This window comes from Cololabis saira, chromosome 15 (assembly GCF_033807715.1).
Source record: "Cololabis saira isolate AMF1-May2022 chromosome 15, fColSai1.1, whole genome shotgun sequence".
Classification (NCBI taxonomy): Eukaryota; Metazoa; Chordata; class Actinopteri; order Beloniformes; family Belonidae; genus Cololabis; species Cololabis saira.
The window spans coordinates 22,696,801-22,840,979 of NC_084601.1; positions in this window are offsets into that span (position 1 = coordinate 22,696,801).

A 144,179-nucleotide genomic window follows, 5' to 3' on the forward strand; every position below is an offset into this window, starting at 1 on the left:
TGACAAGAACGCAACGAGCGACTGGAGCGTTAGATTAAATGCCGTCCTGTATTTAACAGCCACAACTGCACGCTCCAGTGCTCACTGAGGGAGGGAAGGGTGGCGGCACATACACACACACCCTCACTTTCCATGGCTGCCGTGGTGCCACATCACTGCCAGCTCTTGACAACAGTCTAATTGGTAATTACACACACACACACCCCTCATGGGAACCAGCAACTCTGATGAAAATGGCTCAGTGGCTGTACAGGAGACTGCCCTTTAACACGCACACAAACAGCAGGGTTGGTAGGAGCTGAGGTGTGAGAGGGAAGTCAAAGGTAAGGGGTGAAAATTAGCTCATAGCTGCTGAATAATTCACTCAGATCACAAAAATAAAATAAAATGTAAAACATTCATGTTTACTTACCGGTACTTTTATGACATTCCAAAAAAGTTGGGTTAGTAAATATCTCATCACTTTGTAACCTTTCTATTACTTTTTACAACACGTAATAGTCATTCTGGCTCTGAGGATACCATAAGTGAAGAGTTTCAGGAGAAAATGTTTTTCAGTCTTCCTGCAAACTCCTCTCTGTTGCATCTTCAGTTTTAAAATTCTTAACCATTCTGTATAGTGGACAGAGGGACTGCAGTCAAATCACATCAGTGTCATATCCTCTTTCTTTTTCAACCATGTCTTTGTAATTTGTACAGAATGTGGTTTTACATAGTTTTGTTGAACATGTCATGGTTGTTCATGGTTGAACAGATGTGGTCTTGAAGGATGCAGATGAATTTCTGAAACCTCAAAAGTGGAAATGAGCTTTTCCAAGGACATTGATACAACCCCAGACCGCCACAGTGTCTGAAATCTATGCTGATAATAGTCTGGATGATCATTTTCCTCTTTGGTCTTGGGTACATGGTGCCAATTTCTTCAGAGAAAAATACTGGAATACTGATATGGAACACAAATTAGTGTCATCTGCATATAGTATGAATGAGGAATGAATGTAAAATGGAACCATTGCGAGTGCTTTGAGTTTCCACAAAAGCGTGATATAAATGTAATCCATTATATAGACTGACATTTAAAGTGATTTAGACCAGATGGCACTGAGCACCAGCATGCAACATTAAAGGAGCTGTATGTAAGAGCAATAATAAAACGAATCATAAAATGACCCCGATATGTCAACAGATATTTAAAAATCATGTTCATTTCAAATACTTATGTCACTGACAACAGCACTCAAGCCAGGATATTCCAGTTTAAAAAGAGGAGTTGCAGCCCTCAACTGATGTTTATGTTGTCATTTTTTGTTTTGGCCTGAAGCTCCACCCTCCACCTATCTCCCAATCACCAAGTCAGTATTGTTTTTGAAGCTCCACCCTCCACCTATCTCCCAATCACCAAGTCAGTATTGTTTCTGAAGCTCCACCCTCCACCTATCTCCCAATCACCAAGTCAGTATTGTTTCGGCATCCGGGTTGCCAGCTCGGCTCTAATTATCGCAGCCATGGCAGCCTACGTTCCTGCTGCATTCTGCAGCCTACCTGGCAACCTCTGGTCGGGGGAGGAGGGGGAGGGTACACGCCGCTCAACAATATTTTGAAAGTGACTGCAGTACCAGTTTTGGCCATTTCTTACGGACGGCTCCTTTAAAGTAACAGAGGTCCTTGTATAGAACCATTTTCTTGACTGGAATTCTTAAAACTAGCCAAATAGGCTAAAATACTCTAATAACAATTTATTTTCTAACTTGGCCGAAAAGAGATAAACATTTAATAAATATCTTGCTGGTGGCCTGTAAAAAGAGTATTACCAGGAAATGGTTATCACAGGACAGCCCAACTTTAAAATATATGGATGGACGTTACAATGGACATTTATAAAATGGAGAAGGTAACAGCATTTGTTTTTCACAAAATTGAAAATTTTGCTTCAAACTGGGAAAACTGGGTCAAGTATGTCACGCCCCATAGACGTGATTTTATCTTCACAGACTAGTGAATGTAGTATTGTATGGAAAGGGTCACTTCCTACCTGTAATCTTTTTTTGTTTGTTTGTTTGTTTTTCCTTTTTCTCTTTTGTTGTTTTTTTTTTCACTTTTCAGATACAAAATAAAAAAAGCTATTTTGGCATTTGGGGCAGACAACAGATGTAAAATATAAGCACGACAGGTACTGTAATGGATATGAACGTCTCATTCTGAATGTCAATTTAAAAAAATTCTAAAAAAAAGATACAAATAAATGCATTTTTGCAGTGTCAGCCACAACCTTCAACTCTTAATGGAAAGCTGACAGTGAAGCAGCGGGGATGAGAATCAACAGCTCCAAGTCTAATACCATGGTTCTCAGTCATAAAAAGGTGGAATGTCCTCTCCAGGTCAGGAGTGAGGTGCTTCCTCAAGTGGAAGAGATTAAGTATCTCGGTCCATGAGTGATGGAAGAATGGAGCAGGAGCTTCATGGATCTGTGCAGGATCTGCAGTAACGTGCTGGTCTCTTGTGGTGAAGACAGAGCTGAGACCTTGGAACAAGACGGAGGAGATAAGCAGCTGAAATGAAATTACTCTGTAGGGTGGCTGAACTATCCTTTAGAGATACAGTAGGACGGGCAGTTCAGTCGTCCAGGAGAGACTTGGAGTAGAGTCCTGCTCCTCCACAACAAGAGGAACCAGTTGAGGGGGTTTAATCTAGTTCCTGGATGCCTTCCTTGGTGGACCCAGTACCCAGTAGAGAGATTCAATATCCTGACTGGCCAGGGAATCCCTCAGTGTCCCGCTAGAGGAGCCAGAAGAGATAGGAGTGGAGAGGTCGGTCTGGAGCTCTTCTTAGACTGGCACCCTGCGATTCCAATCCAGATAGGCAAAGGTTAATGGATTGATTGAAGGATTTCCAAATTGTTCCACTTTTTCTCTTTTCCTTTTGGCTGCTTAAACTGTTCATTTAACTGACATGACCAGTACAAACCATAGATTAACGAAGCATTGACGTCTTGTGTGAAGTTACAAGCTGTTGGTGAAACAAAATGTTTCATTTCCATCTGACATTTCTTTTAAAAGGTAAAAGATTCTCAGCATCAGTGGTGTTCACTGCTTCATGATCAGCACGAGAATGAGAAGACTTCTTCACATCTATCTTGTCTGAGTTGTGTCAATATCACACTTCAGACACGGCGAGTCACGCTGTCTTACTGACGCCTGCCGTCAGTGTGATTACTGCAGCATCACAGAGAGCGGCAGCCTCTTTCAGATCAGATATGACAGCTAAAAATGGCCCGCTGATTGCTGTTGTGTTAGAATCAGCCCATTTTCATGTCAGCATCTCTGATGTGGTATATTAGTTAGCGCATATTTCTGGTAGAGAGCTGCTGGGGACCAAAGTCGACTCGTAAAGACCAAGGACCAAAGTCTGGTTCTCTGGGTTAAACTCAACAAAGTCATGCCAACTTGATTTATATAGTGCGATTAAAACCAAAGTGCTTCACAAAACAAAAAAAAGCACAATAAATTATTCTTAATAAAATAACATTAAATGGGGACTACATTTATTGTAACAGCATTCTTCAACTTTAAAATTACGAAACCAATGAAAATGAAAATGATAAAGAAGTAGGATAAATTGCAGTTCCGGGCAGGATCTGCAGGTCTGGATCCAGACCATAGTGGTCAGTAAAGGAACTGTAATTTTCCTTACAAAACCAGATGTTGCTCATTGGTCTGTACAATAAATATTTTCATCTGCCAGGGAAGTTGCTGCGTCATTACAACTTCATGTTTTACTATATAAAGATTGATGTTTTTACCAAAGCAGGTGTTCCAGCTCTGAAATCTGTGAGCGAATGATGAGCTTCACATAGAGGAGTCAAATGGTAGAACTGAAATGAGGGGATCATGAGGATCGAAGGATCCACTGTGGTTTACAGCACTTTTCTGACACAAGTACGGATCAAACACCTGACCGGCTCAAACCGGGATGCCAGTAAATGATTGATGCAGCCCTGCTAAACTGTAGAGGAGGTCAGGATAGGAGGTTCTCTGCTGCAGGTACAGAAACATATTCTGCATCAGCCAAAAACAATATGAGCTTCATGAATAATATAGGAGCCTATAGGCAGACTGCAAATATGAGCCAGTGCACTGCAGGAGGGGGGAGGCTGCACACCGACAGGCAAACGTAGAAACAACACAAAGGAGAAGGAAAGTTCCCATGTCCTCTCTGGTTTTAACGCCATTTGCCTCACAATGTTGGATATTAATTAACAACAAGCTTTGGAAGCTGAACATAAAAGCAGAAGAGTGAGGAGTCAGGCACAAAACAGTCTCCGGTGACCCAATAGAACTTAAAAACAGCTTGCCGATGTCGGCAGGAGTGGTTCTGAATGCACACAGCAGCAGAGGAAACAGAGTGTGCGCCGTCAGCCCTAGGGCGGCATCATCACTGCCGTGGCAATGTGGCCGTGTCCCTCGTTAATAAACGGCAGTTTTCACCCATTCATATTCTTATCTGCTTTCGAGCCTTTTTGGAAGTACATCCAGGGAGATTTCAAGCTATATGAGCTTATGTCTTATCTTCCAAAACAACATCCCTGTGTTTGTTCCTTCTCTCCTCAGCGCAGAAATGGGATTTCAGCATTGGGGGTTCACATGGCGGCCAATGAGTCTCCAAGACAAAAAGTTTCAGCCGTCTCATTTGGAAACTTTGAGTGAATCCGTTCGCAGCCTGGAGACGCTCGATACGTTGAGAAGGCTGCATTGAATCTGATAAGCACCGAGGGGGAGAGGACAGCCCACGCTGGCTGATGCAACACAACTAATGCCAGCTTATTTTGTAGATTCATATAGAAATCCACTTCATTTCCCTGCACTCAACATCCCCACTCCTCCTCTGCAGCGTTCCTGTTTCTCTGCAACATGAAAAGTTTCACAAGTATCAAACAGTCATAATGCACTTCCTGAGTTTTAACAGGTCAAGTGGCCAGAAGGAGAAGAGATCAGAAAGGTTGGAGAGCTTTCCAGGTCAAAGAAATATACAAGTCAGCCTCATGGCAAAACAAGAAACACATTCAGATCAGTATCCAAAGCTCTCTGAAGATCACACCAGCATTTCAGTCACGTTGACCAGGTTATTCCCAAAATTCTTTCTTTATTTTTCATCCATTCTGATGTAGATTTGCTGCTGTGTTTGGGATCATTATCTGTCACATGATCCACTTTCAACCCCAGTTCAACAACCTTCCAAACCACTTTTCCAACATCATGGTTACATCCTATCAGTGCTCCTACATTGTTCCACTATTCAAACAATGTTCCTTGTGATGGAAAATTTAGCCTTGGCCACTTGATTAAACCAAAACTGGTGAGAGCAGCAACATATAACCTTGCCCAGACTTGGTGTACAGACTGGTAATCTGCCCCAAAAAGATTAACATTGACCTTGAAGATGATTTTGTCTACAAGAATCGTAAGAATGAATCATCCTTTATGCCTTAAAATTATTATGCTTCCTTTGTTTCATTGTCATTCTGCATCGAGACGCCTGATGTATGTTCTGACCCTTTTGCATCTAACTGTTTAATTAAATCTACTGAAATCTGGATCATGTTTCAAGTATTATTCTACATTCCTGAACCATTGCTGCCATATTCCTGTCACATTCCACTGTGGTACAGTCTGAGGGGTAAATCCACAAAGAACCGATTGCGCCCGCAAATAGCGCTGTGAATTGCGCTGCATTTGCGCCCGCAATTTGCCCCGCTTTAAGGTCCTATTCACAAAAGATTTTGCTCTAATGATATACCGGAGCAAACACGCCCATAAAGTTTTGCGGCTGAGTGCAATTTGCACTTGTCTGAGTAAGTGAGCGGAGCTGTTTCCAGTGTTCTCCATATTTCAGCACACGGATTGGTCCATAATGAAAACTGCAGAAATAAAAAATAAAGCGAGTGAAAATAAAACGCAGTGAGGCGCAAGGGCGCAATTTCCACTGGGAACAGGGGGGGACATGCCCCCCCCCACTTTTCAAACTCATGCCTTTGTGGCATTTGTCGGGCCGGGTTTGCGCTGCGCAAACCCGGCCCGAATTGAACATTGTTTAATTTCAAACAATGTTTAATTTGTGCCGTGCTAGGAAGTGGGAAGACATCTCAGCACGTCCAATAGGAGAGGAGTTGGTGGAAGCTGGACCGACTCCTCTCCTTGCTGTGTGGATCATGTTCTCACTCCAAATAAAAAAAATGAACCGTTTCAGCTCTCGATTGGAATCGTTCCGAGACCACCTCTCCTAGGCGATCTCGGAACGCTTGTTTTGTACCGTTTCAGAGCGCGATTGCTGTGTTCACATGTACCAAAACGTTCCGATCTTGAGGGGGAAGCGTTCCCTGTACCGGAACAACTGCTTGAAACGGTACAGGTGTGAAAGCACCCTTATATGAATTCTAATTCCCAATTACGTAACAATTCCATATTTCAAGGGACGGGTGGCAGCCCACCCGTCCAGCTGCTGCATCTCCAGCAGCAGCTGAGAGTCCTGACTGATGCTGAGCTTCGGACACGATCAGCGCTATTTTATTATAAGTCTGATATATGTTGTGATATGTGATGACATTATTAAGCTGTTAAACACACACATTCTAGATTTATATGTTTATATGGTGGAATTGTTTGTAATAAAGCAGCCCCTTTACTGTATGGATGAATCCTGAGCTCCGTCCTGTTATTTTTATTTTTAAATCCGAGATAAGTCCACAACCCCACTTGATCTGATTGTCTACAGTCATGTCTGACTATAGATTTCACCCTTAATATCATTCAGTATCACACAGGCTTGAATCATATTGAAGAGAGAGAAAAAGAGCTGCAGGGGGAGTGAGGAGTGAGTTTGCGCGCAGTTAATACATGGTTCTGAAAGACGGTATTTGCTCCACTATTTTTGCGCGTGGCAAATAGCGCTGGCCTTTGTGAATTAGGCGCTTTTTGCAATGAGGCTTATTTGCATAGAAAGGGGGCAATTCTGCGCCGAATGTATGAATATTACCTAATTTGCATGCATGCAAATGGCACCGGCGCAGACTGCCACTATTTGCTTGGCAGCGCAGTTTGTGGAGCAATTCGCCCTTTGCGGGTGCTTTGTGAAGTAGACGCTCTCTTTTTGTGTCATTTGCACCGGTTTAGCGGCCGCAAAAGCCGCGCAATCCTTTTGTGGATTTGGCCCTGAGTTGTTTCTGCTGAAATGCTGTGTTCGGTTTGCTCCAAACATGGTTCTGGACATTTAGACCAAACTGCTCCACAACATTCTTCCGGGTCGATAAATGCTGATGTCTTTCCCTCTTTGCTCTGCATTAATGCACACCTGAAAGCTCCAGACCTTCATCACTGATGACGATCAACAGCACCTGGCTGAAACTTCCTTCTTAAATCCTGTGTAAGCAGCGAGGGAATACCTAGTATTTCCCACATTTTTTTTTCCTTTACAGCCTAATTTTTGTTAAATAAACAATGGCAAGGCAAACACTATATGTTCTTGTCCGACTGAGGATGTATTTGTCTAAGACCCAGAACAATCAGATGCCTGCAATGCCCTGTGATGGACTAGTGACCTGTCAAGGGTGTATCCCCGCCCCCAACTTTCACAAAGATCAGCAGACCCCCCTTACCCTGAATGGGAATGAGCAGGTATAGATGATGGATGGTTGGATGTGTTTACACACCAAAAGCTTTAAAAGAGAGGTACAGACGTTTGTATGTGAACGTATGTGAGGTGCAGGAAGCTCTGGAGCCAGACTGTGACTTAGCTCAGTAGCGGAACATATCAGAGCTGGGCCGGGGGGCGGGGCCTATGACCGGGCCCTTTGCAGCCTTGTTCTAACTGTAGCCTACCTGTAAACCTGCTCCCTGACCATGATGCAGCTTTTGGCGGCCCGGGCCCGGGGATGAATCGCTGCTAACAACATCAGGTTAATCTCCCACAGCAGGAGAATTAGGGCGAACAAAATATGCGTCTAGCTTGGGCAATTTGGCTTTTTCTTGCTCCCTTTTTTCTTTTTCTTTGCATTTTATCACTCCACTTTTGTGTTTATAACTCCCGCTCATGTTTAGGCTGTAGGATTACTGTGCTCTGTTGCCAAGTGATCGATGATGACGTATGACGTTGATGTTGATGCTGTTGATGACGAACGATTTTACCCAAAATACATTTGAAGATTCACTTGTTTTTCCATCTAAGATATTGTTCTCAGAAACGCAACGTCTTCTGTCCAGTCAAGAGTCGATTATGTGAAAACTCTCTCCTTCATATTTGACATAATCTTGCTTACACCTGAGATGTTGGGACTTATTGTTTGTCACTGATGCAGGACATATCCTTGGTGCGACTCCAACAACATTTGTTCAACCCATGTGGTTTAAAGCTTCCTGAACACATTTACCAAAACCATCTTACGGATCTTTTCTTTGGCGACCAGCAGTGACTAAGCAGCGCCTCCTTTACTCTGCCTGCTTCCACCACATGGATTATCACCCAGGATTTTCTGGGACCGTCTGTAAGACTCTCCTGTGATGGGGTTTTCATGATGGTGGAAACAGAGGGGATGCTGACGTGGCCTGACTTTGTGAGCCGGGGGTGAAGTTTACTCAACGCACTCCTTTGAGACAGGCAAACGGTGGCATCACCACAGCTTCCTGCTTCCCCGCGAAGGGAATTGTTCCAGCTGTGGTTTGTTAGGATCAAAGGATGGAAGAGCAGACGACTCTGGTGCTGGAGGCGAACACGAGGAAGCCCAGAAATAAAGGCTGGGAGATACAGAGGGAATATAGGACTCAACCGTCAAAGAATTAGAGCACAGTCACGCTACAGGAAGCAGATACACACTGGAAGGCCTTTAACTGATACGTTGTATCTAATGTGAGCTACCAACACTGGACTGTAGCTCAGCAGTTATTCCAAACACAGACATTAAGAGGAACTTTGAAGTTCTTTCTTTTTCATTTCATGCTATTATAACACTTCCAAGTTACTGTTTCAGAGGTCAATGCAGGTTACTGCACTTTTGACTGTATTCCTTTTTCTTCAGCTGCTGATACTGTATGAAGAAAAACAATATGTGTACAATGAGAAGGATCCTCTCACAGGTGGCAGATGTTTAGGCAGTTTGCTGCTGCTGTGATCCGGAACATTCAAGTGCGTGTTAACACAATGCAAATAGGGAAAAACTTCAGCAATGCCTTAGAGAATATATTTGAAGAAAATGATAAAACCATTTCCCAATAGTTTATTGTTCAAAATTCTACAGTGAGAAATAATGTTTACCAGTGGAAAAACTTCAGGTCTTCCCAGATGTGGATTTTCCAGAAGATTTCACCTAAGATAATAGAAAAAAAAAAAGTAAGAAAGAAAAACAGACCTCCATCTTAGAGCCAAAAGGCCTCACTGAGGATTTTAGATTTTGTATGATATGGGTCACATGACAGGAAATTCTTCTTCTTTATTCTTTATTCTTTATTCGGATCCCCATTAGCTTCCGCTGTAGCGGTTGCTAATCTTCCTGGGGTCCACATAAAATCATACAGCACTAAGACAGGGGGAAGGTGGCTCAGTTGGTAGAGCGTTCGCCCATGAACCTGAAGGTCAGTGGTTCGAACCCTAGTTCCGCCTGTGTCCACCAAAGTGTCCTTGGGCAAGACACTGAATCCCCCAGTTGCTCCCGGTTGTCAGGCCAGCGCTGTGTATGGCAGCTCCGCCGACAACTGGTGTGTGAATGTGTGAGTGTGTGGGTGAATGTTTGCAGTGTAAAGCACTTTACATACACAATACATACAAACATCAACTGACACCTTGTCAGCCAAGCAAATTTACATAAAAAAATGTGATCATTGTTTCACATAGCTTAAACGATGCATGTACAGAGGCTCAGACAGAGTAATGATTTTAGTCCTAAATAAACACGCAAGTGGTTTTAGTCCTGTCATGTGGTCTCTCTCTTTAGTTTCTGTTTGAGTGTTTTTTTAATTGGAGCTTAACTTGGTTTTTCCATCTACAACTGCATTTCGGATAAACATGAGAAGACTAGATGTTATTTTAGCTTGACAGTCAGCCATGCCAGACTGCAGTGCATCTTGGTGACATTCGTTTTAAAAGAGCAGTTAAGAGCTAATCTTGCGTCTCTATTTTGTGCGAGCTGGAGTTTTTTAATGTCTTTATTTGCTGCAGAGGACCACACAACCATACAGTACCCCAATTTTGAGAGTTGTCATCAACCCTGTAGAAAACAAATGGACCAAAATTCCTCCACAACCATGTAAGAGTGTGATAAAGTCATACTGCTTCAAGTTACTGCTCTGGAAGGGGGATCTACGAACTGTTGAATCATGGAGATTCTCAGGCTTGCCCGCAAGGTTCTTTTTTCAATTTTGACTTCATTTTAAAAAAAACATTGTGGCCTGGTGAAACAAAAGCTCTATGAGAAACCACAATGATATTATTAAAATAGCTGAGCTATGGCGTGAGCATTACTGTAACCTTTTTAATTGTGTTAAAGGTAACGTAGTTAGTATCAATCATGAACATACTGGTCTCTTTGCAGATGTGATAGTTAGGGCAGCAGATGTCTATGATGCCACTAACATGTTGGATAACAACAAAGCTTGTGGCATGGACTGCATTACTGCAGAACATTTAAAAAATGCCAGCTTTAAGCTCTTTCCTTTGCTTTCCATGTGCTTTACTGCTTGTCTGGTTCATGGGGTCCTGCCCAATTCTATCATGTCTGTAGAGTTAGTGCCTGTGCTTAAAGACAAGGGCCGGGTTTCCCAGATCCAACCTCTCTTAAGGATTTAAGAGAGGTTCAAAGAAGGTTTGAACTAAGAGAGAATCCTAAGATACGGGTGTTTCCCAGATGACTTCTTAACACCGTTCTTTAGTTTCGCTCTTTCAGACGCTCTTTGGAGCAGCTGTACGGTTCTGAAACCAAATGAATCGATGCCAGGCAAATCGATCACCGATCACTATCAGCGCATTTTCACACGCAGCACTGCTGCCTAACGCACTAATTCACTGCTGCCTGTGCGTTATAATAAAAAATTAAGATGATAAATATAATTCAATGACCCTTTTTCATCCAAACGGTGTGTTACTCCGTTATTTCTGGCTACAGTGAGGCTTTTTTTCCCCACACACGGAGACCGGGAGTAAACGGGGTGGGCGTGTGTGTGCGTTCAAAAACATGAGCCAAGAGAAGGCGAGTTTCGCAAATCGCAACGTGGAATTACAGCAAACCCTGGTTTTTCGCAGGGGTTATGTTCCAAAAAGAACCCGTGATAAGTGAAATTCTTTTTACAATTATAGAGGGCTTCAGATTGCAGAGATCATCCCCGCCTCGCACGTATTCCTCCTCTTCTGAATGATGCTGCATCCCGCAGGTGGGTTTTTTCAAGAGAAGAAAATAGTTATGGGTCGTTGTCTTCGCTCTTTTTTCTTCTGGGCAAAAAGATTCTTTAATATAAACCGACACCATTGATTATATTTGAGACTGTATGAACGATTCATCAAAGGATCTCGTTCTTCAGCTGCTGCTTCCCTGTCATCACATAGGTGCGCTCAGGCTCGGGCACGGCGCAGGTGTCCCGGTCTGACAGCGCGGTCCGACACACGTCCAGGGGACTGAAGTGCTGACGCACCAATGCGTTCATATAAACAGTTCTGCTTCGCGCACGGTGACGCGGTTGATTTGCAGCGAGAACATGCTGTATAGCAGCCAAATTATCAAATAAATGATATTCATGATGATCGTTTTATTTGTGCGCATAAAGCATATACAGGAACACACTTGTTATTCCTTATTTTTCTTTTTTTCCCCCTTTGCTGTCACCAATAAATGCTAAACAATATAAATCTAAAGTATAAAATAAATCAAAATCTGTGCGGGGTGCATTGTTTTAATATCTCATTGCTTGGTGTGATATTGATTTGCCTGACGCGGCTGGATCTGTGAGTCTTTGTTCACTAAGATGGTTGGAAAGACTGGGTCAGCAGCATCTTTCATTTCCTTCTTAATGAAAGAGATACTTAAGCTAAGAGCAACTCTGGGAAACGCGATTTTCTTTCACAGGCTCCTTAAGAAGGTTTGAAAGAAGTCTTTCGCTGTTAAGAACTACTTAACTGATCTGGGAAACCCGGCCAAGGCTGGTAAGCTCAGTAGTATTGATAATTATCGTCCTATTGCATTGGCCAGCATCTTGTCTAAAGTACTGGAGAGAATACTTTTAACAAAGTTAGAAATGTATGTTCTTACTTCTGACAACCAGTTTGGGTTTAAAAGAAAACATGGAACTGACCTCTGTATATATGCTCTTAAAGAGATTGTATTTAAGTATACAAGCCTGAACACATCTGTATTTTTATGTTTTATTGATGCGTCAAAGGCATTTGATCGTATTAATCATGAAAAATTATTTGTTAAATTGCTAGACAGAGGTGTTCCTAAATTCTTGGTGAGAATTTTAGTGTTTTGGTATGCCCATCAAAGGTTTCAAGTAAAATGGGCCAATGTGGTATCTGCTCCATTTTGTGTTAGTAACGGAGTGCGTCAAGGAGGAATTTTGTCTCCTTTTTTATTTAATGTTTATATGGATGAATTAACAAATCAATTGGACAGGTTAAAAACTGGTTGTCTTGTGGGTAACACTATTGTTAATCATCTTATGTATGCAGACGACTTGGTACTGCTTTGTCCATATAGTGCTGGACTGCAGCAGATGTTGAAGGTGTGCTCTCAGTATGGCCTTGATCATGATGTAAAGTATAACGCTAAGAAAAGCCACATAATGATAGTTAGAAGTGCTGGGGACAGGAAATCCACTTTTCCCACTTTTTATTTGGCAGACAGCCCCCTTGATGTATGTGAGGAAATTAAATATCTAGGTCATGTCATTTCTGATGACTGGACGGATGACAAAGACCTGTATCGACAGCGCTGTAAAATTTATTCTCAAGCTAACATGCTTATCAGGAAGTTTTATATGTGTTCTGACTCTGTGAAGTGTTCCCTGTTTCGAACCTACATCACACCGTTATATACTGCTCACTTGTGGTCTAACTTTAAGAAAAAGAGCATGCAGAGGCTCAAGGTAGCATACAATGATGCACTTAGGTTGCTGCTGCGTGTTCCTAGGTGGCATAGTGCCAGTCAATTGTTTGTGTCCAACAGAGTGCCAACTTGTGAGGCTCTCTTAAGGCAGTTGATGTTTGGTTTTATGTGTCGATTGGACAAATCAGAGAACCACATAATTGAAGCTTTAGTCAGCCCATTGAAAAGCTGTTATAGATTCACCTCTAGGCTAAGGTGGCATTGGTGCAATAGCTTGTATGTTTTATAAATTGAATATTTTACAAGCAATAGCTTGTATGTATTATAGATGTATATTTAATATTTTTGTATTTCTTTTTTTTTATACGTTTTATATTGTATTATGTTTTATATGGACCTGTGTCTGCAATAAAGTTGATATATTATTGATACAAATGATAAAACTTGCTGGAGACCGACAAAGCATCGGTCCGACTGAGCGCTGAGGCCCAGAACCCGCCGAGGAACCAGGCGATCGATATTCAGAACAAATCCTTGCTTTCACTTCCTGCTGGCGCTGTCAGGTGGAAGCGTTGGAGGGCAGACACACACACCTCACACTCTATCACACACAATCACACCAGAGGGCAACACAGCCAACATGTCGACATGCCGCCGGCAGGCCACGGAGAGCAGAGCCCCTGTGGTGAGACCTTAAAGTGTCATTACACTCCCGTGTAGCAGACACCACCTGCCTGGCTGCCTGAAGTGTCTTACATGCAGACAGCACGAGCTGAAATATAAAACTCAAATGTCTGAATTTCTGCAGAAAATGCACAGATGTCTGAGAAGTCGAAGGCTGTAACTGCTCCCAAACTGGCTGCTACAAGAAGGTGAAAACTACCTTTGAGGCTGCTTAGTTAAAGGAAAAGTCGTGGTGACAGCGGTCTGACGTCTATTAGTAGATGTTAAGGAGTATAAACTTTCCTTTGGGAGAAAAACGATGTGAACTGAAGTCATTTTGAGAGACGATGGCTTATGTGTTGGCAGCAAAATGATCATTAAAGACAGCACAGCGGACAATCAGCTGAATGCCATGGAAACTAGAAAAAAAGGAGTGGATGGCGTCACCTTCCACAGAGCTGGATCAGGTCTGGTATATGTGACCACAGAGGCAGGATTTGACATGGAATAAAGAACAGGAGCTCCTTCCAAACCCTCATCTCAGTTTATGCTAAACCTGTTCAACTGTGACCAGTTTAGCTGAGGTTTAAGAGTTAAGCCTGTGTTAAACTCCATGTAAGACAGTCATGAGACATCTTAAACTCTGCTGCGCTGTTGTTTGTTTCTGTGATTTAACCTGCAGCAAGAGGTTTCATTTGAACTCAAAATGTGGTTGATCTGTCCTTTCATAACTATGGGTTGAAATAAATAAAGATGTTTAGAACTATCAGTCAAAAATGTGATAATAATAATGTTTAAAGTTTCATACGGTTTAATTCTGAGACTGACCAAGACCTTCATCTGCAGCAGTTTCACAGACGTGCCCAGCAGTCGGTTACAGAACAAGAAAATATTTTCAAATAATTATAAAAAAAAAAAAAAAAAGAAAAAAAATGAAACCAACTGGTTCCAGACCTGAATTTGACACTTCTCAAGGTCACAGAGCAATTACAAGAAGGAGGAAAAACTAGCAGAAGCAACACTCCAGAGCCAAGTGAGATGGAAAGAAGATGAAGTAAACACTGAAGTAAACAGCGAATAAGTTAAAAACTTTCAACATGCTGTCTAGGAAAAGGATCCTCACAGTGGAAGAGGGCAAGAGGATGAGTCTATTGAGTTCATAGCGGCGGAGATTGCTGATGTTAAACAGCAGCAAAAGACAATTTTGGATCTAGTGCTGGAGGTTAAAAAGCTAAAACAGCAGAACAAAGAGAAAGAAAAGCGTATGGACTACCTGGGGTCCGTTTCACAAAGCAGGTTCAACAAACTCTGAGTCTAATCCTGAACTCTTAGTTGATCTACTCTGAGATCGGAAACTCTGAGTTTTCGGTTCCAGAACAGCGGATTTGAGTTAATTTACTCAACTCTAAGTAGTTTCACCTGAAGTTAAGCACGTGCGCCACAACTATAAAAAGCCAGCATTAATTGAGCCCCGATTCGACGATTCCCCATGGCAATCGGCGGCGACAACAAAAGATCCACCTACTTTTTCTTTTTTTTTTTTAAACTTTATTTAACATTTCAATTTACAAAATCCCTTTGAGGAAACATTACCGGTAGTTTGCATCTGAAGATCCACATACTTCACGCCGTGTCCTTTTTCACCCGAATGGAATTAGATATTTTAATGCGTGCATACGGCAAATTTGAACATGTTCTTCGAAAAAAGAGTAACACCGCAAATTATAACAAATAAAGAATGAACATATATTGCTTTGCCTGTAATGAGATTATGTAATTTATTACGCGGTCCGATAACCATCTCCCGACGAATATTTAATTCTCTGCGCCTAATGCGTCTAATGCTCCACCTTCATCAATTGGGTCTTCATCAAAAGGACATGTCATGTTCGTGACAATGGACTTCTAATATATATACTGACTCTGTTTTTAATGACAGACGGCAGAACTTCGCCAAAACTCGTCTGCTGACTGAATGAATGAGGAAATCAAATGTGCGTGCGGCTCTGAAAGAGGCGGAGACGCAGAGAAACTCGAGGTTCATTGAGATAAACCTGGTCCCGACCAGGTTAGATTCAGAGCGTCTTTTACTACGGTAACTGACCGAGAGCTTAAGTTACCTCTCTTTGTGAAACAGGCTAGAGTTACCTCTCTTTCTCTGGTTTGAGTTACCTCCCTTTGTGAAACGGAAAACTCAGAGTTTCCCTCATTTCAGGGTTAACATACTCAGACTTTTCACTAAACCTGCTTTGTGAAACGGACCCCTGGAGAACAGAGTCTCGGACCTGGAGCAGTACACAAGAGTAAACGATGTCATCATCACTGGGCTGAACATCAAACCCAGGTCGTATGCAAGGGCTGCGGCACCGGCGGCCGTGAACGGGGAAGAGCTTGGCGAACAGGATGCTAACTCTGTGGAGCAACAGGTAGCAGCGTTTCTGCAGTAAAAGGGGATCGAACTGGACTGTAACGACGTTGAGGCCTGTCATACTCTGCCACAGAGGAACGACAAGGACAAGTCAACCTCTGTGATCATGAGGTTTGTGAACCGCAAACATAAAACCGCACTGATGAAGCAAGGGAGCAAGCTGAAGGGCTCGAACATCTACCTCAATGAGCACCTCACCAAACGGAATGCAGACATCGCCAGGAAAGCACGCTTCATGCGGAAAGAGAAGAAGATACAATCCACTTGGACCACCAACTGCAAAGTTTTCATCAAGCTGAACGGAGCACCAGAGGAGGCCAAAGTGTTGTACATACGGAGCATCGAGGAACTGGATAAATACCAGTAAGTTCATGGTTGGGAATCGGGACTGTAAAGGTAAACACAATGTGACTAAATCAATAATCCAACATGGCACACAACGTAATAACCCATTCACTGTTAACACAAAGGATTATGGAACATGGTGATGAAACTACACCATGTGAATATACTGATACAAGATATTGGACATAGAAAATGACATAGATCCGGACAATCATTTCTTTCACAATATCAATGACAATTGTTACTATTATGAAGATGAACAGTACAATCAATCAAATCAAGGCTGTTGGAAAATGATCTATAATACACTTCAATGTCAGAAGTATGTATGCTAACTTTGAGAACATCAAGGAATACTTAAACAGGTTTACACATCCATTCAACATTATTTCTATATCAGAGACTTGGCTCAATGACGTGAAGGGAGTGGATTTTGGGCTGTCTGGGTATGAATTTAATTATATAAATAGAAATGGTAAGGGTGGAGGAGGTGTAGCTATATATGTAGATAGCAAATTGAACTATAAGATAGTAGATGGCATGACAACTGTGATTGATAATTTAGTTGAATGTTTAACAGTGGTAATCTGCATGGAGAAAAGTAAAAACATATGAATTAGCTGTATATATAGAGATATATAGAGCACATCAAATAACCAAAAGGTACTTTTATTTGTGGGGATACCAATATTGATCTTCTAAAATCAAATAATCATAGAATGACAGAAGAATTTATCAATACCATGTATATCACCTGTCATGGTCCTACATGGAACCTACTTGAAGGCGGGACCATGTTGCTATTTCAGGCTGAGACCAACCCAGCCACAAGGTGCTCGCCTTCGAGCCCCAATCCCAGGCCTGGCTCAAGGGAGGGCCCCAGTGATGCCAATCCAGGCAACGTAACAGTCCTTGATTTTTTTATTTACCATGACTAGGTTGTAAACCGCTCTTAGTCTGGCCTGTCACTTAGGACCTGCTTCCCATGGGAGACCCTACCAGGGGTGTAATGCCCCCGACAACATAGCTCCTAGGATCATTTGGGCAACACAAACCCCTCCACCACAATTAGGTGGTGGTTCAAGGAGGGGTTTTGATATTAAGTTTTGTCCAAATCTATGGGTATATGCCTATAAATGAACCCACAATCTTTTAGACCAGCCCACAATGCTCCAGACCAACCAACAACCCTTCACCCCCCAACCCTGCAGACTAAACCACAACTTAGACCAACCCCCATCCCTCCAGACCAGAGGTGAGCAATCCAGGTCCTCCAGGGCCAGTGTCCCTGCAAGTTTTTGATGTTTCCCTGCTTCATTACACCATGATAAAAATGATTGTGTCATTAACAGACCTGGATGACAAGCTGATGACAACGATTAACTATAATCAGGTGTGTTAAAGCAGGGAAACATGCAGGACACCGGCCCTCAAGGAATGTCCAGCCCTGCTCCAGACCAACTCTTTCTTTTTTTTTCTTTTTTTTTTTTCACCAGACCAACTCTCAACCCTTCAGCCTTCCAAACAAGCCAGTTGTTATGGATGTGAAATTTAACTATGGAGGCTTTTGTTTTGTCTAGACTATTGTTTTGTACCAGAATGTAAATATGTTTATTCTTCTTTTTATCCATATAATTCCAGATGTATCATATTTGATACATTCATTTCTGAAACCTTTGTAGCAATCTCTTCAAATGTAGCAATTCTCAATCAAAAAGGGAAAAAAAGTGTCATACAAAGCAAAGAATCTGTAATTTTCTTGATATTTTCATAATAAGGGAAACATTTATTAAGAGATGGTTTCAATACAAAATGTAAAGTGTTTTTCATTCCAATATATATTCCAATATTCCAATATATAATTAACACTTCAAATAAAAATACATTTAGGATTTTTTTGTGTTATTTCATATGTTCAATGGAGTTCAATGGAGATTAATTTACTGCTTAATCTGGCCCCTAGTGGTCAATAGAGGAAGGTCAAATTTCTTACTACCAACCTAGAAATTGACATGTTGGCGCTGGTTGATTGCAGGCAGAAACAGAGAAGTGGGGAAATCGGCTAAACCCTAATCAGGTCTGGCAGCCGTGAGCAAAATAGCCAGAAACACATGAGGAGAAGACAAAACCTTCAGAATAATCTAAGAAGTGAACATAAAACTAACTAAAAGAGAGACTAGATAATTTCAGAATAAAACGTACAAGCACAACTGTATTGTTCTTGTCCTTTTGTTTGGCTGTCTGTGAATTGCCACTCTGTAACGGTTACGAAATTGGCCAACAGTTCCTTTCAGGATCCTTTTTGATTGAGATTTGTTGTCTTCATTGATCTTCAAAGATCCCCCCTCCTGCTTTGAGAACACAGTTGGAGCCTCCAGCACTTTCATATTTTATCAGACTTGCTCTCCAGACCTCGGCATGACTCTGTAGATTGTGTTTCATTGTCACTGAGGCTTAAAGGAACGATGTCATATCTAGTAAACCGAGCTGAGACCTCCATTAGCAGAAATTTTCAGATCAACCACAATAGAGACGTGAAGTTTTTCCTCCACTTTGCTGCTAAATGACAAATATTTTACACATCATCATTACCAGGAGAAATAGAGTAGATGATACAAGGAACAATCTCTAAATACCAACAAGCTCCAATCTCCTTTAAATCCCTTCTGGATTAAAGCCTGTGAGAGAGGGCTGCCTGCCAGATGTTGCCTCCACCAACATTACTGCCAGGAAAAATGTGTTGTGATAAAAAAAGGTGATCCATGAGAGGATTTGTGAACCCAACAGCCACTCCTCGGACACTGGCCGCATCTGCGCTACCATGCGAACATGGAGGTAAAAAACAGGCCGGCGACAAGTCGTGGCATGAGAAGACGCAGACACGTGCAGAACATTCACAGCTGTCCTGGTTGGGTGTCAGAGCCTTTTCATGAAACATGAAGGTCCCCCACAGCCATCTGCTCCACAGTCAACTTAATACTGAGCACACAACACTGTGAAATATTCATCTATATGCGTTATTCACGCTGCCACTTTGAATCATGGAAACTTAGGCTGGAATAACAAGATCTGAAAACTCATTTAATAGATAAAATAATATCAAAAGGAACAGAAGACAGTCTCAACTGGTTTATTTGTGCCATACTGTTCACACCTAGAGGCTTAGTATTGTTGCCTCACAGCATGAAGGTTCCTGGTTCGACTCCCGGGTACTTTCTCTGGGTACTCCAGCCTCCTCCCAAATGTCCAAAACCATGCATGTTAGGTTGATTGATTATTTTAAATTGCCAATATGTGTGAATGTGTGTGGTTGTTTGTCCCTGCGATTGACTGTCCAGGGCATGGCAAGTGTGTTTCACCTGTAATGGGCTGGGATAGACTCAAGGACATAACAATGCTCGATTCTAACCAACCCTAGGCTTGCCCAGCAGAGGAGGGTCCTTGAGGAGCTCGGGCCCCTGGGCAAAGGTAGTAAGCCAACCACCAGATAGCAGTCAACCTGGAAAAACCTGGATGGTAGCTTGGCTGGAGGTGACGGCTGCTCCCAGAGATAGAAACCAATGAGAGAGAGGTCCCAGCTAGCAGCCATCAGCCAAAGACATAGGCTTCTATTTTAAACTTCACCCCTGAACCATTCCAGACCAACCCAGAACTTTCCAAACCAACCAAGAAGCAGTCTCAGCAGTCTCCTAGTGCCCCCAGCTTTGAAACGTTGTCCAGTGTCTTTGCAGTTCTGGAGAGACTGAAGTGAACAGAATCAAAGTAGAACAGACCCTGTCTGCCCCCGAAGCTCCATAAACAGCATGAAATTCCTCTGTGACGGTGTTGGAAGCCCTGAGTCTTCCCCTTTAACTGCGGCAGAGCTGTCGGGGTGTTGGTGGGTTTATTTTGTTCTTCATCATCTTTCAGCTCTCACAGCCTTGAACAATAGGAGCCAATCAGGGAGGATTTTCCGTCAAGCTCAGTGGAGACTGACGTTCTGTGTGTGCGTGCGTGCGTGCGTGCGTGCGTGCGTGCGTGCGTGCGTGCGTGCGTGCGTGCGTGCGTGCGTGCGTGCGTGCGTAAGTGCGTGCGTAAGTGCGTGCGTGTTTGTGTTTGAATCATCAATTTGTGTGTAATTAAGTAAGGTTAGTCCAACAGATACTCTTAATCAGTGCTACTGCTCTGTTTTTTGTGTCCATGTGGGTGTTTTTATGAAGGCAGTTTTTGTTTTTATGTTTTAAATGTGGCTTTAATGATTATGGTTGGGATGAGGGATTCAAACTAGTTTTAATCAGTGAAGGTTACACATAAAGCTGTTCGGTCTCTCCCAGAAGACCAAAATATCATCACATTCCTCCCCCCAAAAATCCACTATTCATCACCTCTATAACCTTCTAGAGATGCACATCCCTGCAGATCTCTCCTGGACACCTTTCACCATGACAGAAAGCTCAGCAGCAGCTGCACCTCCTGCTCATCCTCAGTATGAAAAATCTGGACAAGGAGCTGCTGCTGACTTTCTTCCTCTCCTCTTTTAATGTACTGTATGGACTCATCAGATGCATACAGGAAGACAACCACCCAAATAAATCAGCGGCTTTCCGACCACTGTGGATGGTGTAATAACATCATGTTGCCACAGTCCCATCACTGGGATGGACCATGGTGAAGGTCCATCCCAGATGGTGTGATTTGCGAATGTAGCTCTGAACTGCAGCATTCACACAGGCTTCCACAGGAATTCTTATCCATATCGTTGTATCAGTTACAGAATGATGGTTTTTGATGCAGTGTCATCATAGTGTATCATAAAGACTGGACAAACCCTGCTGAGAGTCAGTTTGAAGTCTGGAATTCTCTTTTATGCACGTCACAATCTCGCTAAGGCAGACTCAGTCCAACCCCTTGTTAATTCAAAAAAAGGTCCAAATAGCCCCAATGAGGGGATCTGGAAGCCTTTTGGAACATGCCCACCTTAGCTCAGCCTCGTCCATGGACCCTTCAAGGCCGTTACTACAGTACATTCACCTGTTGACATCACATTTCCTTTCACTGCATCACTGATACAAATGCTAAATCTCCAAGTGTAAGACACAGCCATGCATAAACAGTGGAACCTCTGTTAAGCAGAGATCAAGATAAAACCCTGATCATTAGATGATAAAAGGATTTAACTTGTTTTTTTTTATGCCCATGGAAAGCTGACACAATAAATCACAAAGCAAAGATGAAAGATACCCTGAATACAACTGTAATCCAGTGAATCATCCTGCTCATGCATAGAGACAAGTCTTTATCACCAAGTCAGACAAACATATCTCTTATTTCACAGAACAGCCCTGTTTAAACATGGTGTGTCACAAGACACTAACGGGCATATACTCCACTTTTCCTGACTTTAAGAGTTTCAATATTATCCTAAACTGTTATATACCCAGTTTAGAGGCCATATGCTGTAGCTGTCATTTTAAGGGTTGCACAATTCATTAATGAGAAAAATAAAGTTTTAAAATAGCAGTGATACCAGTAGCACTACTTTTATCTGGACTTTGGTCCTCCAAACGCCAGTCACAGATCCACCCCGCCCATGCAGCTGCCACTACTTGGGGTCAGTCCCGCCAACTGAGACAAGATTCAGTTCAAAAACAAACATCCTCCAATTGTCTCACCATGTCACATGACCGACAGTAACACGTCTTATTGGTTTAAGAGAATAACCAATAACAGCAGAGGCAGGGAAGAATGTAAAAAAAAATTCAGAGGGTTTTTGAAGAGATTTGAAGCATGTACGAGGAGAGGTTAAGATTAGCAGTAGATACATTATTTTAGTTGACACTACTTGTCACGTGTGGGTTTTCTGTAGGGTTTTGAGTTTCATTGGTTGTGTTTTAATTGGTTCTTTAGTTTTGCTCTTGTGTTTGTGACCTGTTTCCTGTTTTATTTTGAAAGTCTGTGACTTTGTGTTTAGCTATTTAGTTTCATTTCCCTTGTTCCCATCTGTCCTGATTGTTTGCACCTGTGTCTCGCCCCAGAGCCTGCATGTCTTGTTTTGTCTTTCCCTTACTCCATGTTGGTCCATTTGTTTGCCTCTCTACTACCCAGTTGGTTTTGGAGTTTTCTTAATTTTTCTAGTCAACTCCTTTTTGCATTTTCTTTGTATTCCTGTAAGTGAGTAAGTTACTGTTTACTGAAGCGTACTCCTAAATTAAATACTTACCTGCTGTACTCTACTGCCCTTATTTTAAAAAACTTGTGCTTTTTATTATTTTACCTCTTTTCTTATCATTTTATTTCATTTATTTGTTATTTACTATCTAATTATGTCTTGCCGCTTTTAATGTTGAAGTAAAGCACTTTGAATTACCTTGTGTTGAATTATGCTATATAAATAAACTTGCCTTGCCTTGCCTAAGTTCTTGAGAGCAACACTTGGTTTCCTGGCAGTTGGGTCCTTCCAAAGGTCGTTTGCAGTCCAGTCAGGAATCAATTAGTATGCACGGAGCCGTGAAATGCCATCAATATGGGACGGGATCATCAGCATGTCTGTCAGGCACCTCAGGTTCCCATATGATGCTGCTAACCACGTAAACATCAAAACGCAATTTTCAGCGATTGCTGGTTTTCCTAATGTCATCAGTGTGATCGATTTTACACACATTGTAATAAAGGCACCAACTGTGCATGAATTTACATCCATAAAACTGATGAATGTGCAAAAATCACATGCTGCACCAATGCGCCTAACAAATTGGCCTGGATTGACCCATGACTCCTACATCCTACTACTACTACTGTCATTTAGCAGACGCTTTTATCCAAAGCGACTTACATCTGAGAGTAAATATGGGTTAAAATAGAGACTATAATGCCACTTTTACAGTTCATTAATGTGTCTACTCACAATAATCATTTCAGGTGACACTGGTTATCTGCTAATAAGGTGGCTGTTGACCCCACTCACCAATCCCCATACAACCACACTCATCCCAGAACTCATGCCGTTGTAGAGCAAGGGACTGGGCAGTTAAGACGTTGGTGGCGCTGTTCGACCTTAAAATGGAGGGAGGCTGCAGTACCACCCTGACAAGGTGTGCTCCCTGACATTGTGATGGCATGTGCCATCCTGCATAATCTGGCGCACCGGGATGGCATCACATTGGGTGACGTTGTGGAGCTGCTGGGCGATCCAAAGTCAGCACCACTCTATGTGCAACCCCATCAACTTACCATTCAGCCTCGACAACGTGTAAACAATATAGGGTTCTTCAGGAGGGAGGGATGAGAGCGTGACCCCGGTGGCTGCTGCTGTGGCAACATCTCAATTCAATAAAAATTAAAATGTAACAAAATGAGAATTCAGCCGCTCCAAGTGGGCATAAATAAGTTGCCGTATCTATGGGCTACGGTACACTTGAATTAGTTAATATTTTACCTTGTTCTGGATGCTAAAGGAATTCAGTCGTCCTCCCTGACAGGAACAGTATTATTCTGGTGAGGACCCACGATGGAGCAATATCGCTGCTTAAACGGTGTGAGGTCCTTCACAGCTGATCCATCACCTGTCCTGGCTCTCCGCTTTACCTCTACCTTAAATTTCTGACCACTTCTCTTTGAATTTATATACCGTGCGGTTTTCTGAGGCCACTGCATGTATGGCTTTGGCCATAAGCTCCACTCACTTTTCTTACTCTTACTGTTAACTCCAGAGGACAAGGAACCAAATAAGATGGCTTTCCTAGCCTCCACCTCTGACAGGAGCGTCTCCAGCTCTCAGTCGGTACAATTTCTTTTTTTCTTTAATGCTTGCTTTTGTCATTTCCAGCGTTTGGTTGAGTGGTTTGCCATGACTTTTTAAACTCATCATATTCAAATGACTCTACTTGAGGAAGGAGTGTTGTGCTCCTAGATGTGCATTTATTTCACGTTGATTGTTATGTTCAAAGAAAAGATGTGTGGATTCGGACGTAGGCACAATTTTGAACATTTGAATTTTTTTTTGCATTGGACACATTTCTACGTAGAGATTTACGCTGAAATCCACACACTTTTTGTACATGAGGCCTTTGGTCTATCAAAACAGACGTCGGAGCGGTTTCAAATTCAGCATTTTTGTTCTTTTGTAGAGTGGCTGCTGTATGAGCCATAAAATTAAGCCCACGCCCATCTATCCCTGGCTCGTCCTGTTGTGCTCCACCCTTGCCAAGCCCTTCCCTGACCTGCCCTGCTTCACCGCTGCTCCACCATGATTGGTTTGGTAGATTCTGTAATGGTGGAAATAACTGTGAATAGGAAGGTAGTTGACGTATTGACTGGAGATAGAATATTCAAGAAGTACATGGATATAGCTGGTCAGAATCATGAATGAATTCACCCACTCATATCCTCCTATTTCCTCTTACGCAGGTTTTGGTCGTGAAGGCAGCAATCTAAGCAGAGAGATGCAACCTTCTTTCTTCCCAGTCACCTCCTTTTTTTTGTGCATTTCTGAGGCAGACCCAGGACATACTGGAGAGATTATATCCCCTAAAATCCCAGACCAGACAATCTAGGGCCTAGATGGTCTGGGAATACCTCTGTATTCCCTCAGAGGACCTGAAGAGCTGGTCTGGACCTCCAACCTAGACCTCATGGATGGATGGATGGATGGGTGGATGGATGGATGGATGGATGGATGGATGGATGGATGGATGGATGGATGGATGGATGGATGGATGGATGGATGGATGGATGGATGGATGGATGGATGGATGGATGGATGGATGGATGGATGGATGGATGGATGGATGGATGATAAAGAACAATCGGGTCCATGGTAAATCTTGGAATATCGAGGCTGAGTAGAGACAGTGGGCGAGGATGAGGATGAGTGTCCAACACAAATCGGAACTCAGCTGTGTGATGACTGAAATAGTATCTAACTAACCTCTCCTCCAGGCTTTTTTTACACAGAACAATTCCTTCTTAGACACACTGCTTTGTTACGTAAATATACAAAATGCTTTGTGTGTCACCGTGGAGGAGTTTCACTTCCTGATGCTGCTGAGGCCAAACGAGTAGACAAATATGTGCTGGAGCTGCAGCAAACTCCAGGTTCAGCAGTAATTCTTCCAGCGAGAATCAATCACCCACTGATCGCCTTCTTCGGCAAAACATAATGAGCTTTTATTGATGAATATTTGTGAGTAATTAACGTTAGAAACAGCTGAAACTCAGAGAAAACTCTGTAATTACTCTGTATTGACTAAGAGAGTTGGAGCCATGCAGATTAATTTATCTTCACACGCAACAATGAGATGGGCAACACTTGATATGAACGAAAACAAAAGCAGACAGATGGGTTCAAATGTGATTCTAATCAGGCTTTCACAGAGGTTTCACAATCTGAAGAGTCTGATTTTTCTGAAATGTCAATCAGTCTGATTCAACAGCACACAAAGAAGTACCGGTACATCTACCAGAGTCACGGAGGTGACGGATGTGAAACGTGAAAACATCTCATTTCTTTTGTCTTTTTGTTTTTTTCTTTTGTATTTACATATGGAAATTATTTCAATATAAGGTGTGGCAGCCTGAAACCAGTGTATTGATTGGTTGGCTCAGAAAACTGGTCCTTATTCATCAAACACAGCACTAGTTTAGGAAACAGCATGACTTCTTTTTTCCCTGAACCATGTCACCTATGCTGCCACGGCAGTGCTCAACATGTCTCAGTGAGGAACCTGGTAATCCCTTCTAGACCTGCAGCAGTTCATCCCTCTCAGCAACTGCAGTTTTATAAACCACATTATTTGCACCAAAAAGTATAATGTAAGCATTATTATAGTATTTACAAAAAATAAACAAACCTACATTTAAGCAGATGTCTTGAGCTTCTGCAGCATCCTCTGAACCTCAGGGTCAGTCCTCTGACTCCTCCCTCTCCATCTCCCTGCTGTGATCCTACCTTCTGTCCTCAGACCCCCAATATACCAGTTATACTGTGCACGTATGAGATTAAACTTCATATTTTTCTTACTTTATCTGCATTGAACTCTACAGTGAACTGTCTGACGGTTCACATAAAAACAAACCCATAAATGGAGTTTACAATCCCGCTAATTTGATGTGTAAAACTGTAATATGTTGCTCGCTACGGAGTTGTTTAAAAGTCATTTTCAGACTACGTGTGAATATTTTTTTGTCATAAACTGGGCAATTTTTGATATCTCTGTTCAAATAAGAGTTGGAAGTTAGCAACTTTGAAACTGTTCAATAATCCACATTTAATACATTACAATAAAGTTTAGTTTAGTTGCTACAACGACAAGCAGAAACTATTAATACAATACAGAGTCCTAGCTCTGTTAATATATGTATTCCTTTATCTCTCAACAGTGATGACTTCATAAACCTTCTTCATCAGTAAAACCATTTATATTAGAGAGAAAAATGTGTTAAACTTTTCCAACTACTGGTGACAATCTATCAAGTTTAGCGGCCTCAGAAGTAGAACCTGATGTGTGCTTTGACTGTTTCTGTCAAGTTGAGCTCTCTGAGCTAATAAAAACTATAGCTTCGTCCAAATCATCAACTTGTATTTTGAACCCTATTCCGACAAGACAATGAGTTTTTTCCTGTAATTAACACCTCTGTATTGGATTTGATCAAACAGTCATTGTCTACTGACTATGTGGCAAAGAGTTTTAAGGTTGTTGTAATAAAATCTTTACTTTAGAGACCTTCTCTTAATCCAGAACTGTGAGCTGATTATAGACCCATATCTAATCTCCCTTTTATATCCAAAATTATTAAAAAAAAATGATATATTAAAAAAAAAGGTGCAGCCTATGCTATGCTGATGACAGCCAGCTATACCTGTCCATGAAGCCAGGTGTAAGTAACCAGTTTTTCAGACTATGAGCATGTTTGAAAAACATGAAGACCTGGGGCCTCATTTATAAAGCTTGTGTGCGCACAAAACAGAACTTGAAAGATGCGTAGTTTTCCTGGCCTCCACCTCATCCACAACATCTCGATCTCAGTCTCCGTGAAATTTATTGTCACGGTTGCCTGGCTCGACACGTCTCATTCATCCTGACGCACAGCAGAAACAGGCTGCAGGAAGCCGCTGCGCATGCTCAGCAGGCTCATTTATATGCAAACACAATCATCATGTAGTTTGTATTGCCCATTTATGGTAGAAAGTGGGCGTGTAGAGGGCGGGATATGAGGCTAATTCACGTGCGTAACCTTCCAGCTGGACTGTGATTTATAAAGCGAACATTGCGTGCAAGTGTGCGTGCACACAGTTTTATAAATACAGATTTTTTTGTGCGCACGCCATTTATGGCTTTTGGGCGCACGTTAACTTTTAGTATGGATCCTATGCACTCTTATACGAATGAGGCCCCTGGATGACTCAAAACGTCCTCCAGCTAAATTCAGATACAACTGAAGTTGTTGTATTCAGACTTGAGCACTTTAAGGACATACTGTCTAGTTATGTAGTTACTCTTAAAGGCATTACCTTGGCTTCAATTGCTACAGTCAGGAACCTGGAGTTGTTTCTGACCAGAGTGTGTCCTTTGATTAGCATATTAAACAGGTTTTTAGGACCTCCCTTTTTCACCTTTGTAATATTGCGACAATGCATGGATCAGAAAAACTGCAAACTAGCAGGGCAGATCATATTTCCCTAGTCTTAGCTTATTGGCTGCCTATAAAATCCAGTAAAGGATTTATAAACTCTTCTCCTCACATATAAAGCTCTTAATTACCAATCTCCATCACATCTTAAAGAGCTAATGGTTCCATATTTTCCAAGTAGAGCACTTTGCTCTCAGATTGCAGGTATACTTGTTGTCTCTAGAGTTTCTAAAAGTAGAATGGGAGTTTTGATGCCATCTGTTGGTTACCTCTGGTGCGAGTTGAACTATGTTTGCTGACAAGCCTTGAGATGACATTTGTCATGATTTGGCACTATATAAATGAAGCTGAATCGAGTTGAATTAAATAGAGGACACTTAAAAAACAGGTGAAAACATTTTTATTCAGACACTTTTAAGTGACTTTTTATGTTGTTTTATGCAGTTTTTTCCTTAGTTTTTTGTAGTTTTCATTTCTTTTTCACTGCTTTTTTAAAAATCTTATTTTTTTTATCGCAAAGGACTTTGTAACTGATCTCTTTTATATGTGCTCTATAAATTAATGTTACGTACTTACAGTGATGTCAGCCGTAGACTCCTGAAGAGTGTTCTGAAGAGTCTTGTTGCAAACAGGCAGAACGAGCAGGCGGGAAACTTAGTCTCTGAAAGTTAGCTATTTTACCTTAGCTGATGTAGCTTATGCTAACCTATGATGCTAACTAACACTGTCTTACATTCATTCTGATCAAATCTGTTCAAATCATTTATGACATGGGCACTGAAATATTTGAAACAAGTAGTGCCAGAGTTAAAACAAGGACAGGCAACGCCCAAGTGGGACCCTCAACAATCTGCCAGTAAGTGACAGCAGCCTTACAGTCCCTCAGGACTTTGTCCGACTGGCTACCAGCTCCTTCATCTCAGCCATGGCTGCAGAGCTGCAAGGCTCCTGCAAGGGTCCTGGCAGAGGGAAGATTTACTTAATCCAAAAAGAATATATATTATATATATATATATATATATATATATATATATATATATATATATATATATATATATATATATATACTAACCAGTTAAATTATTTTAACTGGTTTAATATCATTTTACCTGATGAGGTACAGTACATAAAAATTACCCATAAAGTTGTCATAGATACGGAATCTAACTGTGGAGACCAAAACTGTTGTTTTTTTTACCAGACTGTAAATGTGTTTATTTCTGTTGAACATTTTAATTGGAGATCAAAGTCATCAGTAAGGAACTGTAGGTCTGGATCCAGACCCGACAGATCAGTAAGGAACTGTAATTCTCCTTTCCTCTGTGTATTTAAATCCACTTAGAAAAGCAAATTATGTCTTTAGGACACTTCATCAAATTAAGAATAGAACAAAGTAGAGCCAGGACTGTTGAGCAGCTCCAGTCATATATCAGACTAGAATAGAATAAGACAACATTCCTTTCACAAAACTCGGTTGGGTGTGCTGGATTCTTCACCTGTTTGAGTGGGATCCATTATGGAGGCTGTTGTCCTTTGGCAGATGGTGCAGGTTCCAATCCCAGCCTTTGGCCTTTTGATGCATAGCTTTCTGTTTTCCTTAACATTTCTCACTGTTCCTGCTGTTTTGTGGCTGTATTAAAAGTAAATTTGCTGCATTCGGAGCACTGTGTGGCTCCCGTGCTGCCGACTCAGACTTAACAGTTTAGAGAGCAGTGAAGTGTAAATACCACAGGAAGCTGTTAGCTCCTGATGGCGCCAGTGGCACCCATAACTCTGCCGAGCATCCTGAACTGACATGGGCCGGTATCTTTGCTGACAACTGTCGTCTGTGCTTCAGCCTGCGGTTTAATGTCTGCATTAACGGCCCGCTGAATCTGTGCTAATGATGCTGCACAGTTATTACCCCAATGAGCTCTGCATGAAGGGAGCTTTATGTTTGGGAGGAAATGGATCGCACAAATCATTTTTACCGTCAGCTGCTGCGTTGAAGTGAGACATTTGTTAACTTGTGGAAATTATATTTAATGAATAGAGACAGTACAGTGAGGTACCCACAGACACATGAGCAGATATGAACCTTCAACCACACTTACAAAGAAGTTTCCAGAGAGCTAATCATCTAAACTCCTGCAGGAAGTAGAACTATTGCTTTTAAAGCTATCTTGTTGACGCGAACACATAAGAAAAAAAACATCTGATCCTAAAGGGTTTTATCACTTGACAAATACAATCTCAGATGTACAACAACATAGAGCTTTTTTTAGTGTGGCATTATTTATTTAATAAAAATGAAACAAATCATGTAGACAATCCTACTAATCACTTTACTGCTTCCATAAAATGTTTGAGTCGTATCAAATGATCATCCTTTGATAATCATGTAGATAATCCTAAACATTATCTCATTGCTTCATAGGATCTATGACTTGCGTTAGTTGCTGCTAATCATCATCATTAACGAACTGATCATCAGCATGATGGCCTCTAGAAAAGTAGAAGTTATGGAAGTTTCCTGGTTTACACACCTGGCTGCTCCACAATACCAACAGAAAAAGACATCAGAAACGGTCTGGAATTGTCTTGCAAAGGGTTAAAAAATAAACTTTCTACAGTGAGAACAATTATTTACAAGTGGAAAACATTCAAAACAATTGTCAATTTTAATCTCAGAGCCTTCAGGCCTCACAGAGCATGTTCAAGTTCATGACAGCAGGATCAGCAGAAGACTGAACCAGTACAGTTTGTTTAGAAGAGTTTCCAGGAGGAAACTTCTTCTGTCTTAAAAGAACATGAGGGTTCACAAAACTGCATCCGAAAAAACCTGCAGACTTCTGGATCAACATCCTCTGGACAAATGAGACCAAAGTGGAGATGTTGATCATAATGTCCAGAACCATGTTTAGAGAAAAAAAAAAGTAATAAAAACTAGTAGTCAGTAGAGCAACTGCAGATCTGGATGCTCAATGTCTCTTTCACTATTTGCTATTTTTATTGAACCACTTGCAGGAGCGATATGACAAATCCCAGAAATTCAAATAATTTGAAACACTAGGTCACAAGACAAAATAAGTCTTTATGCAGATGATGTACTATATAGAGGACCCACACACATCTATACAAAAGGTTTTTAATATCATCAATAACTTTTCTTAAATTTATAATTATACTATTAATTGTCCAAAATCAACTATATATAGAAAATGCAGGCTATTCTGCTACTCAACATAAGTCAGCACTGGTAATATTAAATATTCATGTGTTTATGTTTCCTTTAGGCCACTGGTCTTCAACCCTGGTCCTCAGCATGTTTTATGTTTCAGCTGATGATGAATATCAATTATAATCAGATGTGTTAATGTAAGGTAACATCTCCAACATGCAGGACAGGGGGTCCTGAGAATCAGGGTTGAAGACCCCTGATCTAGGCTGTCAGAACATTTAGTCTAAACTACCTCCTTGTGCTTAAAAATAAAATCAAACAAGATTTTAACAAATTGGGCAACCTCCCACTTCCACTTATGGGCCAGATTGCTACAGTTAAAATTAAGCACTTCCACAAATGAATTACTAATTCTCAGTGCTACCAGTTACTCCTACAGACAACCAGTTCAGCTCAGTCAACGTATTAGTTACACAGTTCTACTGGAAAAACAAGAAACACAGATTTACACTAGTTTATCAACACTGCAGAAGCAAAAACCATCAGGAGGCTTAGATGCTCCCAACTTTCTATGTTATTACCTATCAAATCAGCTGCAATATTTAGTCCAATTGACCAAAAAAGAAAACCTAGAATTAGTAGAATTAGAGAGAATTAGATAGAATTAGAGCAAAGCCAGAGAAAAAAATAATTTGTCACCAATTTGGTACGATCCTAATTGCCAGTTACGCAGGAACCCCATCTACTGTACTTCCCATCACTCATCTCCACCATGTTGTTATTAAAAGGAACCCTGGTTATTAAGACTTGTAGTCCCTAATTAGCCACAATTGTTCTCTTATACTAAAATATGTTGTTAGAAATACATAAAATAATCTAATTGCTTTAAAAATCTACAATGTTTATCACATATTTTGACCTGCGGGAGGCGCCGTGTTTTACCTGCGCAATGCATTCTGGGGGCGATGACGTAGAGCGGTGGCTCTGGGAAGATAAGCCACGTTAGTTTAACTGGGACAGGTATCTAAAACATAGATGAGCAGCACTCTCCCGGCCGTGGAGGCTGACGAGGGAGCCCATAAGACGTCTCGGTTCAGGCAAACTGGATCAAAGTTCTGTGATGCACGGGAGATCTGCAAAAATGATCAATGTCGTGCGCATCTTACCAGTGCATTAGGCTACGGCGTAGGCTACGGCGTAGGCTACGGCGTAGGCTACGGCGTAGGCTACGGCGTAGGCTACGGCGTAGCCGTGGCTCTACAGCCTGCAGCGCACCGCCATTCGCTCTCGCCGCCGCCGGGATGGAGACGCCGGTGGGCAGGATAGACGTTTGGGTGGGCATAGCCCACCCCTAAAACCGGCCTTGGGTGCTGGGTCCACCGTTTGATGACAGACCAGAGGCTGAGATCTGGCTGGGGTTTTTATTGTAGCATCGGTTATCTGCTAGTTGAAACGTGTGGTCGGTTAGTCTATCTGAGTTTTATGGTGTTTTTATAGTTCATGCTTTATGGTGCGGTACTTTTTTTTTTTTTTTACTTTTTTGTAGGTGCGCCGTCACCTTAATGTTTAGCTGTGTTTTGATCTGTGTTTCTGGTGCGCCGTCACCTGTTTAGCTGTGTTTTCATCTGTTTCTGGGTGTCAAAACAGTGGACGGGGGCTAGCAGGAGCCACCGTCTGACGTCACTACCCAGAATGTAAACAACAATGGCGACCTACTAGTTAAATTATATTTTCAAATTTTATAAAAACAAAGACATCAACAAGGTTTTTTATATCACATTGTTATAATTGATACCAACATTTATCTTTTAAGACCTACATGTCTTAATAGCCAGGGTTCCTTTTAACAACCACTTCATATCCTTTACAGTAATATGTTAGTCTAGAGGTTTGGTATTGGAGAACAGTTTCTACATTACCAACAATTTAAATCTGTAATTAAATCAAAGATAAACACATCTAATAATCTGGTGGAGCCCCCGAGATTCAATGAGGAAATCAAAAAACCTTCCTATAATCCACAAACATATATCCATAAAGGATACAGAATCAGCCCACAAATGGGAAAATTATTTAACAATCGCTCCCAAAATCAATTTCTGGACAAATATCTGTAATTATATCTTCTGTACAAAAAACACAAATTTACAACTTATAAAGTATAAAATCAGCAACAGGTCTCACATCACACAATGAAACAAATTTAAAATGATCCTAGTAGACACATCTGCTCACAATGCATCATGGGTAACACTGATGATTACTTTTACAACTCGTGGTCCACCTGTTTGTATCTTCTGGTCCACAGTAACATAGAATCTGAACTCTACATACAATATCCTCGTTAAATATAGAAATCCAGTCTTTATTTCTATAACTAGAAGAAATCAATTCATATTAATTTGAAATCCAAAACCTGTTTGTACATTAATCATTGGACAAACTTACTGATTGAATATAACACACACACACACACACACACACACACACACACACGCACACACACACACACGCACACACGCACACACGCACACACGCACACACGCACACACACACACACACACACACACACACACACACACACACACACACACACACTTTACTAGTAGGAATAAATGAGCTCTTTTCATCCGTATCTGGAATCCTTTTATCATCTACCTCAAAAAAATAGACTACTGAGTCTGAATGTGCACATTTCTGAAAGTATCCGATACAAGTGACAACACTATATAACCCTAATCTCTCAGGCTAACTGCATGTAACTGGACCTCTTTCTTATAAAATCATGGTGACCTTTCTTACCTGGTGGGACTTTATATGCTTGCCGGTCCTCTTGAGGGTGTGGCTCTTCCTGGGTGGTGGAATGACCTCCATATTACCAGAGTCGTGAATAAAGGGGGCCTAGAGCTTGTGGGGTGCAGGCTGGCCTTGGGGATTCAGTTGTGGGTTTGCGCCCCCATCATTTCCTTCCCTCTTTCTCCCCCTGCCCTGATCCAACACACCTGTACCAACTGGGATTCAGCCCGAGTTTTGGTTTCGATTACAAGTTGTTGCTGAGCTTATGTTGGAGGTCAATATCACTGCTTTATGTTGATCTGGCCGTTTCAACTCTTGCACAAATTGGGGTATATATACCCAATATAACCATAAAATGATCATACACCACCGCGTTATCCATAACACACACAACATCCATCACAATCGTCTGTCTTGGTCTGTCTTTTCTGTACTTTCTGTACTTTACTGTTTGTGATTTTAGTCCTCTTTGACAGAAGACTGTCATAGTAGACTGTCACCCACCATAAAAGAAGACAAACTGCAGGTCTGGATCCAGACCCTAGTGGTGGACAGAGGAACTGCAGGTCTGGATCCAGACCCTAGTGGTGGACAGAGGAACTGCAGGTCTGGATCCAGACCCTAGTGGTGGACAGAGGAACTGCAGGTCTGGATCAAGACCCTAGTGGTCAGTAGAGGAACTGTAACCAAACTCACTTCCAGTTTGCAGATTGCACTAGTTCTGACAGGGATATGTTTTTTCTACTCTCTTTTCTTCGATTATCACTTTTTCTTTCTTCAATAGTTAGGCCTTTCTGCAGCCTTTGTTGATGTTACATGACCAGAAAAGATTGCTTTTGTTCTGAGGTTTGTAAAAACATGAAAGGGAACTCATTAGTACAAATATCCAGGTTCCTCAAAGGCTGCACGGGGGCAGACAGAGAGCCAAGTGGTTGTTAAGGATGAATGGAATATCAGAGCAGAACAGAAACACAGCAGACAGTATTTGTCATTGCTGTAAGGGGGTTCATTCAAGAAAACACTGCTGCACTTGCAGCATCCACGTAAAGAAACCTGAAGGATAAAGAGAAAGAAGAGAAGGCATGAGAGGTTCAGGATTTCAGCAGGGTTCATCTCCATCCCTGCTGTCCGGCTGAGTTTCTGTGTTTTAAGGACATGTCCACCATGTTAACCTTTCCTTCCTCATCCACCTGCCTCCCCCAGCTCCTCCCTTCCCTTTGGATTTCTGTTATTGGGCAATAATAACCCTCCTGCCCTCTCCAGAGGCTCAGATCTCCCTGAGTTTGCCTCTGTTATTACATGGGAGGCGGCATGAGGGTGCTTTGCATGCCTGTAAGCGAAACTGGAGGACTAATTTCTGTGGGGAAGCAGAGGACACAGGTGCAGGGAGAATATTGGAAAAGGCTCTCATTGAGCTGCTTCAAATTAAACACAGTTTAGGAGACTGCATCCTGTCACGGCTGTTCCATCAGAACCACTTTCAGAGGGCTCGTTTCCCTCCGGATCTGAAATCACGCAGCTCCCTGAAAGGCCTCATTATTTTGTTGTTTGTAAAAATGGATTTAGATGAGAACTTCTTTGCAGAACTTCTTCAACCCAGACACTTTTGCCTGGTGTGAGCGGCTCTCTGGGGCTCAGTCCATAGCATCTCTATGGGGTTCAGGTCTGGACTGCAGTGGACCACTCCCAAGGGTGGAATTAGTTTTTCTGAAGACATTTTCTGCTGGATTTACTTCCATAATGGTATTACATCACACCTTCAGGTGCTTCCCAGAGTGATTTCTTAATGTGCAGTGATGAATTTGAAAAATGCGGTGCATGTCAGAGAGAATTTTGCTATTCGAGCAGGCATGCATTTCTTTTATTTTTTTTCACTGTGCATTTTTTCTTTTGGCTTTTTATTTTTGTTGCGGACCATCATTTCCCAAAAATCGATGTGTGGCAGGTTTTACACCAGATGCTCTTCCTGATACAAACATCTCCATCTATCCTGGAAAGAAGACTGGCTTGTTACCTGTTAGAGGCTGGATTTAACAAAATGAAGGGTTGGGTTCAATGTCCTGCTGAGGAGCACTGCCATAAGGTTGGGTGACAATTCTGCAACATTCTGGTTGGAAGATGACTGCAGCCCACTATAAACTTTGATACTTCTCAGCAGCAAGTCAGAGTTGGAGCTTCAAACTAAATGTTTAGAACTGTGTTCCTTCATGTGAAAACTAGGTGTTCAAATGAGGGGACTATTGTGTGGTTCAAATGGGGTTCAAGAGGGTGTATGGAAACAAGCCATCAGGATCATTCCTCTAAAAAACTTGGGAATTTATTTTCCCTTCCATGATGGAAAGCTGATCATGAGGCTCCCTCCACCATGCCTAACCATTGCCCCTTCTTGAATTGCCCTCTTATTGTGTTGGAGGGCTTTGCGTACCTGAATGATCCCAGGAGCTATGTCGTCAGAGATATTGACCCTGGTAGTGTGTGGTGATGGTCCAGACCAAGAGCAATTTACAAATTTCAAAAAACAACAAGCTTATCATCCCTAGGCTGTATGTATGTTTCCGGGGCCCCACTCTGGAGTCAGGCCTGGAGGAGAAACAAGAGCCTGGGGCCCAATTGGGTTTAGCCTGAACAGGAGTTGTGGGTTCCAATTCCATCAGCCAGATGTTGTAGTCTATGTGTTCACTTACTTCATCCTCCAACAGTGTTAATATGTAATGGATGTGTTAAAAAATTGTTCAACATTTAACACATTGTGTTTCTCCATTATTGGCTTAGATAAAAATCAGGTCACATTTTATGTCAAATTAATAGAGAAAACCAGTTCATTCCAAGGGTTAGGGTTAGCCGTAGGATTTCCTTGCCACTGTAGGTCTATTTTTTGCAAAACATAAGGAGATGTTTATCGTTTTGAAAAGAACTCTACAGGAAATGGAGAAAGTGAAAAAGAAATTGGGGCCCTAACATGGAGCTTTGAGGCATTCCACACCTACAAAACTAAAGGATTATGCTGGACTGCCTATTGTGACTTATATGAAGATAAGATCACATTTTATTGCAAATTACTGCAAACAAACAGCTAATTCCAAAGGGGTTCACACACTTTTCTTGCCAATGTAACATTCCCATTCAGCATTAAATAGGCAATGTAAGGAAGAGAGTAAATGCAACTGCATGAATGTAATGAAGCAACAATCTGGCAGTTAAATTCCTGTCAATGTGTTGGAAACTTGTGTTTCATTCTAGGAATTCTCTTGCAACCTATTTCCATGGAAATTAAGGCTTAATACACACAAATCTCCCCAGTTTAGACACACACGTGCACACAGTTGTGTTGGAAAGAAACGCTGGAGTGTGTGTGAGTTTACCGAGCAGAACGGGGGAAATAAAACCAGAGGGAGATGAGAGGATCAGAGTGGCTCACTCTCTGTGTCGTACAACTGCACAATGATGGACTAAAACACAGCAGGGGCGAGAAAGGCAAATGTGAATCTGATCAGGTATTATGGGGCTTTTCAGTATTCCCCAGGTGTACTGTGATCAGATGAAGCAGTGGAATGAATACATCAGAATAACATCCTTTCAAAATGCAGCAAAACAAACTTACTGTGGCCTGAAGGTTGCTTTTGGGGAGAAGAAGGCACACCGTCAAACAGAATTACAATTAGAGCATCAAAGTCTGCTTAAAAGGTTACAGTTTCATCACTGTATTCAACAGGTGGGCACACTCGTCCAGATCTGTGCCTATTTAGCAGGTTGCCTTCTTAACAGAAGAAGATGTACAGGATTCCTTTTATTATCATATTTTTTCTTTTTTTTTGGCTTCATTTTTGTTGTGAGTTTTGAGTGAAAAAGTGTCTGTATTTGTCTTATGCTAACACCCGATACAATCAGAGGATTTTATTATATTTTTCCATCAAACAGGATTAAAAGAGGATCTGGTAAGTTTTGGACACACCTGCAGGTGTAGAAGTGGAAGAAGACTTTTAACACAAACAGATTAGTATCCTCACATGTTTGTGAGGCTGCCGGCATGTGGGACTCAAATCGCCCTCCACACACACTCTCTGGATCCTCTCCCATTATTGGCTTTGGATGAGATCCTGATCGATTGATCGCTGAGCCTCAGCTGACTGTGTTTGTGTTTGAGTGCATTAAGGACTGATTCTTCCAGAGTGTTTCAGGTTTTCTATCCGTCTGCATGAGGTTGTACGTGTCTCATCATTCTCAGTTCCTGAAGGGAGCCCCGCCCACCACTGAGATCAATTTTTTGAGTAGAGACTTCCTCAGTGTCTAGAAGGAGGCATAAAAACACACAAACTGGCACACTTCGTCAGGGCTTGCAATGAGGAGAATTTTTAAACACTGAGCCGTTTAAAGGGCTGTCATCCATATTTCATCTCCCAGAAGTCATCCTGTTGTCATCAAGCAGATTAATTAGACTCTTACTCGGGGCATCAATCGATTCTGGGAACAGATCAGTGCTACATACTGTCCTCCTGCCCACTCTGGCTCAGCCCTCTGAGGCTGCCGCTGCACCTCCTGGGTGATCTCCAGGTGAGTCTGCTGACACACCAGCCGAGTGAATGGCTGTTTCGGCTCCCATCGACGTCGGCGTCCTGAGCAGGAGCAAGAATCAGCAGCAACAGTCGTAGCTGTGGGAGCGTTTATCTCCTGTGTCACCTCTCAGAGATGAGTGGGCGCTCCACGCTTGTTAACAACACTTTAACTGTGTCAGCCGCCTCAAACTGGGAGCCTCCGAGGATCCTGAAGAACTGCAGCCCCAGATGACTCCACTTTATTCACAACAGAACACAGAAACATGTCACTCGTTGAAAGTGAGACAGTTTACCATTTTATAAAATAACAGCCTCATTTCGAATTGAATGGCTGCAACACATTTCCAATAAGTTGAAACGTGGTCAACAAAAGGCTGTAAAAGCGGTACTAAAAGGAAACATAAAGCATTGGAGTTTTGGATCCATTCCCAGGATGCATCTGCGATACCTGAACCGTCTTCAAACCAGTTGTTGTTCTGCTCTGAGCACCAATCATCCAACTAACAGGGGCCTCGTTTATAAACATTGCCTACACTCACAACGGGGCCCAAAGGTGGCGTATGTCACTGTCTATGCAAAAGTTGTGGTTAATGAAAACAGGAAAATCTCCGTATCTGTGCATAAACTCGAACCTTGAGCTCTAATATATTGCAGACGGCGGAAACTGGCAGCACAGCTGGTGAGATGGTGAATCTAAGCTACATTCATCTCGTGCATTTAACCATTCATATCAAACATGTAGAAGACCCTCGTATTAATACACACTGAATACTGCAATATTAAAGACGTGTTTCTGGATTTAACCATACATTCCATAAGAGTTACGGCACAGTAGATTATATCTTCAAATTATAGAACAATGGCACTTATTGATATATTAATTGTGACATGGTGTGTAGCAATCAGCTTAATTACTGAGTAAACATAGAGATACTGCAGTGACACTCGTGCGTAATGCTCTACAATGGATGCTCTGGCACTGCTTGAAGATTATGCCGATGGCAGGAGCAGGATAGAGAGAGTTTTTAGAGACCACAAGGATTTCCTGGCCCTATCTCAGCCCCCTGAGCACAATATTCATAATTATTCTTCTCCTATTCTTCTTAAATTTCACTTTGGGGATCAATGAAGTATCTATCTATCTATCTATCTATCTATCTATCTATCTATCTAACTTGCAGGTGATAGTGGCTACCCCCTGAGGCGATGGCTCTACACTCCATTTGCAAACCCGCAGAGTGCGAAGGAGGTGCGCTCCAATCTTTGCATGCATCGGGGGGCAGACTGCTGTACCACCCCAAAAAGGTGTGCAGAGCAATCATGGCATGTTGTGTCCTGCACAGTGTCACACTGAGGAATGCCATTCCTCTTCCACCTGGCCTCCCTCCCTCTCACCATGAGGGCCGTGATGCACAGCCACCTCCCCGACGTGAAGAGTTTCAAGGGAGAGCAAGGCTACGTGAACGTGTCATGCAGCATTTGTAAGCAAGTTCTTTTTTTCTCTTTTTTTAAAGTTCTTTTAATGAGCAATACATTTCAGATAAAACACCTTTGCGTGTGGACGATTACATCCTGTCAGCACCTCGCCACCTCCAGGTGCGGCAGGCATGCGTGGCAGGCCATCCCTGCAGCTGCGTTTTCGGGACTCGCCAGGCCAGGAATCTCCTCTCAACCTAATTCTTCAAACTGTAGAGTAACTAGGGACACAATAGCTGTTTCACAAGTCTCTTGTTTAAACACAAAATGGATTTAATAAACATAATTTATACTCTATAGGTCTCCACTGGGGTCTGCGTCCCTCCTTCTCCACCACTAAGCCACACACACTTGCAGGCCTGAGTTTGGAGGCTATTCTTGACGCAAGAGCTGTGGGATTGGGTGTGCCTTGGCCCCCACCTGTGGCAGACGCACCTTGGCATTGGCATACCCTCTTCCTATTCACCTCCACCTCTTGATATACCCCTTCTTTTTTAATCTGGCTCAGACTTCTCTGTCACACTCACTCGACTTGAGTCTCCATGAAATTGGGTTGTCCTGTCTTCTCAGCTGCCATGATTAAGTTTAAAATGCCACCGATCAGTTGGCTCATTTATATGCAGAAATAATCAAAGTACTTTGCATTGACCATTTATGGTGAAATGTGGGTGTGTAGGGGGCAGGATATAAGCCAAATTCACCGGACAAACTTCCAGGTAGAGTGATTTCTGAAGGGGAAATTGCTTGCACCTGTGCACACAGTTTTATAAATCTGAATATTTTTTTGGTGCATGCAAAAAGTTTTAGGAATGAGGTAACCCTAACCCTAACCCCCCAGGTCTCTCGCTGAACTAAGATTCGTTGCAGAGACGAACAGATCAGGATGGCAAACAGATGAGTTGAAACAGTCGGAACAGCAGGAAGGAAGGGAAAGACAAGACAAGATAAACACTCACTGGGGCTGAATAGACACAGGTGCAAACAATCAGGATAGATGGTAACAAGGGAAGTACACCAGAAAACAACAAGAGAAAGACAGACCCTCAAAGCAAAACAGGAAGAGAAGTTACCGGAAACAAAAGAAGGCAGAGGCGAGAAAACAAGATCAGACTGAAGAACACCAACCCAACACCAAAACCAAAGAACTAAGCATAACACAGATATACAAACCCAAAACCCCACCACAATGACCCACCACCATAACAACCATTAGCAACATTAGCAGTGCTGGAAGATAAAGTCTGCCTCTCCTTTTAAACTGTTTGAAGCTCCTGAAGCAGCAGTAACTTCAACAAGATCTTCCAATATCTCTGGATCAGATTTGCTCAACGTTCAGCAGCATTAGATTAGACACATCTGTAGAATATCTGGTGTGAACGTCTCACTGGAGCTCTTTCTGCAGCTTCTCTGTGGGGGTCAGGTTTGGACTCTGGCTGGACCAGTTCAGAAGGGGTTCTTCTCTTGTTCTGACACCACTCTGTACTCTGTATTGTGGTCCATGAAGTAGTCCATTAGCTGATAATGATACTCCCTCCACCGTGCTTCACCACTATGATGATGTTTTGATGTTGATAAGCAATACAACTTTTGTTTCATCAGTCCATAAAAAACTTTCCCAGTAGTGTTGTGGATTACTAAGATGAATGTAGCAGCATCCTCTATCATGTTCTGCTATAAACATCTGGCATCTCTGAGAGGAATCCTGCTGATCCGATCAGTCACACAGGTGAGGATTAATGCTGTGAACATGAACCGTGATGGTAGAAGGAGGAGTTTGGAAAGCTCAGAGTAGGGAAACAGGTGCGGAAAGGGTTTATGAGAAAAGAAGATGGGAGCTTGTTTCCTGTTGTGTCATCCATCATCTTTTCTTTATCTTTTCTCTGCCTGTGTTCAGCTTTTGGTTTTCACACCGCTGATCTATACATTCATCATGAAACCACCTTTCAGTCATCATTTCCACCAGACATTGCTCGACACGCTGTGCTGCATAAATTATATAGACTGCTGCAACATTTGCCTTCAGAAAGGATTTCACTGGGCCTCGGCGAGCCTATTTAAAAATGGTCCCCCTGCAGAGATCATACAGTATCTGTGAGGGATTGTGTGAAGTTCTGCATTTATATTCCAAACGGAAAGATGATCGGCTGCAGCGAGTTGGTAGAAGACACTTTGTCTTGTTAAATGCACATGAAACGATAAGAACAAATTTACTTTGAATGTGGAGAGCTGGAGAGACACGATGAGGGAGCAAAAGAGGAGAAGGAGAGGCAGAATGAGGGAAGAGTGGCTGAAGGGTGTTTGGAGGGTAGAGGAGGGGGGGGAGGGGAGCTAAGTGTAGAATAAGATGTGATATTGTTAATGCTACAGTAAATTAATATTCGTGTGGGGTCATCCATCAGGGGGAGAGCAGGCGAGCCGTGAGGAACATGATAATGGAAACTGTCACCGGGAAAGAAGGGAGGGAGAGGAGGAGGGAGGAAATGAAGAAAAGCAGAGTCATGCAGAGAACCAGAGGGGAGGGTGGAGAAAGAAAAGAGATAAAGAAGAGGGAGATAGAGGAGGAATAGCCAGAAGAGGAAGAAGCTGATGTGAGGTAAGATACAGAGGAGAAGGTGAGGAGCAAAACGAGGGGTCTGAGAGGGAAGAAGAGAAGTAAAGGAATGAGGGTAATGAAAGAGTAGCCATGCAGAATTAATCCACACATTACAATGAATAATTAAGACCTGGGAGTCCCCCAGGAACGACAGGGAGAACCGAGGGAGGAGACGAGGAGGTAGGAGGTGATGGAGGGAGGAGGTGACAAAACGATGGGGGGAGGATGTGATGAGGTAGAAGTTGGTGGATGGAGGAGCTGATAGAGGGAGGAGGTGATGAAGTGATGGAGGGAGGAGGTGACTAGGAGGTGATGGGGTGAGGAGGTGATGAGGTAGGGGGTGAGGAAGGAAGAAGGTGGAGAGGTAAGAGGGGATAGAGGGAGGACGTGACAAGGTAGGAGGTGATGGAGGGAGGAGGTGAAAAGGTAAGAGGTGTGGAAGGAAGTAGGTGGCGAGGTAAGAGGGGATAGAGGAAGGAAGTGATTAACTGATGGAAGGAGGAGTGACAAGGGAGGAGGTTATAAGGGTGAACGTAATCAGGGAAAAGGTGATGGAGGTTGGAGGTGATGGGGGAGAAGGTTACCTGAGCCGGAACCCTCCAGGTGAACACAGAGTCAAAAAGGAGAAAAAGTGTTGCAGAAGGTGTTTGGTGATAGTGTGCAGGCCCAGAAAAGGAAGGCTAAGAGGAAACAGGAAAAGGCATGAGGTGGAGTTGGTGAAGGGCTCACCTCCAGCGATGATAGGAGGGAAAATGAGTCATGGGGAGAATGTGACAAAACAAGAGGCCATGGACTTGGTGGGGAGTTTTACTTCCTGCTCTGTTGTCGTGGGTGATGGCGAGGTTGTCAGAGAAGACATGCTGCTGGAAACAAATTCACTGTGACAGTTTCAGAAGGATGAGTTGATCTTCTCAGTGAGTGTTTACTCTTTTTGGTGCTCACTTCTTCTCAGCTGAAGCAAGTCTTGATAGTTCACAGCTTTTCGGGAAGGCTTCCAGTCGGATTTGTGTTCCTCATCACGGCCTCTCTTGATGAAAAATGACTTCCACTAAAACACAGGTAACAAAAACATTTCTGTTTACCTTGTGCTAGACCACAGTGCTAAATGTGATACAGATTATCAGATGAAGCTCCATGTAGCAAAAACTGCCTGAACCTCAAGCTACAGAGCTGAATCTGCAGGTAATCCCACATCTGAGTGAACAAAAATGACATAGGCCTCTTGATGTTGGATGCCTCTTTTTTTCATGTCTTAGCTGACTTCATCTCTGTCCTAAAACCGTTTTTTCCACATGATGCTGGTTAGACCGAACCCTTGGTTTGGGGTTGAAGGAGCCACCTCAGACGGTTGATGAAGGTCTGGTCCTATACATGATAACTTTTGTAAATCTCCAAGATTCTGCTCCAGACAACAATGGTGACCTCTCATTTGAGTTCAACAGGCGTATCTGCTGATTGTTGGACAAATGCTGCTCCAAACCTTGCTAATTCTGGTCATCACATGTGCATCTGGTCCACCTTGTTCGTCCACCACACCACTGAGATTTATGAAGGATTCCACGTGTTTCCTACAGTATGTTTGCCATCCATGATTCTGAAACCATGTGGGGCTCATGCCATTTAACCATTAACCACTCTGTACCTAAGTCCCCCCCCCCCTTTTTCTACTCTAGTATCCTTCGTTGAAAGAGGGAATCAAACTATATTGACGGGGCCAGGACTCGATCCCGGACCAGCTGCATGAAGACTGTAGTCTCCTGCCAAATTAGCTAGCCCAATTTTAACCCAGGCTTTTAACATGCTGTCTGGAGATATCGCGGATATATCTTAGTGAAACAGCCGCTCTTCATCTTTACAATGTGATTATTCTTATAATTTTGAAGATAAGTAAATAAAAGACCAAAAGAGTTTGTTTTTTTAAGGTTTTGTTTACATGGAAGCAGCAGTGTTTGTTTCCTCACTGGTTTCTGCAACTTCATGAAAGCAGCTGCAAACTGTCTCTCTCTGGATTCAGGGCTCCAAACATCCCTGTGATGAAAGCAGAGGAATCGTTTTTTTTTCTCATAAACGCAGTCTCTTTTGTTTGTTTTCAATTCATTTGATTTGAATATGCAGTGAAGAAGACTGAACATTTGTTTTGAAGATTATTTCCTTCTGAACATTTAGCTCATTCATCTCTTCCTCTGCTCAGCTGTTATTAACCTCCAAGTCACTGACTGATGTCTTAGAGACACTTTAATATAATAACTGCATATTTAAAGATTATTTCTGTTGAATAAAGTGTAAAAATGTCTGATGTGAATTTGTTACATCTGCTAAGGTTCATCTGCTGGGAGAGCAACTTTCATTTTTTTTGGCTGTTTACAACATTGCAGTTTTGTGAGTGTCGGCTCAAAGGTCAAACTTTTAGATTTAATGTGAAAATATTCAAATCCGCCCTGAAAGCAGTTCATGAATAACAGAACATTAACTGCTTTAGATCAGAGGTACATCTGGAAAAAAACATCTGAATCTGGGGCTCTCCTGGACAGAACCGTCATCATCTACTGAATCTTGATTTCTCCTCTTTTAGGAATCTACCTCAATTAAAGAAAACCCATACGTTGAACCACAAGCTGTGTCTCAACACTTTTCAGTCCATTTGTTTTTTTCACTGCAGTCTGAAGTACTGAGGTGCTGTGGAAGCAGGCTGTCATTTTCTTCTCAGTTTGGTTTGGGCAATTTCATTTATTTATTAACTTATTGTTATTTATATATTAACTTGTGTTTTTCCATGTTTTATGACTCAATTACATTGTTATGGTAAATTATCATCCAAATAAGACTAAACGCCTATGTTTAAACGCAAATGTCAGTTGTAACGTTTCTCTGTACATAAAAATTTTAATTAATTTTCAGGCCACTAAGAACATTTTGCTTCTGGAATGTTTTTCTTCTATTTCTTCTAAGATTTGATAATACTTCTCTAATTGGATTACTGGTAGCTATAAAACTACTGATTCTAATTGATGTTTAATTCAAGTAATTAGTCGTTGGTTTGACTTAATTTTTCCTCCTATTAATTCACGTATTTATTTATTTATTTATTTATTTATTCATCTATTTATTTAAAGGGTGTTCCAGGCATGTCCCTCTGGGAGGAGACCCCGGGGAAGACCCAGGACACGCTGGAGAGACTATTTCTCTAGACTATTTCTCTATTTCTCTATTTATTAACTTATTGTTATTTATATATTAACTTGTGTTTTTCCATGTTTTATGACTCAATTACATTGTTATGGTAAATTATCATCCAAATAAGACTAAACGCCTATGTTTAAACGCAAATGTCAGTTGTAACGTTTCTCTGTACATAAAAAATTTTAATTAATTTTCAGGCCACTAAGAACATTTTTCTTCTGGAATGTTTTTCTTCTATTTCTTCTAAGATTTCATAATACTTCTCTAATTGGATTACTTGTAGCTATAAAACTACTGATTCTAATTGATATTTAATTCAAGTAATTAGTCGTTGGTTTGACTTAATTTTTCCTCCTATTAATTTACGTATTTATTTATTTATTTATTTATTTATTTATTTATTCATCTATTTATTTAAAAGGTGTTCCAGGCATGTCCCTCTGGGAGGACACCCCGGGGAAGACCCAGGACACGCTGGAGAGACTATTTCTCTAGGCTGGCCTGGGAACGTATGGGACTCCCCTCGGAAGAGCTGGAAGAAGTGTCTAGGGTGAGGGAAGTCTGGGTATCTCTGCTAAGACTGCGGCCCCCGTGACCCGGTACCGGATAAGCGGTGGAAGATGAAGAGCCTTGAGGTACTCTATATTATGGTATAAGATGGAGTACATGACCGAGGTGGAAATTAACCAAATGTGATCTCTAATAACCTCTTATGACCTCTCAAGGAAAACCACACTCTTGACATTGGATACAAGCCTTTCTGAATAAGGCTATTCAAGGCTGATTTTGAAGATAGACTGATAGAACCTTAGATTCAGGAGGAACAATGTGGGAGGTGTAGATGTGGTCCCCTAGGCTCTTACTGGGAACATTTATTGTTGTTGACTGAGAAAGAAAGCCACCAGCATCAGCAAAGTCCCCACCCACCCAAGTTTTTTTTCCTGTTCGAGCAACTGCCATTGGGGAGCACTTCAGAGTGATCAGGTTCTGCACCTCCCAACTGAGGAACAGCTTTTTCCCCAGAGCTTTGCCCCCATCTTCCCCTCTCCCCCTAACACGTGCATAAAACTGTAACAAACATGTGCAATAGTGGGATTACCAGCACAAGACTTTCAAAAAAAATTGCACTACTGGGATCATTGCAATATCCACATGATCACCATTTGCACTTCATAACCTACCCATATTTTTTTTTTTTTTTTTTTTTTTTTTTTTTTTTGCACAGTGATAACACAATCATTTTTTATCATACAAGGACAAATAATTTGTGCAGGAGAGGAAAAGAAGCCCGAAGGGCTTACAAAAAATCCTCCCCTCAATACAAAATCACCAAAACAAATCAGTCAATAGCAAAAGAATAGAAAGGAAAAAAGAAAAAGTAAAAGAAACAAAGAAAAATACAATAAGTACACAAACAAAAATATCCATGAAATGGCAATTTCATTTCAGTAAGAATAGCCTAATTAATTTTGTCTAAATAAAAGATACCCCACCAAGCTGGTCCTAAACATTTTTAAGGATGACGCTAACTTAAGAGATCTATCTAAACAGTTCCAGAGTTGAATTTGGAATTTGATAAAGGATTGGTGACTGCAGGTACGACAAAGAGGTAAATGAAAGTTCTTCCCACCTCTAACTGAATAAGAATGAATATCTGATGATAACAGAAAAAAATTATGAAAAGTGCCTGGAATGTCTTGTTTGAAATGAATGAACTTAAACATAAACAGGCATGTTTGAAACTTGTTAATAGAAAAAATTGATAATAATTTAAATTTGCTGAATAAGGGTGCAGAAGGCACTTGATGAGTAGAATAAGAGATCATTCTCAAGAATCTTTTCTGAATTAAAAATAATTGTGTAAGGTACGAAGAATAAGAAGCGCCCCAAACAATGTTGCAATACGTCAAGTATGGATAAATTAGACTATAATATAATATCATGAGACATGACTGATTAACAAAGAAAGAAACTCTTCTAATAATACCATAGGATTTCATAATTTTTTTGCATACATACTCAATGTGAATGAATATGCATATTAATATTTAAACAAACAAACAAAAAAACACATTTGCATTAATATTGAAAATAACAAACTGGGGCCCTTTAAGTTGTTCAATGTTCAAGGTTCAATGTTCAGTTCAGTCAGTCAGTTCAGACTTAAGGATTTGGGATTGGGACTGGGGTTTGGACTGGGGCTTGGGCAGAGGTTGGGACTGGGGTTTGGACTGGGGGGTTCTCCCTATTGGGGAGAAGGCACAAGCCTACCACACATGATGGGGACTGTGGGAGGAGAGTCCAGGCTCGATCTCAGGTTCAGTTCCAGGACTGGGGAAAGCTCACCATCTAACACAAAAAACCTGGCCTGAAAGGCCAGGTGAAACGAACCAAAAATCAGTGTTTGTTGCAACAATTCAATCATTCATAAATCAAACAATTCTTCTTTTCAAATTCTTTTAGCATGCTTTTAGATCATTTTAAATGCTTTTAAATGCTTTTTAAATGCTTTTAAATCACAATATTTTTCCAAAATCAATTACTTCATGAGCTCAAATAATCATTTCAAAACAAACCAAAAGTTATAAATCAACTCAAAATAAATACAGCTCAAGCCATCAGATATAAGAGCTCAGTGTTCAGGCATTGTGGCCTGGTGAACATTCAACCATTAGCTTTCAAACATTAGCTTTCAAACATTAGCTTGTTTTTGTATCAACCTCAATGTTAACCGATCAACCAAACCAGTGACTATAGTTTGAGTAAACTCACCGCTGAGTAGGAATGAAATCTCTGGCACACAGCCGGGCAGCACACCTAACACTGCTAACACTGCTTGAGCACACCAAACATTTAGCTGGCAGGAAGTGGACTGAGGAGGAAGTGAAGGGGGATGTGACATCACTAAAAGCTTTGACTGTCAGGAACAGACAGGAGTGGTAACCATGGCTACCTGGGTTACACTTTCCCCCCCTTTTCTCAGGTACGTCCCTGTACATGTTAGTAGCTTAGTGTCAACTGGTTTTGGTCGATTGATCAGTACATTACATAGAACACTGTTCGCATTCAGGAACACCTGGGCCTGTCAAGGCATATGCTAATGCAGTAGTTAACCCATGAAATAATGATTTTGCTGCATCTGATTGCCCAGGTTTTGAATAATGTAATCGGTCTGGTGGTTTTGAGGCTCTAGATGAACGCCTGACCTCAACCACGGGGAGGTCGTCACTAGTGTCCGAGATTGAAGAATCCGAGGTAAGTGGTGCGTCCGGGGATTGGGTTATGTCTTCATGATCAGAGTCAGAACTTAGTTCTGGTGTTCCAGGTAAAGGTAAGTTTTCTTGGGTTTCAGGGTCGTCAGGTAAGTCTGAGGTTTCAGGTATGGGATCAGGTAAGTATGAGTTTTCAGGGTTGTCATTGCCATCAGGTGAGTTGGAATTAGGTAAGTTGGATAGGTTCAGAGGAGCATCCTCTGGTAATGCACCAGAGGATATGCTCTCCATGGGTGTTGGAACCATGAGAGATGGGTTTGGAACGTGAATTACTGTTGTGAATTTAGGAGGTTCAGAATTGTACCAGCGAGATGGGATGGTTTCCTCTTCATCTGATAGGTCTTCTGAGTTGGTATGATTATCTGGTTGCGGGAGTGGTTTTGGTCTGAGTGGCTGTTTCTTCGGTTGAGATATTACAGGTGCAGGTAAGTACCCACAAGGGAGTAGAAGATCCCTGTGTAATGTTCGAGAAGGCTTGTCCTTGTTCTCAGGTCTGACGGTGTAAACAGGAAGAGTACCAGCTCTTTTAACAACGATGTACACGTCAGATTCCCATTTGTCTGCTAGTTTGTGTTTGCCTCTCAAGCGTACATTTCTGACCAAAACACGATCTCCAACAGATAATTCGGAGGCAGTGACATGCTTGTCAAATCTGGCTTTGTTTCTTTGCATGACTTTCTCTGCATTTCCAGTCGCTATTTTATAGCTTTCCTCCAGGTGAGATTTGAGATCTTGAACATATTGAGAATGAGAAGAAGTTTGGTTGTCTGTAACAGGCAGTCCAAAAGCTAAATCAATGGGGAGTCTCGGTTGACGTCCGAACATAAGTTCGTAAGGCGTGAATCCGGTGACATCATTCCTGGTGCAGTTGTATGCATGCACTAGTGGTTTGACAAAATCCTTCCAGTTACTTTTGTCCTGTTCTGTTAGAGTTCCGAGCATGTTCAACAGTGTACGATTGAATCGTTCCACTGGGTTTCCTCTGGGGTGATATGGTGTTGTCCGGATTTTGTGTATTCCCGTTACTTTGCAAAGTTCCTTTATTGTTCGGGATTCAAAATCTGGTCCTTGATCACTGTGGAGTTTTTCAGGAATTCCGTAATGAATTAGAAAGTTATCCCATAGACATTTGGCAACAGTTTTGGCTTTTTGATTTGGTGTGGGTATTGCAACAGCATATTTCGTGAAATGGTCCGTCATTACAAGAATGTCTTTGATCCTTCCATCTGGTTCCAGTGATAAGAAATCCATGCATACGAGTTCCAGCGGTCTTGTTGTCTTTATGTTGACAAGAGGTGCAGCCTTCTCAGGTAAGGATTTCCTTTTCACACACCTTTCACAGGTTTTGATCTTTGTGATTACATCAGCAGACATCCTTGGCCAATAAAATCTGGTTCGGACCAGATCAAGTGTCCTGTCCATTCCCATATGGCCCATACGGTCATGCAGACCAATGAGAACTTGGTTTCGCAGTTCTTGTGGTAAGACCAGTTGGAAAGAACATTGAGAACCGATTTGCCTCTTTCTTACAAGAACGTTGTTCCGGAGCTCCAAACGATTCAGTTCTTTAAGAAGAAGTGGCAGGTCGGGAAGTTCATCCCTCAAGGTAGGAGCGGGTGTGATTCCACTTTCCAGTTGAGTTATCACATGCTGTATGACTGGGTCAGTTCTTTGTTTTGCAGCGATCTCAGTTTCTGTAAGTTGAGGAATGACTGAGGATCCGAACTGCTGGTCATGTGTAAAACTGTCTGGGAGGGCTGTAAGGGACATGGAAAGGGATTGGACAAGAGTCTGTGTTGGGGGATAGGAACTGTAGACAAGCTGTCTGTCACAAATGGCTTGAACAGTGGGTTGGTCAATGGGAATGAGTTCAGAATCAGGCAAATGATGTTCCCAGAACTTTAGTATTCGCTCCCTTTCCTTTTGAGATTTGAAATCGTCCAACAGATCACCATGTGGTCTGCGGGAAAGCCCATCTGCATCAGCAGCTTGCTTGCCTGCTCGATACAGGATCTTGAAGGAATAGGTGGAAAGTGAGGCAAGCCACCTGTAGCTGGCTGCATCCAGTTTAGCTGTTGTCAAGAGGTAAGTAAGAGGATTACTGTCCGTTACAACTGTGAAATCATTGCCATATAGATAGTCACTGAACTTTTCAGTTACTGCCCATTTGAGAGCTAGGAATTCCAGTTTATGTGCTGGATAACGGGATTCACTGCGAGAGAGTCCTCTGCTCGCATAAGCAATGACTCTGTTCTGTCCTTCCTGCTCCTGATATAGCACAGCTCCCAGACCAATGGAGCTGGCATCAGTATGCAGTAGGTATGGTTTTTGGGGGTCAGCAAAAGCTAGAACTGGAGCAGTAGTGAGTTTCTGAATTACAGTGTCATAAGCCTCCTGACAAGCAGGTGTCCAACGGTTTCCAAAGTGCTCTTTGGGATTCAAATATTGTTCTGGTTTAATTGTTGCTCTGAACTTTTTCTGGGATGGCGGGTAGCCAGATGTGAGATCATGGAGGGGTTTGACAATAGCAGAATAGCCTTTTATGTATCTTCTGTAGTACCCCGCAAATCCAAGATAGGATCTGAGTTCCTTCAAGGTTTTGGGTACTGGCCAGGTAGTGAGTGCTTTAATCTTGTCTGGATCAGTCTCAACGCCATTGCGTGAAACTACATGTCCCAAGTATTTCACAGATGTTTGAAAAAACTTGCATTTTTCAACCGAGAGTTTGAGACCAAACTCTTTCAGCCGGTTGAGCACTTTCATTAGCCTTGCTTCATGTTCTTCCAAGGTAGGTGCAAAGATGATTAAATCATCAATGAAGACAAGGACCTCCTTCAAGTTCATTTCTCCCATGCATTTCTCCATTAGCCTTTGAAAAGTGCTCGGTGCATTTGTTACTCCTTGGGGCATGCGATTCCATTCCCAAAATCCTAAGGGACATACAAAGGCAGTTTTTACTTTATCTGCTTCCTCCATTTCAATTTGGTAATAACCTGATTTTAGGTCGAGTACCGAGAACCATTCAGAGCCAGAGAGGGCTGTGAAGGCATCTTCAAGTTTTGGCAAGGCATAAGCATCCTTGATGGTCTGTAAGTTCAACTTCCTGTAATCAATGCAAAGTCGTACAGTGCCATTTTTCTTCCTTACCACCACGATGGGTGATGCAAAGGGTGATTCAGATTCACGGATCATTCCGCTTTCAAAGAGTTCCTGCAGATGTGTGCGAACAGCATCAACATCTTGAGGATGGATGGGTCTTGGCCTTTGCTTGAATGGAGTTTCATCTGAAAGTTTGATTCGGTGAGTAACTTTATCAGTTTTGCCAAAGTCAAGGTCATGTTTAGCAAAGACTTCTGGGATGCTGCTAAGCTTTGCTGTAATGCGCTCTCTCCATTCAGATGAGAGAGGTGAGTCACCGAAGTCGAAGTTCAGTGACTGAGATGAAGAATGCACTGAATCAGATGCAATTTGCTCTTTTGTAATGACTGTGTTGATTGCACTCATTTGTGCAATAAGAGATCTGGCAGGGATGATAACATCATGATCAGATTCATTGCTCACAATGACAGGCAACTGACAGGGTTGATGTTTAGAACAGTCAACCAAGCATGCTTGAACAATCAAGCTGCCAGGTAGAGAGAATGAGCATGGATGCTCAATAACAGCGTTTTGCAAAAAGCAATTGGCAGATGTTCCTTCCAGAACCACTGTTCCTCTTGGAGGAATGGTTTGGGGATTATTGCCGTGGAGTCTGATTACACCATGATTGGATTGGTTGTATCTCAGCTCAAGAATCTTCAGTACCGCTCTGTACCCATATGGGAGTGAATGATTCATTGGCAGATTGTCTTCCAGACTTCTCTCATAGAGAACATCAAGTGTGTTCGTGCCAATAAGAACCAAGGACTGCATTGATTGGACATCAGGTACCACCAAAGCAAGAGTGTGTATGTCTATGGACGTGCCAAGGAACTCAGCAGGAAAAGTAACATCAAGTTCGATGTAGCCCATGTAAGGCACACTCTGACCATTAGCCCCCTCAACTTCCAGTAATTCAACCAGTGGTTTGATTTCTTGGTCAGAAAGGAAACTGGAATAAAAGGAATGGGGGACCGTTGTCACCTGAGATCCTGTATCTAATAGACAGTTGAATTGTGTTCCTTTGATGAATACTTGTGCTGTGCTTTTGGTACCGATGAGTCCTTTTGGTAATTTGCAGATATGAGAAGTGGGTTGTGATTGTTTACAATTCACGGGACATTGTTTCACTGCAGCCTCTGGTTGTCCCTCCACAGAGACTGCTTTCAGTTTGATTTATTCGTTTTGTTCTTCATGTCCCATGTCTGTTGTTTCTGTTGTAGTTGCTTTTTCTTTTCCATCACCAAAGTGGGATTGGCTTCATTACTGCAGGATGTAATGATGTGACCGTCCTCACCACACTTGAAACAGTACCAAGGCCTTGGTCTGGTAGAGGACTGGGGCACAGCATAAGCAGATGGGTTAGCCTTTGATGAAGTGGCTTTTGTTTTCTTCTGCAAAAGCAGTGATGTCAATTGATTCTGCAGTTCATTCATTTGCTTCTGGAGATCTTTAATTGCATTGCCGTCATGTTCTGATGTTGCACCACAGGCACATGCACTGTGTGAGCTCAAGTGAACATGTTTCTTGGATGTACTTGCTTGTTTTTTCATGCGTGTTTCTTTTGCCAGCTGTCTGTCTTCCTCAGTGCGCAGCAAGACCAGTAGCTCTGAAAAGGAAGGATGGTGTTCCTTTTTCTGTTCAAGCAGATTTGTTATTACTGCATTTTCCAGGCATCCACGACTAAATTGTCGGATGAGATGTTTCTCTGCTTCAGCAGACTGAACTCCGCCTCTTTTCACTACAGTATTCAAGGTAAGTTGTAGACGCTGTAGATAGGCGGAGTATTTTTCATCTTGATTTTGATAAGTAGTCAAGAATTGAGCGAAAAGCTCGTCTCCATCCTGAACAGTAGCAAAGGCTGCGTCAAGAACCTGTAAATATGTAGCAGGTACTGCTTCAGGTCCAAGACCTTTAATTACCTCGGCTGCAGGAGACAGCAAGCTCGAGAAGATGCGCCTTGTGACATTCATGGCAGACATGCTAGGGTCTGCGAGCAATATATCGATTTGAGAACGCCAGGTCTCATAGTCTGTTTCGTTACTGGGTTTCTCTGGTTTCCCAGAGAAAGCCCGAAGTTTGAGTGGGGACATTGAATGAGAAGTGAAATCCTCTTTCCTCAAAATATGTTCCACCACAACTGTCTGTACTTCAGGGGGATTCAAATCATCAGCTGAGAGGGAAACTGTTCTGGTAACACGTCTTGTGTTTCCATTTCCTGTGTTTTCCTCCTTTTCAACTTTGAGAACAGCAGTCACTTCCTCCTCACTGGATTCTTTCAGTTCCTTGCTCATTTGAGTGAGCATGTCCTTCAACACGCTCTCAAAACTTTTGCCAGTAGACATGGCTACATCAGTAATTTGTTTGAGATATTTTTCAGTGTGTGTACCACCCACAATAGCTGTGTACTCATTTGCAAGAGATGTTATATTATAGACAACTCCTTCATCCTCCATTTCTTGCACCATTGGTAACAGTGACTCTGAAGTGATTAGGGCGGAGTCATCTATAAACTCAACGACCAGGTTTTTGTGTTCAGTATCCAGAGGGTCTTCAACCCTTTCAACTCTTTCAATAGGGCCAAAGGTTGTTGTTAAAATGTCAAGAAGTTTGCGATCTGTCTCTGATGTGTTTGTGTCACTTTTGACAAGCACTGAATTGGCTAAATTAACCCCAAGTTTAACAAACTCCATTTTGACATGAAAATATGCAAATGAACCAAAAAAATAAATCAAAGGTATTCACACTTATTGAGCTCCTGGCTAGCTCACCAAGCTGTAGCAAGCACAATGGATAACAACTTAATTGATAGGCTAATTGACCATTAATGAGAATTAGTGAAAAATGTTTAGAAAAACCAGGTTCGGCTGCTGAGCTCAATGTGTATAGTGTGAATGACCAACCAGAGGCAGAAACGTTTCAAGTTGAATATGCATATTAATATTTAAACAAACAAACAAAAAAACACATTTGCATTAATATTGAAAATAACAAACTGGGGCCCTTTAAGTTGTTCAATGTTCAAGGTTCAATGTTCAGTTCAGTCAGTCAGTTCAGACTTAAGGATTTGGGATTGGGACTGGGGTTTGGACTGGGGCTTGGGCAGAGGTTGGGACTGGGGTTTGGACTGGGGGGTTCTCCCTATTGGGGAGAAGGCACAAGCCTACCACACATGATGGGGACTGTGGGAGGAGAGTCCAGGCTCGATCTCAGGTTCAGTTCCAGGACTGGGGAAAGCTCACCATCTAACACAAAAAACCTGGCCTGAAAGGCCAGGTGAAACGAACCAAAAATCAGTGTTTGTTGCAACAATTCAATCATTCATAAATCAAACAATTCTTCTTTTCAAATTCTTTTAGCATGCTTTTAGATCATTTTAAATGCTTTTAAATGCTTTTTAAATGCTTTTAAATCACAATATTTTTCCAAAATCAATTACTTCATGAGCTCAAATAATCATTTCAAAACAAACCAAAAGTTATAAATCAACTCAAAATAAATACAGCTCAAGCCATCAGATATAAGAGCTCAGTGTTCAGGCATTGTGGCCTGGTGAACATTCAACCATTAGCTTTCAAACATTAGCTTTCAAACATTAGCTTGTTTTTGTATCAACCTCAATGTTAACCGATCAACCAAACCAGTGACTATAGTTTGAGTAAACTCACCGCTGAGTAGGAATGAAATCTCTGGCACACAGCCGGGCAGCACACCTAACACTGCTAACACTGCTTGAGCACACCAAACATTTAGCTGGCAGGAAGTGGACTGAGGAGGAAGTGAAGGGGGATGTGACATCACTAAAAGCTTTGACTGTCAGGAACAGACAGGAGTGGTAACCATGGCTACCTGGGTTACATTTGCATATATATTTGCATATATATATATATATATATATATATATATATATATATATATATATAAATGCAGCTAACAAACTCATTACTTGTGGTTTAATATCACACAGAGTCCTATTGTCTTAAATCACTATGTAAGGAAGATAATAGGTTATCTTCATTGAAACATTGATAAAAACAATTATTTAAGCTACAGTAAGTCACAAATTTTGATCAACTTGACAATGTAGTTCCTTTTTCATGGAAAAGTGTGTCTACGGAAAGGATGCAGTTAAAATTTATGACTGTCTTCCTAGGATTGCATGGAAAGGTTGACATTTTTTGTCTCCTCCTATATTATATATATATACATATATATGGGCTGTCAAATTATGAATTATTTAATCGCGATTAATCACATGTCCATACGTTAACTCGCGATTAATTGTATATTAATCGCACATTTATTCACACATTTTTTGCTGTTCTAAATTACCTTAAGGTATTTTTTTTTTTTAAGTTTTCAATACTTTTTAACTACTGTTAACAACATGAGAAAGGGCAAATATGCTGCTTTATGTCAATGTTTATTCAACTTTCCACAAAAAAAAGCTTTTGACCTGAATGTAACATTCCTTCATAAATACAAACACAATGTAGTCCCCAACTTTACACTTGTAAAGACTAACTTAAGATTCCTTGTTTTTTTTAAGCAGCTCAATGTAAAACAATGAACCATATGCATCACAAACATTGTACAAGAAGTGCAATGGTCAGTTACATTTTCCATGTAATTATGTCTAACCTCATATGGAGGAAAATAGAAGGCTCAAAAAATATCCCCTTCTCCTAAGTGGGATCAAAACAGGGTGATACAAAAAATAAATGACAAACAAATAAAGTGCACATGTAACAGCAGGGAGTGTAACTCAACCTATAAAGTGTAGACTTGTCCAGGCGCTTTTTTTGCAAGCTGCTATCCAGCGTTGTCTACTTTTGACGAGGGGGGGGGTTGCTATTACTGCATCGGTTGGAAGTGGAATTTGAGACTCGACATACTTCCATGGTAATTCATTTCAAATCAACAGTACATGCAAATAACTTTAGTCTTGTCCAGCAAACCATCTGGCATCTTTTTGAGAGTGAACTTGCCGTTCAAAAGTTTCTTTCCATTCTCCATCTTTCCTCGATTTTCAAAATTGTTCATGCAGTAGTCCACCATACTTTTCCTCTACGGGTGCTGTCTACCGCCAGAAATTATGTAATGCGCGTTTTTTTTTTTTTTTTTATCCTGCGCGTTAATCATGCTCTAAAAAAATTGTCGGCGTTAAGGACGTTAACTTTGACAGCCCTAGTAAAAACCTCTCTTTGTTATGTTTTTGATATGTGGAACAGATTTTTAACAGATTTTGAGGGTTTAAAATCCTGTAACTTTGGTAAAGGTTTCTCACTCTGGCCTTCAGGACCAATGACTAAGACCTCTGTTTTGCTCCCTCACTGAGTGCGCACACACATACATCCGCACAACTACACACTCATACAAGTTTACTAATACAAAGTTTACATGGCTTCATAAGAACAAAGACCGGCCTTGTCCTCTCCTCACAAAAGGAGATCTCAGTCTAGATTGTTCTCTCACGTGGCTCTTCAATGGTGGAACAAGTCACCTGTGGAGACCAGCGCAGAGTTGTACCTTTTTACTTTCAAGAAGGTGCATAAAACTGTCCTCTTTCAAGAATATGTTCCGTCGTGAACTGTGCTCCACTTTTAGGTTCCGGAACACTTGAATGTTGTTGCTGCACTAATTTTAAATACTGCTTTATCTATACCTACTTTGTGATCTAATACATCAGTTTGGCTTGATTGTATTCCTCTTTTGTAAGTCACTTTGGATAAAAGCGTTTGCTAAATGTAATGTAATGTAAAAATATGATGACAACACAAGGACAGGAAGCTCTGATGAGTCTCTATGTTCCAGTCTACCTCAGCGTTAGGCCTTGATCAGGTCTTCCTGGAGACTTGTAAAGATAACAACGGGCCAATTACCAGCTAATTAGTACAGATAACTGGTTCAATAAAATCCTCTGGTCCAATTTCACTTTAATTGTCCAAATTAGATCCAATTAGATCTTGCTGGTAGAAACAAGACTATTGAATGGAGGCTCGAGCTCCGCAGGGCTTACTATTGAGTCCCAACGCCCCACAGGTGGTTTCAAGGGGAAAGTACACTGAAGCTTCATTCATGAAAAGAAAACATCAGGTCTTCACCAGGACCGACCCCACAGAAGCTGCTTCCTTCATGAGCAGACCAAAAACATTTTTGAAAAATAAAAAGATATACATTATTTTAGTTTCTGATGAGCAGTTTCAAGATTACACTGATTTGAGGAACCCTGCAGTAGATCTACCAACTGCCTCTCCATCATTTCACTTTGTTCACTTTGTCTTCCGCACAGATGTTTTGGTTGACTCTTGCCAGTGCTGTCTGGCATATTTGCTGTGAGACCAACGTTATTATGTATGGCATCGACAACAGCAAACGGCTGTCCAGGTGTGTCACCCATCGTCTGATCGGAAGCAAGAAGGTCAGCTCCAGCAGCAACCTTCTCATTACTGCATACAAAAAAAACCAGAACAGTCACCTACCTCCTCATTACTTACTGTCTCCTCTTGTCTCCTTTGCCCTGAGAGAAACAGAATGGTAGTACAGCAGTGGTCTTCAGGAATGCTTCTTCCCTATTGGCACGGGCATGAATGCAAAACATTTCTCTAAAATCACAGTGTGTAAGTAAGGATTGTTGCTAGTACAACTGAATTTTGACTTTTTTTTTTTTACACTGAAGCTTCATTCATGAAAAGAAAACATCAGGTCTTCACCAGGACCGACCCCACAGAAGCTGCTTTCTTCATGAGCAGACCAAAAACATTTTTGAAAAATAAAAAGATATACATTATTTTAGTTTCTGATGACCAGTTTCAAGATTACACTGATTTGAGGAACCCTGCAGTAGATCTACCAACTGCCTCTCCATCATTATTAGGGCCCGAGCACTACAGTGTGAAAGCCCTCTATTGTATCTATAGGAAATGTTCTCGTTCTTCTTTTTCTTTTTCTTTTTTTTTTTTAGTTTCCGACAAAATGAGGGCCTTTTTGCCCCCCTAAACGTGCCCCTAAAGTCACCAAATTTTGCATGCAAGCCAGGCCTGGAGAAAAATGGGATATTTAATGGTTTGCATTAATGGGCGTGGCCTAATGGCTCAACAGCGCCCCCTAGAAAACTTCGTGCCTCAAGCCCCACAATACGGTTTGACTTACATGCACGAAAATCGGTACACACCTGTATCATGTTGCAACTTAAAGAAAAGTCTCTTGGCGCCATGGCCGAAACCGAACAGGAAGTCGGCCATTTTGAATTAATCGTGTAATTTTGGCGCAATTTATGCCATTTCTTCGGCCGTTTCTTCGCCCGAATCGCAACGTGCACCCAGGTGTGTTATACATCAAAATGTGCGTCTTGATCCTGCGACGATGGGCATTACTTTTCTCAGTCAAAAGCGTTACCGTGGCGACGGTAGACGCCAAAAAGCATGCCCCCCCTTCATCTGATTGGTCCATATTTGATAGTTCCTACTTTCTGCCATAACTTTTGAATGGTTTGACATTTAAAGAGTCATGGGTGGTGTCATCGGACTCGGTTTTGAGTCCTTGACCTTTATTGGTGAAAATTGCACGCGCAAGGGCACGTTCATCGCTGCTTGCAGCTTTAATTTTTGTTGTTGTTCCTAATTTTCTTTTCAGAACATTTTCTCCTTCCTCTCCTCTCTTCCTTTCTTCCCTCTTCATCCTTCTTTCCTTCCTTCCACTCCCTTTCCTTTTTGCTACCTTCTTTCCCTACTTTCTCTGGCACACCATCTGCTTAACTCAGCTCATCCCTTCTTCCCTCCTTCCATCATCTTTTTCCCAAGTCCTTCTCTCCTACCTCTTTCTTTCCCTCTTATTTTCTATCTTTCTCCCTTCTTTCTTCTCCTTTTTTTCTTCTTTCCTTTCTTCTCAGCTCTTCTTTCCATCATTAATGAACAGGTTTGTGTGATTAAATAGCCTGTGACCGATACCTCTGCTGTTTTAATTTCCCGTTTACCTCCCTCTCCCCAGCTTGCTCTTCAGTTCCCACTTATCTTCCTCCTCAGCCTTTCACATCGCTTGCATCTCCAGACACAAACACAGCTCTGTTTCCAGAGTTTGTGTCTAGATGCAGAAACATAAAAATGATTAAAACCACCGGTGGCAGATGCAGAGCTTTAGAAACGCCTCCTTTGATCGTGGGGTCTTTGTTTAGTCTGACTCATATTTTCTCTTCTGATGCTGCAGCGTGTTCAGGACACATTGGAATTGATTGATTTTATTTTATTTTTTCCTTCATAGCTGTTATATAAATACACTTTATTTTGTATGTGCTAAGAGGTGGTATTTTGTCTAAACCACAGTTATCAGATGTTTTTCTCAAAAAGTATGCGATAAGTTGTTTCTGGACGTGACTTAGCGGTTTTAGTGTTTCAGACAGACAAGGAGAGGATGGAAAACAAAAAGAGATGAAAGAAGGATGATGTGAAAGTGTGACAGAAGTGTGAAGCTGAGGGAAGCACTTGTGGAGGTGAGATGATGATTGTAATAAAAGCCTCCTTTTCCTTCCCGTGAACTTCGTTTCACCTTTTCTTCAGTGCCTCTTCTGTCAAATCCGCCCGATCCATCTCACCGTCTGCTTTCATCTCTCCACGTCAGATCTCCCTCTCAGTTTAACTTTCTTTGCCTCGTCTTTCTTCCTCGCAGACTGCCTCACACTTCCTCACCTCTTCTCTGGCCTCCTGCTTATTTATCCCCATGGCTCCTGCTTTTCTTCTCTTTCTTCCCTGAAAACCTGCCCCCCTCCCTATCACCTGCAGCTGAGAGACGAGATGCGGAACAGTCAAACTCCACTTCCACTTCTTGACATTTTGCTGATGGTGACACAAAACCAACAATATCATTTATCTGTTCATATTCATATATTCCTCCAGAAAGCACGGCTCTAAGACATCTGGGAGATAAAACTGTTCAGTATTATTAAATAGAAGGACAATCTGTAGACTTTTTCTTTTTTATGAAATTAGAAATCTTCCCCATTTATTTGCATTTTGTGTGTGATCAGTTAGTTCCTCTGGTTTTTCCATCTATTTCCATAACTTTGTAAAGGAAGGTGTTAATGTTTCTGCTTCTTCTTGTCTCAAACTCTGTTTTGATTGAGTTCATCCTCATCTGTCTTCTGAAACAAAAAAAAACAACTAACAAACACAAAAGCATCCATGTTGAAGGAAAACAGGAGCTATAAACTATGTTTGAAACATTTTCTGCTGCTGTCTCATCTTTATTTCTATTTACCAGGACAATTGGTATTTTGATCTACTGTCCCCAGTGGAAATTTTGCCTGTGATTCAAACCAATAAGATCAAGAGATACTGGAGAAATATTTGCGGCGCAGTAGCGAACCGTGATTCCTGGTTTCCCTGCTGTGACCACCGCCACAGTTTACAAAGCTACAAACTTACATTCCTGTCCTTTCGGGTGTTGTATATTCATGCTGTAAAAGTATTATCCCCTCTTTGATCCAGCTATTTATATGTAAAAATTTAAAAATTAATAAATAAATAAATAAAGGAATCTTAAAAGTAAATTCTTCAGTAAGAAACCAAATCCCTGGGCTGGAGCCATACCTGATCCTTCCTGTGCAGTCACGAACTTCAGCTTTTAAATTGATGGACGAGGATCTGGCTGCTCTCCTAGATAACACCTATAGGAAAACTGCCCTCTATGATGTCATAGAGAATTTGTGGGGTTTTTTTTTTATATTTTCATCTCCTGATTTTCTTTCCCATTTCTACACCCAGTGCTCCAACCTAAGTATCAGTCCCGGGAATTGCTCTCCCTCTGCCAACCCCAGGAGGGCCTTACATTGAACTCAAGCTCCTTCTTTTGCTTGAGGAGTAAGCAGGCCCTTCTTTTCACCCAACAGGGTGGGGCTTCCTTGGCCGGACGTAGTGCGTGGAAGGATTTTTCTAACATATACAGAGGTGTTTGGGGATTAGAAGTGCAATGTAGACACACAAAACAGTGACTTCTTATTTTGCACTCTTCGAAACAGGTCTCTGAGATTGCTTTCTAGACCATCCACTTTCTGATGGAAGGACAAGTTTCTTCTGAAGCCCAGTTATAGCACCTTTTAATGAAGAAACCCTTCTTTTAATTCTCCTTGCCTGCTGGGTTGTAAGCCTCAACCGTCTACATGTACTGTAATTTCTCCTCCAGTGAACAAGCTTTTCTTTTAAGCGTTCTTAGTGACTCAGAAATAGTGCAAAGGTGAGCACTCTCAGAGCTGCTGTGTTGAAATGTAAGAGTGGCGTGACGTAGGCTCAATTTGTCTTCCGCACAGATGTTTTGGTTGACCATTGCCAGTGCTGTCTGGCATATTTGCTGTGAGACCAACGTTATTATGTATGGCATCGACAACAGCAAACGGCTGTCCAGGTGTGTCACCCATCGTCTGATCGGAAGCAAGAAGGTCAGCTCCAGCAGCAACCTTCTCATTACTGCATACAAAAAAAACCAGAACAGTCACCTACCTCCTCATTACTTACTGTCTCCTCTTGTCTCCTTTGCCCTGAGAGAAACAGAATGGTAGTACAGCAGTGGTCTTCAGGAATGCTTCTTCCCTATTGGCACGGGCATGAATGCAAAACATTTCTTTAAAACCACAGTGTGTAAGTAAGGATTGTTGCTAGTACAACTGAATTTTGACTTTTTTTTTTTACCTGCACATCCCAATTTAGATGAAAAAGCCAATGTGTATTAAACACTGAACTGTGACTTAATGCAAGGACATATTAACATGCATCTGCTCTTAACTTAAAGCAAACAGATTGCTGTTTTTTGTGTGTGTAAAAAAAAAAAAAAGCATCTGTACCCTGAGGTGGTGACTCGACATGGATGCTGCACAAATAAAAACTCTTATTTGGAATTCTGTCTCCTGACGTTCAAACCTGTTGTCTCAGCCTCTCCAGATCACCTTGAAGAAACTGTTCAAAACAGATAAGGAATATTTACATGTTAACTTCAATATGACCTAAAATATTCTACATCAACATGACTAATCATGGGATGTAAAAAAGTGCTGTCAACAAAAATGATTTAGTATGTTCAAATTCTTAATCGCAATACATACTTATACACTTTAATGTTACCTAATCTAACAATCATTAACAGTGCAACCACAGGTGAAATGTTCAATATTACCAGCCGTCTGTTTCTAACGAGAGCTGGGTCACCGATCCATTGACTTTAGCCAACTATGTAATTAGCCATCTAGTTTTCATGAAAACTGGCTGTTGATGTCTATGCTGAAGCCAGAGCTGGAGGGAATAGAGCTACCAGATGTTTTTAATCTCCAGCATGGGCAGGGGTCATGGGTGGAGTGGTCAGGGTGGATGAAAACTTAAGTGGGTCAAGTGTTGTAGGGACCCTGGATGTCCTTAGGGAGCCTCTTAAAGCACTTTACCTGTGAGAGTGAGAGTTTAAAGTGATTGTTGGTGCTGCTGTCACTACTGAAACAGATGAAATGAGTTGTCCCCAAGCGCAAAGAAGGACAGCCTAAGCTCTTGATCGTTCACCCGCTAGGTTGATGCGGACCCTTTAGGACAAATTATGTCTGGATGTCGCCCTGGACACAAAATTGATGAATTCCCAGGGATCCCAGAGCTGCGTGAGTTAGCCGAGTGTCGGCTCGTCCAAGGTCTTACTGGTGCTCTTGTGTACTTTGTGTCAACAGGTAACTTTACCATCTGAGCAGACAAGAATCACATGTGGAGTTCCCCAAGGTTCCATCTACATGTTCTCACTGGCACAGATTATAAAGAACAATTAAAGCTGCAAGCAGCGATTGAACAGGCCCTCGCGCGTGCAATTTCCACCAATAAAGGTCGAGGTTTCAAATGAAGTCCGATGACACCACCCATGACTCTTCGCACTGTAAGTGCTCGGGCCCTAATAAAATAAACTGCCATAGCTATGCAGATGACACACAGATACATATTACATTGTCACCAGGAGACCTACATTTGGAAAAACACTAAATGCAATAACAATGTCAGCCTATCATCTTGAAAATATATCAAGGTTCAAAGATATGATGCCTCAGCAGGACCTGGAGAAACTAGTCCATGCATTCATCTTTAGTAGCTTGATTATTGTAAAAGCGTCTTCACAGTCCACCTTAAAAGTCAGTCAGACAACTGCAGCTCATTCAGAACTCTGCTGCTCCAGTCCTCACTAAGACCAAAAAAGTGGACCACATCAGTTCAGCTCTCAGGTTTTTACACTGGCTGTCTGTCCATCAGAGGACAGACTTTAAAGTTCTGATGCTGGTCTATAAAGATTTGAATGGTCCAGGACCAGAACACATCAGTGATCCCCTGACCCAGTATGAACCTTCTAGACCCCTCAGGTCATCTCTATGACCTGAGAGGCCATCCGTTTTTTTTTACCAAGAAACTGAGCTTGACTTCAGCTATGTTTCTACTGAATGCCTTGAGACTATAAACGTCCCCTGCATGTGTTTTTTCACTGATCTGCTGTCAGTTCTTCCAATGAAGAACCATGAACATGTGTGTTTTCTCATCAGAAGCCCTCTATGTTGCATTTGTCTGCTAATTAACAAGGGAAAGTGTGTGTGTGTGTGTGTGTGTGTGTGTGTGTGTGTGTGTGTGTGTGTGTGTGTGTGTGTGTGTGTGTGTGTGTGTGTGTGTGTGTGTGTGTGTGTGTGTGTGTGATGAAAGACAACAGTAGCCATACGACGCTCTGTGGAAAACTCCAGACTCATATGAACATCCTGCAGAGAGACAGACAGCAACAGAGACACACACACACACACACACACACACACACACACACACACACACACACACACACACACACACACACACACACACACACGCACACACACACGCACACACTTCATCCATCTGTCTAATATTAGACAACACACACAAGGGGGAGGAGGAGGTAAACTGTTGGATGTCTTGTATCCATCAGGAACTGTCAGCCTCGAGACTCTGGATAACTGCAAAGCAGAGCATGGAGTGGTGCAGGAAAATCTGCAGTGTTCCATATATAGTAGGAAGGTATGAAAAAGGTGAGGAGGAGGTGAAGATGAGGAAGATGATGATGCTGGACATCTTCTGGACAAAATGAACTGTCTGCAGGTGCTTAGATCTATGATGAAGAGAAGAGAGATTTCCACAGCTGAAATCATGAATAAAGCATGTTTGTCAACTTTTGAGCCTCAAAATCATCCTTTTTATTTATTGTTGGTCGAACAAAGCAGAAGGCATCATTTTTTTATAAGCAGCAAAGTAACAATATTCTTGATGTATTCCAATCTGGTTTTAAATCTCTGCACAGCACCGAGTCAGCCCTTTTAAGAGTTTTTAATGATATCTTTTTAGCCACAGATTCCGGTGACTGTGTTATTGATGACATTCACTCGGACTTTTTCAACTCAAAAATTGTCAATATCCACCAACAACTGACTCTTCCTGCACCAACGCAATCCACCTTCTCCCAGTGGAACACCCTGGACCCTCCACCCTCCAACACCCTGTCCACATTTCAACTCCCATCTGTTGAAAGTATCAATAGATTAATCAAAGTGTAACGGGTACCGTAGTAACGGCACCTTGGTTGACAGATACGTTCCTGAGAGACAGGAGAGAGATGAGGACACGGCTGTTCAGTTTCAGGCACTTGCAGTAATTTTATTAAAGTTTCACTTTTAAACACACTCTTGTATTAAGTTCTTTTTTTTTATGTTCAACATATTCAGTATTCAATGTCCTTTGAGCATTCTCAATGAATTTCAGTGTCCATGTCATCACAAAATCATAATATTCTTCAGTACAAAGTCCATAGCAAAATAACATCTCTTCTCCAAAGTACATGTTCACTTACTCTTCAGCATAGTGTTTTAACCTATTTATCAAAAATGAATTACATAGACAATGGTATATTCACCAGCTTAATGTTAAAGTTACTTTTAAACTTCTCATGAAAGTATTTTACTTCGTTTCACATCACAACAGTACTGCATTTTACCCTCATAAACCTTAAGGGCTTAATGTAAACAAAACTCGTTTTAAACAGTCACCTTTTTTCCTTCATGAACATTCATAGCAAAAACACAATGGTTGGGACCTTACAGGCGGCAAAATAAACGATACACATCGAGATTGTAAGTTTCTAAAACATTACTGAGGCGTACGTTCACGTGGGGAAGGCGCGTGCATTAAACTGAATTGGTTTCCACTACCATGCATGTCGTGCGTGATCACTGCACTGTCAAACGGCTAGACTTTGCCTTCGTTGCAAACTTACTTAAAACAAAATCACAAGAAGTCTCTTTCGAAAATTACTTCACAAAAACAGTTCACAACCATCCCAACTACATTTCAGCAGGGCTAATCCCAACTTTCAAAGCATATTTGCACATTTACGAACCTGAGAGACAGGAGAGAGATGAGGACACGGCTGTTCAGTTTCAGGCACTTGCAGTAATGAAGGGAAAACGCAACGCAAGTCACTAAAAACGAAAACCGCCCTCGCCCCCTGCTGGCTTGGAGCAACATTACAAGATACACATTTCAATATGGAAATAAACCACTGCATAAAGAAATGCAAACTCTTTGGGGTACCTTTTTTTAAATGAATTACAATAAATTTGTATTCAAAATAAAAGACAATTTCTCTTTTTCATAAACACAAAATGTGACACTTTTGTGGTCGTCACACACTCCCCGACAAAAAGAAATGGGTCCCACCATTTTCTACTCAACTTCTTAAATAAAATTCTCATTCTTTCCTAACAGGTGACAGGTAATGGTAAGATGTATGGGTGTGATGGGAAGGGGTAAGGCATGTATGTAAAGGGGGAATAAGGTGTGGAATAGGGGTTGAAGGGGTATGTTTGTGTTGTGTAGGGAATGAGTGGATGCATGGGTTGTATAGTGTGAGGTGTGGTGTAAGCAGGGGAGTGTAAGTCAGCGTTTGCCATGTTGACTCTAGCTTGTGTGGCCAGTGTGGGCTGACCAAGTCTCTCATATGTTAAGATCTGTCTCGGTTGTCTGTCCCTACTTGACCTTCTGACCTCTGTCGGTAGGTCTGGCATTGCATTGACCAGAGGCTGCTCTTCCTGGACGGGCTCTGGAGCCTCAGCATATCCATCTTGCTCCTCTGGTCTCGCATCATCAGACTGGACTTCATCCTGTTCAGGTTCCATGATCTCTGCTTCTCTTACAGGTACTGGTTCTGCTTCAGGTAAGCAATCAACGTCAACTCTCACCACTTCACGTACAGGTACTGGAATCGGGCGACTCACTGTGATGGCTGATCGTTGAGGTGGGGCTACGGTAGGTACCTCCTGTATCCTCTCCGCAGGGATCCTCAGCCAGTAACGGGGACCATCAGAGTCGGAGTTCGAGTCAGAGTCTGAATCTGCTTGCGGTGGGTCCACACGCTCTGGTGTCTTACGTCGGGTCGGTCGTTTCCTTTGCTGGGTTGTCTTCTCAGGAGCAGCCTGTCGTGGAGGCTCTTCGACTGGAAGGTCATTCACAAGTAAGAGCAAATTGCGATGGAGCGTTCTGGTCTTTTTCTGGTCCCCAGACTCGGGATACACTACGTACACTGGGTTATCAGCAAACTGTTCTTTCACAACGTAGATGGCCTTCTCCCAGTAGGATCGTAGCTTTCCTGGTCCACCTCGCTCACTGAGGTTCCGGACTAAGACTCGATCGCCAGGCTGTAGCACCACTCCTCTTGCCCTCTTGTCATAGAGCACTTTGCCTTTGGTGCTGGCCTGCTTGCTGTTCTCACTGGCAATTCGATAGGCTTCAGACATCTGCTTCGCCCACTTCTTTGCGTATCCTTTCGGCGAGTCAGGCTCTGTGTCTTCAAGCAATCCAAAGAGCAGGTCAATGGGAAGACGAGGATGACGCCCATAAAGGAGGAAGAAGGGCGAAAAGCCTGTCGACTCATGGCGAGTACAATTGTATGCATGCACAACTCTCGGGATCTGATCTTTCCAACGTTCTTTCTCTTTGTCAGTCAACGTTCTCAACATCTGCAGGATCGTCCGATTGAACCGCTCCGCCGGGTTTCCCTGGGGATGGTAGGGCGTTGTTCTGGAGTGACGGATGCCTGACAGCTGCTGGAGAGTACGGAACAGCTCGTTCTCAAATTCACGGCCTTGGTCGTGGTGCAACTTGGAGGGATATCCAAAGCGGGGGATGAAGTCATTAAAGATGCGCTCGGCCGCTGTCTTTCCACTCTTATTCTTCGTTGGGTAGGCCTGAGCGAACCTTGTAAAATGATCAACGACCACTAGGATATACTCGTAGCCACCACGGCTGGTCTCCAGATGCAAGTAGTCGATGCACACTAACTCTAGTGGTGAGCTTGATGTGATACTACCCATCGGGGCGCGAACGTGAGTAACTGGCTTCTTTGACTTTATGCATGGACATTTCTTAGTGATATGGTCTTCGATCTCTTTTGCCATGAATGGCCAATAGAATCTCTCCCTGGCCAGGTCCAGGACTTTTTCTGTGCCCACGTGAGCCATGTCATTGTGGAGTTTCTTCAACACAAGGTCTTTGTACTTGGCGGGGAGCACGAACTGCTTTCTGCCGTTGGCGCGCCTGTACAGGATACCATTTTCCAAAGCAAGCTTTCCCCATTCATGGAAGAGTCTTTTAGTAGCTCCACTCGCAGCTTTCCGTACGTCATCAGTTAAGGGTGTACCTGCCTCTTTCAACTTAATCATTTCACTGATGGCTTCGTCTGCACGTTGCGCTTCCGCAAGCTCATCATGACTGATAGTTTTCAAGTCATCAAAAGAAGGAGACGGGTCGGCTTGGGAGTTGATGTTCAGAGCTGCAACCCAGGCTACATCTTTCTGCTTGGCTAATTTACTCCCATCCCAGACAGCACGAACCACGTCTTCAGAACACTCTTTAGTGCAGGACTCACTGTACGCTTCGATGTCTAACGGGAGACGCGACAGCGTGTCAGCGTCTATGTTGGCCTTTCCAGGTCTGTACTTAATGTCGAATCTGAAATCTGAGAGCTCCCCAACCCACCGATGGCCTACAGCGTTCAGCTTTGCTGTGGTCATTACATAGGTAAGGGGATTGTTGTCTGTGTATATCGTGAAGTGAGGTGCATAGAACAGGTAATCTCTGAACTTTTCGCATACAGCCCACTTCAGGGCAAGGAACTCCAGTTTTCCACTGTGCAGATGGTAGTTTCGCTCAGCTGCAGTTAAGGTCCTAGAGCCGTACCCGATGACCCTCAACTTGCCATCCTGGTGCTGGTAAAGGATTGCGCCCAGTCCCTGGTCAGAAGCATCCGTGTGCAATACGAACGGTTCGTTGAAGTTGGGGTATGCCAACACAGGGGGGCTAACAAGGAGAGACACAAGTCGGTCAAGGGCTAGCTGGTGTTCGGCAGCCCACTCCACTGGTGTTCTGGACGGTAGTTGTGGACCTTTGCTTTTTCCACGCTCTACAGCTGCTTGTCCGGGCTTGACTTGTAGTAGCTCATAGATGGGTTTCGCTATCCTTGAAAAGTCCTGGATGTAGGAACGGTAATAGCCCAGGAAACCGGTGAGCTTTCTCACATCTCCAACTGTCTGTGGCGTCCTGCTGGCTAAAGATCGCACTGCATCCAAATCTTTGGGATCGATCCTCACTCCTTGAGCTGACACAAGGCGTCCCACGTATCTCACTTCTCGGCGAAACAGCTCACATTTTTCAGGTCTTAGCTTCACCCCGTGTGTCTGAAGTGCTCGGAGTACTTTGCGGACCCCCTCCACGTGCCCATCGAAGGTTTTCGCATAGCAGAGCACATCGTCAAGGTACGGGAGACAGCAGTCATCTCTCAAGGGACCAAGCATCTCTTCCATACTCCGCTGGAAGGCTGCGGGGGCGTTTGAGAGGCCAAATGGGATACGGACCCATTCGTACAGTCCCCAGGGAGTAATGAAGGCGGTGAGGTGTTGAGAGTCTTTGGCAACGAAACCTTGATGGTAGGCTTTTCCTTGGTCAAGGATGCTAAACCAGGAGTAGCCACCAAGGGTGTCAGTCAGATCTTGTATCCTAGGTAAAGGATGTCGATCAGGGATGGTTTTCTGATTCAAGAGACGATAATCTATGCAGAGGCGGAGCGTACCATCTTTTTTCCGGACGCAGACCACTGGCGCCGAATAAGAGGACTTTGACTTCACTATCCAGCCTTTCATCAACAAGTCTTGCACATACTCCTTCACCTCTTTAAACAGTGGCTTGGGGACAGAGGAGTACGCTCTCTGCACTGGAATGTCGTCCTTGAGGTTGATCGACATCTGCAAACTGGGAATACAGCCGATATCGTGACTGTCTCGAGCGAAAGCAGCTGATTCTTCCCACAGCATTTTCTTTACTTTGTCTTGTTCTTCTTCACCCAGGTGGCTGAGGTCCACCGGAGGCTGCCACAAGCCTAGAGCAGTCTGAGCAGCTGGTGTTGTTGCGGCATTGGCAGCTACTTTGGGCCTGGATAGTTCCTGTGGGTTGGTCTCAATCACCCTAGCAACAGCCTGGACACTTCCTAGAACAGTCTTTCTCGGTATGATCACAGAGTGCTTGGTGCAATTTCTTACTGGTATTGTTACATAAGGTCGCTTCGCTGACTGCATTTCGAGCAGGCCCTCCCCAATCTCAAGTTCTGTAAGCTGGGCGTTGTTTTCCTCAGGTTCAAACAAGAGAAGGGGGTCTGACTGATCGACAGCTGGCGGGACCTGACACTTAACCCAAGCAACTTGTCCAGCTGGAACTGCAGTATCGTAGTTGCCAGTTCTTAACAGTTTTGGACACGTGGCGGGTTTGCCTGTCTGGATGAAGTTCACCAACAGCCCCACCTGATCCACAGAGGCAGATATGGAGTCAGAGAGGAGTGTGGTGAGGGCTGGAAGGAGCTCTGCTGGTTTATCCTGGACGACTTCCTCGAGCACATTGAATCCAAGAATTGGCCGTTCAAGAATAATGCTACTGATGAGGAAAGGCACCATTATGGATTGGCTAAGAGCCCAATCTCCGGCAAAGCTGACTGCGATGAGGACCCAGCCATCAAAAGGAAGGACTCCTCCATTCACAGCTTGTATTTCCAGCTCTTCATCATCAAAGATCTCACTGAGGGGCCTCACCGGTGCATCCGGTATATACTTCTTCTTCCAAATTCGATCGATCATGCTCACTTGAGCTCCGGTGTCTAACAGTGCATCGACTGTCAGGCCATTCAGGTCACATCGTGCAAGGGCTTTGGCACCTATGAACTTGGCTAGGCGCCTGCTTGTTTGAGTGGGTAGGGAAAGGGGGGATTGGGTGTCATCATCATCGTGTACTTTAGGCCTTTTATTCAGCAGACTCTCTTTAGCATGACTCTCTGCGCTGAATACATTGCACTTCACACTGTGGGACTGAACATGAGACCCGGTCACTGATTGTCCCGTTGCAGCGACCGGTTCCAGTTTTCCTGACGCTTCGGCTTCAAGCAGCCTACTGCTCTGTGGCCGCCCTCACCACAGTTAAAACAGTGAGTGCAACCTGGGAGGCTCTTTGCGAGGCAATTAGCACAGCCATATGACTTGGGCTTCTTTTGTTCTACTTGAGCTTTGCAGTGGTGGCAGGGCTCTGAGCTGTGAGTCTGCTGTGGCCGTTGCAGTAGCTCAACCTTAGTCATTAACTCTGCTACTCTTTCAGTTAACTGTTGGACTGCATTAGCCTTTGGTTGTTTATCAGGAGCATCTTTCTTTGCACCACTGCCTTGTGCAGCTGCAACTTCGACCTCCACTAGCTCAGTGCTTTGCACGCTTACTTGTCTCTGTTTCACGTCTGGTCCCAGACGTCTCTGTCGCTCATTCTCCGTGCTTGTTATCTTCATCATTTGTTTCAGAATTGTCTCATCAGACACACTGCTGTCAGAAAGCAATGTTTTAAGTTCTCTGCGTATGTCATTATGTTTGTGGCTGAGGCCTTGATATATGGTGTGTAAGAATATGTCTTGAACTGTGATCGTATTGTACTTCACTTCTGTGTCAGCATGTTTTGAAGCAAAGAGGATCTTTTGTTTCAGGCCAATGACACGATACAGGAACTGTTGGGGGGTTTCACTATCATTTTGTTTCGTGCACATCAACTCTTGGAAGAGCTCGGTGTTGCTTCGCCCACCTAAGTGGGACTGCAGGAAGCCCTTCAGCTCATCTATGGTCAAATCATCTTTGTGCATTAGCATGTCTTTGAAATGCCCTGGCGTGATCACTCTGAGAACTCCCCTCAGTATTTCAGTCTCACTGAACCGGTCTTTTACTCCATCATCAATTTGTCTGCATATGTTATTGTAGCTTAGGTCTGATTTCTGATCCCCGATCTGCCCACCTTGAACCTTGAACTCACGTCGCAGCATTGAGAGCTCTCGAAGGGGCACGACTCGGTCATGTTTGTCATGTGTGTTTCGTTCAGGGGTATGTTGTTCAGGTGTGTGTTTGAGGTCAGGTGGTAGTGTAGAGAGTAATGGTGTAGGGTGTGGTGTAGGTGTGTGAGTGGGTGGTGATGTGGGGTTGTTAATGTATTGTAGGAAACTAGCAAACATTTTCTGTAACTCGACTGTGTCTGTGTTTTGTGTGGTTGGGAGAGGGTGTGTGAGTGGTGGAATGGTAGTTGGTGAGAGGACAGCCGAGCTGACCTCAGCTGTGTGGGTTATATTAGTGTTAGGGACACTGGGCACCATCTCATCAGTAACTGTATTCTCACTTAACTCTGGGGTTGACGTTACACTATTCACATCATCTGCAGTTGTCTTAGACTCAACATTACGTACCTGAATTACATTATTCACAGTATCATTCAACTCCAACAACACAGCCATACCTGAATCCTCAGATTGAATGAGAGTGTCACTGTTCATGAAAGCGAGAACGTACTCAAAGCAGCTTTCTTCTCCGCCAACCTGAAGCGTAGATGCATCGTGCCCCGTCACAGGACCAACACTCTGAGCCAGTTGGAAAAGTTCATCGGCCGTCAGAGTGAGCAGACTCTTCTTGATGTCCCACACCAAGCCTTTTCTCACACCGTCCGACATGACTGCTTTTCCGTCTTCCTCACTGTTGGTTGCTCCTCCAGGCAGCTCTTTCACCCGTGGCTCCAGGTCTGGTTACAGCTGCGTTGTACCGCCACTGCTTCACAGGCACTCGTTGTGGTGGATGCACAGCCTGTGCATCTGGGATGATGGATTGTTGAGGTAGGTTGTGTCGTCACACGCTGAAGGGTAGATGAGGCGCTGACATCTCAGGTGTAGGGCCCAATCTTCCTCCAGGTGCATGGGCTGAAGCGTCATCAGCTGCCGAAACGCTTCACACGGCTGGTTCTGGTTGTACTTGTCGCCTGCGCATCTGACGCCGATCCCCGTACGGGCCACCAAAAATCTGTAACGGGTACCGTAGTAACGGCACCTTAGTTGACAGATACGTTCCTGAGAGACAGGAGAGAGATGAGGACACGGCTGTTCAGTTTCAGGCACTTGCAGTAATTTTATTAAAGTTTCACTTTTAAACACACTCTTGTATTAAGTTCTTTTTTTTTATGTTCAACATATTCAGTATTCAATGTCCTTTGAGCATTCTCAATGAATTTCAGTGTCCATGTCATCACAAAATCATAATATTCTTCAGTACAAAGTCCATAGCAAAATAACATCTCTTCTCCAAAGTACATGTTCACTTACTCTTCAGCATAGTGTTTTAACCTATTTATCAAAAATGAATTACATAGACAATGGTATATTCACCAGCTTAATGTTAAAGTTACTTTTAAACTTCTCATGAAAGTATTTTACTTCGTTTCACATCACAACAGTACTGCATTTTACCCTCATAAACCTTAAGGGCTTAATGTAAACAAAACTCGTTTTAAACAGTCAATTTTTTTCCTTCATGAACATTCATAGCAAAAACACAATGGTTGGGACCTTACAGGCGGCAAAATAAACGATACACATCGAGATTGTAAGTTTCTAAAACATTACTGAGGCGTACGTTCACGTGGGGAAGGCGCGTGCATTAAACTGAATTGGTTTCCACTACCATGCATGTCGTGCGTGATCACTGCACTGTCAAACGGCTAGACTTTGCCTTCGTTGCAAACTTACTTAAAACAAAATCACAAGAAGTCTCTTTCGAAAATTACTTCACAAAAACAGTTCACAACCATCCCAACTACATTTCAGCAGGGCTAATCCCAACTTTCAAAGCATATTTGCACATTTACGAACCTGAGAGACAGGAGAGAGATGAGGACACGGCTGTTCAGTTTCAGGCACTTGCAGTAATGAAGGGAAAACGCAACGCAAGTCACTAAAAACGAAAACCGCCCTCGCCCCCTGCTGGCTTGGAGCAACATTACAAGATACACATTTCAATATGGAAATAAACCACTGCATAAAGAAATGCAAACTCTTTGGGGTACCTTTTTTTAAAATGAATTACAATAAATTTGTATTCAAAATAAAAGACAATTTCTCTTTTTCATAAACACAAAATGTGACACTTTTGTGGTCGTCACAAAAGCATCCAAGAACTCTACCTGCCCTCTTGATCCTCTCCCCACTGCCTTAATTAAAGCCTGTCTGCCAACAGTCTCACCCATAATAACTGCCATAGTTCACTCCTCTCTTTCCACTGCCACTGTTCCACCATCATTAAAGACTGCTTCCATCACTCCCATTCTCAAAAAACCTGGTTTAGATCCAATGGACCACAATAATTATCGCCCCATTTCCAACCTCCCATTCATCTCTAAGATTCTGGAAAAGACAGTAGCAACCCACCTCCAGAACCACCTGCACAACAATAGCCTCTTTGAACCATTTCAGTCTGGTTTCCGCCCAAAACACAGAACAGAAACTGCATTAATCAAGATCACCAACGACCTCCTCCTGGCAGCAGATTCTGGCCTTCTCACCATCCTCATCCTCCTCAACCTCAGTGCCGCCTTTGACACCATCTCCCACTCCATACTTCTGGAACGCCTGGCTGGCACTGGGGTCTCTGGTACTGCAATAAAATGGTTCACCTCATATCTCTCTGACAGGAAACAGTTCGTTCAAGGTAAAAATGTACACTCACAACCATCACTCATCACACATGGCGTTCCACAGGGATCAGTACTTGGACCGCTTCTCTTCATTGTATACATCCTCCCCCTTGGTAACATCCTCCGCCACTTTGGAATCCAGTTTCACTGTTATGCCGATGACACACAACTCTACATCTGCACTAAACCAAGCACCCCCCCCCCTGTTCAGACTTGCATATCCAGTCTAAATTTTTTGTATTCTATTTTATTTCTTGTTGTATTTTATTCGTATTTTCTATGTTTTTTGTAAGGTGTCCTTGGGTGCTCAGAAAGGCGCCAGCAAATAAAATCTATTATTATTATTATTATTATTCTTGTGCTTTTAGATTTAACTGCTGCTTTCGACACAGTGGACCATAAAGTTTTAATTTCTCGCCTGGAGCAGTGGGTGGGCATCAGGGGCATAGCACTGGAATGGTTCAGGTCGTACTTGGAAGACCGAACTTTCTGTGTCAGCCTTGGCGACTCTGTCTCCTCCCCCGCTCCTCTCTCATGTGGGGTTCCGCAGGGCTCGGTCCTCGGCCCTCTCTTGTTCTCCCTGTATTTGCTCCCGCTTGGCTCCATACTTAGGAAGCATGGGATTTCTTATAATTTTTATGCAGATGACAGTCAAATTTATGTCCCTCTTAAAAATAAAGACAATTACTCAATTACTGCCCTAGTTAAGTGTCCTGATGACATAAAGGTCTGGATGTCTCTGAACTTTTTAAACTTTAACGAAAAGAAGACTGAAGTGATGATTTTTGGTGGCGCCGCTGGAACACCCCTTCCAGATCTGGGCTCCTTGGTCCAGCATGTAAAACCTACCATCACAAATCTACGGGTAAAAGTGGATGCAGCTCTCAAGCTTGACAGCCAGATCAGGGCGGTTGTCAAATCTAGTTTTTTATCATTTGTGGCAGCTGGCTAAAATAAAGCCAATTCTTTCAAGACAGCAGCTTGAGATAGTAATCCATGCCTTTGTCACCACTAGGCTGGACTACTGCAACGCCCTTTATGTGGGGGTTAGTGCTTCTTCCATCTCCCGTCTCCAGATGGTCCAAAATGCTGCAGCAGGCCTTTGGCACACGCAAATATGAGCGCATTTCCCCCATTTTAGCCTCCCTCCACTGGCTGCCCATACATTCTAGGATTCATTTTAAAATTATTTTATTTGCTTTTAAATCCTTGAATGGTCTTGCCCCGCTGTACGTCTCTGAGCTCCTACACCCTTACTCACCTAGTCGCTCTCTCAGATCAGCTGATCAGCTGCTCCTGAGAGATCCTAAAACTAAGAGGAAGCTCAGAGGGGACCGCGCCTTCGCTGTTGCAGCTCCAAAACTTTGGAACAACCTGCCTCAGCAAATAAAACGGGCCTCCTCTCTGTCTGTTTTTAAATCTCTTCTCAAAACCCACCTTTTCTCTTTGGCTTTTAACACCTAGCAAGACAGTTGAGTTTATTTTATCCTTTTATTTGTTATTTTATTCTTTTATCTTCTATTCTATCCTTTTTATTCTTTTATCTTCTATTCTATCCTTTTTATTCACCTAACTTATCATGATTGTTTCATTTATGTGCCTTGTGTTTTATGGTGTTTTTTCTTCCATTTGCCTGTCCAGCACTTTGGACCATGTTGGTGTTTTTAAAGTGCTTTATAAATAAAGTTGACTTGACTTGACTAACAGTGAAAAATCATGAACATCCATCCATCAACATTCTCTTATACAGTTTCAGGCCATGGAGGCGGAAGTTCAGGCAAAACGTTCCAGACATTCCTCTCCAACCACCTATTCTTCCTCATCTGAAGAAATTCTGAAATGTTCCCAGGTCAGTCAAGAAATATAGTCACTCCAGTGTGACCTGGGTCTCCTCCCGGTGAGATGGGAACAATCACATCCCCTCACCCCACAGAACTGCCTAAATCTAGTCCAGCAGAGATCTGGGGTCAGCATTTCACCAGTTTTTCTGGTTGTGTACTTCTCCAAGGTTGTTGAAGGTTCCCGTGAAGGTTGCTGAAGGTCGTTGTAGACTTGATTAAAGTTTGATGCTTAAAAGCACTTTCTACGCCCACGGTCAGATGTTCTAAAAGTGGCATGAACGTGAAGAGTTCCTTTTGGTGGAGGAGGCCGGTCTTTCCTCCCGCTGGTGGAGGCCGGTCTCTCCTCCCACTGGTGGAGGCCGGTCTTTCCTCCCGCTGGTGGAGGCCGGTCTCTCCTCCCGCTGGTGGAGGTCGGTCTCTCCTCCCGCTGGTGTAGGCCGGTCTCTCCTCCTGCTGGTGGAGGCCGGTCTCTCCTCCTGATGATGGTGGAGGCCGGTCTCTCCTCCCGGTGGTGGAGGCCGGTCTCTCCTCCCGCTGGTGGAGGCCGGTCTTTCCTCCCGCTGGTGGAGGCCGGTCTCTCCTCCCGCTGGTGGAGGTCGGTCTCTCCTCCCGCTGGTGTAGGCCGGTCTCTCCTCCCGATGGTGGAGGCCAGTCTCTCCTCCCGCTGGTGGAGGCCGGTCTTTCCTCCTGGTGATGGAGGAGGCCGGTCTCTCCTCCCTGTGATGGAGACTGTGTTGATTCCAGGATTAAAAATAAGTTCATCTTGTTTTACCTATGAGACAGGTGATCGTGGACACGTCCTCCACGAGTTGTGATCGTATATCAGCCCATTTCTATGATTTTATAAACACACGTGACAGTAAAACGGAACTAGGAGCCGTTTTTCTTCCGACTACCTTAACTTATGGCGTCGGTTCTTAACATATAAACAAGAAGAAAACCAGAAAATCAGAGGAAATGCAGCAGAATAAATCATTTTTCCAGCCTCAACTTCTGACAGGAGTATCTCCAGCTCACAGTCGATGTTTTTTCACTTGCTATTGCAAATTCCTTGTTCGATTGAATGTTTTTTTATGGATATTTTTTTTTTTTTTTATTGATCTTTTTATAAGAAACAACATACACTTAACACATGGAAACGTGTAGTCGAACAGACGCATTATACATTGTCTCCTTTTTTTTTTTTTTTTTTTTTTTTAAACACACAAAACCTAACAAAGGAACAGAGTCTCTGTAGCGTTAAAAATTAAATAAACAGATGAGCAAGAAATGAAACTGGAAATAAATAAAACATAAAAAAAAAAAAAATTAAGGAGATGAAAAGAAAATTAAGGGAGGGGGGGGGTCAGTCGGTGGGTAGAGTCTTCAACGCGGTAAAGTGGTCTATGAACGATTGCCATTTGTGAATGAATTTAGCTGAGTTGCCTTTTACAGAGTATCTCACCTTCTCCAATTTAAGAAAAAACATAACATCACTAAGCCAAATAGAAATAGACGGGGACCTGGGGGATTTCCATAAAAGTAAGATACGACGTCTTGCTAAAAGGGATGTGAAAGCCAATACTTCTGACTGTGTGTGGCTGATATGTGAGGAGTCGACAGTGAGTCCGAATATTGCTAAGAGAGGGGCCATAACAACTTTTTTACCCAGAACTTTAGACATGATCACAGAATAATCACTCCAAAATTTCTGTAACCTAGGACAGGAGAAAAACATATGACTTAAATTGCAGGGAGAACCCTGGCATCTGTCGCATAAGTCTGCAACATTCGGATATATTTCCGATAATCGGGATTTTGATAGGTGGGCTCTATGCAGCACCTTAAATTGAATAAGTTCTAGTCTAGCGCAAGGTGTGCTAGATCGTATGCTACGGATAGCTTTATCCCACAGCTCCCCTGTGAAGTCAAGGCCCAACTCTCGTCCCCAACCCTCCCGAGCTTTATCTACAGAATGATCATCAAATGTCATACACAGTGCATATATCTTAGATATCAGAGACTTTTGACTGAGTTTCATAGTTAGAAGATCATCCCACGGTTGGTTCGCAGGAAGGGAAGGGAAGCATGGAAACAAAGCAGAGGCGCAGTGTCGAAGCTGGAAGTAGCGAAACAAATGGGAGGCAGGCAAATTGAACTTTGACCTCAGATCTGAGAATGTGGAAAAGATACCATCCTTATATGGATCCCTGAAGTGCTTAATGCCCCGGTTGTACCAAATCATAAAAGTGGTGTCTATTAGTGATGGAGGGAACAGATGATTCTTAGTAACAGGTGTATAGATGGATGGAGAAGCAAATTTAAAGTGGCGCCTAAACTGTGACCAAATCTTAAGGGAGGAAAGCACCACAGGGCTATTTGTAAACTTAGAGGGATTCAATGGTAAAGAGGAGGAGAGTAGGGCCGTTACAGAGGATGAAGAGAGTGACTGAGCCTCCAATCTGCACCATAATAACTCAGGAGACTGAAGCCAATAAATTAGTTTGTGAATATGCGCTGACCAATAGTAAAGCATAAAGTTTGGTAGTGCTAGACCCCCATTAAATTTAAATTTTTGGAGAAGCGAATACCTCACTCTGGGTGTCTTACCGGCCCATAAAAAGTTGGAAACAATTTGGTCAAGTGATTTAAAAAAAGATTTTGGTAGAAATAAAGGAGTGCATTGGAACAAAAAAAGAAATTTAGGCAATACAGTCATTTTCACTGTGTTAATTCTTCCTATCAGCGACAGTGGTAGGGAGTTCCACCTCTGTAAGTCCGCCTTCACTTGAGTTACCAGTGAGGAAAAATTAGCGGTGAAAAGAGAGGGCAGAGTGCGGGTCACATTAATCCCTAAGTATCTAAAGCCCGACGGGCTGAGTTTAAAGGGGATATCAGATTGTTTGAGTTGTAAAGCAGAGGAGTTTATGGGGAAGCATTCACACTTGTTAAGATTGACCTTATAGCCGGAGAAGGATCCATAATTCTTCAACAGAGATAATATTGGTGCAATGCTGGTTAAAGGGTCAGATACATATAAAAGGAGGTCGTCTGCATAAAGTGACAATTTGAGTTCCACATTGGACCTAGAGACTCCGCGAAATAGAGGAAGAGTTCTTAGAGCAATTGAAAGTGGTTCGACGGATAGAGCGAATAGCAAAGGGGAGAGAGGGCAGCCCTGTCTCGTGCCACGTGATAATGTAAAATAAGTGGAGTAGTTGTCATTGGTGTGAATGCTGGCCTGAGGGGAAGTGTAAAGAAGTCTAATCCACGATATAAACCTGTGTCCAAATCCGAATTTATGAAGTGTTGCAAAAAGATAGTTAAATTCGACACGATCAAACGCTTTTTCAGCATCAATTGCGATAACAACTTCAGGGAGTGGAGAAGAATCTTTAGAGAGAATCACATTAAGAAGTGTACGAACATTATAAAAGAGCTGGCGTCCCTTGATGAAACCATTCTGCTCCTCAGATATGATGCTAGGAAGGATCTTATCAAGACGAATTGCTAGTGCTTTGGCTAAAATTTTGACATCCACATTCAGTAAAGACAAGGGCCTGTAAGAAGTGCATGATTCAGGGTCCTTGTCCTTCTTCAAAAGGAGGGCAATGGACGCCTGCATTAAAGAGGGAGGCAATGAGCCATGATCGAGGGACTCATTGTACATTGAAAGTAAAAGGGGGGCTAATTTGTCTTTGAATTTTTTGAAAAACTCAGCTCCGAACCCATCGGGACCAGGGGCCTTGTTGCTTTGCGTAGCTTCAATGGCGGCAGCAATTTCTTGCAAGCTGAAAGGAGCATCGAGGCCATTAGCCACATCCAAATTAATAGTAGGGACAGTGATATTATCAAGAAAGGAGGTCATTTCTGCTGTGTCAAGTGGAGATTCTGACTCATAGAGAGAGGAGTAGTATGACTTAAAAATTGTGTTGATGGCGATTGGATCGGTGGTAAGTGTGCCATTAGAATCTCTAATGCTGGGAATCAGTCTCGACGTTGCTTGCCTTTTTAATTGGTGAGCCAATAACCTGCTTGGTTTATCGCCGTGTTCATAATAGTTGGCATGAGCGCGTAATAGGAGCCGTTCAGAATCGGCTGTCGCTATAAGATCGAATTTTGACTGCAAATCAAGCCGTTGTTTCAGTAAACTCGGACTTGGGTTAACTGAGTTTAGTCTGTCTGTGTCCTGAATTTTAGATGTGAGCTCCTGTAATTTAGCCCTGCGGATTTTACTGGCGTATGCTGAATAAGAGATAATCTGTCCTCGCAAATATGCTTTGAGTGATTCCCATACTAGCGAAAAACTGGTAGAGTCTGTTTTGTTTAATGCAATGAAATCATCTATTGAAGCAGATATAGAAACATTAAATGCATCGTCGGATAAAAGCAATGGATTAAACCTCCAGGGAGAAGAAAAACGGGGGCGCTCAGACCATGTTATATTCAAAGTTAGAGGGGCGTGATCCGAAATAACAATTGGGTGGTATACGACAGAAGTAACTTTGGGGAGAAGAGAGCCATCAACAAAAAAATAGTCAATACGTGAATATGACTGATGTACTTGAGAAAAAAAAGAGAATTCCTTATCTCCAGGATGTGAGAACCTCCACGGATCAACAAGCCCGTTCTTGACTGTAAAATCGGTAATAGATTTTGACATAGAGGATTGAGTCAAAGTACGAGGATTCGAACGGTCCAAAGAAGGATTAATAACACAATTCAGATCACCGCCCAGTATTGTAATATGCGTATTTAAGAAAGGGAGGTTGCCAAACAGCCTATCCGTAAAATTGGGGTCATCAAAATTAGGGGCATATATATTCACCAACAATACAGGGTTACAGTATAGAGTGCCCGCAACAATAAGATATCTACCATTCTTATCAGATATTGTCCTGGAGACGGAGAAATTGACTCTTTTGTTGATCAAAATTGCTACTCCTCTAGACCTAGAATCAAAATTTGAATGAAAAATATCACCCACCCAAGCTCGTTTGAGTCTGAAATGATCTTTATTTCGCAAATGAGTTTCCTGAAGGAAAGCTATGTCAGTGTCTAAGCGTTTCAAATGTGAAAAAATCTTTGATCGCTTAATTGGATTATTCACACCTTTAACATTCCAGCTAGTGAATGTAATGTTTGATCCAGTATCAGGCTTGCGCAGATTACGATCGCTCATAGGCATTCTCTGAGAGAAAATAAGACCGACTCACCCACCACCAGAGGAGATATAAGGAAAAAAGGTAAAAGGGAAAACCAAAACAAACAAAACTCAGGAGTATATACATACCTACAGAGACAAAAAGCCAACATCCCATAACCCCCGCCCACCCACCCAACGCACATTAGATGATCCCATCCCCAAACGATGGAAACAGCCGTGCTGGCTTCAAAGGAAGCCATTCTCGAAAGGAGATGCTTTCGACTGTAAAGCTAGATACAAAAACGAAAACAAAATTAGCTCCTGCAGAGTTAAAACCTTAAAAAAAAAAATAAAATATGAGGCATATGAAACCAACAATCTGAGCCATTCTGACGATCGCTGTCTTGTCAGGGTAACAACAAACGTTAATTAAAATTAAGGAGAACTTTGGCCTATAGAACAATGATATATACATATATGTACTCGCACACCCACACAGACACGCACACACATGCACACAATTTAAGCAAAGACAGGGGTGCGTGCATATTTTCTAATCAAGGCATCATACCAGAGAAATGATTAGGCCTTCAATTTTAAACGGTGTTGTTCCCATTGATAGTTAGAAGAGAAGAAAAAAAAAAAAAAAAATAACTATTGATAAATAAAAAAAAAAAAAAAAAAAAAAAAAAAAAAATTATTAAAAAAAAAAAAAAAAAAAAAAAAATGACGACATAAAGTCCCATTTTCTGAATTGACTCAGTCACTCACCCCGGGCCAGAGTCCCGCATGGAGGCATACGAAACCAACAATCTGAGCAATTCTGACGATCGCTGTCTTGTCAGGGTAACAACAAACGTTAATTAAAATTAAGGAGATCTTTGGCCTATAGAACAATGATATATACATATATGCACTCGCACAACCACACAGACACGCACACACATGCACACAATTTAAGCAAAGACAGGGGTGTGTGCATATTTTCTAATCAAGGCATCATACCAGAGAAATGATTAGGCCTTCAATTTTAAACGGTGTTGTTCCCATTGATAGTTAGAAGAGAAAAAAAAAAAAAAATTAATAAATAAATATTAAAAAAAAAAAAAAAAAAAAAAAAAAAAAAAAATTACGACATAAAGTCCCATTTTCTGAATTGACTCAGTCACTCACCCCGGGCCAGAGTCCCGCATGGACAGCAAGCTGGATAAATCGTCCCAGAAAATTAGCTGGTAGTCACTTTTTTTATTTTCCTGATGAATGCCAGGGCTTCATCTGGCGACGTGCTGGCCATCATGGGTTACACGCAGCCGGGCGGGGTACAGCAATCCATACCGGACTCCTTCAATCTCCCGCAGCTGACGGCGCACGTCATTAAAGGCAGCGCGCGCCCGCGCTGTCTTGGCTGTGTGATCCGGGAACACGGAGATGCTCATACCCCGGACTTTTATCCGCTGCCGCTCTCTCGCCTTTCTCAGGATGTCAGCGCAGTCGGTGTAGTAATGGAGCCTTGCCACTATTGCGCGGGGCCGCTCCCCGGTCTTCGGTCTCGGCATGAGGGTGCGGTGGGCTCTATCCACCACCGGCTCTGCGTCGAGGGAGAAGGCTTCCGCCAGGAGCCTGGAAACACCTGCTGCAGATGAAGAGTCAGGATCCTCCTCCGGGACGCCAATAATCCGCAGGTTCTGCCGACGGGACCTTGACTCCAAATCCTCGCATCTGTCCTCCAGCCTCACATATTCTCTCGACAAGTGATCAACTTTTTTCTGGAGAGCAACGATGTCATCTGAGCAGCTTGAGAGCGAGAGCTCGATCCCGGCGACCGTGGCTGCGAGACCCGCGACGTCCGCCTTCATGGAGGAAATACTGCCAGAAAGATCAGCTTTAAGGGAAAGCAGCTCGGACTTAATGGACGTTAAATTCTCGTTCAGTGCTTGCTGAAGCTCTGACCTAAATACAGCCGCAACATCATTGCGAAGAGCGGAGAGAAGTTCGGTTTTAAGCCGGCTGAACTCCGCAGCTGGAACCTGCGCAGCGCAGGTGCTCTCCGGAGGAGGGGAATCACCGCGGGGCGAGGAGACGGCATGAGCAGCAGGCCGCGGGTTAGCTGGAGGGTTATTCCCCGCTTTGAAGGACTTTGGAGGCATTTCCGTGGTAAGTCGTCGAAGTAACCGCGTTGAAAATAGGTTAGTTAAAACCAAAGCCGTGGGAGTGATACAAAAAGTGCCAATAAATGCTGAATTAAAATTAACTCTGCAGGAGCTCCGCTAATTACGTCTCACCCCATGTAAAGCTAAGCCGGAAGCCTCTTTTTATGGATATTTATCCTCAATATCAATTTCACTCTGGTTGTGACGCACAATTTATAATATCTGAATGGCGTTGGCAAGATTTCTGCGCTAGTATTCACGATTAAATCCACGCACTCTTCGTACATGAGGCCCCTGGTGATGAAGACAAACTCGTTGAGCCACTTCAGTGCTGGATGTTTGGTGCGGCTCAGTGAGAAGATATTGTTTTTCTGTTCTTCCAGGCATCCTGACGTTTCTCCCGCATGCCTGATCGTCTCTCTTTCCCCCTGGATGCTCTTAGCTCTCACTTCCTCCACCTGCCTCCTCTCTTCCCCCCTCCATCCTTCCATCATTTCCTCTGTCTGTCGCAACGGGAGCTAATGTGACCTTTACGTGCTGTCAGCTCGCCGCCTGGCCGTCAATCATCGTCTGCTCCCATTAGGACGACTCTATCAGGAGCTGTCAGCACCGCAGAGACCGTACAGGCAGAGAGCTGGAAAGATGGAGGGAAAAAGAACCGCTAACACAGAAAACAACAGAAAAAGAGGAGTGGAAAGAAGCTTATACTGCAGCATATCTATGCTCTTCCATCAGCTCTCTTTACTTGCATCACCTGCACTTCAGTCCTGACAGAAACATTATCCCAGGCAGGGCTGCCCCTGACCAAATTGGGGCCCTAAGCGAAATGTTATTTGGAGGCCCCCCCCCGCCCTCAAACCTCTCCCCATCCCAAATGTATCATTGCGACAAAATGACCGTATCACAACATGCCATTTAACTTGACTACCTGTCAATAATGACAAATGTATGGTAGATAAAGTAGTTTGACTGTATGAGTCAAATGAAATAAAAAAATAAATAAAAATCAACCTGAATAATAAATGAATATTAAATAAAAACCTTAAAACTGAAATAAACAAGTCACAAATAGCGATCAATTACTCATCAAAAGAAAGTTACCTACACCACCTCAATCCCCCACAAAAAACTGAAAGCAGCTCTAGCAGGGCTGAAATCAGAGCTAAACACGCACGTGTGCCTTTTGCAGATGCACATTTATCTCATTAAAAATAGTCAAACGTCTCAACAATATAAATTGATATACAACTATAACCAGTGCTTTAAGTGGGAAAAAATAAGTGCCGGTACTCTCCCCCTCCAGTCATACAAATATGGGACTATGTAAATTTGTGTATATATATATATATATATATATATATATATATATATATATATATATATGTATATATATATATATGTATATATATATATATATATTAAACTCTCCCACTCAGTTAAAAACCTCCTGTGTTCACCTTCATATTTCCGTTTGGCCGTGCATTTTGTCCCTCCAAGTTATTTCCGTCACAACCACGAGTGCGCCCGTATAGCTCAACGGGATTAGCAGGCGACCTGGTACAGTGAACGCGGGTTTGATTCCTATCGCGGCATATTTTGCACCCACTTCCTACGAGTCTGTCTTTCACTGCAACTATCAAATAAAGTTGACACCGGCCAAAGAGCCGCATGCGGCTCGCGAGCCGCGGGTTGGCCAAGTGTGCCTTTACGTCTGTACGGCAAGCTTTGAGCATCAAAACACCTTAATCAACAAATCCAACCTGTAGACTTTGGGGAGATCGGGGGGAGTTACTGACTGATGGGGAATCTGGGAAGAACAGTACCGGTACACGCCGCACACAGTAAATAATTTCCGGTACGCTGATGGGTACAATTTAGAAGTGCCGGTACTGCGTATACCGCTCCGTACCGGCCCACTTAAAGCACTGACTATAACCAATTTATTATATATTGGCTGAAGTTTGTAGCTTGTATACGACCAACTGGTCATGTGACCACTTTTTTTCAACAGAGGTGAATGCAGAGGGTGTTAACAAGGCGTTCAATAAATGTTCATCCGGGCCGTTGGAAAAACCAAAATCTCCAGTCTAGACAGAGACTGGAGACAGGTTCCTATCTGAGTGGCAGCTCAGATGTTTGTGCTACAAAGTTTTATCTCAACAACACACCCACCTTCAAGTGAAGCACGAGTTTCCTCTTGCAAGAGCCTGCCTGCCCATTCTGATTGGTCAGATTTCGATGCTGCCAATGATTGTACGGCCAGATTACTCACACCATTCAGATCTCTTTTCTCCCCTCCTCCTCACGGTAGCACATATGCGAATCCATTATGCATATGCGTTGCCGAGCAAATGCGTCCCCTCGCGCAAAACGTGGCCCCCGTTGGAAGATGAGGCCCTACGCACAGAGCGTGTTCTGCGTTTAGAGAGGGGCGGCACTGATCCCAGGAGAGGTTGACTTGATAATTCCTTCTTCCATGCATCCATCGTCCACAGTTAAGTACCAGCAGGTTTGCAGATCGATCCCCTGCTTTGTCATGTCACACCAGGGTGTGAGGTTCTTTGGATACCAGCAATTGATTTGTTTCCACTGTTATGAAACGACAACCGTCCAAGTATAGTTTAAATAATTTATTAAAACTATTAAAACACCAGAGTAAAATGCTTAAAAGAACACAATATAAATGCTAAAAAGGGGCTTAAAGTCCACAATTAAAAGGATAAAATAGTCCAAGGCTCAGGAGGCAGTCCAAGTAGTCAATATTCAAAAAAGGTAATTGTTTGAGAAAGAAAGGGGAAAGGGGGGGGGTCCTGTGTCCGTCGGCTCCAGAAACGCCCTGGCTCCTTCCCTCGAGCAGCTGCTTTACTTATCGTTTGTTAGGCGTTGAACCAAGTCTTTTCCTGCTCTGGCTCGTCCTCTCACGCCTGCCCGGTCTCTCGCCGTAGCCTCTCTGTCGGTCCGCGTCCGTCACCAAACCGTTTTCTTCCAACGTGGTAAGAACTCCGACTCAGTCCCAAGTGGCGTCCGTTACTGCTGCTTGTGTCGCGTCTGCTACTGCTGCTCGTGTCGCGTCTCGTGTCCCTTCTCTGCCGTACCTGCTGTGCCTTTCCTCCCCTGCTCACCTGTGCGCAATCAATTAAAACCCATCACTTGTCCGTCTGCACCAATCGTGCTCTGTGGGGTGTGTCACACAATCAATTTTCCAGGTGTCCCTCATCAGTTCAGTTTTTGATCCAGTAAAATCAATAAAACCACAATAAGAACACAATCATGCAAGAATATAAAACATGCAATCATAAAATCATGATAATATAAAGCAAAGATAAAAACCCACACAATGTATGAAAACAAATCAGGATCAAATGATAAAATAACTGATGACAGTCTCACTGTGACAGTCACATGTCATAGTGTCTCACTGAACCCCCGCATTGCTCCCGGCAGAGTAACGTGCCAAGCCTCAGCACATGTGGAGGGTTGTGTGAGGAGAAGTATCCCGTGGAAAACCTGTGCCAAGTCATGTCGATACTCAGATCTATCTGGTGTCGTTGAGAAGAAAGAAAAGCCAAAAGAGCTTATCATGGTCGGTCTTAGTATCAGGGAAATACAATCTCAGATGATCAGCAACATTTAACTTTATTTCTTGCTGTAACCATATTTAGACTTAAGTGCCTCTTTACTGCTTTCATGGCATTTACGACAATCAGCCAGGTGCTCCTAGTCGTCATCGTTGATTCATTGATGCTCGGCAGGTGTGCAGTCCTCGAGAAAAGCAGATGTTTTGTCAGTTTGTTCGTCTGGAACATTCTGGTGTGTGTTAATACAATGGCAAAAGGCAAAGACATCAGCAATGGTCACACGCTCAAGTCCCAGAGGATGCAGGTATGCCGTGAAACGGCGGCGCTGTGCCAGTCGCTGTAAATCCTGGACCCAGCATGGAGTGGTTTAGAAGCATCCCAGAAGCAGCTGTCCACTCTACACCACTGAACAAACGTGTGGAGTCTATTTTGGTGCTGGACTGCAGGTAAACTGCGTCAAAATGAAACATGAGAAGCAGACATGAACATGTAAGTGAGACATGAGAATGAGATGGAGAATCTGGTGGATTTTCAAAATAAAACACCAGTAGCAGCTCTGACTCGTACATGGACATTAACCTGTGGAGAACCCACTCATACTTTAATCTGTGTAATTCTAGAAAGAAGATACGTACAGATATACGTCTTTAAAAAGCAGATTACCTCGCGACTCTCACATGATCTTGAAACCTTCGGGTAAACTCCTGATCTCACAGTCCGGTGAGGCAGCAGTGGCAAGTTCTCTGCTTTTCAAACACTCCTGATGGGATCTGAGGACGGAGAAGAAAACAATTCAAAACTGCTGCAAGACCAAACCACCACTCTTCTACATCTACGTTAGAGAAGGAACAGCAGCTTCTCAACAGTCTGTAAAGGGTTAATACACATTAAAACTCTCCCTGTTTCAGAACAACTGCTTCAATCGGGACAGGTGTGAAAGCACCCTAACTTCCCAAAAACCTCCATTAGACCTCGGCGTACGTAGGATTGCCCTCATTATGTTTTCTTCTTTTGGCTTCATTTCATTTAAACAATTGCATGATGAAAACTAATTTCTTTATGTTAATCTGTATTTGTTTAGTTGTCACACCCACAACCATCAGATGAGATTTTTATGTTCTTATGTAAAGAAACATTGTAGAATTAAGAGAACTCCTCCACAACTCTACATCTACTCCGGTCTCCTTTGTTCCTCAGGTTTCCTGCTTGCCGTTCTTGCAGCTCAGTGTTTACCTGCTGCCCCCCTCCTCCTGCATGGCCCCCAGTCCCATCACTTCAACCTCTGTTTGTTTACTGCCTTCAATTCTCCATCTGTTTCTCGTCCTCCTGCTGCTCTTGTCCTACTCTTCTACTTCTCACTCCGTCTGGTTATCTTATTTCTCTTAGGTTTTTGTATGACTGCCTTTCAATCTCCTTTATTCCCACTTCCTATTAGCATCCAGCTTCATTTCCTGTACTTTATCAACAAACCGTTCTTCCCATCTGGCTTTGCCTTCTAATCTTTCACTTCAGTGCAGACCTCTTATTTTCAATTCTTTCTTCATTCTTCTTTTTTATTTTAAATTGTGTGGAAATAATCATTATTTAACTTTATCATATAACACCTTTAAAAATGAAATCATAAGGGGCTGCTTAAAGCAGACACGAAAATATAAACATAAGCCCCAAAAAACTATAAGGATGGACAGAAGACCTTTTTTATAAAGAGAGGTTTTCGATATTGTTATAAAACACATGAGGCTCTTTGGCTTATTCACACCAGTTCAGAGCTTGGACTCTTCTTCTATGAAACTTCTGTAATGTAACAGTATGTGGTTGAACATCATCATGCTGAAATATGCAAGACATTCCCGGTTTAAGACGTTGTTTGGGTAGGAGCAGACGTTCCTTTATAACCCGGATAAAGCTTCCCAGGAAAGAGGGTTGAGAGTTGATATTATTCACTATAGATGATAAGATCACCACAGTTTTCCAAAATTAACCATCAGATTAGGAACTTCTGCCAATATTTCCTGCATAGATTTTGCCTCTCTGAAGGTGCACTTGTTCCAAGAGGCTGCATGGGACTTGTTACGCCTGATCTACATGGCAGCAACAAAAGTAGGCTATGCACAGCCCAGTCGCTGGAGTTTCTACCATGCATTATTGTTTTTGTTGCTTTGTTATTACACCACCATCTGCTAGGCAGCAGAGTACGTTCTTCCTCCTGCAGCATCACAGCTCGCAAGTTTCCTTTTGATTACTTCCTGTATCAAGCTCAGACATAGAAACAGAGCAAATTATGTATATTCTACACAAGTTGGAGCTGATAAAGTTTGATCATTTGTTGCTTATAAAGACATTGTGGCAAATTCTGATTCTATCTGACTTAAAACCAACGAAAAAGAGAAAAAATGTAACCACTCTCTGGGTTCTTCCGGTCCACATTGACACAACACGCAGTTAGAACATTTTTAGGGGTGTAACGATACACTAATCTCACGATACGGTACGATACACGATATTGAGGTCACGATAACGATACGATATTATAGCAGTATTTTTTTAACAACCTTGCATGAGGAACATATGACTGGAAAAAATTGTCTTTTATTTGAAAGACACAAAATACAAAACAATGCTGTGTGTTTGCCCTATTGTTACAGTTTGTAATGCTTTATAACTGTTTAAGTTTTAAAGAGAAAGCCAGGCCAACCATTTTCCACAAACTGAACTAAAAGTAAATGTCAGGTTTGCATTATGCATCTTCAGTTTCATACAAGTAAAAATATTTTGCCACAAACTGAATAGTTTCTCTCATGTATGATTTGACTTTTTTCATTCTAATTTAACAACTGAAATTAAATAAATAAATAAAAGTAAATAAATATATACAATTTTACATCATAAAAAAGATTGATTCATGTGTAAGAGGAGATTTATTTTTGTTAAGAAGGTTATTTTGGTAATTCAGGGTTCATTATTTTATAAATATATTCTTTATATTCTGATGTAAATCAGGGACTATAATGACACTAGTCAGTTTATCTGTAGTTGTTAATATGTTTTAGATTGGGCGGAGTGATACAGCACTAGGTGCTGTGTTGATGTTCTGAAATCCTACGCTGTTGACCGGACATTAAAGTACACTGGAGCTCAGCAGAAGTTGCCCACGTGTTTATCCTACTCACGTCCCGAAAAAGGTTTAATTTAATAAGGTAAGGCTTAACTCTACACCAGCCTTACATAAGTAAAAGTTCAGAGCTCAAAACGGGACCACAAATCGGGACTAGTTTCTTCTGAGCGTAGTCATATTTTGGTCCGCGGGTCGAGGCGCAGTCGGCACGCGTGGTCGGATGCGCGTTTCTAGTCAACACAATAGATTAATATTAATAACCCAATATCACACTTTGTCACCTCCACGACACGTATTGTGACGTTTTTGTATCGCGAAATTTCGTGGCACGATATATTGTTACACCCCTAAACATTTTGGAGGTGCACTTCGCCGCCACAGACCTCTGCAGAGGGGGTTTGCATTGATGGAGCGGCTCTGTATTGATCCAGACCTGCAGCTCCTCTGCTGACCACCAGGGTCTGGATCCAGACCTGCAGTTCCTCTACCGACATCTAGGTCTGGATCCAGACCTGCAGTTCCTCTACTGACCACCAGGGTCTGAATCCAGACCTGCAGTTCCTCTACCGACCACTAGGTCTGGATCCAGACCTGCAGTTCCTCTACTGACCACCAGGGTCTGAATCCAGACCTGCAGCTCCTCTACCGACCACTAGGTCTGGATCCAGACCTGCAGTTCCTCTACTGACCACCAGGGTCTGGATCCAGACCTGCAGTTCATCTACTGACCACCAGGGTCTGGATCCAGACCTGCAGTTCATCTACCGACCACTAGGGTCTGGATCTGAATGTGATTCAATCTCCATTGACTCTACTTGTTTAATTGTCCAACTTTAGATATAAAAAAAATAAAGACCTTTACAGACTGGTGTAAACAGTTTTAGTCTCAGTCGTTAGATTTCACATCCCTGACCATTCTGAGAGGGGTGAATGTTTTTGCACCTCAGGAGAGTTTGCAAAAGCAATGAATGTATTTCTAATAGGCTATGATTGATTGACAGTCAGCTCAGCCAATGTTTTGCCATTATCGCTTCCTCATCTTTAATATTCATACTATCGTGCTTAGCGAAGTCACCTGGCTTTTGTATTAATCTAACATTGGCTAAAAGCAACACTAATCTTTTGATTTTGCTGTCAAGTCAACATCTGAAACAGGATATTCTGCTGTAAACATCTGCTGGCAGCTGCAGGATCTCCTAAAGGAGCTAGGAGCCACAACTAACTTTGATTGACATACAGTGGGTGTGTCCTTATTGGCTTCACAGGCAAACATGGCTGTTGCTATGAAGTAAAAGAGGATTCAAAACCACTCTGACTTAATCCTTCGTCCATTGTTTTTTAAAGTCTATGGTTTCCACTGGATCCATCGTGGGTAAAAAGGGTGGGCTCAAGTACACATATGAAAATCTGGACCGGACTTGATGAGATGCAGACTTAGAACTAGAACAGAACTACGGCTGCAGATGACAATGTTTCACAAGAAAGCAAGTACACAAAAGAGCACAAGAACACACAAGTACATACAAGTACACATACTCAAAAATGGCCTCAGGACCAACAAGGAACCAGTGAGAACAATTCAAACAGAGGGAACTAGGTAGACAGGGTAAAGAGACTTTCAAACTAAAGCAGGAAACTAACACGTTCGTTGTTCGTTGTTCTTGGAGATTTTATCCAAACACCTACCTTCTGAAGCATTCTTTGAGGTCAAAAAAACAATAGGCATGTTTTTAAAGTGGAAGGAAAAAATAACCACCAGACTCTGATCCGATCCGCTTATATGGCAGATACGAGATCACAAATCTAATTCATATCAGATTCATTTGGACATCTGAATGAGGCCTGAAAGTCATGAGTCCGCGGATCACACCTGATCTGTGCCACATGTGAGGAACCAATTAGAATTAGGCCAACTTGGGATTGCTCACGTTTTTTGTCTTGTTTTTGATTTCTCTTTGTTCGTCTCAGGTTGCATTTACTTAATACTAAGACCACTACCAGCAAGTGACTTTTATTTGGTTTTTAAACAACAAAAATATTGGATTAAAGGAGGGCAGCAAGCTTCCACAAGTATAAAAGTATGCCTCTTCATAAGAGACATGTTTTTTCTCGAACATGAATGTGTAGTCATTGAGGGAGATTAGAGGTGATTTAAAGTCTTAAATATTTTGAAAAGATCCAGGAAGGAAGTGGCATCATCTTTCCCAAAACACACACATTTACATGCAAATGTTAGTCAAACTTCACAGTTTGCCTATAACACACACAAAACAGAGTGAAATGCAGCAGCTGCTGCTGCTGTGTGTGAGAGTGTATCCCGGTTATATTTGGACCTGCACGCATGAAGAACCAAACACACTTGCTTCTCTCTTTGTGAATTAAGAACAACAGCTAAAAACCACTCATAGCATAGTTTCAAGTGGAAACACCCTCTTTGATGTCACACAGATGTTTCCAAAAACAGAAACCAGTTTTTACAAAATCACAAGCTAGCTATTTTAGCTTAGATTAGCTCATGCTAACCTGTGATGCTAACTACGATGACCTTGTGATTATTCTGACTGAATCTGTCTCCATTTTATATATAACTACCAATTGAGGACTGCCGTGCTTGGCTACCTGACCAGGTAGCCAGGCCAGGGGTCAGGGGTCTCAGCAGAGGTCTGGGTGAAGGTAGATAGTCCACTGTCCACTAGCGGTCTGTTAGTCAATTTTGAGAAGTCCAGGCCAGTCTGGAGTGCAGTTCGGCTGGAGGAGCTGAGCTCCACCAGAGCTGCCACCGCCACCTGTCACTAGCCTAGCCTCGGCTTAGCTAGGTGGTTCAAGCCAAACAGGTAACAGTAGCGACCTGGACCCTTCCACTTTCACCTTGAGGGTTGTCAGGGTAAAGGAATCCAGAACAGCCAGCCAAAGCCAGAAGAGACGAGTCCAGTGCCATCGCAGTGGTCTGTTAGCTACCACTGTTAGCTAGTGTAGACTTCAAAAAACAAAAGTCACATGACTCATTGGTTTCTAAACAGCAATCTTGAAGTCTCTTTTTCTTCGTACTGAGTGCAACTATGTTGTTCAGGAAGCTAACGGGAACACGCCCACAGTACAAAAATTGGAATTATCTTTGGCTACCAGCTCCTTCATCTGATTCCGCCTACATATCTCCAGAGCTGCCGGCAGACATTTACAGCAGAATATATCTTCTAACAATGTTGACTGGGTGGTTATATCTAAATTTAGTGTTGCGTTTAGCCAAAACTGGGTTAGTACAAATGCCTGGTGGTTTCGCTAGGCGCTGTAGCATGACGATTATGGATGAGGAAGACATATTGGCCACCCATTGGTTGAGCCGACTGCCAATCAATCATTTTAGAAATAATTTAATTGCTTTATATAATGCTCCTGATGTGGTACAAAAAAGATGGCACTGCCACTTCCCAGCAAGAAGGTTCAGTTGGATCTTAGTTCAGCTTTTGTCTATGTAGGTTTTCTCTGGGTCCTCCTACCCCAAAAACATTGTTTGGGCTCACCTAGGATTCATTAACATTACCTAAAAATTCGGTCTCATGAGAATTGATCTAATTAGTGTGCCTGTGATGTGTATGACGTCACAGCGGGTTTGTCCAGTTCTTTTATACGGTCCATGATGACGTCTATAGAGGCAGCAGGGAGTAGCTGTAAGCAGAGTTATGTTGTGAAACGTTGACCAGGACGACACTTTCACACACACACGTGTGTGTGTTTGTGGGGTGGAGGAAACTCCACACACACACACACATCCTTTTTCATTGTGCACAGCCTGTCTAAAGTAAATAAGTTCTGTATGAACAGAGGAAGAGACTGCAGACAGGTGAGGCAGGTAAACAGGCAGACAGGAAATGAAGGCGTGAGTGACAGGCCAAAAATTGAAAAACAGGAGGAACTCTGACCCCGCGAAAAGCACTTCTCCATCAAAACTCACCAGCGCCTCTCAGCTTCCCTCTGTAGATTTCTCTCAAGCTCAGTCTGCTTTCATCTGATGGAAGATTCAGTACGAGCTGAATGAAGTGAGCAGCCATTAAACTGCGGCTCTCATCCGTCTGTCTCTGAACTTCAAATAGAGACTGAAACACACAACCTGAAATGGTTTGAAGTCAGAAGGATGGGGTTCAGTGGTTGAAATCAACAGCTTTGAGCTCATTTGAAAAAACTGAAGTTTTCCTGAATCTCTTAGTCTGCTGAAACAGTTTAGAGACGTAACCCTGCTGGCAGCTTGGCCCTCTGGGACATTGGTATGCTACTTTGATGGAGACTGAGTATCTCTGACTGCTGGACAATGAAATTAAGTTTAGTCAGACACTTGTGAGTTTGACGGATGTCCTTGAGTTTCTCACTTCCTTGCAAAGTTAATCTCCTTCAAACTTCCTGGCACTTCTCCAGGGCCGGGGTGCAGAGGCAGCAGTCAGACGGAGATGCCCAGACCTCCCTCAACTCAACTACTTCTTCTTGCTCTGCTGGGGAGAACAGCGAGGCATTTCTAACCCAACTGAGAGATGAAATCTCTCTAGGGTCTCCCGAGTTTGCCCTGAGGCCTCCATCCAATGGGATTTGTCTGAAATACCTCCCTTAGAAACAATCTGGAAGGCATCTAAAACATTTGACAGAATCCGCATGTGTTATTGACCTTTTAAACATGGAAAATTTTACTCTTCCTCTGATTTTATACTTACAGATGCATCTCATACCATACATCACGATATTCTGATTTCTGGTTGGCAGCACAGTGTTGGGATTCAACACAAAGATCTGGACTTCAAGTCGAGTTCCCCAAGGTTTCTGAACTGAACCTCTAGAATGTGACCTGAATTACTTTGAAATGTAAATGTAACTTGTAAACAGAAAGGTTTGTGGTAAAAAACTACTATAGCTTTATTCTGACATTATTCCGGGTCAAGTTTTTTGTTTATCCCTGTTTTTTTTTCATCCATTATGATTCATCTGAGATTTCAACTGGTCCTGTGCAGCTGATTGAGGCTGCAGTGTGAACCTCTTCGTCTGCTTTCCTTAAATGTTGTCACTGTTCTGATTTTTCATTAGTTCCTGTTTATTTTCATCTTTCTTGGTTAGTTTTAGCTTGACTTCCATTGTTCCTACCCTACCTGATCACCCGTGTCCCATCAAACCCTTTGAGTGTATCTGTATAAATGGTTCTGTCTTTCCCTTGCTCTCTGCTTGTCCGGACTGTTTCCTGACCTGCTTCTGTTTCGTGTGGTCAGTTTCTGTTGTCGAAGCTCTGACTTGTGGATATCCTGCTTTTTTTAAGTTATTTTGGTTTGAATAAACCTGCTTGTTTTCCTGCCTCAGTCTCCTGCGTTTGGGTCCTGCTCCACTCACCACATGACAGATGTGAAGTCTCAAGCAATGGATAGTGGGCCGCAGCCCAGAAGATATTTGCACACACAAACACACTGAACAGATGCCTGAGCTCATTGAACTGAACTTTATATAAACAATTATTTGGACTTGGAAAAGCGTGAACAGACTTAACAAGAGTGAATAGACTTGAGAAGACCTTTACTGTGTATAGAGCATTCCTCTCAACGTATTGTTAACTACTACCTGTTCTCTAGTAAATGTTCTATCTTCCAGAAATTGCTTGCTCTTTTCTGTTAATAATCTCCAGGCTACACTAAACCTTATGTTTAGGCATAAGTAGGGAACAGTGAATTATCTTTCTTCTGTTTCCCACTTGCTAGTTAGTGAGGTTACAATTGGAAAAAGCCCCTGTGAATTCAGCCGCAGGTTTTCTGAAGAGTGCCTTTCAAACTGCTGTCTCATTACTCTGCTTGCCTGTGTATTTTTTGGGATTCTCCAGAACCTATCTTGACACGATTTGCAGAGCTTGCTCAACTAGATGATCCACCTGCTAAACGGTTTAGGCGCTGATTATTTTGACATAGAAGCTGATAATCTAGAGGTAGAAATTGATGTTCTAGATGTGGAAACTGATGATCTAGAGGTAAAGGGTGATAATCTAGAGGTAGATGGTGATAATGTACAGGTAGACGCTAATGATTTAGAGGTAGAAACTGATTATCAAGAGGTAGAAGTTTATAATCTTGAGGTAGAATCTGCTGATCTAGAGGTAGATGGTGATAATATAGAGGTAGAAATTGATGGTCTAGAGGTAGACACTGATAGTTTAGAGGAAAAGGCTGATGATCTACAGGTAGAAGCTGCTGATCTAGAGGTAGAAACTGATGGTTTAGAGGTAGAAGCTGCTGATCTAGAGACAGCCCTCTGGTCCTCTGGTTAGCAGTTAGCAGAATATTAAGGTTTGGCATTACTGTTAGGTTTTGCTTTTCCTTTATTGACTTTATATCACACTTCTGGCACCTGTCATTATATTTCTACCTCTATCCTTAATCACCCTGGCCAGCTGCTCGTTTTCCCCCTCTATCTCCTTTATCTCTCTGCTTCTCCAACCTGTAGAAATCCTTCTCTTCTTCCTTGCTGTCCAAATTAGCACACACGTCATCGTATGCCTTTGGTCTGGCTTTTACCACCTCTACCTTCACCTTGAGCTGCATCTCCCTGTGCTCCTGTCTGCTCTCTTTAGTCCTCTTAGTGTCCCATTTCCTCTTGGCTAGCCTCCTTCTCTGTACACCCTCCTGCACTTCTCCCCTTACATTTCCACCCTGATCACATTAGCTGTGGTTAATAGCTATATAGCTCCTGCCTGTTCTGAAAGAAAGTATTCACTACAGTCATTTCCATCCTTTTCGCAAAGTCTACCATCATCTGTCCTTCTGCATTCTGATCCTGGATACTAAATCTGCCCATCATTTCCTCATCACCTCTGTTGTCTTCTCCAACATGTTGACTGAAGTCTGCACCAGTCATCACTCTTTCATGTCTGGGGATACTCTCCATTTCTTCATCTACCTCACTCCAGAATTTCTCCTTCTCTACTAACTCACATCCCACCTGTGGAGCATAACCACTGACATCATTGAACATCACACTGTCAATTTCTATTTTCTGACTCATATTTCTCTCTGACACCATTTTCTCCTACAGAACATTGCTAACAACCTCGTCCTTCAAGATACTTTCATTTCTCTTCCAATCCACACTATGATAAAACAGCTTGAACCCTGCTCCCGAGTTTTCCGCCTAGTTTCCTGAGCATAGAGACTATCCACCTTCCTCCTCTGCATCATTTTGGTATAGGCTTTACATCCTTCTCCCTTTTTCCGGGTTTGGGACCAGTTCAAAAACATGCTAGTTGGTGGCTGGTTGGTCAGTGAAGAAACTGCAATTACAGTCATCTCCAGGGTTATATCAGACTAAAAAAGTGGATGTAGTCATTTAGTTTGAGTGGAAGCTAAAGTCATGTCCGAATAAACATAGCTCTGTGAACTTTAGTTTGCGTGTGTGCATGAAGGGAGGCGGGACCAAAACCAGAAGAGAGCATTGACGCTGAGCGCCTGAGCAGATGGGATTATATGAGATTGTGTGTGAGCATGTTTGTCCTCAGGTGGCTAAGGGGAAGTGGGGAAGTGAGGTGAAGTGAGGCCAGCTGATGATGATGATGTGTTGTTCTCATTATACAACCCATCACGTTGTTTCTCCTCTCATTTCATCCAACAAATTAGGACATATTAATCCTGCAGTTTCCCATCCCTCTCCAGATCCTTTGGTTTTGTTCCCCTCAGTTGATTAAAACATCTTTTTTTCTTGACATTCTCCACCCCTTCAGTGTTTTCTGTTAAGGTGTGGTTTTCTCAGGACCCAAGTGCAGGAGAGAGAGGGAGGCCAGAGGCAGGAGTTCTCAAAAACAAAAAGGATTTAATCCACAAAAGGCAAAAACAAGGCGCTGCAGAGCAGGATCAAAAAACTAAAAGGGATAAAGACCAGGAGCACATGGAGGGAAGAACCAGTACGGACCGACAGGGAACCAAGGATGTACAAGACAAGATATACTGAAGGGATAACGAGACATGACGAGACACAGGTGCAGACACAATCAGGGCAGATGGGACACAGACGGGGCAAGACAGAAACTGAAAGTCAAAAAACTGGGGGGGGAAGTGTCAAACCCTGACAGTACCCCCCCCCCTCAAGGGACAGATCCCAGATGTCCCCAGAGTCCTAACCCGGGGTGGGCGGAGGGGGCCTGGAGGAGGGCCCAAGCCACACACAGCCAAAGTTCCGGGGGCCGACCTCGGGACCGAGCAGACCAGCGAGACAGCTCGGGGGGGCGTCCCCGAGGCCTAGGCCTGGGTCTTGGCGGGGGGCGTGACGGGGATTCTTGGCGTGGCTCGGGGACTTGGCGTGGCTCGGGGACTTGGCGTGGCTCGGGGACTTGACAGGGCTCGGGGACTTGACAGGGCTCGGGGACTTGACAGGGCTCGGGGACTTGGGCAGACAGGATGCGGGGAGCCGGAACAGGAGCAGACAGGACGCGGGGAGCCGGAACAGGAGCAGACAGGACGCGGGGAGCCGTAACAGGAGCAGACAGGATGCGGGGAGCCGGAACAGGAGCAGACAGGATGCGGGGAGCCGGAACAGGAGCAGACAGGATGCGGGGAGCCGGCGTCGGGGGGCAGAGGATCCCCGGAGCTGCCCGAGTGGGGACCCGGGTCCGTGGCGCTGGCTGCGGGGGAGCCCGGGTCCGAGGCGCTGGCTGCGGGGGAGCCCGGGTCCGAGGCGCCGGCTGCGGGGGTACCCGGGTCCGGGGTGCTGGCCCCCCCTCAAGGGACAGATCCCAGATGTCCCCACAGTCCACATCCAGGGCGGGCTGGGGGGGAACACGGGTCCTCAGAGCTGGCTGAGGGGGGGCACGGGTCCTCAGAGCTGGCTGAGGGGGGGCACGGGTCCTCGGAGCTGGCTGATGGGGGACACGGGTCCTCGGAGCTGGCTGAGGGGGGACACGGGTCCTCGGAGCTGGCTGGGGGGGGTCCGAAACCATCACCGGAGGAGGAACTCGAGCAGGAGCTGAGGCGTCCAGGACCACCGCTGGAGCCAGAACAGGGAGCGATGCGTCCAGGACCACCGCTAGCGCAGGAACAGGGGGCGATGCGTCCAGGACCAGCACCGGAACAGGGGGCGATGCGTCCAGGACCAGCACCGGAACAGGGGGCGATGCGTCCAGGACCACCGCCGGAGCAGGAACAGGGGGCGATGCGTCCAGGACCACCGCTGGAGCAGGAACAGGCTGGGGCTGGCGCTGACGCCGTCGCTTCCCCTGGGGCTGAGAACCCCCGGGCCCGCCTCGAGCCTGGCAGGTTCCCAGAAAGGGGTCCCCATTTTTCTCTGCCTCTCGGCGGAAGAACTCAAAAAGAGTAATATACTCTCCGGCTGGGTCCATGTTGGTCGGTCCGTTCTGTTAAGGTGTGGTTTTCTCAGGACCCAAGTGCAGGAGAGAGAGGGAGGCCAGAGGCAGGAGTTCTCAAAAACAAAAAGGATTTAATCCACAAAAGGCAAAAACAAGGCGCTGCAGAGCAGGATCAAAAAACACAAAACTAAAAGGGATAAAGACCAGGAGCACATGGAGGGAAGAACCAGAACGGACCGACAGGGAACCAAGGATGTACAAGACAAGATATACTGAAGGGATAACGAGACATGACGAGACACAGGTGCAGACACAATCAGGGCAGATGGGACACAGGCGGGGCAAGACAGAAACTGAAAGTCAAAAAACTGGGGGGGGAAGTGTCAAACCCTGACATTTTCTCTATTAAAGCTAACTGCCACACTCTGTCTCATTTGGAAGTTTATACGCTTTTGCTGCCATCCGGCCTTTTTTGAGGTCAGATTCTGCACCATGGATGGAAGTTCTTATTAGCTGGATGGATGTGGAACTGCCAGCTAGCACGCCTTTTACAGAGACTAAGACTGGATGGGTGATTGTTTTCTTACTTTTGTTTGTATGTTTGTTTGAGCAGTAAATATATAACTCAACGTGTGAGCAATCCTAATGTCCTTCCTGCTTCCATTAGATCTAAAAGGATAAGTTGAAACCAGCTGCTGCCAATCATTATCACTGATGAACTGATCATCACAAGGACCACGGATCTCTAAGAGCAGATGGGCTGGAGCATTCGGATGTGTGTTAACACAGTCCCAAGGCAGAGGTACGTCAGCGATTCAAGACAGTTGTCAACATTCCCTGGTTGATACTGTAAAATCTAAAAAGAAAACAACCTCAAGAGCTCCATCCCAAAGCTTCAAGACCTCACTGAGCATGTTAAATGTTAAAGCAGCACAAAAGACGTTCTTTCACGTTCTCACGTCAGTTTCAATTTTTGTAATTCTGTTGGTCTCTGATCACGACTGTTGGCCAAAGTAACACCGACTCCCATCCAGGGCATATCTTGTGACTGAGCCGGCCCTGCTTCGAACATCAAGAACAACAAAGCTCGCTTACATAGCTGCAGGGGACACCATGGCACAGGAGACTCAGAAAGGCAAGACAGTAATGATGGACAAGAAAACAACAGAGAGAGACAAGCGATGCTGGACAGGGCTGTAAACGTGACTGAACCTCTGAACCCCTTTTAGAGGAAACTGCTGAGCTCAAACCAACAAAAAAGTGTTAGCGCTGCTTTGACAACCAACACTATGTTTGGAGAAAAACAAACAGACTTTCAGCAGAAACACCTACCAATGATGGCCACTGTCAAGCACGTTGGTGGTGGAGAAATTATGGTCCGGGAACAGTGAACTTGAAATCTGACATTTTGGCTGAAACTGGGTCATGTGACAGGAAATGATCCCAAACACAGCAGCAAACCAAGCACTAGCAGCTAGGTTTCGTTGCAGTTCCTCGACTGACTAGAGGCTGGCTGTAAAAGCGAGTCAGTCTCCATTTACTCCCATGTTAAAATGTCCAAATTTAGAGCAGAAACAAATATATTTACAGCCTCTCAGCTGTTCTGAGGGGGATTACATTACATTTATTTCTAAAATGATTGATTGACAGTCGGTTCAGCCAATGGCCAGCCGTTATCACTTCCTGATATGTAATCTCCATGCTCCCACACTTATCAAAGCAACCACCTGTTTGTATTAACCTAAACGCGACAGTAATCTTTTTATTTCACAGTCATATTAAACGTTAGGCCTATATCCTGCTGTAGATGTCTGACGGCACCTCTGCAGATATTTCAGAACCCCTTTGGCTTCTCAAACAACATGGCTGCGCCATGTGTGGAGAAAATTTGGTTTCAAAACCGGTCTTCAGAAACCGATGAGTCGTGTGACCTAACACTTCAGCCATTATGGCAGTCGACAAATTTAAAAAAAATAAGGTTTTGGAATGACCTGGTTAAGGTTCAAACGTGATCTTGACTGAAATGCTTTCGTGGGACAATCAGAGGACTGTCTGGAGGAAAATGTCTAAAACCCTTAATGGACTGAAGTGGTGTTGCAAAGAGGAACAGACCAAAATCCCTTCACAAACATGACAAACACTGGGGGGGTGGGGGGTGCCAAAAAGTACTCCACAGCAACTGCAACAATATGGTCATTTATTTTGCAATGAAATTACACATTACTTGCAAACCCCTCTGTGGGGCCCCTGCGCCATCTACCTGCATCTGATAGTGTAAGTCCTGAGAAAAAAAAAGAAGAAACACACAGTTTGCCAAGGCTCGTATCTCGATCAAGTTCCACCACCTCCCTCCTACATTTACTGCAGGGACATGAAGAGGAATTATCCCTCTGGGGTGGAAAAGAAGAGACAGAGAAAAGAAAAGAAAGAAAGACAGTGGCATTGTTACCTACTGACTGACTGTGTTGTCACAAACTCCATAGGGATACAGCTAGATAAGCTAACAATGTCATAATGATAACAATAATTGCATAATAACAACATATATTAATATTAATAACAATAATAATAAATTACACCTTTTATGAAAATCTAAGCATAATGATGATTTATCCCCGATTTTTTGCCCATTTCATCACCCAGTGCTCATACCTAGATTGCTCCCCTCTGCCAACCCAAGGAGGGCCCTACACTGGGCTCAGGTCTCCTTCTTATCCTGAGGAGTGACGGGCCGCTTCTTTTCACCAGACAGGGTGAGGATTCTCTGACCTGACGTAGCGCGAAGGATCGCGTTATTCCGGCCGGATCCTCCCCACCCCATCTGGCGCCCCGGTTGGCCAGAGGGGGCATGTATAGCCCAGGACTGCTGCATGTTTTTGTGAGGGTAGAGAACATTAGCTACCCAGGGGAACACGGGGAGAACATGCAAACTCCACACAGAAAGATCCTTTCGCCAACCCCACCCAGGGTGTGGGCACTGAAGTCATGGGGGAACTAACACGCACTTCAGCGCCCACAGCATCCCCGGCGGGAATCGAACCCAGGACCTTCTTGCTGTGAGACGGCTGCACTACCTGCTGCGCCACCGTGCCCCTTGCCTCCTGCCTTTCATGAGCAGGAAGATAGAACCGAGACAGATAATCAAGGGTCAATTCCGATTATTGATAATGATGACTGTGAGTGATTTTTACTTTCGCTGAGAACATTGATATTATTTATCTCCACTATTTAATAGTTTTATCTATGTTGCGGCAATTTTTTCTTTTGATATGACCTTATATAGCTAGTTGTTTACTCATTTAGTCAGATTTATACTTGGAAGTTTAATAATTTGCACTGCACTTTTGTAATAAACTTTCATATTTTATATATCTCGTGTCAGATTGTTAACAACAATGATTATTGTTGTGAAATGTCCTGGAAATTAGTGCATTATGTGTGTGTGGCCCGATCGTCAACACTTTTTCTTTAAGGGCGCACGTGAAATTTCGATTGACTAATACACCAGAGACTGACTGTTATGAAAATATCATTTTATTATTTTAGTTTCAATAAAAATCAGTTTCTTTTAAAGTACGTTACCCGGAGGTCAATAAAAATGGAGTCACACTTCGACAATATTTTTGGGGCAGGGATGAAGGGATTTTCGCACTTGACAGGGCTGAGGCCCACCAGCAGGGGGGCAAGCTACCAAGGGATGAAGCCAGAGTCCGAACAATACCATGCAAGCACACGTGTCACACTCACTGCAAACCCAAAAAAAGGAGTAAATTAAATAAACCAAACACTGAGCATACGTGGAATGCACACACACGGAGGTAGGACACCACCACCAAAAAGGGTTGGCTGCCACCCTGGGTGAACGCTCAGCACCTGAAAAGCAAAGAAATAATGGGGTATGAGAAGGAAAACAAAATACACAAACATACGAAACCAATATAAACAGCTCAAAAGTAATGGATTGACCACTGTGGTTGCTGACCACGCACAATATATCAGTTACACAAGGTAACAAGGGCGACAAAACCCAAGTTACCCCAAATTAACCCAAAAGGAGCATCCCCCACACCACACTCCAAACACACACACACACACACACTAACTAGTCTCACAACCACTCACTCGCACGCACACCCTCTCTCACACGCGCACAATTGCTAAAACTAAGCCTATTAAAATGCTTTGATGCTTGGTGGTCTTGCAGACTCTTCACACGGGCGACAGCGTTAGTCCAACCAGGACGCTGTTTAGTAATTTCAGGTCGACAAGAACGGCAGCGGGACCAAATCTGGCAACCCCAGATGATGCCAGGCGTCTTAATTAATCCTAGTGAGGCTCGCCCAATTCCACAAGTCGCCTGATTAACAGACGCTCAGAGTGAGCCCCAAAACTCACAGAATGCGCGCTGCGCAGACTGGAAGGAAACTGGACGCCGGAACGTGCAGTTGCAATCAAGCATGGAATCTTGCTGCAAGATCCACTTCTGACACGAGCTGGCCAAAGCCACGGCCACAGGTGGATGAGAGGAACGAGACAGGAAACCGACCGGAACCCGCAGTGGGCGGGGGTGAAGAATCGCGCTTTGTTTCCGGGTTCCCCATCACCTCCCCTTAAATAGGCCAGCGACGCACGCCATTGGTCGAGGCTCCTCACTCACAAATAAGCGCTTAGTGCGTTTAACCACATGTGCAACATATTTTTCAGTGGTGGGGGCACCAGAAATGTCTTCCTTGGAGCCTAAAAAGACCCTGGCAACGCCACTGCCAACATGAAAACACTTTTACTTTTCAGAGCTAATCCAGGATCATTCCTTCTGTTCCAGGTTTCTTCACTGGGCTGGGTTTTTTTGTCCCACTTGTCCTATTTGCTTCACAGTGTCTCTTCTCAAAGGTCTATCCATCCAGTCACTTCGTCTCACTTGTCACTGCTGAGGTGTTTTGCTCTTTGCAAACCGGTAGGTTCTTGTCAGTCACCGTCAATGCTGATGTCTCTATCAATCGCCATGACAACACAGTTGCAGTTCTTTCATTCATTATTTCACACCTGAAATAGCTGCTTGTCCTTCAAGGTACTTTTCTCGCTTCCTCACATATCGTCCTTTCCTCTCATCCTCATCCTTCATCCATCTCTTCTGTCTTTCCTTCCTCATCTTCTTCTAACAAATCTCCCTTCATTCCCACTGTTCATCCCAATGGGTTTTCTGTGCCTGAGGGGGATGGAGTTCAGCCTCACATCAGCTCTTACTAAGCGAGCACACCTACTCACAGACACACATCTGCACACACACACACACCTTCACTGGTTCCTGCATTAGCTGGGTCCTGACTTAATGAGACGAGCTGTGGTTAATTGTGTTGTGTCAGGGGAGCTGGTGGATAACGCTGAGACAGAAGGAAGGAAAAGGCAGAGGAGGAAGTTTTGAGGGCGAAGCCTGAGAGGTGAAGTTAGGAAAGACAGAGAGAGGACAAGAGGAAGGAACGAGGACTCCAGCTCAGAGACGGAAAAAAAACTCAAGAAGAAAAAAAGAAACAAAGAGATGGACAGAAAAAGTCCATCAAGCACGTTTTCGTTCTCAAAAAACATTCCGACCTCAGCAGCAGGAACCCTCAGTAGATGTTTGCTGTCTGACTTCATCAGTGAATCATAGCTGTGAGTGAATTTTGCTCCATATTTCTTTCCATTGTTGCTTCAGACCACTGAAGTTTTAGGTTATTGACTTCAACACAGGTCTCTGCAGGTCCCACCACAGCATCTCAATCAGGTTCAGGTCTGGACTTTGACCAGGTCCAGAACCTTGAATCTTTTATTTTCCATCATTCTGATGTAGATTTGCTGCTGTGTTTGTCAGACAGATGTCCTCACATTTGTCTCTAGAAGACTTTGGTCCACAGAGGAGTTCATGGTCCACTCAGGGACTGAAAGTGTCCATGTCCCAGACCATCATCCCTCCACTCCCTTGCTGTGTTCGGTTTTTCTCCAAACATGGTTCTGGAAATTAAGACCAAACAACTCCACTATAGTCTAATCTGTCCATAAGACATTGTTTCAGAAGTCTGCTGGTTAGTTCAGATCCAGTTTTATGATCATTAGTTGATGATAGATTTTCTTCTGGAAGCTCTTCTATACGAACCGTACTACTTCATGCTTCTTCTGATTGTCCTGTCGTGGACATTAACATCTGACATGCTCAGTGGGGTCTGTAAGCTCTGAGATCGGGCATTTGGGCTTTTAATTTAATTTGTCTTGTTGAGTTTTTTTTTAGTATTGAGTTACATGTCTGATCTTGGGATAATTCTCTGGGACCTCCAGTCCTGAGAAGAATGGCAACTGTCTTGAAAGTTTTCCACTTGTGAATCATTTTTGTCATTGTTGAGAGTAGGGATTCCAAACTGTCTAGAAATGGTTCAATAATGAAATAAACATTGTGTTAACACACACCTGAATATTGCAGACAAGCAAACTGCTTAAACCTCTGCTTTTATAGACGTCTGAACACCTGCTGATGATCCCTTCATCAATACTGATTAGAAGAACCCTCTAAATCTTATGGAAGCTGTAAAGGTGGTACTCGCCCACATGATTTTCTCTTTCTTTTGTCTTCAGTTTTCTTTGATAATAGAGGCACACTGAAATAAACTCTATGTTATATGTTCAAAGAAAATTAAAATCCCACATATGCTGGTGTGGATTTAAGGATGTTATACTTCTTGCAGCAGTCATGAAGAAACCCTCCCCCCCAAAAAAATGACAACAAGATTGCAACAGCAACCGGCAGTTCGATATCCATCTATCTAATGAGAATTTCCATCCATCAAGCAAGATCTGACCTGCGGCAAGGGCAGAAGGTAGATAGAGGCGGATAAAGATCAAAATGGGACAGATTGTGGCAGATAATGTTGATGAAAAACAAAACAAAGAGGTGGAAGAAGAAACAACATTTTAATTTATATCTTTACAAATAAATAAAATTTAAATTAAAAAATTTAAAATCCATGAAAGACTCCCGAACGACCAGATCACTGACAGTAAACACAGGAGGCTCCTCAATATACCGACTTTCGCTGCTAGAAAGAACATTCTACTCATCTGGATTAAAAATACCATCCCATCAAAAAAATCATGGCACAACATTATTATGGACTGCATTCCAAGTGAATACATTACGTGCATGCTTCACTCCAAAGTAGATGCTTTTTAGAAGGTCTGGGACCCTTACTTGCAGCACATTGGGCCCGTGCTGTCATCCACCTTGCTATGTGGATTCCCCAGGTCAGCTTAGCCTGTTTATCTGACTTTTCTGAAATGTTCACTGCCTCATGTGCACTTTTTAGCCTTGTTATGTCTGTATGCCCTCCTCTGGTTGTCATTTGGACACTGCCTTGTCTTGCCGTACAAGATTGGAAAAGAGATTACAGGACGGTAAATATGCCCATTGCTATATATTTACCCATTTTATCTATATATTTTTATTTTAATACTCCCTGTACCTGAATGCATCTTTTTCTCTCTCTTTGTCGTGTCTGAGCTGTTTGTTCTGTTTAGTTTTTTGTGAAAAATGTAGTAAAAATATATAAAAAAAAAAAAACATCCATGAAAGAGATGTGTAAAAAACGCACCAGACAAGGACTATGGCTTTACCCATGCAGTCTGGGCCTTTACCATGGGGTTAAAGCCAGGGGGGGCTGGGTGCTGTGTGATTGGTGGCAGTGAAATTGGTGAGCCTTGGTGTCCCTCAGCTTCTGAAACTGAATTTAACTGCAGGCAGTAGACATACGGGAATGAGTGGAAACAGTCTGTTAGATCTACATGTGACTCTCCTCACTGGTGTCAGAGAGCTTTTCTTACATTGGGCCTCATCTTCTTTCTGGACTTCTTCGAATTGAGAGGACTGTGTGATAAAGAGGATTCGGGTAAACAATTTTAAAAAACAACTTTCAGCTCTTACATAAAACGTTTCTGCCGGACTCTGGGTATATTTATGGCAGATACAGTACAGTGGGGCAAAAACGTATTTAGTCAGCCACCAATTGTGCAAGTTCTCCCGCTTAAAAAGATGAGAGAGGCTTGTAATTTTCATCATACAGTAGGTACACTTCAAATATGCGAGACAAAATGGGTGGAAAGAATCCAGGAAATCACATTGTAGAATTTTTACTGAATTAATTGGCAAATTCCTCGGTAAAATAAGTATTTGGTCACCTACAAACGAGGAAGATTTATGGCTTTCACAGACCTGTAACTTCTTTTTTAAGAGCCTCCTCTGTCCTCCACTCGTTACCTGTATTAATGGCACCTGTTTTAACTGGTAATCAGTATAAAAGACTCCTGTCCACAACCTCATACAGTCACACTCCAAACTCCACTATGGCCAAGACCAAAGAGCTGTCAAAGGACGTGAGAAACAAAATTGTAGACCTGCACCAGGCTGGGAAGACTGAATCTGCAATAGGTAAGCAGCTTGGTCTGAAGAAATCAACTGTGGGAGCAATTATTAGAAAATGGAAGACATGCAAGACCACGATAATCTCCCTCCATCTGGGGCTCCACGCAAGATCTCACCCTGTGGGGAAAAAATCAGAATCAGAATCAGAATCAACTTTATCAGCTTTATTGGCAATTTAGAAAAAAAAAAATGATCACAGGAACGGTGAGTAAAGATCCCAGAACCAAACAGGGGACCTAGTGAATGACCTGCAGAGAGCTGGGACCAAAGTAACAAAGGAACCATCAGTAACACACTACGCGCCAGGGACTCAAATCCTGCCGTGCGAGACGTGTCGCCCTGCTTAAACCAGTACATGTCCAGCCCTGTCTGAGGTTTGCTAGAGAGGATTTGGATGATGCAGAAGAGGTTTGCGAGAATGTTATATGGTCAGATGAAACCAAAAACCAAAACAGAACTTGTTGGTAGAAACACAACTTGTCGTGTTTGGAGAAGAAAGAAAGCTGAGTTGCATCCAAAGAACACCAGACCTACTGTGAAGCATGGGGGTGGAAACATCATGCTGTGGGGATGTTTTTCTGCAAAGGGACCAGGACGACTGTGTAAGGGAAAGAATGAATGCGGCCATGTATCGTGAGATTTTGAGTGAAAACCTCCATCAGCAAGGGCATTGAAGATGAAACGTGGCTGGATCTTTCAGCATGACAATGATCCCAATCACACCGCCGAAGGAGTGGCTTCGAAAGAAACATTTCAAGGTCCTGGAGTGGCCTAGCCAGTCTCCAGATCTCAACCCCATAGAAAATCTTTGGAGGGAGTTGAAAGTCTGTGTTGCCTAGTGACAGCGACAATCATAGTTTAGATATACCTGTGATAAAATTACAAGCCTCTTATCTTTTTAAGTGGGAGAACTTGCACAACTGGTGTCTGACTAAATACTTTTTTGCCCCACTGTATATCAATAGAACACTCTTCATAATAATTAATAGCAAGATGTCAAAGATGTTTTATGTACTTACCCCATGTTATTGTCTGAAATGCAGGAAAAATTAGTTTTTGGATTATATATAATTAAACGTGGAGTCATGCAGCCTGGATTCACAGTTCTGTGATTCATTTATTTGTTTATTTGTGTGCATTTTATTTGAGAAAAATCAGGAAAATATTGACCTCTAAAAACAAGGTTATCATTTAATTGCTTGATAGCAGTGCTTTCTGGAGATTAATTACTTTTTAATTAGAAACATCCTTTTTCTAATTTTGTCTCTTTGTTTGCTCGTTGCTCTCTTTCTGCATAAATTAAAGACGGGCAGTGAAAAACAAGACAAAAATACTTATAGTGATATAACACACAAGCCATGATAGACTCGATTAACAACATCCCACTGTCTTCTTAACAAATAGATCTTAATTTCATCAAGGCAACGTGCTAAATGGAGCGGACATGATGGTGTTTTTTATTCAAGCAAAACAAGGATAAGTGGAATCTGAGGCGCAGGGTTGGGCTAATAATCTCGTAGTCAACCACCAGACATTATATTTGTTTCAATCAAGGCAGAGTAAACAAGTGCGCAACTTCCTGGAGTAAATTTTTCCCTGTTCTACCAAAAAAAAAAAACGAAAAAAATAATAAAGATGAGTTCACATGATCGCCCAGATTCACCCGCCTATAGTCTCCTATATATATATATATATATATATATATATATATATATATATGATACATTAAAATATATTCGATATATATTAAAAATTCATATATGCCTTAGGTTTTTACCAACTTGGTATTAACCATTAATATATATGCAGACAAGAAGAAAGTAAATCTTGCTCTTGAAACTTCCACCAGTCTTCAGTGAGCAAGTCCCTGTGTTGGATCTCCATTCTATTGACATCTGGGCCCTGGGACGACCTTCTGAGACCTTGAAGGCGCAAGTTATCCAGCAACTTGTGCAAAGTCCTAAAGGTCTCCTGTTTTTCTGACCCACTGAAGTCAGGTTTATTGCTTGAATCTTCCATTTTTCTGACTTCACAACTGGACTGATTGTCTAGCTTTTCAATGTTCCTGATCTCTTGAGGTCAGATCCATCACCCAGACTCTTTTGAGTCCCTACTTTTCTGGATTTGGACCATTTGCTTAGAGGTGTTCCTGACCCCCAGACCCATCATCTAGAGTCTTCTTGAGCCTTTCTTTTTCATCCGTTTCTGGGTCATTCAGCTGGACTCGTCTGTGTATCTGGATGTTGCCTGGATCTCAGACTTGATTTCCTCCTCTAAATGCTACTGTCACCGAACTGAAAGAAGCTGTAAACAAGATTTGGTAACCGATCAACTGTTATTTTATTCCTTTCCAACATTTATCTGGCTTGTTGATATAATTTCAAGCAGTGGAAGGTTTTTTGAAAGCAAACCAGGAAGCGTAAAAGCGGTCATAAAGTTGGCAGCTCGTTGAAGTCACAAAAAGGGTAAAATGAAGGTGAAATCCTAAATGAAAGCCTCAGAAAAAGTCAAGTCATCTAAAAAGAAACAGCATCTCACAGGTAATGATGAGTGCTGGATGAAAAGTTAAATGGTAGATATTTCAGCTGATGGGGTTTGACAGGAAATGTGTTAAAAGTCGACTTTCATCTAAACCCAGATTGAAGCAAGTATGTTAAACTTGTTTTTTTACAGGCCGTGAGAAGTGTGCTGTTGTCTAAGTGTGTATAAGTCTGATCTACCCATTAGACTTTATTTTAAGCTCCAAGACAGGGTTACGGGACACCTGACGGATAGACCAAAGAGGCTATCGTCCGGTCTCCCCTGGCCGGGGGGTGCACGGGCGGGCGCGGCGGCGGGGTGGCTGGCTGGCTTCCGCCCCCTCCACAGCACAGTTCTTACCAAATTACCAATGACCTTTTGAGATGAAAATATTATCCTTGGCCTAGGTACAGAGTGTGCAGACTCATATTTTGTTCCTGAAAGATTAGCTCTGGTGTCACAATGACCTGTTATGATAATCGTACTGTTTAGTCATTTTGTGGATTTCAAAATTACTATGCATCTCTTATTCTGAGACGCCTGATGTACGTTTTGAACCACTTGCATGCAACTGATTAATTAAATCTACTAAAACTTGGATCATCTCTCCAGTCTTTATTCATGAGATTCTAATGCACTCAGTTTCAGTCCAGATAGTCACCTAGTGTTTTAAACATATAAATAAAGTTTGAAGGTGACTAAGTTCACGCTGAAAACTTCATGTAAATTGTCTTCATTGATTGTTTCATGTGGATCATCCTGGGATAAAAAATAAATCATTTAATGAACCTTCTGATGATGACATCACTTAATATGTTGCTTTTAAAACAGACAGGAAACATAAATGGAAAATAAGGTAAACGAGTTAGGTTCTCATCTCACCCTAAGAGAGAGCGAGAGCACAAAATAAAAAAATAAACTTTACCCAGACATAACAATTAAAATTAAATCACAATATGTGCTTCTTCTTGTAGTGCATTTTCTTTAAAAAAGGTTCTGCTTAATTCATTTTCTTTCTTTAGTTCGTTTTTGATTGATATTTCAGATGTCCAAAGGTGTTTTATCTGCTGTGATGATGCTCTGCCTTGTAGGGGGTGGTTCCAACTGTCATCCACGCTGACATGGGTGGATGTGGGCCTGACTGGTGTTATCTTGAGCCGTGTTTAAACTCCAACTATCTGAAACACCAGAGAGACCTGAACACATGTTCACTATTGTCACTATTGTCACTATTATATTGGAGGACATCTGACACTTGAAACAGCTGGATGATCACATATGAGCCTGATGGAACTGAATTGGCTTTGATCTGTGCTGTGGGCAGGGCTGTCCCTGACCGAATGGCCCTAAGCAAAATGTTATTTGGAAGCCCCCCGCCCCACACCCTCACACCTGGCCCCATCCCAAATGTATCGCAGATACAAAATGACCTTATACACCATATAACAACAGGCCATTTAAAGTGACAACCTTTATCAATAATAACAAATGTACTTTAAGTATAGATACAGAAGTTTGACTGCATTAGCCAAGTAAGATCAAATAAAAATTCAACCTCAAATTAATACATAATCACTAAATTAAAATGGTATACCTGAAATAATAAATAAATATTAAATAAACCTAAAACTGAAAACAAATAAACAAATCCGAGTTACAAATAGCCATCAATTAGCCTACTCATTGAAAGAAAGTTACCTCCACCACCTCAATCCCCCACAAAAAACTGAAAGCAGGTCTAGCAGGTATGAAATCATTACTAAACATGCACGTGAACCTTTTACAGATGCACGTCTTTATTTTCTGGATGCAAAATCAACATTGAGGTTGAAAACTTCTTATCAACATAAATTGATGTAAAACTATAGCCAATATGTTTTATATTAGCTTATATGCGACCAACTGGTCATGTTACCATTCTTTTTTCAACAGAGGTGAATGTAGAGAAGAACAAGAATAAATAAATAATAAATAAATGTTCATCAGGGCCGTAACGTTGAAAAAACACAATTCTCCAGTCTAGACAGAGACTGGAGACAGATTCCTGTCTAATGAGTGGCAGCTCAGGTGTTTGTGCTACATAGTTTTATTTTAATAACATACCCACCTTCAAGTGAAGCACGAGTTTCCTCCTGTGTTTCCCCTTTTTTCTCTTTCGCTCGCTCCTTTTTGTGATGTCTTTTGGACGACATCTTGAAATCTCACCTTCTGTAGCTCTGCAAGAGCCTGCCTGCACACGCACTCCTCTGATTGGTCAGATGTCAAGTCCGCCTCCCAATAGCGTGAAAATGTGTCCCCTCATGCAAAATGTGATGGGCACATTGATGACCCAGGTGGTTTAAACACATTGATGAATTGACTGTCCAGAGAGTGTTTTTCTTCTCAGAGACCGACAATGTTGATGTGTGTTTGCGTTCACCAGACCGACAATGTGGTGTTGCAGGTGCTGGTCTAGCAGTGGGAGTGCTGTGGGGATCATGGAGATTCAACAGCTACACCTGCAGTTGGATTGTATTGTAAAGAGCAGCCAAGACCACCTGACCTGTCCAAGATCACCTGACCTGTCCAAGATCACCTGACCTGTCCATTATAGCCTGACCTGTCCATTATAGCCTGACCTGTCCATTATCACCTGACCTGTCCATTATCACTTGACCTGTCCATTATCACCTGACCTGTCCATTATAGCCTGACCTGTCCATTATCACCTGACCTGTCCAAGATCACCTGACCTGTCCATTATAGCCTGACCTGTCCATTATCACCTGACCTGTCCAAGATCACCTGACCTGTCCAAGATCACCTGACCTGTCCATTATCACCTGACCTGTCCAAGATCACTTGACCTGTCCATTATCACTTGACCTGTCCAAGATCACCTGACCTGTCCATTATAGCCTGACCTGTCCATTATCACCTGACCTGTCCAAGATCACCTGACCTGTCCAAGATCACCTGACCTGTCCATTATCACCTGACCTGTCCAAGATCACCTGACCTGTCCAAGATCACCTGACCTGTCCATTATCACCTGACCTGTCCAAGATCACTTGACCTGTCCAAGATCACTTGACCTCTCCCTGCTATGTGGAGTTGATCTGCAAAACCCTAAGCATGACTAAAATTTAGAGGACCATAGTCTTCATAACTGGTGGAAAACCACTATTTTAGGTTCTAATAGAGGGGAAATGAACTGTCTATGCTTATAAACATTAAAGTAAAATTCATTTGAATTATTTAACGTGAGTTGAATTACTTTGTAGAATAAACCAAAATTGAGGTTGGAAGAAATGAAATGAGTTGAAGCTTCTGATCCATTAGAACCTTAAAACTCTTCAATTGACACTAAAACCACAATTATCTGGTGTAATAACTCACAAACTGGTAAAATTGGAAACTAAATTATAATTCTGAATTAAGTAGTAATCAGACTAATTTAAAGTATTACATTTTATTCAAATCTAATAACACGGTAAAATCTGATTATCTATGACCAAGAGAGACTCCAGAGAGACTTCACCTTAGGTTGTAAAATGTCAGGATGTTGTTAAAATGATCAGGTTTATATTAGAAACAGGACATCATTAATCAAATTTTCTGCATTTTCAGGTGTTTACATCAAGTGATCCCTCAAACCTTTAGACAAGGGAGTAGCTAGACTTTTGTGTCATTCTAAAGGGGTTTTATTTTTTTGTTTTGGCAATTTATTGATTGGCTGGGAGCAAATATTGATTCGGTTTGTCTCTGTGGCAGTTTGGGAGGATGATTTCTTCTAAATTCATAGTGACTGTGTTTAGTCATAATCAAGACAAGGTGTGTTTCAGGTGCAACAGGAAATGTCAGAATTCACCCTTTTCGCACACCTATATTTTCTGTGAAAAAGCACATGATAAAAGCAACATACGATGCTTTGAAAGCAAACATTTTGACCCTCTGGTGTCAGATGACGTGTTGTTGGCTTGTCCTACACGTGAGCAGTGTGAGGATGGCATAATAACACTTTTAAAACACTTGGCTGCAAAGGATTATGAAGTGATTTTTGGTTTCCAGGTTCTGCAGGAAATGTGAAAGCGATTAATGACTCTTTTGTCTTCACAGCGGCGGCTGGCAGGGAAGATTTCTTCAGTTTCTTAAGAATAATGTGTGATAGTTAATTTATGTCATTTTGAGATTCCTTAGCAGCTTTCCACCAATGGGGGGTCCATCTGAAGCCTGTATCCTTTCATCAGCTGAGTGAGTGAGTGAGTGAGTGAGTGAGTGAGTGAGTGAGTGAGTGAGTGAGTGAGTGAGTGAGTGAGTGAGTGAGTGAGTGAGTGAGTGAGTGAGTGAGTGAGTGAGTGAGTGAGTGAGTGAGTGAGTGAGTGAGTGAGTGAGTGAGTGAGTGAGTGAGTGAGTGAGTGTACTATGTGTACAGTTTTGGCCCTTTCGCACTAGTCCCGCCTCAGCTCGCTTCTACCCGCCACGGCCCCGTCTTGCGCTTTTGCACTACGGGCCAAGGCGGGTAGAGCCGCTCCAAGCAGATACTTTTTCTGTAACCATTCTGGCGAGGTTCTAACTGGGCTGAGCCGATACTATTTCCAACGTCATCACATTAGAGACAGCTGATTGGTCGGGGGGCGGGGCCGTCACCACCCTCCACGCCTCTGATTGGTCGGGGGCGGGGCCGTCAGACGTTTGAATCAGGAAGCGGGAGTCAGCGCGAGGGTGTTCATTAACCTGGGGGTGACGAGAGAATTAAAAAAGTGATGTAGACGGGCTGTTTTACTCTCAGCCGCTCGCGGCTCCAGCTGATTTCTGATCAGCGCCGACATGAACAAAAGTGTTGCGCAATCGAGTACGTCACAGCAGCTTCACCCCAACCCCCCCACTTCTCACCTGGCTGTGGAAAAACAAACGAGGACAAAACGGGTGGAGCCGCGACGAGCCGAGCCGAGCCAGGCTAAGGCGGTACTAGTGCGAAAGCGCCATTTGAGTACTATTGCCGCTTTTGCACTAGGACTTACTTGGCCCGACTCGGCTCGGCGCGGCTTTACACGGTTCCACTGTGTGTTTTCGCACTGCCAGGGGAGAAGCGGGCAGGTTTGGGTGAAGCTGCTGTGACGTACTCGATTGCGCAACACCTTTGTTCACGTCAGCGCTGATCAGAAATCAGCTGGAGCCGGAGCGGCTGAGAGTAAAACAGCCCGTCTACATCGCTTTTTTAATTTTTTCTCGACAGCCACCAGGTTTATGAACATCTGCACCTCAGAGTTGGATCACCAAACAGACGTTTTGTGCTTTATAATAAAATCGCCGCGAGCCGCGGGTCGCCTCGCTCTGACTCCTGCTTCCTGATTCAAACGTCTGACGGCCCCGCCCCCCGACCAATCAGAGGGGTGGAGGGTGGTGACGTCCCCACCCCCCGACCAATCAGTGGCGAGGAGGGTGGTGACCTCAGAAATAGTCCCTTCTCAGCCCGCTAAGAACCTGGCTGAAATGGTTACAGAAAAAAGTACCGACTTGGAGCGGCTCTACACGTCTCAGCCCTAGTGCGAAAGCGCAAAACGGGGCCATAGCGGGTAGAACCGGGGAGAAGTGAGACTAATGCAAAAGCGCCATATGTGTACAGTTTGAGTACTATGTGTACAGGTGAGCCACCAGTGCTCCTTCGACATCCTGCCAGGCAGTTGGGTTCTGGTCTGGTTCCTGAATGTCCTTCTCCCTCAGACACAAGTCCATAAGGCCTCAGAGGTGAATAGTAGCTACAGAAGGATCCTGCCGACTTCTGGGACTTTTTGTCTCAAACAGAATTTATAAGGGTTCTGATGCCTTTGAGAACCTTTTGGACAATAATGACTGCTACATTGACACATATGCCCACTCCTTTAAGAGAGGAATGTGATGGCCAGCGAGTTCTGGTGTCACCAACGTGGGGATCTTCACTGGAACACACAAGACTTGTGTTTTAACTTAACCCTTTACAGGGCAGGTAACCATATATGGTAACTGTACACCTTTATACCACACTTATTTCCAAGATTTGTTACAAGAAAAAATGTCTCCTTTAATATTCTCCAATATTCCTCTAGAGTTGAAATTTTAAAGGACTTTCAGGAATTTTATTTACTGCCCTATTGAGAGTTGGTTGAGGGAAAATGTTTGTGTATTAGGTTCATGTCAGTCTTGCTTTGATTTGTGTTCATTTTATTGTAGGGTCTTTAATGTAAGGATTTTCTGCTGGGGCTAATGTTACTGGTTATTTTATTTTGTTTAGATCTGCTAGAGATCTGGATCATTTGTTTAATCACACAGAATTCCATGGAAACATATTCTACTGAAATCTATTATCTATGTTCATGTTTTGCGCATCAATAAGAATTGTTATTTTGGAGTTAAACCTTTCTGTTGCCTTCACTCCTCTACTCCTCATGGGACCTGAGGTTCAGGGAGAATTGTTGGTCTTTACGATGGACATTAAGAACACCGGTCTGCATGACAAAGGTCATTTACGGATGCACGTTGGTGGAACATTAATCTTAAAGTCTGGATGTGCCATTTCCGAATATTGGGTTGTGATTTGACTCAAATGTTTATTTGATGGTGTCATGGTTACTCCTAGTGTTTTCAAAACTTTGTGTGGATCCCAAGAACAATTCCTGGGACACAGCATCTGTGACCTCACCAGGACTGCTTTTGGTGTCACAAACCGTCTGTTTCTACGGTTATTGATTATTTGTCCATTTTGAGCTTTTATGTTTTGTTGACTGTTTTTTTTTTTAAATATATAAAAAAAAGTAATGTGGCATATGGGATAGCCCTCAGCTTTTCTTTTCAAATTTAGTGTAACATAATAACAAGAAGAAAAAAAAACCAAGTGGTTGGGCCTTTGATCACCATCGTGTCTCAGAGTTGTCGCCACTGGAATGTTTAGACCCCCTCCAGTCAACTGGAACTGGAACTTTGATGTTTTCCTATAAAACTGCATAATTGATAACTCAAGCTGGCATTTGTTGGTTGTCATATAATAACAGATTCGTACTGCACTTATGCTGACTCTGGCTCCTGGAATCCTGCGACATTGAGAGTTTTACTTAAATGGTATCAAGGTGTTACTGAAGGACTTCTGGTTATCTTGTGTGTGTGTGGTTCTCATGTTTGTGTTGCTTTGTGACTCCTTCTTTTATAAGATGATGGTGGGAGCTGCCCTGATTTCCACTGCCGTTATAATCTTCTGACTCCGGTTCTGAAACACAGATCTTAAGTGTTTTACTTCCTTTGACCTTTAGGGCTTGATGTTAGGTATGGCCACAGAGGTAAACTGTGCTGGATTTTTCATTTCCTTCTTGGCTCGCGTCTTGAGGGCATTCTGTGAACTTCAACTATGGCAGCAGCGTTTTTCTCAGATTTTATGTTCTATTACTCATTATATCACACATAAATGATTAGTGTTTGAAGTTGCAATAAAAGAAGTGTGGAATTATGATGGAAATATTAGCCGTGGCCTGGGTACAGAGTGTGCAGTCATATTTTACCATTAGCTCTGGTGTCACAATGACCTGTTTATGAGAATCATAGTGTTTAGTCATCATTTTGTCGTGTTCAAAATTACTAAGCGTCTCTTATTCTGTCATTCCTGCATCAAGGCTTTTGATGTACATTTTGACCCACTTGCATGCAACTGATTAATTAAATCTACTGAAACTTGGACCATCTCTCAAGTCTTTATTCATGATAATCTAATACACTTAGTTTCACTCCAGATACTCACCTAGTGGTTTAAGCATATTATACAGAGGTGTTCAATTCAATTCAAAAGTCTTTATTTCGAACATAATGTAGGTAACAGACATGCTTGAACATAATTAAAAGAAGTTAAAAGACATTTTTTTTTTGGTAGCAGCAGCAGTTTTGACATGTTCGAAAAGGAGTAGGAAGAAGTAAAACACTTATGAACCCTTATCCCTTGAACTAAATGCTATTCTATCAGATGGACCCTTGTTATAAGAAATAAAACATCTTGACATATTTAGAAGTTACACAAATTAATAGTAAGAATTTTACACAGTATAAATATATATTATGGTATACCCAAGTATAAATTAGCGAATACCTGAGTGATTATTGCCATGTTGAGTTATATGTCACTGTATACAAACACTAATTAGCCTGAGTCCCTGTATTAATCCATCAATTTTCTATACTCCCTTTATCCTTTGCAGGGTCACGGGGGCTAATTTCAGGCAAGAGGCAGGGGTCCACCCTGGACAGGTCGCCAGTCCATCGTAAGGCCACATAGATAAACAGACAACCAGACACACTCACACTCACAGGCAATTTATAATCAATTTATAATCATCAGTTGACCTACTATACATGTTTTTGGAGTACCCGGAGGGAACCCACGCAAGCACATGGAGAACATGCAAACTCTGTGAAAGACTCCCGCCGGGCCAGGGAGTCGAACTAAGAACCTTCTCGCTGTGAGGCAACAGTGCTAACCACCAAGCCACCGTGCTGCCCTCCCTGTATTCTACACACATTAAACAATACATATACACCTATACATATTACCATCCATATATGTACTGATACATGCATTTCCACATACATATATACACATATACTGTATACACCCACAACCATACAAGTCCAGTCCCCCTACAACCCCTCACACCCCTTAATACGTTTTTCACCTTTTGTGGGCAGCTGACTACAGTCTTCTCACCATTCTTATCCTTCTAGTTCTTAGTGCAGCCTTTGACACCATTTCTCACAGCACCGTTCTAAAAAGACTAGCACCCCTTGGTGTCTCTCATACACCTCTCACTTGGTTCTCCTCATATCTCTCTGGCCACAAGTCTCACACAAATTTCCTCCCCATCACTGCTGGTGTGCCCCAGGGCTCGGTCTCAGGGCCCCTTCTGTTTATCATCTATATACTGCTCCTTGGACATTGATGGAAATAATAGTCTTAGCCATTTCCTGACCTTCCTTATAGGTACCTTCCTTGTGCAGACTCATATTTTGTCTTTAGAGTTTTGGCTCTGCTGTTATGCACAGCTGCAACGATTTGGTCTGAGAAAGCTTTAGTGTTTAGTTTTCATCATTCTTGTGCTGTTCAAATTACTATGCCTTCTGATACTCTGTGTCACTTCTGCATCAAGACTCTTGGTGTACATTTTCACCCACTTTCATGCAAATTATGTATTAAATCTACTGAACTTGAACCATTTCTCAAGTCTTTATTCATGATAACTAGACGCACTCAGTTTCAGCCCAGATAGTCACCCAGGTGGTTTAAACATATAACAAATATTCCATAAATATACACTGTGTGCACAATTATTGGGCAAGTATTATGCACATTTTCCTACTCCAAGCTGTATAAACTTGAATGCTTATTGGATTTAAGCATATCAGGTGATGTGTATTTGTGTAATGAGGGAGACTGTGGCCTAAGGAGATCAGCCAGTGGCAGATATAGACTATGTTATATGGGGATGGGGGGCAAAGGGGTGGCAGGAGGTCTGGACAGGGTTGTGTGTACAGTGGTACAACATCAGCGCGGTATGAGGAAATTATTTTTGGAAATGTTTTTTACCCTTTTCAGATGAGATGTCAGCATAAAAGTTACTTCTCTAAGACCATTGCCACAAACTTTCAGTTCATGGCATTGTGATAATAAACTGGATTTTGTAGACCTTTGCAGACCTACTGATGATTAGTTCATCAAGTACATTTTAACAGCATCACCTGACAAAAAACCCTCTAGAAGCAATACAGGGGTTCTAAGATTCATGGAGCAGTAAATGTATTTAATTTTGCCGCCAAACATCTGGTCAGTATTTACTTTTGCGTTTGTCAAAGAGCAAGAAACTATTGCTCTTTTTCTATCCTTTTAACACCTACTAACATCTTCTTTTAGTGCAAGGAAAAGTCTGTTATCAGCATTCAGTTCAATAACCCCGACACCCAACCAACTGTGTAGTAGTCGCAGGTACAGTATTTATTGGCTCAGGCTCCAGTCGACATTGATCGGCAATCAACAGCCAGGTGCACAAGCTAAATGTTGATGGAGCTGCAGAGGGGTAAATACAGATCAATTCTGCTTTTATTAGACACGCATGTTTTCTGACTCTAACATCTCACATGGAGGCTCTGGAACTGACAGTAAATTTTTGTGGAACAAAAAGAGAAGTGATTGATTGATTTTAAAGTCAATGACACAGCTGGAAGCTCATTCTCTGTCCTGCTGAGTGGACTGAGGTTCACAAATGCATCAAAATTCAGGAACTAGACCAAACATCTCAGAAAGTTGGGATTATCATCAGGGCTGGACTGGTTATATAGTATATCCGGCATTTGCGTCGTGGGTTGACACATCTTGGGGCTGAAGGGCTGAATGACTTTTTATTTTCTAAAACCCTCTATGTAATATCAGTGATGCAGGAGTCCATCAGATCATTTATTAGTGATGACAGCTCACTGACCCATTCACATCACTGTCTGTATTAGCCTCTATGCTGTGGCTCCTAGCATGTTGCCAGCATGTGGCAGCATATGGAGGACAGAAATGCAGGTTTACTTGGATGGACAGCAGAGAGGAGAGTTTAGAAGAATAGAGCTAAGGACACATGTGATCACACTGATCAACATTAGGCTGTGTCTGTGTGCAGATGATGATAATTCTGTTAATTCCATTAAATGTATGGCAATCCCCAGTAAGACTATCATCGGTTGATACCTCTGCTGATGATCTCCTGATGTTTTTCTCTAGAATGTAGCAACTCTAGGTCTGCTGCAGCTGTTCCCCCATTTACACCAGCAACACCATCATTCAATTTGCTGATGACACCTGCATTGTGGCACTCAGATGAGCCAACCTACAGAGAGGAGGTCCAGCTCCAATACGGACCTTCTTCTGCGCAATGTGGTTCAGCTGCTGCACTGTGCAGGACAGGGGGCCAGCAGAGAATGGTGAGGGCAACTGAGGTGACTGGGACCAAACTGAGTCATTTACTGGTAGACTCCAGCAGAAAGCCAGTCAAAGCCAGTTCTTTGACTTTTTATCTGTTGAAACATGTTTTCGTCCTGGTTAGGATGCTGTTCTACCTGGAGGATTTCTACAGAAAACTGCCTCTTTTTAATATTGGTTATGAGTCTCCATGACAACGGAATGTTGTTCACATGTGTAAACAGCAGATTGAGCTTTCCAAAGACCAGCTGATGGTCAAAAAAGTTTGCAATAAAGGAGTATTTGGAGACATGGCTGCAGGAGAATGCTCTGGACTTCAGATGGTGGATTAAACACTTCGGACAGACTGACAGAAGTGGGAGAGGAGGCCGGCAGTATTTGGTATCAACAGATGGTGTAATCCTGGACCTGTGAAGGGCCATCTCTGGACCCCAGATGTGGAACGGCTGGCTCTGCGGTTCCATACATTATAACTCTCTAAAGTCCTGTGAAATCAGCAAAGGGATACTCATGATTACCCATGATTTTATTTATGTGGTGTAATTTGTAAGGCTACAATTAATGAGGAAGGTACTAACTTTTAGACAAGCATCTACACTTCTTTTAGTGGGTGCATCCATGTTTAAAATCAAAGACTGCTGCTGGTATGAGACTGGTATATGTATGCAGAGGAGCTGAAGCGTGAGTGTGTGTCTGGACTGTGGTGTGGTGGGGTGATGACTTCTATCTCCAGGGTCATTGGCTGGTAATTAGTTTTGCTCTAATGGCTGCCTGGCGAGGTCGGGGGATTCCTGTAATCCCTCCTCTATCTGCTCACCTCCTGCTCGCCTCTTACTACTAATCTGTCTAACCCATCTCCTCCCGTCTGCCCCCTCCCTGCTAATATCATCTCTCCTTCAAGAAATCACGTGCTTCAACTCACTTCTGTCTTTTGTTGACCTGCTTTACTGTACTTAACAAATGCACCGCTGCTGTTCAACTTTTATTGCTTTTCTTCCCGTATTCTCCCTCATTCTCTTCCTCCCACACATTTCATGCTGTTCTGAATTCCCGTCTCTTTGTTCAGCTCGCTGGAACTCATTCCCTCGCTCTTGGACGGTTCTTGCCTACAGATCACAGCTGAGAACCTGCCGAGTTGAATTGCGAGTTTATTATTCAGCTGGGATTTTTTAATTCACACGTTCTTTCCGCTGATGGCTCCAACTGTGGAACATTATCAGAAAGAACAGACCATCTGTGCACAGATCACAAGCTACTATCTTCACCCCCACTTTCACTTGAAGTGAGCAGATGGAAGTGTAGCAGTGCACACAGGCATTAGTCTATTATTACGCGCGACACATTCATATGCAGGAAAATATGCTTGTATGTCACATGCGTGATCACGTTTTACTCAGCGATGAGGAGGGCAGAGAAGGCAAAGATGCCACTCTGGTATCAGAGGCGTGAGCCAATCATTAGCAATAGGAGGTAAGCTCCAAGTGCTGCGTTTCCTTTTCACCTCATTTTGAAAAAAATTCCCTTAACATAACAGTCAAATTCCATGTTTCTAACTGGATTTAACTGAAGGTGAAAGTAAACTTTTTTTGCTTTTTTTTCAAAAACTGTTGGCACAATATAAATCAGGGTTCTTCCACTCAGGTCATCAGCAACCACAGTCCTGCATGTTAGGGATGTTTTTATGCTGCGCCACACCTTATTCATATGATTGGCTCACCATCAGCTGGTCATCAACGTCTGTGCTAGTCTGTCAGTGCTCCACTAATTCGATCCAGGTGTGCTAGAGCATGCAGGGAAGCAGTTCCTCAGAACCAGTGTTGAATAACACTGATGTAAATGACCTAAAAACGTCATAAACCTGCATTTTGTTCACAAGAAGAAGATGGTAAGTTCAGTGTCAGTCTTGAACTTGTTTTTGTTTGTAATTCTTGCCAACGAGTAAAAGGGAGTCTAAGATTAACCTTTATCTGGTCACTCATCTTTCTTTGACCTTGACTTCTTTACTTTATTCTTTGATATGTTACAAAAAACTGAGGGGTGGCATCCGCTGCAAGTCTGAAATGAGAGAAACAAAGGAAAACACAACGGGCACACAAGCCTTTGGAATCTGCAAGAGAGAAAACAAACAGAAATGGGAACAGACAGACACGAACAGCCACCATTCCAGGTCTCTTAAAGTGAATCAAGACTAGGCTACTGCGATTATCTGTCCCCCAAAACTGTGGGGTGAGTATGTAGGTGAATGAGCAGGTTTGTATGTCTGTGTAACTGTGTGTGTGCAAAGTGAAAACAAGGCTTTGCCTGAACTGTAACTACAGTGGAGGAGGGAGGGCACAACCCCGCCACCCGAGAGACTAAATGAAAGAAGAAAAGAAAGCGGGAACCCCACAGCCAAAAGCGCACACAGCTGCAAGGGCAGGAAGCGGACTCGGGTACGGAGCGCAACAACCCCCCAACAAGGAGCCACCCAGACAAGCCCAACACCAAAGAGCCATTTTCTATACCCGCCGTATCTTTTGCAGGGTCACAGGGGTCTGCTGGAGCCTATCCCAGTTAATTGCAGGCGAGAAGCAGGGGCAAACCCCGGACAGGTCGCCAGTCTATTGCAGGACACCCATTCACACACTAACATACACTCACTGACAAAGACATGGACAATCATTCTCTCACCACTCCCATCTGACTAATGCGGTTAAAACAGGGAGGGGGAGGTAAGGGCACCATGTGGGTGGGATTTGTCACTAAGTAAATCCCATTGTCATTATCCAACTGTTCTGATGTGGGTGAAGCCAGTGAGGCCAACAAACCAGACAGTGGTCGGTCATGTTATGTAGTATCACTCGTTAACACCTCCCAAGTGACCTTTCCTCCCCTAAACTCGGCTTCAGGCACTGAGGAGGCTTAACACGTCTTGCATTTACACCCATTATTCCTCCAGGGGTATTAATGGGGTCTAATCTAAAAACCCCAAAAGATTGATAGCTCCTAGCTAACAAAGATGGCTAGCTCCCGGCTGACATTGATGGCTAGCTCCTGGCTAACAGAGATGGCTAGCTCCTGGCTAACAGAGATGGCTGGCTCCTGGCTAACATAGATGGCTAGCTCCTGGCTAACATAGGTGGCTAGCTCCTGGTTGAAATCGATGGCTAGCTCCTGGCTAACATACTGTAGATGGCTAGCTCCTGGCTGAAATCGATAGTTAGTTCCTGGCTGACATCGATGGCTAGCTCCTGGCTAACAGAGATGGCTAGCTCCTGGCTAACAGAGATGGCTAGCTCCTGGCTAACATAGATGGCTAGCTCCTGGCTTAAGAGAGTTGGTTTGCTCCCGGTTACAAGAGATGGGCAGCAGAAGTGTTGCTGCTTATTTTACATTCAAAAGTCAACCAAATATGACATTTATCCTGTACAGTTTTATAAATAATGCAACCCTTGGACAGATTTTTTAGTACATTTTCCACCATTATTTGAGTTACACTTAAGCCATGACACATTTCATCTGATGTCAGAGACAGCTCAGAAGATTGGATATTGGAAAAGCAACAGCAGGTGAATGAATGAGAGACATTTGTCCTTTGCTGCTGCCTGGCACACCTGGCTCACCGAGGAGCTCATTTGAAGCCCAAGATTAGGCCTAATTACTGCTTTAATTAGGGAGTTGCTGAGGGCTGCATCCAGCCTGATGATGCTGTGTGCATCATCAGACCGGGCGGCCAGGGAGGAAGCAGATCAAATGAGATCTAATTGATGGCAGCTTAACATCATAAAAGCTGATGATGAGGGAGGATGGAACTCAACTGAGGCATAACAGAGAAGGAAGGAGGCTCTTTCTTGTTTAAAGAAACTTCTCAAAGACAAAAGTGAACAATAAGCAATAATTTAGAGGAAACAGTGGGTTGTGTGTGTAGATGTAATTGTCATATAATGAGAACACCAATATCTTTAATTGTGATGCAGCGGAAATATTAATATGAACATTTTTCTTGCAGAGGGCTCTTCTTGGGTTTCTGTTGACATCAATGCTGCGTCAAATCCTCCATGTTACCATAATGTAAAACATAATGTCCAGGAGGGTCCTCCCTTGGTGGAGTACTTTTTCAGATGTGAGGAGTAAAACACATTGGTTTGAAAGTATTTCTGCAGAATGAGTCAGACTTCCAAAAAATAATTAACAGAGCACCCCAGAGGTCTGTTACACCCCCCCACCTTCTGAAAACCAGCCATCCCCATCAGCGTGGTGCTGGAAAATCACTTACATGGCCATTTCCACGGGGATGAAACTAATTCCAGACTTACAGAGGTAATAGCTCGGTAATTATCAAGCCCTCTGGTGATACTTTTCAGACCAAATGGACCACCTGACCAATGGGATGACTGACTGACGGACAGAGACAGGGCATCCAGTAATCGAGCTGGCTGTAGTTGGTTTTATGGTCTCATCTTAAAGTCCTAATGGCTTTCAGAGGAACGGGCTGTTTGTCTGTCTACTAGACAGCATGTCTGGGTTTCTTCTCTAATAACTGCCTTTGGAAAGACTTCCCAGAACCTTGCTGGCCGTGAGACATAATCATTGACTGATTAAAGCCTTTGTTTATGAGTATTGACAGAGATTGTGACATATGGCTACAAGCGGTGATAAATTGTGTGTTATCAGTACAAACCAGTAGTGAAAATACATTCCTATCACTGTGACAAAAACAAGGATGCTTTAAAGAACTGTCAGTTATAACCAAATACTGCAGCATTCAGGTTTGTTACTGGATCCTTCAGAGCCTTTTTAAAGACTTAATCCATAATAAAAAGAGCCAAGCAGCATTAAATCGTTCCAGAATACATCACTGTGGATGATGGTTGTAACTCACTACGTAAATGTGTATACACATAAATACATATACACACACATATGTACAAATATACACATGGACATACACTCATACTTACACATATACACACACACAGACACACACACGAGTAGAAGCGCACATGTGTACATATATACGCAAGCACACACACACACATACATGTATGTACACAGATACACAACCAAAGAGACTGGGGCTGGACCAGTAGCAGGAACCAAAGCTGGAGCAAAGGAGACAATACCGAGGCTGGAACCGGAGTGGAGCCTGAACCAAGATCAGAGGCTGGAACACGAACAGAAGTTGAGGTCAAGCCAGGGTCAGTATCAGACCCAGAAGCCTAAGTAAATCTTGCTGATGTAGGGATAATACATAATTCTACACTCCCATACAGTTGATGTTTTGTGGATAACGTCTCCCGACTTGCCTTCCTTCCCCTAAACTCGCCTTCAGGCCCGAGGTGGCAAATAACACATCATTGTGTTCATATTACTCAACGTGCATCAAACACGCGTTCATCATCCAGCGATAACAGCAGGATCTAATCTAAAAACACCTAATGTCTTACCTGATTAATGCCACCCGCATCTCATTGTCTTAGCTCATTAATGTCACCCATATCGCAGCTGTCCTCAATGAATATTGTAACCTGTGTCTTGTTGTCCTCCATGTGTATTGTCAGCTCGGTCTTATTGTTTTTAACAATTATTGTCACTTGTCTCTTGTTGCCTTTCCTGATTTTCTTACCTGCTCTTGTGTCCATATACTATTAATAACGGTAATTGAGATGCTGTCAGAGTTTGTGCCCTGTGCAGGAGTCCTTTGGGTTAGTTTCATCATTACACAGGGACAGTCTTGTGTGGCTGGGCAGGAATATTTGCACGATAATAATAGTACATCAAATTTATATAGTACTTCACAGGACACTCAGACACTTGACAACACCACACAAGAAATAATGTCCTGCCTATCTTTCTTTTCCTGCTCATTTTTCACCTGTAAATATATAAATATATCTTTATTTTACCTTGCTTTCGCAGCATTTTTTTTTGTTTTGTTCAAGGCTTAGGTTGATTGTTCCTGCCTTCCTGGCAACCTTGACAATACTTCTCTTTTCTCTTAAAGCTCACTTCAATGTCACTTGATTATTGAATGTATCTTTTTGTTAGTCCTGCCCTTCACATTCAAAGACGACAACGATGAGCTCTGCCAGAGGCGGCTGCAGTGACTCAGCTACAGGTGAGTGCCAAAACTGAGGAGACCTGTGAGGAAATGAGGGCTACAGAGCACAAACTGCAGCTCAGAATTCTGGCAGCAAGTGTCAGCAGCGTGGTTCCACTCCACTCGAGTGCTTTGAAGGCAAAGTAAAAACAGGGGATCGGGCCAAAGAATAAAGAGCTGCCACACAGACCTGCTCTGTGTTCAGGACTATATTCAGACTGCTACACCTCAGGGATGAGTGCAGTACCATGTGCCTCCCCTTATATACGGTGTATCAGGACTATTTCCTGCCGACAAGTCAGGTGTATGTTGATTCTAGCTGAGAACAATCAACTGTGAGGATTTTTGGACTCCACTGAGCCCATTGAACTGTGTTTCTGAACACATCTCTGCCTCAGCAACCATTTTCAGATCATCTCAGCTTCAATCCTCCAGTGATCGCTCTTATTTTCTGCGGATGATGAGTGTTTGTCTGTGGTTGCCTGTGCAGAAAATGGGCTTAGCAAGAAAGAAAGGCGAAACTAAACACCCAGAGGTTGCGTTTCCAGAAGAGTAAGCACCAAACCTGTTAGCAGACTTCTACATCTTAGACATATAAATCCCACACTAAAACAGGAAGAGCAGAAGTTTCAGCTTTCATCTCTCTCTGTCACTGTCACTATTTATTTATTTCTGTCTGTACTTTTCCAGCTCTGGGACTCATTTCTTTTTTTTTCTAAATCTTTCCATCTCCAAATCCGTCCCTTCTCAATACGTCTGAGCCACATACAGTGTGGAAGCATCGATGCTGAAAAAGAAATCTGAAATGCAATTACAACTGAACAACAGCCTTTTCATATGAGCTACACGGTGGACAATGGGAGGGGGGAGGGGAGGTGTATGTCTAAGTGGGGGGGGGGGGGGGGGGGGGGGGTTGCACACATTACATAAAACTCTGGTGACAGACATATGTCACTTTAAAATTACACATGTTGATGTTATGTTATGGCATCTTTCAAAGCAACAAGATACAGTTATATGCAGAGGTTAGTACTTAATCTTTAAAAACACGATAGAATCATCTAACAGTTGTGGGTAGCGTTGTCCCGATCGATCGGGTGGCCGATCGATCGGGCCCGATCACGTCATTTTCAAAAGATCGGGATCGGCCAAAAAAGTATCGGGACATACTGTTATGGCTCGGCCGGTTGGTTTCCGACTCCGCGACCCGGTAGCGCTGGGAGCGCGGAGTCGGCGCAGCGGCCAGAAGAGCCGGGCGGCTCTGCTCTGAGCCCCAGCTGCAGCTCAGAGCGGCTCCAGCAGCTCCAGGCCAGTTCGTCTTATTTGTTTGCTTATTGCTCTGTGCCTATGTTTTAACATATATTAATTATTTAATCATTTTATAATTGCATTTAACAATACAGACAGTTGATGTGTGTTTATTGTAAGATTTTGGGCAGCGCCGGCGGCTGAAGAATCGTTTGTGCTGGTGGGGAAGGAAGCGTGGCTAACAGAGAGCTAACAGCAGCTAGGCTACGCTCAGATAAACGGTCTGAAAGTTTTAAAAACAAAGAAAAGCTGTCGGAGAAAAGTGACTGTAGTGTTATGTAAATGATTATCCGTCACTCGTAAATCATCTTTTGGTCCACTTTATTGACTCGGTAACAACACAGGGATGACGGACTGCTATTTTGCAGGCTGGTGTTACGGTCTAAAGGGTCCGTGTCTGAACAACCACAATTGGTTCCTACGCTCTGCGTGACATCAGCACAACACAGTGACAGAAAACTATAACAGCCACAATGAATATCTGCTGCTATTCATTTCATGCTGTTGAGAATTCTGCACTACGGTTAAGCCAAAATGTATTTTCATTTTCTTATTGATTGTGAGTTTGACTGGATGTCATTCAACTTTTAAACCTCGTAAGTAAACTACCTCCTTTTGAAGTGAAATTGATTTATTTTTGTTATTTTACTATTCTGAACTTTTTGTTTTAGTTTACAATTTCATGTTTCTACATTTTGTGGCACCAGAGCTGATAAGCTTTGTTTTGATCCAATGATGCAGTCAGTGAAAAAACAAAAATATGTCCATGTTGGAGAGAATGGACAATACAGTTTTTTACTTAATTTACTTTACTTTTTTTTACTTTACTTTTTTACTTAATTCTTTGCCAAAATGTATCTGATTGGGAAAAAGTATCGGAAATGTATCGGGAGCCAAAAAAAGTGATCGGATCGGGAAAAATCGGGATCGGCAGATACTCAAACTCAAGTGATCGGGATCGGATCGGGAGCTAAAAAATCCTGATCGGGACAACCCTAGTTGTGGGTGTTGGTATTAGACAAATACAATCAGATGAACCACAACATATAACTTTTTTCACTATGCTGTTATTTATTTAACAAAAATTCAGGTAAAAATAAAATAAAAATCATGCGGATAACCCTAAATACCTGCCTCCACTTAAGGGGATGAATTGCAGCCATGAATTGCCAGTCATAAATCTTTTTGATAATAAGTATCAATATCCAATATTGAACAACTTCTATCCAGGTACAATCAAAAACCCCTGGATGTTTTAGTTTTTAGGTTTTTTTTAGGTTTTAATTTAGTTTATTCGTCCTTTTAATTTCCACAACACGAATAACCCAAAGTGTAAATCATCAGTATAATAAAAAAATATATAATTTTTTGGTATATATATATATATATGTATGTATGTATGTATGTATGTATGTATGTATGTATGTATGTATGTATGTATGTATGTATGTATGTATGTATGTATGTATGTATGTATGTATGTATGTATGTATATATATATATATATATATATATATATATATATATATATATATATATATATATATATATATATATATATATATATATATATATATACAGTATACAATTTTAACTAAAAACCAAGGACCAAAAGGTGTACACTGAAGCCTAAGCTTATGACGCCTTCCCTTTTCACAAAAAAAAATGTTAGCTTTTAAACAACTAGTGCATTTAGGATTTGGAGAATGAAACAAAATACATAAATACATCTATATGAGAAGTTGCCCGAGTTTAAACTAAATAACTGTACACAAACATATAGCATATTCCACATGTCATTACTAAATATCATTCCATACAGCATGTGTTCTCGCTCCACCTACAGTATTTAAGATTAATGTAGATGTGTGACAGAATGTAGTTTTACACAGTTTTCACAAGAGAATGTAGTTCTTTCAATGTCACCTTTGTACCTTTACTTGTAATTAGATCCCATTTGACAATTGCCTCCAACGTTTTCTGAGATTAGTGGGCTGAGCTGTGACATCACTGAGTATGGAGCCACTGCTATTTCAGTCTAGAAGGCAACACTGAGTAAACTTCGAGCTTGCTTCTGATCTCCTCCTGGTCTCTGCCTTTACTGCATTAGAGAGGATTGCTCTATCCTACAGTCTTCTTTAACATGGAATAATATGAAAAAAAGAAGTTCTTCCCATGCTTTCCTGAAGGCTGCAGATCTGCAGATGAATAAAACAAACTAGTAGGGAATTAGTGTTAATTCTGACAGCAAATTCTGATTTAGTCTTAGTCTTAGTCTTTTGAATAACACACCATTTCGTTTTAGTCATTTTTAAGTCATCTGACTTTTTTTAGTCTTAGTCTAGTTTTAGTCGACTAAATATAAGTTAAAGATAAGTTTTAGTCTTAGTCTAGTCTTAGTCTTTTAGTCTTAGTAGACCGAATATTAGCAGATTTTAGTCGACTAAATGTTTCTCCAGAATTTCCGGTCATTGGAAATATCCAGCAATCTGTTATTTAATGGTATTAAGATTTGAATATGCAATACAGACATAGTTGTAATATGAAACATGTGTTTTATTTTATTCTCAATGTCAAACACATGACCATGGCTTTTCCACAAAAGATAATCATACATAAAATAAGCATAAGGCCTGGTCTCCCTGAAAAATATACATGCTCCCTGAAAAAGATATGCATTCTCCCTGAATGATATGCAATGCATATTACATTCTTTCAAGCTATTCTTGAAAAAGATGATCACATAACTCTGAACTCACTGTCTTCTACTATCTGTTACTCTGTGCAAAATCAAAAAGATTAGGAAAAATAAAGTGCATTTTTCAAATAAACACTATTGGTTGTATAGCCATTGTAGATAGGATCTAAATACAGAAAATTCACTACTGTTAATGATTTTCGTTTTCGTCTTAGACCTAGCTCTGACATTTCTGTTGTTCATGAGACATGCCCTTGCACTCAGACCGGGCCCACTGCAAAACGTTGGCATGTTGCTAACGAGGGTCAGCTCAACTGAAATCAAGCAAAGCTGTGTAACTAAGACTTTGCAACTAAACACAATGTAAATAACTTAACTGTTGTGAAAACATCCTACAAACTGTACGAAGTTCAGCTTGTTTTTGAGCTCTTCCTGTGTAACTGTGCTGCTACGTTTGTTTAGCTGTTGCGCCTGCATGTCGCTGCATGTCCCGCCCACGTTTTTTTAAGATGGCTCTGCTGCTTCCGCATAGATTCTCTCTGATTGGATTTCTTCCCAACTTGTCCCACAAAATAGTAGTTCTGATTCGATCTCTTGTCCATTCGTCCCTCCCAACATTTTCGTCTCGTTTTTATTCGTTGACTAAAGTATCAGTTATATTTCGTCATAGTCTTCGTCATCGTATATGACTTTCTGTTTAGTTTTTATTTAGTTTTGGTCTCTGAAAAAGGTTTGTTGACGAATATTTTTCATTATAGTATTCATCAACAAAATTAACACTGCTGGGAATAGCCTCATAAATAAAAATAAAAACACACCGGTCATTTATAGCATTTAACTGACACTATGCTCTCAGAGGTCAAGGCACTTATCATGATGCTCCCTCCACTGTGCTTAACTACACAACCCTTTCTTGTTAGAAAACTGTATGTTGTATTTTGGTGGGCGGGGCATAGCTGGGGGAAAAAACAGCTTCCACCATAACCCAAGTGCAGCATTATCAGCCCAAAACAGTTTTGAAAGTTATGGATGAAAAAAATACTTTTAAGACTTGCACCAGTGACTTGGACTGAGTTCATATATATATACTAAATCACCGTGAGTGTTACGAAAAGAAATTAACCCTGACGGACAAAAATTAGCCAACTCGTACTCAGTGAAAGGATGATTTAAACATTACCCCTATTACTCATCCATTTTTTTTCGTAGATGGGCACAATCACCACCACATGCTATGTTATGCACATTTAATAGGTTAAATGATACGACCCTGGGAGTTATTTCAGGCAGTCAATCTCTGCAGTGCATGCACCTCTTATTCTCCCCTCTGAATGGTTCGTTCCAATTACTCAATTTGTTCCGTGCTCTATTTAAAGGAGCTTGAGGCCGGATTGTGGCAAGATTTATGAAAAAAATCCGTATACATTTTAAGTTTTCTAGTAATAATGTCAGATGAAGCGTTCCAAACCCAAAAGAATGTTTCCTCTAGTGTATCTCTCCTTTGCCTTGAACAGGCTGTGTGCTGCAAAATGTGCTGCAATTCGGTCCTGAATTTCCCGCGCGGGGCTGCGGATGTGACGTCACATGACGCTGCATGTGCGTTCTCCCCGTTCTCCCGTGCCGGCTTCACTGTTGGCTGCAGTACCCCCGACGGCCGTCGTGGTGAAGGGTGGCGCTAGAGAGTCTCATTTCTTAAAAGGAGCCTCAAGCTCCTTTAAGGAGCGAGAAGTTTGCATTCTTAGATGCTGATGTCTCAACCTAACTTTGCTGTCAATCCCACCTCCAACCCAGCTTCCAACTGTGGGCTCCAATTCCTGAGGGTTAGGATGCAGCAGGGTCTAGATCTGAAGGTTAGGATGCAGCAGGGTCCAGATCTGAGGGTTAGGATGCAGCAGGGTTCAGATCTGAGGGTTAGGATGCAGCAGGGTCCAGATCTGAGGGTTAGGATGCAGCAGGGTTCAGATCTGAGGGTTAGGATGCAGCAGGGTTCAGATCTGAGGGTTAGGATGCAGCAGGGTTCAGATCTGAAGGTTAGGATGCAGCAGGGTCCAGATCTGAGGCTAACGATGCAGCAGGGTCTAGATCTGAAGGTTAGGATGCAGCAGGGTCCAGATCTGAGGGTTAGGATGCAGCAGGGTTCAGACCTGAGGGTTAGGATGCAGCAGGGTTCAGATCTGAGGGTTAGGATGCAGCAGGGTTCAGACCTGAGGGTTAGGATGCAGCAGGGTTCAGACCTGAGGGTTAGGATGCAGCAGGGTTCAGATCTGAGGGTTAGGATGCAGCAGGGTTCAGACCTGAGGGTTAGGATGCAGCAGGGTTCAGACCTGAGGGTTAGGATGCAGCAGGGTTCAGATCTGAAGGTTAGGATGCAGCAGGGTCCAGATATGAGGCTAACGATGCAGCAGGGTCTAGATCTGAGGGTTAGGATGCAGCAGGGTGAAGATCTGAGGGTTAGGATGCAGCAGGGTTCAGATCTGAGGGTTAAGATGCAGCAGGGTCCAGATCTGAAGATTAGGACGCAGCAGGGTCCAGATCTGAGGGTTAGGATGCAGCAGGGTTCAGATCTGAGGGTTAGGATGCAGCAGGGTTCAGACCTGAGGGTTAGGATGCAGCAGGGTTCAGATCTGAAGGTTAGGATGCAGCAGGGTCCAGATCTGAGGCTAACGATGCAGCAGGGTCTAGATCTGAAGGTTAGGATGCAGCAGGGTCCAGATCTGAGGGTTAGGATAAGGCAGGATCTAGATCTTGAGGTCAAAGCTGCAGCAGGGTCCAGATCTGAAGGTTAGGATGCAGCAGGGTGTATACCTCACTAACATGATTCATCATCATCTAAAATCTGAGACACATATTTGTTGTGTTTACAGACACTTATATAATTGAGAATGCTTCATATAACTGGGTAATAGTGTATTCTGTTCACCAGCAGGGGGCACTGTGTTGCTGATAGGCCAGGATTGGGCAGAAGAACAGTGATGTCATGTGAAGACTGATAAAGCAGTTCATCTGTTCCCTGTTTCTGTGTTTTTGTCACCAACATAACAGTATTGTTTTGTGGATCCTTCCAGATAAAACTCAGAAATGAATTACCAAGTCCCTTGCTGGGTCCATGTCTGACTAGTTCATGCTGTCAAGTGTGATGTAGTGTTTTTTGTCAGCCTGTTTCAATTTTAGTTTTAGTTTAGTCTTTGGGTCAAGCGATCATTTTAGTTTTTATTAGTTTTAGTTACGTTCATACTCCTTTTAGTTGTGTCAAGTTTCAGTCGACTAAAAGTCTGAGTAAGTCTTATTTTAGTCAGAATTGTCCAAGACCATTTTAGTCTAGTTTTAGGCAAAGATTGTATTTAGCCAAACCCATTTTACAGTTATCTTATTATTATATTATTGTTACCTCATAGACTCAAGAATACATTCATTCCAGATACACAAGATGCTATAATTTGAGTTTACAAAATATTTATTTTTCCGCATTTCTCCCCATCTTTTTCTTTTTCAACAACACATTGGGTTTTCTTTTCCACGTCTATGTAGGAAAGTGTATCCAAAGATGGTCTCTTCTTCTTCTCCAGCCCCAGTTTCTCTATGTAACTTTGTTTTTAATAGATGTGAACCTAGAGCTCTGTGTTAACGGCATCAGCCTCTAACCTGCAGCTGCATCTTCTGGATCTGATTCCCCGCGGGCAGCGACTGGGATTGAGGACTAACGTCACCCAGCAGCAGAACTAAACCAGAGGAAACTACTGAAAACATGGAGATTAAGGATCTTTGGTAGAACATTTCGTCTCGTTTTGATCAACGAAAATGAAGATACATTTTAGCAGAGTTTTTATTTTGTAATCTACATTTTAGTCTGGTTTTTATTCCTCTACGATATTGCATTATATATTTAATTATCCTTATCGTCACATGACCAGCATTTTCGTTGTGTCTCGTCTCATTTTCTTCAGGTGATAAAGGTTCGTTGACGACGATATTTAGTCATAATTTTCATTGACGAAGGTTAACTTTAGAGAGGGGTGAATAATCAAATGAATATGTCCTTTATTTGGACCCAAATTGTGGCACAGAGAAGGATACCCGATTACCGAAAGTCCACAGCAACGGCAACAGTCTGAGGACTGAGGACTGATCGAAACCACACAACAAATTAATGCAGGAGACACAGTAATTCCACAGAGGTCCACAAACATTTTCCTGGAACTGTAATACTCCATCACTGTACCTCTAATCCATCCTCACATGGCCTGTTATATTTTTGGAGATTATAAAGATATCCCAAAGGGAGCTGTGGTGAGGGCCGACAGCAGCAGAGTGAACTCTGACAGGTCTATAGAGTATAGACTATAGAAGAGAGATTCCGTGACGGGTGATCTAACCCTGACCTTTCGGATGTTTGTGGTTTTTCATCTTAAACATTCGTCTCTCTTCACAATCAACATGGGATGAGTAATACAGCCTTTTCCCCAACCCCATCAAACTGCAACTAAAACCAGATTACATCCAAAGATTAAAGTGACATTTGAGCTAAAGAAATACATGAAAAAAATAGTAATAATATTAATAAAGTTCTGCAGTGGAGCCCAGTATACTCGCTTTGAGACTGCATGACTACATTCTATCTGGGCCAAAAATCCCATTTATTACTTTTATTTTTGGCTCATTGTTTGTTTCAGTTCAGCAGCTCACGAAGCGCTGACGTAATCGGTGACCTGTTGGAGTAAACCTTTTAATAGGGAGAGCCTTATATATCCATCAGACGCCACCATCCTGGGAGAAAGTATAGACTGTGCAAGAAGAACTGGACAACTACTCTGTGGTGTCATTCAGAGGTGTCTGAAGGCTGACTTTGAATGCTCTTTTTCCTCTCTTTACATGGCAGCATGTTGGCAGGAACTGACTCCGTCCACCTCATCCCAAAATGGACAAATGACTGGAACTGGCAGGCTGGCTGGAACATGCCCACCTCCGCTCAGTTACGAGAAACTTTGTCTGCTTTGAGGATATGCAGTTGTAAAAATGATATTTGCGCATGTTAAATAAATAAAAAATCATAATAACACACCTAATGGAATACAGTAATCGCTGGTTTTCGGGGGTTACATTCCAAAAAGAACCCGTGATAAGTGAAATCCGCGGAGTAGCATCCTTTTTTTTTTTTTTTTTTTTTTTTTTACAATTGTTATACAAGGCTTCAAATTGCGGAGATCAGCCCCCTCCCCACCATGACCCGATTAATTGGATTTGAATGGGAGAAAATGGAAAATGATTATGAAAAAAATACAATAAGTACAGTCAGACAAATTGTGACTTGGGCGTACGTCAAGTGCGCAAAGTGGAGCACCGAGTCAAAAACATGTCAAAAGGTTACTTGTAACATTTTCCACTGCTGCTGAAGCAGTCTGGCGGCAATGTGCGTGCGTTTATCCGACACAGGAACCTGCTCCGGGAGGAGATTAAGACCCGTCGATGTTAACAAGCAATTGTCAAAGGAAACGTGGGTGATGAATCGCTACATTTCCACAATCGAGGACGTGGAGTATCTCGGCTGTGAAGATGAGCTTTGTGACCTTCAGGTTGATTCGGTGTCAAAGAAATTCTTCCACGAGAACGGATACAAAAAGTTTTGGATTGCCAATGGACACGATTTTGCTCCCAGACTGGCGAAACACGCAGTTGGAAGGTTATTCTAGCACTTTAGCACTACATACCTATCCAAGACAGCCTTCAGCGCCCTTGTAACAATAAAAACAAAAGCACGCAACAGACTTGATGTCCACTGGGACTTAAGGCTGGCTGTCACAAGCCTCACACCCGACATTGCATCCCTGGTCAGAGGTCTGCAAGCCCAAGGTGCCCATTAGTTCATGAATGAACAGAATGACACAGAGTCGTTCATAAGACATTGTTAGGAATCATTTATGAATGTCTTTGAATCATTTTTGTGTTTTTTGTACACTGGTGACAAACACAGGAAATTATTTCATTACTTATTATTATATCATTCTTCATAATTTATTCATACTACTAATCCGACTTTTTTGCTATCATATTAAAAGAGACGTTTTTCAGAAATATTGTTATGTTCTTGCAATTATTTTTTGTGCGTATTTTATACATTGGTGACACAAAATGAAGGTGAGAAAAACAAGTCATATGTACACAGGGTAAACCAAAGAGAAATGTATCAAAAAACATAATTCATGTTAATTTTTTCAATTAAAGATTTGTAACAAATCACTTTACTTTTTTGGTGCTAGTATGTACGGGTCGGGGGGCCTGGCTGGTCTTAAACACAAGTAACTGAGGTAAACTTTCATTCATCCTGATCAAATCTGTCCCAACATTCTGATTTCAGAGGTTTCCACTGAAAGGAAATCCAAAGTGAGCTCTGCTGAAGCTGAAGTGAGGACCAGTGGAGCTTCGCTATTCTTCTAACCATGACTGACCATGAGTGACCATGAGCACTTGGCTCATCTAGAGATGTTGTTTTGGTAGCAACATCTAAAATGAGGATATAAAACAGGCAACCTGAGCAAATGTGAGCATGTTGTAGCCGGCTTCCAGGCCTACTGCTTGAGCACTATCTCTTTCCGCCAACATGCCGTCGCCCAGAGCCTTGAACAGACCTGAGAGAGATTCCTCGGAGACCTGTGTGACAGCAGAGCCCCCGCTTCTCTCCTGATGGCACTGATGCACCTTTTAAACCTGTGTTCTGAGGCTGGCCTGCTGGCCAGTGATCAGCATGTCTGCTGAGATTCTGGTTCTGGACCAGCTCGATGTTTTTGATTGACTTTAATCTGCACAGCCATCCTTAGTGACTGCATGGACACCTCTTTCCTCTCTTCAGGATGTTGTTCAGATGAGGAGAGTAGAGGAATGAAGCAGAAAGGGCAGCGGCGTGGTGTCAGAGCAATCAGAGTCGGAGTGCAACGGCGACTGAAACTAGAGATGGAGAGGAGATGCAGCGCAGCCGGCGGGATAGACTGATGAAGACCTGAAAGAGACAGGAAATGGATTTATATTCAGCGCTCATTTTGCGCTCTGTTTGACTTCAGGAAGGGGAGCAGATGTGTCTCCGTGCTCGGCAGCCTCCGCGGTCACACGGCAGTTCACACGCTTCCACATGAATATGGAACGAGTTCAGTTCACCACATTAACGGCCTAATCTCCCACAGAGACAGACACTCAGTCAACCCGTCACTTCTCTGCTGCTCTGAAGGCAGATGAAGAGATGGGAAGGGGGTTAGACACGAGAGACAACACGGAGCTAACCGGAGACCTGGCCAGGTTGTCCTCAGATACTTGCTTCCATCGCCATAACACAACACGCTCTCTGGAACACTCGTAAGTCCCTGAGTGGCCTTGAATCATGCCGTTGTCTGTCCTCCAAGTGTCACATGCCTCCATCAGATTCCCAAATGGTCCTGTTGCTCTGATGCAAAACAAATAGCTTGCGCTGCCAAATGGAGTAAGTATGAGACAGACGGCAGAGCGACGCAAAGCGGCTGCGACCAACGTCAGTTCCCCGTTGTAGAGATTTAACTGCGCGGTGCAAACATGAAGCCATATTGACACCTGGGTAAATTGTTCTCAACAGGCAGTACGATCAGCATCAACAGATACGTGGCGGAGGAGGAGAAGCTGTGTGATCTTACTGGTCTGTTTCAGTCGGTCGTTTCTTGCCAACATTTCATTATGGTTCTGGGAATTCCTATCAGCATCGCGTGCAGGAGCCCTACACGTTTGAGTGATGTCATCAGAGGTGAATGTGAATGTGAACAACAGAAAACGTCACGTCTGTTAGCGAGCAGACTTGCATGTGAAAAGATCAAAGACAGCCGCGTCAATGAACTGCAAAACTGCATTTGGGAAGTCATCATTCTCCTGTATTGCAATGAGTCAATGGAATACTCTGCCAACAGACATTATTTCATGTACAAGTCCCCTTGACAAGACACCTTCTCACATCTTGCCAAGCGTTTGTTACTGTCAAGACAAGTGTGTATACATTAATGAAGTGTGTGTGTGTGTTGGGGGGCAGCCTAGCTTTAAATCTTAGGTGCCAACATCAGACAGATCCCATGCTCTGTTGAATCTGCTTACATGTTTCTATTTATCTATGTTCTCTTTGCTTTGTTCAGTTCTTTTACTTATTACGGCCCGAGCACTTACATTGGGAAGGCCCTATTGTATCTGTAGGAATTTTTTTCCTTATCCTTTTTTTTCTTTTCTTCTTCCGATGAAAGGAGGGCCTTTTTGCCCCCCTAAACGTGCCCCAAAAGTCACCAAATTTTGCACGCAAGCCAGGCCTGGCGAAAAGTTTGATATTTAATGGTTTGCATTAATGGGCGTGGTCTAATGGCTCAACAGCGCCCCCTAGAAAACGTTGTGCCTCAAGCACCACAATACGGTTTGACGTACATGCACGAAAATCGGTACACAGCTGTATCATGTCGCAACTTATATAAAAGTCTCTTGGCGCCATGGCCGAAACCGAACAGGAAGTCAGCCATTTTGAATTAATCGGGTAATTTTGGCCCAATTTATGCCAATGCTTCCGCCGCTTCTTCGCCCGACCCGTAAGGTGCACCCAGGTGTGTTATACATCAAAATGTGCATCTCGATCCTGCGACGACCCGCATTACTTTTCTCAGTCAAAAGCGTTACTGTTGCGACAATAGATGCCAAAAAGCGCGCCCCCCCTTCCTCTGATTGGTCCATATTTTATAGTTCCTACTTTCTGCTATAACTTTTGAATGGTTTGACATAGAGAGTCGTGAGTGGTGTCATCGGACTCGGTTTTGAGTACTTGACCTTCATTGGCATGAATTAGCCCGCCCCTTCTTCTGATTGGTCGATATCTGATAGTTCCTACTTTCTGCCATAACTTTTGAGTGGTTTGATATAGAGAGTCGTGGGTGGTGTCATCCGCTAAATGTCCAGGCCTGAAGAATCTACTTTCAAGTCATACAAGCGCTTCCACTGCAGCACGCCTGAACGTGCACAAGGATGCGAGGGCCCGTTCATTGCTGCTTGCAGCTTTAATTTTTTCTTTTTTCTATACTAATTGTTATGTACTATTCCATCAACCTGCCCAGGGACTACAGGTGGAACACAGCAAGCTGCTACAACCTGGCACAATGCATATTCTCTTGTACAAGATTAAAGGGGACCTATTAAGAAAAACACGTTTTTCCTTGCTTTAACATATATAAAGTGGTCTCCCCTCAACCTGCCAACTCAGGCCCTGTTTACACGGAGCAAAAACGGAGGCGTTTTCATGCGTTTTGGAGATTTTCAAAAACTCAGTTTTCACGTTTGCTTGTAAACGGAGGAAAAAGGAGGAAAACGGAGATTTAGGCTCAGAACGTCACATTATGCAACAGAAACGTCACCAGCATCATTTGTGTGACCTGTGTTTACAATTTGTTTGGCCACCGTCAATATTTTCTTTTATTTTACCTGTTTTAAATTCTAAAGTCACACTTAAAAGTAACTCCACTTCTCTGTCACTCCAAACGAAAGACTCTCGTTCCGTCTTGGAAGTAACTGGCAGTCAAGGCTGATTTATGGTTCCGCGTTACACCAACGCAGAGCCTACGGCGTAGGGTACGCGGCGACGCGCACCGTACGTAGGCTACGCCGTCGATTTAACGCGGAACCATATTATTCAGGCTTCACACGTGTCATTTGTTGATGTTTTTTTCCAGGATTCCGATTGGCTTGCATGACTTTACGCTTCTCGTTACACTGCCCCCTGTAGGTTTGGCTGCTCATAGCACCTTAATAGCATTTTCATGCGGGTTCATGTAAACGAGGATATTTTTGAAAACGTAGAGGGGAAAATATCCGTTTTTGTAAATACCCGGCTATGTGTAAACGTGGCCTCAGAGAAGGAGGAAAGCAACCAAATTCTGCAGTGTCTGTACAGCCCGCCCGGATGAGCCGTCCAGTGTCATGTGGCTTCTATGAGCCGTTCAGATTCTGTGCTCGTCGTTACGTAAAGACAGGTTTACATAGGTTGGCCTCCGATACGTGAAACCACGCCCACAACTAACTCCGCTGGCCGAAGCTTCCGCCATTTTTTCGTAGCTGTGTATCGCGTCATTCAGGCAGCCAATCAGCACAGAGCCTCATTATCATAGCCCCCCCCCCCCACTCAGAATCCCTCATAGATAATGAGGTTAGAGAATGAGAAGATAAAGACATGGCTCAGAGGCTGAATTTCTAATTTATTTAGCAAAAACAATCAAAAGCTTGTTTTTAAGATATTCAAGGCCTGTTTAAAATAGGTATTAGATGCCATAATAAGTCCCCTTTAATGTCTTATTGTGCACTGTTCCTATTTTGAAATAAATACATTACAATTACAATGATGATTGGCTCAGGTAGAGTAATCCAATCAGGGGCAGTGTTTACAGACTGAACTGAAGGGAATTATAGGCAGGTGTGATGTTGAGAACATGCACCCCGTTACCAACCGTTGACACAGACTCCTTCACAGCCCTCATTGTTCTGCTGTGATTGCCCAGGACAAGAAGGCCAAGCTACGTCTGCTGGCAGATCAAACCGGTGCTACCAGCACACCAGCATCCTCGGAACCAGCCACAGAGGAGGAGTGCTTCTCCCGTGAGGATGAAGATGACCCCTCTGCTACTGCCAAAAGTCAAGTTGCAGATTATTTCAAATCAGCAGCACCAGAGATGGACAGTCTTAATGGGTTTCCACTAGTAAAGAGAATTTCACTGAAACACAGTGCAGCGAATCCATCCAGTGCCCCCGTGGAGAGACTGTTTAGCCTGGGGAAGCCGACTGTCTGACCAGAAGAAGAAAAGCTCATTCTTTTGAGATACAATCACCAGTTTAGGGGATCAGATGGTCACAGTAGATGATGGGTTGGCGAGGTGGCTGAATGAATCCATGAGTGTCAGGAAAAGGCGTATGTATGGATAGTTGAGTTTGTCCAAGTCATTCATATTATCAGTATTATTTTAAAAGTGCCCCTCTTCTTTCAAAGAAAATACTTGGAGTACAGCATGACTACTAGTTGTGGTCTATGCAGTTCTACTCTTAAATATAGATATATTTAAACTTAAACTACTAGTTACTTTTATAGAGGAGTTATTCAGTTAAAGAAGTAACAAACATCCGCTGATCCAGAACATCAGCCTTCGTTCCCATCACAAGCTCTTAATGTTCACAGTTTATATTCCTCCAAACCTTTATCATCCTCTGTAAAAGTGTCCACTCGGCTGCCAGGGGATCTGTGTACGACACGACACGCATACGTGCAGCTCAGACAGTTTATTCGTGAAGAACTCTTTTCAGAGGTGAGCAGCGTGTCTGGTTAGGTGTCACTCTTCACCACCTGCCCTCTCCAGCTCCAGCTGTTCCTGCATAAAAAGAGATGGTTAATGATCAGAGAGGATTCAGCTGGTTCAGTCTCTGCTGCCCACAGCTCCTCCCACAGCCGAGTCTCAGCCACACCCACTCAGAGGTGCTCAGGGTGTTGGCTAGTTGCCTCTCAGGCCCCGTTTACATGTAGCAAAAACGGTGGTGTTTTCATACGTTTTGAACATTCGTTTACATGAAAACGAAGCTCAAAGTCACCAAAAATGATAATTTCTGAAAACTCCGGCCAAAGTGGAGATTTTTAAAAACTCAGTCTTCACGTTTGCTTGT